Source organism: Equus asinus, chromosome 17, assembly GCF_041296235.1.
Source record: "Equus asinus isolate D_3611 breed Donkey chromosome 17, EquAss-T2T_v2, whole genome shotgun sequence".
In the NCBI taxonomy this organism is placed as follows: domain Eukaryota; kingdom Metazoa; phylum Chordata; class Mammalia; order Perissodactyla; family Equidae; genus Equus; species Equus asinus.
The window spans coordinates 44,769,701-44,897,673 of NC_091806.1; the positions used below are offsets into that span (position 1 = coordinate 44,769,701).

The window sequence follows — 127,973 nt, forward strand, 5'->3', positions numbered from 1 at the left end:
CCCTGCCAGCCGGTCTTCTTATGACACTGTGAAGGACGCTCTTATCTAACCAGTGAGAAGACTGGCCCAAGGGCACACAGCTGGTGAGCACCAGACCGGTCCTAAGCCAGGCACATCTGATTCCAAAGCCAGTGCTCCTAGCCACCATGTCACACTGTCCCCCACCAGGCAAAGGGCCTGAGGGGAGGGGCCCTGGACAGGCAGGGGGCCCCTGAGGAGGTGGCTGGAGCCTTTGTCTGTTCCTATTAGTAGAAAGACTGACAGGTGGCTAGAATCGAGGGTGGGTTGAACGCCTACCCCAGGGCCACCCTCGACTTTTCCATCTGTCCCAGCTTACCACTCTGGAACCTTCCTTTCTTCTCACTCTCCCCCTGAAGCCTCCCGAGTTCCCTGGAAGACCACACTGACCCACGGTGGAGGGGCTGCCCCTCCCAGTGGCCAGGGCCCGACTCAGGCAGGCAGACAGGCTCAAAGTCCCCCTGAGTCATGGGCAGGTGGGGGCTCCATCGGGCATAGGAAGGGCTAAAGACAGGGTCCCCTCAAGCTGTGGTCCCACTGACCAGCCCTGAGCAGGTGAGCAAGGCCTGGCGACTCAAGATGCAGCGGGTCCAGCGTACACCTGGGGGCAAAAGGCTTGTGTTGTGGCAGAGTCTGGAAAACCTCCTCGCCTGTTGCTCAGACCCCATCCGTAAAAGCTCCCACTCTTATTCCTGCATTTGTGTTCAAAACCCGTCCTGCTGCCATTCATCCAGCCTTTATGGAGAGGGAGCAAGCTCAGGCCGAGCGGGCACTGGGGTGGAGGGACCTCTGGCCTGGATGAGCTCCTCCTGAAGCCAGACAGGGCGAGCAAGGGAGGCAGAAACAGTGCAGGGGCTGTGGGAGGGCATCCAGAAAGGCATCCTGGGGGAGGTGGCATTGGGCAGGGGTCTTGGTTGGATTGTGAGAGGCTGAGAGGTGAAGGAGGGACCCCAAAAAGCTACGTGCTCCCCAGGGCAGACACCAAGTCTTGTTTATTACTTGCTCCCCAGTGTCCAGAACCAGACCTAGAAAAGGTGCTAATGTTTACTGAATGAATATATGAATGAATGAATGAATGAACTTACCTAGAGAAGGTGTTAATGTTTATTGAATGAATATATGAGTGAATGAATGAATGAATGAATGAATCTACTTAGAGAAGGTGCTAATGTTTACTGAATGAATGAATGAATGCATGAGCCAACGAATGTAGGTTAATGTCATTCCGGGAGGAGGGGACAGCATGAAGGAAAGCTCAGAAATGGGGCAGTTCCCCATCCAGGGGGACAAAGATAAAAATAACAGTAGCTGGCACGTGTAGAGAGCTTATTCTGTGCCAGGCCCCATGCACAGAGCACCTCACGGAGTCCTTACAGTCACACGCCGTGGCAGGTGCTCTCAATGCTCCCACTTTCCAGTCGAGGAGGCCGGGGACGTTCAGTACCCTGCCGGGGCACACAGCTAGGAAGTGGCAGCTCTGGGCCGCGGCAGCTCTGGGCCACGGCAGCTCTGGGCCACGACACCACCAGCCAACGACTTCCCAGAGACCAGTACACTCTACTGACTCCCAGAGGGGCGGCGCCATGGGCCTGGGCAGCCTGGGGCCACCTCCCTTCAGCTGCCATCTTCACGGCCTCTCCCTGCCCCCTCCTTCCTAGAACTACGCCCCCACGGTGTTTGAGCGGCTCACCGTTACCTTGCAGATGAAGGGCAAACCCGTGCACCTCCAAATCTGGGACACGGCAGGTGGGTGTGCAGGGCTGGGGGCGGGGCGTGGTGGAGGAGGGGCCCCAGATGCTCAGGAACCAAGCCCCACTCCCTTCCTTCTGGACCAGAGAGGCCAACGAATCTCCCAGGAACAGGTGTTGGCCGAGATTAGGGGCCTTCCCCCGGGAGCCTGAACCCTCCCTGCTCCTGCGCCTGCTGCCTCCCCCAACCCAGGGCAGCCCACTGTGTCCTGGAGATCAGCGGAGTCCAGAGCTCTTTGCTCTAGAGGGTGGGCTGTTCTGGCCTCCTAAGTAGCCCCCCTGGCTTCAGCTTCTGGAAGATCTGCCTGACCTTGCCCTCTGCCCTCCGCCTCCTGACCTTGCCCACACGAAAGTTAGAGTCAAATCTACGCTGGAGCTGAAAGCTAACCTCAGGGAACCCTAGCAGCCCCTCACCTTGGGTGGGCTAAGCTGTCTTTGCCGGGGTCCCGCCTGCCTCTTTCTCCTCACCCCTCAAGCCCAGGGCAAAGCAGGCTTCAGAGTAATGGCCTCAGTCCTCCAGGCCTGGCCTCTGCCGTGCCTGCCACTTTCCATAACAAAGCTCTCTCAGCAGGGGGGGTCTCATCCAGACCAGAGATGGCACGTACCATGGGCAGGCCAAGTGACTTCTGCCCTGAGGGGGACATTCACATGGAATGACCACTCAAGTGCCAAGTTTGTGTCGGACCCTGAGGGGCCCAATGAGCCCCTGATCAAGACTCCTCATCTGGTGGGATGACCTCCCCGATGTTGGAGGGTGCCGACATGGGCAGGCGATCTGGAAGGAGTGACCATCCCCCCTCTGCCCAGGGCAAGTCGACTATGACCGCCTGCGGCCCCTGTTCTACCCTGACGCCAGTGTCCTGCTCCTCTGTTTCGATGTCACCAGCCCATACAGCTTTGACAACATCTCCAACCGGGTAGGTACTGGGCGGGCAGGGAGAGACAGCCCCCATAGCCTGGTCACTCTGCTCTGTCCCTACCCTTGACCCAGCAGACTGTCAGAGCGAGGCAGGCCCTGGATGACATCGAGTCCAATGCCTTTGGCATATATATTGGGAAACTGAGGCCCAGAGCGGGACAGCAACTTGACCAGGGTCCCATGGGAATTTGGTGGGATCTGGCCTCTGACTCCCAGTCCAGTGCTTCCTGACTGCTCTGTACTGCAGATTCAGAAGGCTGTGGCTCTTTCCACTGTGACCCTGCCTGAGAATGCTGGGCGACCCAGAGACCCCTGCATCTCCCCAGCCTGGGCCTGCCCAAGGTCGCATGAACCCTCCGCTTCCAGCAGCTTCCAGCAGCTCTCAGCCCCCAACAGCATGACTGCTGGCTCTCAGCGGCCTCCCAGGGCGCCCCCCAGTTCTGTCAGGGATGCGGTCCCTCGGGTTCCTCTGCTCCTGCCGCCTCCAGCCGTGGCACAGCCCCTCCCCCACTGCTGCCAGGGCCTCTGTGCAGTGGCCTGCTCCAGGGTTCCTGAGAGCAAGCCGTGACGGCATTAGTAATAATAACCAGAGCATTCATGGAGGACTCGCCGCGAGCCGGGCACTGTTCCGGGCACTTAACACATATTTACTCATCTTACCCGCTAACCCCCTTATGGAGAGGATACCATTATTACCCCAGGTTGGATCACTTGCTCCAGGATACACATCTATTAGAGTGCTAACACGGAGATTTGAACCAGGAAGTCATGCAAAAGTATTGCCGGAGTACCCCTCTGTGCCAGGCACTGTTCCAGGCACCAGGACCGGGCAGGATGGTGGTGGTGGGACGGGGGTGCTAGCAGAGGGGGTGGTGAGAGGTGGGTGGATTCTGGATCTATTTTGAAGGCAGAGCCATCAGGATTTGCAGATGGATTGGATGGGGGTGGGAGAGAGACATTTTGACCAGAGCAACTGGAAGGGGGGATTTGCCATTTCCCAAGAGGAGAAGGAGCAAGCTGGGTGTAGGGAGGGGGGAGAGGGGGCGCCTGTTGGACACCCCAGTGGAGGTGGCAGGCAGGGAGGCATCTGGGTCTGCAGTTCCCGGGAGAGGGCCGGGCCGGGCTGGGCAGATCCGTTTAGGAGCTGCTGGTGGGGAAGAACCTGGACTTGGGAGGGTTGGGGGGGGTCACCTGGAGGGCAAGAGCAGCCAGAGGAGAGAGAGCCCACAGCTTGAGCCCCAGGATGGCATGGGGTGGGGAGACTCCAGGGGGGCTGAGGGGAGCGATCCCCGGTGTCAGGGCTCAGGTAGGATGAGGGCTAAGGAGTCACTGTTGGATTTAGCAAGATGGAGTCACAGAGGAGACCCTTTTCAAGGGCAGTTTTTGGAGGGGTGGGGTGTGGGGAGTCTGCCCAGGACCCCACATGGACCCCATCTGGCTCCAGGAGCCAGGCAGTTTGATGCCGGGTTTTCCTGAAACTGAGCTGGCACGCGCTCCTGGAGATAGAAAGCCCCCGTCTCTGGACTCCAGGCCCCCTGGTTGTAGTCCAGGCTGAAATAACCAGGCCCCGGAGGCTCACATTCCAGAGAGCAGCTGACACGGGAAAGGAGTGCTCCCTCCAACAGGCCAACAGCTGCTGCAACCATTTTGTGAGCTGCTTTATTTTTAAAGGATCACTTATTTCCTTATATATCTTACCCAGCTGGGGAGGTGGACATGGGAACCCTCACCTTGCAGAGGCAGGATTCTAGAACAAGGGGGAGCAGGGCTCTGGGCCCAACCCCCTGGGCTCAAATCCTGCCACTTCCAGTTGTGTGACCAAGGCCAAGTTATGTAGCCTCTCTGAGCCTCAGTTACTGCATCTGTACAATGGGATTGATGATAGCACTTGCTTCACAAGGACTTGGGTGATGGATGGCTTCACATGGGTAGGCTTAGAGCCTGGCACGGCATAGTTCTCCCTAAATGTTGGCTGTGCTTATTGTTGTGGCGTCTGCCTGGGGAGCAGGAGAGGGGCCGTGGCCCATTCTCCCCATCTGCTGCCGAGAGGGATGGAGGCTCACACGCACACCCTCGCCCCCACCCTCCCCACAGTGGTACCCCGAGGTGAATCACTTCTGCAAGGAGGTACCCATCATCCTCGTGGGCTGCAAGACTGACCTACGCAAGGACAAGTCGCTGGTGAAGAAGCTGCGGAAAAATAAGTTGGAGCCCGTGACCTACCACAGGGTAGGAAACCCAGCCCAGGGGTGGGGGGGTGCCAGGAGAGGGAACCTGTGGGATGCGCTGATCCAGCCCAGCCTCTCAGCTGCACGCTCAGGGTGTGAATCAGGGTAGGGGTTGTCTGGGAGGTGGTCGTGGGTCGGGAACTGCCAGTGCGTGGAAGTGGTACCTAGAATACTCCGGAAGTTTCCACTTGTGGAATGGAGGGCGAGTGGTGTGCACGGCAGATAGTCCTCCCCACCCACAGATGGGGGACCTGAGGCCCAGAGGGGACCCCCAGCTCTTCAGTCTGCAGGCCCCTTTCTGCTACAGGCCTGGCTCAGGCTGGGAAGTTCATTAGTTGGCGCCTTGAGAGGCAGAGACCCAGCCCAGAGCTGAGGCAGGAAACCCAAAGAAGCCATGGATGCACTTGGCCAAGCCAAGGGGCAAGAGATGTGGGTGCCCTGGAAAAATGCACCTCTTGTCCTGGAGACGCCCTAAGATGGCCAAGAGGGCTGTTGGGAGGCTGGATGTGAGCCCTCCCAGGGTTCGCCACCCTATGCCTCACGGCAGCCCTGTCCACTCTCCCCATTAGGGCCAGGAGATGGCAAGGTCCGTGGGCGCGGTGGCCTACCTCGAGTGCTCAGCTCTGCTCCACGAAAACGTCCACGCCGTCTTCCAGGAGGCGGCCAAGGTGGCCCTCAGCAGCCGCAGTCGCAACCTCTGGCGGCGTATCACCCGGAGCTTTTGTGTGGTGACCTGATGGCTTGGGGCCCTCCCTGCCCTAACCGCCCTAGCCGCATAGGAAGCCCAGTTGGCTGGCTGGACTGGGTCCCCAGGCTGTGACCTCCGCTGTGCACCTTAAACCGATGGGCACCACCAAGGCCTGGCCCCCAACCCTGGGGCTGGGATCCCTGGACTAGAGCGAAACCCCTCTGAGGCCTGAGGAAGGGGGTTCCTGGGCCCACCCACCCCACGATGGCTGGTCCTGGAGACCCCTGGAATCACCAATAGACAGACTCCCAGCTCCCAGCCTTGGACCACACATCCTGGGGTGGCCTGTGCAGCCTGGCGCCACCTTGTGGCTGTTCCCAGGGCTGCACCTTCAGGACCCGGTTCCTAGGACCCTGGGGCCAGAGCTCACACCCTGCCCCTTTCCCCCTCCTCCTGCCCCTCCCAGTGGTAATTAACAACTAAAGTGACATCACTTGTCAGTCTTGCCATGCCTCTTGTTTCGAAATGCCTTTACACACGTGTTTCATGGTGGATAAGAGCCCAGCCCACGGAGATGCCAGAGTGGAACTACCTGGATCCAAACTCGGGTTTATCGCTTCAGGACCTCAGTCAAGTTACTCCAACCCCGCGGGCCTCAGTGTCCTCATCTGTGAAATGAGACCAATCACAGCTGATGTCATGGAGCTTTTGGATGAGTAAGAGTGTGATGAGACACAGGCAAAGAGCTTGGCAGGGGCCTGACACACAGTAATTGCTCACAAAAGATTCACAGGTATTCCTTGTGTGATAATAAATACAATTGATAATAGTGTATGGATGTAATATATGTCATACAGTCGATAATATTGGATTAGGGTTCTCCAGAGAAACAGAACCGATAGATTAGAGAGAAAGAGAGAGAGAGGAATTGGCTCACACGATTGTGGGGGCTGGCAAGTCCAAAACCTGTAGGGTAGCCTGGAGGTTCAGATGAGTCAATCTTGCAGTCTTTTTTTTATTAAAGATTGGCACCTGCGCTAACATCTGTTGCCAATCTTTTTTTCTTCTTCTTCTTCTCCCCAAAGCCCCCTGGTACATAGTTGTATATTCTAGTTGTGAGTGCCTCTGGTTGTGCTGTATGGGACCCCACCTCAACATGGCCTGATGAGTGGTGCCGTCTCTGCACCCAAGATCCGAACCAGCAAAAACCTGGGCCCGCTGAAGCGGAGCACGTGAACTTAACCACTCGGCCACGGGGCCGGCCCCGAGGTTGCAGTCTTGAGTCTGAATTCTGCAGGGCAGCAGGCTGGAGACAGGCAGGATTTCTGTGTTGCTGACTTGAGGCAGCTTGCTTTCTTCATCAGGAAACCTCAGTCTTTTCTCTTAAGGCCTTCAACTGATCGGATGAGGCCCACCCACATAGAATCAGACAGAACACCCACCCCCTCAGTTTCATTAGAAACAGCTCCAGGGGAGGGAACACTTCCTCCAGGTGAGGACTCATGGCTCAGGTTACAGAGCTGAGCTGAAGCAGGTGGAATGATGTTAGGGGCCTGCTGGGAAACCCCACCTGGATTATAGGTTCCACTCTGGGGTTTTAGTATAAGCTGCTCAGGAATGGGAAACTTTTCCCGGCCTACATTTCTAGCCTGATTGCTCCTCCCCCAAGCACACCCCATGCCCAGAATGTTCTTCCCTTTTCTTCCCTTTCCTACCAGCCCCCAAGCCCAGTGAGCTAAGTCCAGCTCAGATATCTCTCCTCTCTGGTTTCTTAAAATGTGTGTTCCTGGAGCCCTTGGTAGCTGTGTTGCTATGATGCGTTTCACACTGCCGTCTTCCACATCTGTCTTCTTGCACAAGACCTCAGCTTCCTTGACGTCTGGATCCTTGTCTCCTTCATCTCTTTGTTCCCAGCCCTCAGTCGAGGCTGTGGGTTGGCCTATTGGCATTGCAGAATGTTCCATCTCTGGAGTCAGAAGCAGAGCCAGGTTCGAATCTCAGTCCTGCCGTTTTCTATAGCTGTCTGATCTTATGAGAGTTACACTCTCTGAGCTTCACTATCCCATCTGGCTGAAGTTCAACTCAGGCCATCGCTGCACTTCCCAGCATGCATGCTGGAAGGTCCAGGCCAGAGAAGTGCTCTCTGTGAGCAGAGGGCAGCATGATGGGGGTCAGGACGGGGGGATACAGTGGTATGCAGGGGAGGGGCTTCTGGAGCCACTGCACAGAGGAAGAAGTGGGCACGTGTCCAGTCTGGTGGGGGCTGCTGGAGAGGAGGGTCCTTGCAGGGGAGCAGTTGAATCAGGAACGCACACATTCAGTTTCTCTCCAGGCGCCACCCTTGGCCACCCTCTTTCACTTTCTTCGAGAGCTCATCACCATTCGCCATGGTTCTGTCTCCCCACTGGATTGCCAGCTCCCCGAGAGCACGGACTGGCTTGGTTGGAATGCCCTGTGCCTCACACCGTGCCCAGCATATAGGAAGCACTCAGGACAAACGTGATGAGTGAGTGGATGGATGCTGTGGGTCAGTGCTCCGCTTCAGGCCCTCATCGGCTCCCGCCTAGATCACCACATGAGTCTCTCAGCCTCCTTGCTCCTCCTCATCATCACCAGAGCCATTGTCCAAAGCACAGATCCAGTTATGCCACCCTGAGCCTTCCGCAGCCCCTCTGCTCAGAGAAGGAGTTCCAACTTCCCTGGCTGGGGACCCAGGACACCTGACACTTAGCCTCACCAAGGGAGCCATACCTGGGGAGCGCTAACGACCATACTAGCCTCCAAGCCTTTGCTCAGGCTGTTGCCCCACCTCTGCATGCCCTTCCTCCCAAACGCTGCCTACTCAACCCCTGGTCCCCCAGCTCCTTCAGAAGCCAGCTCAGGCACCACCTTCTCCGGGAAGCCCCTGGGTCTGGCGGCCTCTTCCCTCCCACCTCACTGCGTGGCAGGAACGCACCCGCACACCAAAGGGCCCATTGTCTCTGCGCAGGCCCTGTAGCTAAGGAACCGGGCTTTTCTTCCCGTGCTGTGGGAAAGGCCAGGTTGGACTCCTTTAGATGACAGGTCTGTTGGCGGGACAAGGCGGGATCGCTGAGAGGGCAAAGGTGGGAAGGGGAGATCAGTTGGGCAGCTGCAGGTGTCCAGACACAAGAAACAAGCCACCACACGTCAAGGCCAGGTGACTTCTGGGCTGGGAAGCCGCGATGGTGCCGAGGGTGGACTGCGGGAAGGGTGGGGACTCTGAGAGTGAGGGAAGAATGCAGGCCTCTCCCAGTGCGTGCGTGCGTGCGTGCGTGCATAAGAAACATGGAGAAGGCGAGCCCTGTCCCTGAGACACCGGCACTGGGAGAGGTGGGCCCGTCGGGTGGCCGATTTCCAGCTTCAGGCCCCCATCCCGCCAGGTGGCCGTGCAGCCCTCCCGGGTGTCACAGGAGGGCACAGTGAGTGGCAGCACTTGGAGACAGGGCCGAGGAGCCAGGGCTACTGTTACGGGTTGTTGTTATCCTCTCCGCCTCCTCCTTGCCCGCCAAGCCCCCCTTTCGATTCCTCACAGCCCCGCCTGGCAGGGCTGCCCGGCCAGACGAGTGGGAGACGGGGACGGCGCAGCCCAGAGGCCCGCTGGGGCCAAGAGCCACAAACCACAGTGTCTTCATTTCTCCACGCCGCCTCCGCCCAGCCTTGGGGTTGTCTGCCGGGAAGGCAAGGGGTGGGGGTGGGGACCCCAAGTCATCTCCTCCAGGACAGGCCGCTCCCTGGCATCTTCGGGCAGGCAGGGTGGGGCGCACTCTGTGAGTCATGAAGCGTTCCTCTCCCCTCTGCCTGCACAGCACCGGGGCCCCACATCTGGGTGCAGGGAGGGGGTGGTGGCTGGCAGATGACCCCCCCTTCAGGCCACCCTCTTTCTCTCTCTAGCCTCCCTCTGCTCCTGGGGTCCCTTCCTTTGGTGGGTGAGAACTCATGGCCCCAGGAAGTCACCCCAAGCCCCTGGCTAGGGAATCAATCAAGCCTGTGACGGGGCTGAGGGGCAGAGCTATCCAAAACAGCAGAACAGCCAACCGCCCACCCGACATTCCAGGGCTTCATCTCCAAGCTAAATGCTTGGAGTGTGGGAAGTAGGGGATTTTCCTGCGTTCAAATCCTGGTTCTGCAATTTACCAGCTCTGTGACCTTGGACGAGTCACTAGGGGTCTCTCTGCGTCAGTTTCCTTATCTGTAAAATGAGGGTAACAGTAGGACCCACCTCCTGGAGTGTTGGGAGGATTAAACGAGTAGTTAAGCCTCGGTCAGTCTTAACTGCAAATCAGAGTGGTTAACTATGAAATGAGGGTCATTATTTACTGTGCAAAGTTGTTGCAGGATCTGCAAAGTAGGAGCGAGCATGGAAGTGTTTGATTGATGTTGGTGCCCTCTTCCCAGTCTGGGTCGCCAAGCCTTGGGAGGAGGAGAGAGGGGGCTCAGACCCTCCTGACGACGAGGACCAGAAGCATCAGAGGGGAGTAGACGTGAAGCATGAAATAGATAGCTCTTTGTAAGGCTGGCAGGACAGGGCTGGGCCCTCTGAGGGGAGCCAGAAGGATGGGGCTGGAACTTCTCTAGGGCTCAGGTTTGCAGAGGAGACACAGCCTGGTCCAGGGCTGGGCTCAGGGCGGATATGATGCGTTCAATTAGGAAATATGCATTGGTCATCTGTCGTATGTGGGCCCTGTTCTAGGCAGTGAGCACCAAGTGGTGGGGGGGAGTGAGCAGGATGTGGTCCTTGCCTTCCAAGCTTCCATCCTCCATCCTCCTTTTGAGCTCCAATGTGGGCACAATCAGCAGGGGAGGGGAGCATCCGGTATTCACTCAGAAGCCTGCTCCGGCCATCGGCCATCGGCCATCGAGATCAACAGGAGGGGAGCTGGGGATGGGAGGGCCAGGGAGGTGATTCCCGCTGAACGAAAGACACAGACACGGAGCTCCCCCACCCCACCCGTGCGTCTGAAACAGGTTTGTTTTAGGACCCCTGCTCCTGTCTGCCCGCGAGAAGAGCATCACAGGGTCCCGTCTGGCCAGGTGCTGTAGGTGACATTCTGCACATCCTGCCTCACTCAGTCCTCACAACCCCCACTTTACAGACGAGGAAGCAGGTTCAGAAAGCTAAAGAGCGGGACCAAAAGCAGGGAGTGGTGGGGTTGGGCGTGTGGACACGGGAGGGGACAGGACTCCCAGCCCGAGCTCCCGACCTCCCCTGGGCACTGTCCAGGAGGCTGGACCTCGACCAGCAGAGGGCAGCAGGGTCCAAGGAGAGGAGCCGTTCCCCAGCACTGGGAGGCTGGCAAGTCAGACCAGGCGTGGAGATGTGCCCCATCACTCCTGCCTGGGGCACTTTCGGTGACACACCACTCCCACCAGTCGCCACCCATGGAGCCAAGCCCACCTCAACATTTTACTGAAGGGAAAACAGGCTCGGAGTGGCCAGGTGACTCAAGCATTCCGCCACTCTGGGCAGACCCGGCATGAGAATCACGCTGTCCCAAGTCTGTTATGGGTCTGGGGTCAGAATGTAGGGTTTAAATCCTGGCCCTGCATTTACCACCTCGGAGGATTATAGTCAAGTGTGTGGGCTGGAGTGAGATCAAAGGACACGTCGCCCCGAAGCGCTTCCCATGGGGCCACGTAACCCAGGTTTGCTTAACTTCCTCTATGCTACGCCTGGGGAGGCAGGCTGGGACCGAGGGGTCCGTCCCTGCCCTCCTTTCCCCTCACCCCACCCCAGAATTTGTAACATAGTTCAGGGCGATGATGAAAATACTTAAGAATGCCAAGGAACCCCAAGGGAGTGCTCCCAGAAAGTAAGGTGCTATGGGCCAACAGCTGGGGCACGCCCCGTGTGGCGAGAACTATCCTGCAGGGCTGGCAGGAGGAGGAGTGAGGAGAAGAGGCGGATCCAGAGGACTCTGGGGTCCTTCCTGCTGGAGAAGTAGCCCACAGGGACACCCAGACCTTGTGATGGGGTCGGGAGGGTGCTGGGAAAGGTCGGCTGCGTTGCGAACTCTCTTCTCCCTGTTTTCCCACCAACTAAAGGCCCTAAGTCAAGTGACAAGGGGCTGCCTCCACGGCACTGAGAGGTGACGCCCTTCAGGGCTGCCCTCTGGTCTAGTCTTGCCACTTTAGACACCCTGAGCTCTCCTGGTGTTTTCACTTCCCACCCCAACTCCTCCCCACAAATAAAAAAAAAGAAATGGCCTGATAAAGGGTACTTTACAACACCGTCACCATCACTCGCCCTAGGTCCATTTCTGAGCAACACCTACATCCCCACCCCCAGGTCCGGGACGACCTGACCCACAGGGTGTAGGGGCCAATGTAAATGCCCCCACCACCCTCGTGGCTATCTCTACTACACATCCCTAAGAGCTTCTCCTCTTTCCAACCTCCTTTTCCCCACGCCTCCTCCTGCTTCCTGGGCTCTCCTGCTATTTGCTGTAGTGGTTGCCTTTGTCTTGGTTTCCTATTCATTCATTCATTCATTTATTCAACAATTCTTTACTGGGCGTGGACTACAAAATCCCTGCCTTCCAGCCGGGTACCTGGACCCCTCCCTGGTTTCTGGGTCCTCTGTGCAGCCTTGCTGGGAGGCAGTGCCCCTTTCTCTGTGCAAGCCGGGCCACCCACTGGACCCTCACTCTCTCCTGACCCTAGCAGCTACGACATCACCAATGTCACCTCCTCTTCCACCCCCTCACTTGGGGCTTTGAATCTGGGGCAAGAGACGAAAAAGGATATTTAAATTCATTCTGGTGATATCGGCAGTATCTTTTTCTTTAACTAGTATATAGAGCTTACTGCATGCCAGATTCTTCTAATAGTAACTTATTCAATCCTCGTAACCACCCTACAGTCATCAGCAACCCCATTTTACAGATGAGGAAACTGAGGGGCAGAGAGGTTAAGAAACTTGCCCAAGGTCACAAGCTAGCAAGTGACTGGTCTGGGATTTGAACCTGCACCAGGTGTGTGCCTTGTCCAGGCAGTGGGTGGGGGTGGCAGGCCCACAGACAGCAAACAGTGGCTATAACCTGGGCTGTGGGGGCCTGTTCCCCCCACTCACTGACTCTAAGAGTGATCAGACAGCCTTTTCTTAAGGCTTTTTCTGCTGAAATTAACTAGCCTTTTCTGACCCTGGCAGCCTCTGAAGAGCTCTGAGTACTTGAGATCCTGTATTAAGGAAAAATTGGAAAACATTAAAAAATAGGATTCAGTGGGGGCCAGCCCAGTGGCACAGCAGTTAAGTTCGCACGTTTTGCTTCTCGGCGACCCGGGGTTCACCGGTTCGGATCCTGGGTTTGGACATGGCACCGCTTGGCACGCCATGCTGTGGTAGGCGTCCCATGTATAAAGTAGAGGAAGATGGGCACAGATGTGAGCTCAGGGCCAGTCTTCCTCAGCAAAAAGAGGAGGATTGGCAGCAGACGTCAGCTCCAGGCTAATCTTCCTCAAAAAAAAAAAAACCTAAGAAATTAATGTTAATACTATTAATTAAACTCCAGACTTTATTGAGTTTCATTAGTTTTTTCACGAATGTTCTTCTTCTGTTCTAAGATCCAATCTGGGATACCACGGTGCATTTAGGTGAATATCATTTTTAGTGGCTGCGTATTATTTCATTTAGTGAATATTCTAACAAGTTTTTTAAAACCTCTTTGGCTGTTGTACATTTATTTGCATTGTTTGTAGCTTTTCTTTTAACAAAGCATATTTGAAAACAACAAATGCTATTTAAATAGAAGCCCTGCTGACCAGCAGCATATATTTACTACTTAGTGGTCCTGCATCATCCCAGGCACACACACCCCGGTGTGCAGATAAGGAAACAATCGGTTAGGAGACCCGCTCAAGGCCACACGGTGCCAGCAGGACAGGGGCTCAGGTCTTCCTGCCCCTAAATCCTGACTGCAGTGACCAATTGTCCTCTAATTGAAATTCTGTCCCATCAAAGTGTTAGTGCAGCTTTTATTCAGAGTTGTTCAAAGGAGTCCAGGATGAGTAGACTAGAGCAAAAAGGTTTTAGAGAAGGAAAAACTCTTTCTGGCTTTTTCCATGACACTCTTGGTTTCAGGAACACTGACTTACTGCCTGAGGGAGATCTGCAAAGATGGCTGACCCAGCGAGTGGGCGGGCCTCGCTTCCCCTTCTGTAAAGCGGTGATGATAACAGTACCTCCCTCATGGAGTTTCCATGAGTTTCCAGGGTTGAAAAAAGTCAGGTATGGGAGGCCTTGACATAGCCCCCGGCCTGCTGAGTGCCCAGCAGATGGGAGCCTAGTGGGTCTAGGGAAGCCACTCTGCCATTATCGAGGTCCTGCACCCCGAGAGCCCGCCCTGAGGGCAGTCCTGCTGTAGAGGTCGCAGGCTATGCTGAAGGGCCCTTGGGGAGAGGGAGTGTTGCTCCCCATCTCCCACCGCTCCAGTCGTGCAGGCCTGTTTAGGGCCCAGCTCAAGCACCCGCTGTGGTGGGGCTATTCTCTACCAGCTCACTTAACAATCCCAACAACCCTAATGAGGTGGATGCACTTAACAGAGCTGCGGAAGGGGCATGACTTCCCGGGATTTGAACCCAGGAAGTCCACGATCTTAACCGCTACACCGCACTGGCCCCCTTCCCCCACAGTGGCCTTCCGGGTCCTCTCCCTCCCACTGAGCGCCCAGCCGCTCAACTTCTCGAGCTCTGAGGGCCACGCTCAGGCTCAGTGCTCCACTACTCAACAGAGAGACGGAGAAAGTGTCTGGGCGGGCAAAGCAGGCGCACCAGGGAAGGAAAAGAGAGAGGGAAGCCAGGAAAGGAGGAAGGGAGGAAGCAGGGGTGGGAAAAGGAACAATTTTGGAATTAATTTGATTTGATTTAATTTAAAAATTAAAGCACTTTACCTCTGATCTTCCTCCCCAAAACCCATAACCCCTTTTCAATCATGAGAAAAACATCAAAAAAATCCCATTTGAGGGATATTCCATAAACTACCTGACATGGCCTTCTCAAAACTGTCAAGGTCATCAAAAACAAGGAAAGTCCAAGAAACGGTCACAGCCCAGAGGAGCCTAAGGAGACATGACGACCAGTGCGGTGTCCTGGACGGGATCCTGGGACCGAAAAGGACAGGAGGTAAAAACTGCGGAAATCTGCCTAAAGCACGGACTCTAGTTGACACTAACGTGTCTGTGTTGGCTCATTTGTAACAGATGTACCGCATTAACAGAGGATTCTAATAATAGGGGAAACCATGTGAAGGGTATATGGAAATTCTCAGTACTATCTTCACACTTTTTCTGCAAATCTAAAACTTCTAAAATAAAAAGCTTATTTAAAAAATTAATCGAAGTAGTCACCAGGAGCAATCTTCGGAGTTGGACATCCTATTATCCGTGCTGGAATGGGGCCCCATAATCCTTCAGCGGAGAGCCTCTGAAGACCCTAATCATCGGGGCCTGAGCCACCCCCTGCGCCATCCTGGCTGTGCGGCCGTCTGCAGGGCTGCCCAACTGGTGCCTGGATGGCGAACTGGCTGAGGGCAGGCCCCAGAGACTTAGTGATACCCGCTCTGGGCCTCCCTCAGTGCAGACAATGTTTACTAAATGCACGTGGGCTGGCCAGGGCCTGAGCTGCCCCACTTCCAGGCAGGACAGTTAAGATGGGTGCAATTCACACCTGCTTGTGAAATTCAAGGTCTGAGCTGGAGCGAGACCCAAATGAACCAGGGGGACCTCCTGAGGTTTAAGCAAACAAACACTGACCTCTGACAATAGAAATGTAAACAGCCCTTGATGGGTTTGCTCACACGTTTTCATTCCACTCTTGGTGCGTGTCTGCCCAAGTTCCCTTAGCCCAGGAGTCAGGGAAGCCAGTTAACAGCAGTAAATTATCCAAATGGTTTCCAATCAGATCTAAGGACTTAGCCCCAGGGCACAGCCCCGCCCCTGGGCTGACAGCCTGCCCCAGTGACCCTGGTTTTGAGGGACACCAGCCCCCCCTCCCAGCCTGCCCACCTCTCCAAGCTTGCTGGCACCTCTTCGCACCCCAAGCTGGCCTCATCAGCAGAAGGGATTAAGGCAGGTATTAAGGCCTGGCTGGGCGCGGCAGGCAGGGCACGGCTCACTGTGCCGCTGGTACACGAGGCACAGCTGTTCACCGGCCAGAAGCGGCCCTGATCCTCTCCACTCACTTGATCCCAGCCTCCCTCTGCCTCTGGCTGAAGTTCTCTCCAGTCCAGCCTCACAGGGCAGTGGCCTATGATCACTTGCACATGGGGCTGGGCCCCGGAATGGGAGGTCGTGGTGGAGGTGAGGGAAGAATTGAGGGCTAAGCCAGGCAGGGGGACCTTGGGGACTTTTTGCAACTGGACTGAGGATGGAGCAGCGCAGGGCGAGAACCACAGGCAGGATGGGCCTGACAGACCAGCAGACCCGCCTAGAAGGAGGACGCTCAAGCATACATTCAGGCTGAAAACTAGTCAGGGCCAGCACTGAGACCCTTCACCTAAGGAGCGAAGGCCTAATTTGTGTCCCACTCCGGCTCCCTTCCCCCAAAGCTGCTCTGTGAGCTCCTGCCAAGTACACACCTGACACCCAGGACGTCACAGTCACTCAGAGCTGCGGGCAAGACCCAGGCCAAATCTCCCTTTTGGAAGGGACCCTGCCCCCGCAGCCTCACTTTTTAGAAGAATTGCACAAGCTGCCCTGAGCCCTGCAGACAAGCCCGCCTCGCCAGCCCTAGCTCCCCCCTCTGCTCCCTGGAAAGGGCACCTTCCGCCCCAGTCCCCACACTGCAGGCGAGGCTGCTGGGATCCCCTTAAAGACTAGGGGTCAGTGTGTCCCTGGGCACGGAGCAGCATCCCTCAGTGGGACCACCTTCTGCTGCCTGCCCCTTGGCTGCAGCCCCCGCAAACCCCTGGCCCATCTGGGCGTGATCACTGATCACGTGATCATTTTTAGAGTTTCTCAAGATTTACTTCAGGGCCCAATATATGGTCAATTTTGGCAAAAGTTTGAGATTTTTTAAGATCATTTCCTACACAGCTATTTTTCTGAGCAAACTGTTCAGATGGACCTGTCTATATATAACTATCAATGTCATAGTTGGAAAGAACATACATGTGAGGAAATTAATGACAAAGAATTAAAGGGTTAAATTTCCAGTGTCAGTTAAAGAAAAGGCACCTTGGCCCTGGGCTGGGCTTTCTTGGAAGCAGCAGAACTTCAACTTAGCAGTCCTGCCTCGCGCCCACCCTGGAGGATCTCAAGACAAGCAAAGCTTGAGTTGTATGGTTCAAAGCATGTCCAGGACAGCGCCTTGTGAGGAGCAGTTCTCATCTTGTGCATCATCTCAGTACACGAAGCGCCGCAGCGTCACCCTAGGCTCGGCTAAGTTTCGAAGGCTCAGGGCTTCTCCCAGGGGATTGGTGTCCTCAGACTCGTCACAAGACTTTGAGGACTCAGGAGTGGGGTGGGCCCGAGACCACATCACCCCAGCCGTTGTCTGAAACTCGATGTCTTCATGCACAACGTTGATCAAAGAGGACAGTTGACATCTGGGTGGTGGGCTTGGGGGCATTTTCCAGCTGTTAACGGTAGCACATGTGTAACTGCAACTTGCTGGACCTTGAGAGGAGAGAGGAAGGGGCATGAGGGGGTGGGCAGGCCCATCGCAGGGCTGGGAGAAGGCAGGTGCCTGTAGCCTGGGCACTGGGGGGATGAGAGTCAGCAGGTAGGAAGGAGGGGCGGGGGGGGAGAGGATGTGGGAGGCAGGGCCAGCCTTTCCCTAGGAGGATCCAGAGCACACTGCTCTCCCTGCTTCCTGGGTCCTCCTCTGCTCCCAGGCTGCTGTCAGACCCTGCCCGGCAGCTGTCACTTCCCTCTGCCATTTGTTATGGCCTTTCTATCTCCTCCACTGGACTGTGGTTCTGTTTGAGAGAAAGGGCAGTGTCTTCATTGCCCTTTGCAAACCTAGTGCTCACCGGTGCCTGACACGGTGACCGTGACTCCCACCTTGAGCTCCTCAGCCATGTCATGTGGAGACATCTCATCCCCCAGCCTGGCCCCCTTCCGCCTTGCTGTGCCCCAGCCTGGCGCCCAGGAAACCTTCTTCCTCACCACGTCCCTGCACTCCACCCATGCCTGGCCGTCCTTCAAGTTCATCTTCCGGGGGAGGCCCTCTGCAGCCATCCAAGCAGCCAGCTGCCCTCTGCGAACTTGGCTTTGTATCACTCCTAACACGCACAGCCATCCGTGTGTTAACAGAGCAGGAACTCGACCTCATCTGGGTGTTGAAATCATCCTTTGGGGAGGTTGGGAGCGCGGGCCTGGGAACCATGCTACCTGGGTTCAAAACTTACTTCTGCCTTGTTCAAGCCACACGACCTTGGGCAAGACGCTTAACCTCCTTGTGCTTTTCCCTCAGTCTGAACTGGCGTGACCATCACAACTCCTCACAGGGAGTTGAGGATCAGTGCGAAGAGCTGGGACAGGGTTGGGCCCTCAATAACACTGAGTGGTTTAAAGGGTGTCTCTGGCAGCTGGTGGAGACCTGGCTGCTGGCTGCAGGGCCCCATGGGAGCAGGGAGGCCTGTGAGATGCCGCTGCCCTGGGGCCTCCGCTTACCCACCTCCTTCCTCTTGCTGCTCCCTTAGAGCCCAGCAGGCTGCCCCCTCCCACACCTTACCCTCCCCGCCCCCTCTGCACTGGGCTGGTTCCTCCTGGGGCGGGACCTCAGCATAAGAGGTTTTCTTTCCAGCTGACCTTCCTTTACCACGTCTGCAAGTTCAAGCTCAAAAGCCCCCCCATGCCTAGAAAGGCTAAGTGAAGGACATCACTCAGATCTGACAACATTCTCTCTCTGGAACTGACTGCTCTCTTTTGGTGCCCACCATCCCTGTCCCAGTTCTCTTGCAGAACCCACAGAACTCTCTCTCCACTGCATTCTGCAGCCCTGGATGTGGTGGCCTGCTTGTGGCCCCTCGACAGTCCCTAATCTCTGCCTCTGCCCAAGGGCTGCTCGGGCCACTAACTCTGCACACGTGCTGGGCAGTGAAAGTACCAGAGAGCACATCGCCTCTGGAGGCAGCCCTCAACCCAGGACAGATGGCAGCTGGTGGATAAATGAAACTTCGAGGCCTGCAGAGGCCCCAGCCAGGCTGAGCTCCAGGGGCCCTCTGCAGGAGCTCGCTGGATAATGCCCCTGGGTGGGTCTTCCTCCCTTCCTTGTCTTATTTCCCCACTCCCCTATCCTTGCTTCCTAGGACCACCTCCCAAATAAACCACTTGCACTTGAATTTTTGTCTCAGGGTTTGCTTCTGGGTGAACTCAAACCAAGATAGACACATTTGCTTACGTTAAGACCAGGACCTGTTGCGTTTGTCTTTGTGTTCCCAATGTCCAGCATGTGGAAGACCAAAGAGATGAATAAACCCACAGTTCTTCTGAATTCTTCCACACACTCCACACCTGCATAGGAATCTGACAGCATGCTCAACCTTTCATTAAGAGGATTGAACTCAGATTTAGTCAGAGTTCTCCGTTGCAAGCAACAGAAACTGACTCCAGCTCACCAAAGCAGAGAGGAATTTAATGGAAGCGTGCGTGTGCGCACGTGGTGGTGGTGGTGGTGGCTCCCAGAAGTGATTGGGGGCCGGAGGACCAGGTTCGGGTTGGTGGGAAGCCAGCGAGCTCTGTGGGCCCACTGCTAGTGGCTTAGTAGAAACAGGCTGACTGCCAGGTAGAAAGGATCTCCATCTTTCCCCACGTCCTACAGTCACCTGCTTCGGAGTCAACATCCTGAAAGAGAGGGGCTGCTGAGTCAGACCTGGGTCACAAGCCACCCCCCAACTGCAGCAGGTGAGGGGAGGAGGGGCTGGTCCCTTCAGCTTCCACAGAGGAAGATGCCACTACTCTCCCTCAAGAGCCCCTGGAGGGATCTCCAAGAGAGGCTGGAGTACCTGTCGGAACAACCCCCTTGAGTGGAGTTGGATGGTGACCACCAAGATATGCAGTGTTCATCAGACTTTCTTTATTCCTTCTCACCTGCTCAGAGGGCAAAGCTTAGACTATGAGTTACCGCCACCCTCCACCCTCCATGCCCTCTGCCAAACACCGGTCTTTCTCTGCCCCGTTTCAATACCTCTTCCCATTCCTCAGTTACTGTCTCTAGTCTCTGACCATCAACCCTGCCTATTACCACCTCCTCCCCCAGGCATCCGGCCTCCAGCTACTGTCTGCCAGGTGCCCAGCGCTCGTGCCAAAGCTGCTTTTCCCATCTCTTGCCTGGGGGATATGATACACTTCTCTCTAGAGCCTTTTGTGACTGTCAGTGACCAGCCTATTCCTGTCCTGGGCTAAACTCATCACGGGCTCCTTCTCTCCAGGCCTTGTTGCTTCCTCTTCCTCTTCCAACTCACTGGCTGGGCCTTCCTGGCAAAATGACTCAATGTCTCCTTTCTCCCATCATTTCATCCCATGAGTCTTTGCTCAGATGCAAATACTTTATGTGCCTGCAGTGTCATTCTCCCATTGTTACTTTACAGATCCCACCTCTTTCCTGGCAAGCCCTCTAGTCTGTCCCTGTGCCCTCAGCCACTACACGGTGGCCAAGTCTCAGATTACCTTCACAAGCATTTAGTGAGTGAGGAAATGGCTATTTTCAAGGCTTGATTCCAGACAGTGGAGGAAATGAGCACACAGCAAGCCCTAGTCTGCGGGGGGCTTCCTCCACTGAAGAGAGAACAAGACGTGCTCACTGGAGATTTTTAAAACACAAGAGGGCATACAGTAAATAACCAACTGGGTGGGTGGTTTACAGCGCTGTGGGAGTTCACAGGGCCAGCAGGGAAGGGGGACAGGAGGACCCGGGAGGAGGGAGCATAGCCTGAGGCTGTTTGGAAGAGAGGGTAGTATAGGAGACCTCGTTCCTCAGGGGAGAGTCCAGGGGAAGTTCAGACAGAGAAGTTGTTGGCCAGGTGGTGCTGGAAGGTCAGAGCCGAGGTAGCTGTGGGAGTCACCCCCACCGAGACGATATTTGAAGTTAGGAGAATAAATGAGGACTTCCAGGGGGAGAAGAGCTGAGGGCTGAGGGGGTAGGCTTTGCAGAAAGCCCAAGGGCAACCGTGGGAGAGAGAGGCAGAGGCAGAGCCTGAGGGAGGCAGAAACTCCTGTTTATCTGACAGCTGCGGCCATCGTGACCCGCTTTGGACTCTAAGCTCGCCTTCCTGTGTGGGGCACCTGTCGGGGTCCTCACTGACCTCTGGCATGACTTTCGGTCACTGGAAGTGGGCTTCCTGCGATCGCTTGCATTGCTTCCTGAATCCACTCACTTCTCCCTCCAAGGAAGTTAAGAACAGTAAGACATGGCTTCTGTCAGAGAGGAAAGGGTTGGAATTCAAAGCCTCCTTCAACTATACTGCCTTCTCCATCCCCGAGACTATTCAGGGGATTTCAAGTGTAAACTCCCTCAACCTCCTGATCCCACACCCTTCAAATGATCTCCCTGTGTGCCGCCCTTGCCACCTCTCTCCAGGTTCACAGGAAAACGTGTCTTCTCTCAGCTGGAGCTAATGTCAGGGCCAGTCTGTGCGCCCTGGCTGCTCCACACTGAGAACCTCCTGCTCTATCCCTCACTCCTTATTTCCAGGTTCCATTTTCAAGTCCTCTCTCTCCCTACTGACATCTTTGCAGGGCACATACAGGCTCCCTTCTGTCCCATCACCCTCTACCCATCCTGTCTTCCCTTCGCTCTTCTCTTCATAGCCGAGTTCCTCGAAAGAAGGGTGTACGCTCGCCATCTTTTCTTACTTCCCATTCATTGTTGGCTCATTGCATTCCAACTTCCCCACTCCCAACTGCACCAACACTGCTGTCAAAGGTTGCCAGTGATGTCACAATGGTTCCCCATCCGGGATTGGTCTTCCTCTCCCTGGAATGTTCTAATGGCACCTCCTCAGAGAACTCTTATCTTTTTCATAGAATTTATCTAAAATAATTTGCTGTGGTTCTCCCAACTAACTGTATGCTCAGTTATAATTCACAAACTCATTTAGAAGTACTTCCTATGTTCCAGGTGCTGTTCTAGCACTGTGAGTGTTAACTCATTTAGGTCCTGTGACAACGACATATGAGGAAGGACTCTTATCCTCACTTTACAAATAAGGAAACCCAAACCCTAAGATCTGCGTGGTTTGAGCAAGATGACGTGTTCACTGTGTGGTACAGCCGGACTGGGAACATAGATTGTGTGTCTCCAGGGTCCCTGCTGGACCACTACGCCATGCTGTCTCTCAGAGCAGGGATCTGCATGTGGCGTCCATGGTATTCCCAGTGCCCACAGCAGTGCCTGCTGCCTGGTAGATACTCAATAAATATATGCTGCCTGGATGACCAAATACCTGTCACCTACGAAAGACAAACCCTGTCCACTTGCTGAATATGGCAAGAGAGGTCCTCTAGATAGGATTTGCTCTTCTGCAGACTCAGCTCTTGTCGGCCGCCCTGCTGTGTCCAGAGCACACCAGGGATGGGAAATGCCCTTCTCTCATTGTTTTCTTGGTGAACATGAAAACCATAGTAACTTTCAAGCGTCACCTCCTCCATGAAGCCTTTCCTCCCCCACAGCAGAATTGGCCCCTCCCACCTTTGTGCCCTCACAGTATCCTGTGCAGACCATGTATATATCCTGCACAGCCCTGACGTCCATCATGGCATTCGTCCTGCTTTACACCTCATGTGCATATACGGTTACTATTAGATCCTTTCACTGTTTCAAAGGGCCTCAGTTTGGAAGCTAATCAATTTGAGCAGTGGCAGAAAAAGCAGCTATCAGAAGACGTGGTTTATGGTTCCAATTTCATTGCAAACTAGCTGCTTGACCTTGGCCCAGCTGCTTAAGATCTTTGGGGCTCAGATTGCCAGTTTTTAAAATGAGTGGGTTGGAATACACGACCTCCGAGCTCCATGGCAGCTCTAAGGTTCTGTGATTCAGAGCTGATACCCCCTTAATAGACGAGGACCTCGCAGATACCATAGGGACGAAGTTAGTGCTGCAGCAAGTGAACACCAGCAAGTCCTGGAAGAGGGAGATGCACTGCCCTAGTTCCCCAAGCTGTGGGAACTGTCTTCCTCTCTCCCTTCTCCAGCTCTGCCACACTATTGTTTGCCTATGCAAGTTGGCATTTTCCAAGTAGTCGTGTTTTTTTTCTTCTCTCTTTAGACTGTAAGCTCCTTGAGGGCAGGGTCCAAGTCTTATATTTTAAATCTTGAGGACCCAGCAGGTAGTTAGAAATTGGCATGAATTTTGTGATTGATCGTGATAATGGTCATACAGAGACCGAATCAAATGTGAGACAGTGGGTGGCAGGTTTAATCAGAAGTGTACCAGGTAATGAACAAAAAGCAGTGGAAATTAGGGGCATTGTTCTAGTATCAATAGCATCCAGATTACATGCCTGTGTATTAAGGAGCAACTTAAAAGCATATAGAAAGAAATATGGTCCTTTAAGAGGAATAACTAGGATTCAGAAAAAGGAAGCCGCTGCAGATTCTATATTTATCTTCTAGGAAGCTGGAATTGAGAATTCAATTTGCCTACTTTTCTGAATTTGTTGACTATAAAAATGCATAAAATATAGAAAATAGTAAATGAGTACGAAATACTCAAATGAAATAGAAAATGCTGAAATATATTATAGAGTATACTAACTTTTGTGAAAAACATGAACCTTCACCAACACAAACATAATGAATTAAAAACACAGATGGGTAAATCTTGTGATCCGTTTCAATAATAAAGGATTAAGGTATAGATGTAGTGTCTCCCACATTCCTTATACCAATAGAATTACACCGGAATAGAAAGTGAACTAAGGATATGCAGCTCACCAATAAGAAGATAATTAGATCAACCGTAGAAACAGATCTAGTAATGACGATCAGATCAAAACAGGAACTCTAAGCTGTGGCAAATCAGGTATAATTGCAAAAAATACAGCACAGAAATCTCACCTTAAAAGCAGTCAATATTTTCTTGCAGTCCCCCAGAGAGTGTGAAAAAAGATTTAGCCAGAAAGCAAAAGAGTACTGAATACATTTCAGAGTTTAAATATTTAGCAAGCATTTTGGAAAAAAATGATTGTCATTTTAAAATTGCACACTTCAAATATAATGAGCAATATAATTAAGGACGCATTTTGAAAAAAAATTGACTTGAGCTATTAAGTTTATAATATCACATCAAAAGCTGTGCTCCAGGGGCATGCCCAGTGGCGCAGCAGTTAAGTTCGCACGTTCTGCTTCGGTGGCCCCGGGTTCGCCGGTTCGGATCCCGGCTACGGACATGGCACCACTTGGCACACTATGCTGTGGTAGGCGTCCCACATATAAAGTAGAGGAAGATGGGCACGGATGTTAGCTCAGGGCCAGTCTTCCTTAGCAAAAAGAGGAGGATTGGCAGCAGACGTTAGCTCAGGGCTAATCTTCCTCAAAACAAACAAAAAGCTGTGCTCCAAAATGGACTCTAAGGATGACACCCAGAACCTGGAGACAGCAGAAAGCCTAGGTCACAAGAAAAGCTGGAAGAAAAAGAGAGTGAAGAACTTGGCCTAAGAGTCGCACACTTCCCTCCCGGCTCGGTCTGCAGTAGCAGGGGCTTTAGTTTCCAGCACCTCTATGCCAGACGAGGTGACAGCTGCAGGGACAGTCTACCTGGAATAACTGCTATGGCATACCCTCTGCTCCAGATGAAACGCGCCTCTCCTACTCTATCAAAACCAAACTCCTCTGGACAGGTTCAGCGCCCTCCAGCCTTCACGCTCCTCTGTCCCTCGAAAGCGTTATTCATCAATCCAATAACCATGAACAATGAGTGCCAACTTTGCCCGGCACTGTTCTAGGCACTGTGGATGCAGCGATGAATGTGATCAAGTTGCACAACACTCCCTGCCCCGTGGGGCTGACACCCCAGTAGAATTCTACACCCAGTTCTTACTGTCTACAGTATCTTCCAGCGATTCACTGTCATGATTGTGCTCTGAGTATGTCACATCTTCATGGTATCTCCTCCATGATGTGAAGTCTTCAAACGTAAAAGCCAAGGTTTCTTTTTTTTCCTTTTGTGAAGAAGATTGGCCCTGAGTTAACATCTGTTGCCAATCTTCCTCTTTTTTTTCTGTATGTGGGATGCCACCACAGCATGGCTTGCTGAGTGGTGTGTAGGTCTGCACCCGGGATCTGAACCCATGAACCCTGGGCCACCAAAGCAAAGTGTGTGAACTCAACTACTACATCACCCAGCCAGCCCCAAAAGCCAAGTATTCTAATTTCAAAGTCTCCTTTCTCCATCCAAGCACTGAATTTAGTGTTGGGCACAAGGTACTCAGCAGCGATAAAACAAATCCTTCACGTAGGAAAAAAAGAAATAAAAAGAAATAGAGCAACCAGTAATCTTTCCTAAATAAGTTGTCTTCCAGCTTCCAAAGGGCATTTGTGTCCATTAGTCCATTTGACTCCACAATAATCCTAGGAGGGGACACGGCAGGAGTCATTATCTGTGTTTTATTAAAGAGAGAACTGAGCTCTCAACAGGTTAAGGGACTGGGCTAAAAACACACAGCTGGGAAAGACCCCTCACAAAGCAGCCTTAGCTGAAGCTGACAAAAGGCAGTGAAAGCCCTTGGAGAAGACGGGCAAAGATCAGACCCACTGGGAGGATCTAGGAACAGGCCTAAGTGTTTAGGCAGCTGGCCCTTTGGGGACGAGTCTGGGGCATTGCAAGACTACCACCAACCCAGCCAGGGAACAAGCACAAGGTTGCAAACAGACCCTGCAACCCCAGGGTGCCAGAAACTTCCCCCTACTGGGCACAGGTGTAGTGAAGCACAGGGCGCCACATCTTTCAGCCTACTCTCTGGGAAGGCAGGAAGTCCCTTCCTTTCAGAACTGGAAGTGAGGGTGGCCCGGCCCCAAGGGAAGCTAAGGCTGCGAAAAAAGCAGGTGGGTCCCAGATGCTGCTGCAGCTGCCCCAGCAGCCAAAGTCAACCCCATGAGTCAGGAGAGGCGGGTCTGCACAAAGGCAGGCCATATGCCTGGAAAAAATGGCAGCAAGGAGGCATTGGGCCAGGGAGGGCTGTGGTCCCCTAGTCCCAAGGAAAGGGTGAACCATGTTTCATGAAACTTATAAGAATCTCATGTGCCATCCATGTTCAATGATAGGAGAATCTGCAGGATGTTTCTGACTTCCTTTTTTTTCCCTGATCAATTCAGATTTTACTTCCAGACTCAAAAGAAAACTTTCTATCCCTTAAAACTCACAATCACCCAACACCAAGTTTTTATCCCTCCTAGGGTTGACACGTAAGTATGTGATACTGATTTTGGAAGGTCTTTTGCAGGATACAAATGTGGCTTGGACCTTGCCTTCAAGGAACTTATAGTCTAGCGGAGGCAGATGGAGGGAGACGTTCAGGAAATGTTAAGTAATAAAACTAGAGAGTATGTGATTAAATGCACCAAACAATGGGTAAAGGTAAGTGGGCAAGCAAGGTCTACGCTGCTGATGACGGAGTAGGTGACAATGGCCGACTCGGAGAAAGGAAAGAACACAGCAGGTAGGGAGCAGCAGAGTGATGGAGAGAAGGACGACGGAAAGAAAGAGACCTCAAAAGGAAGGTGATGATGAGAGAGAGGCAGACAGAGAGAGTCCGGGAAGAGAGGAATATGGAGATCAGAGACACCGGGATGGGGGAAGAGAGACTAGGAGCTGGGCAAGAGGAGAAGCTATGAATAAGTCACTACTTATACTCTATGCAAATTTGCTTAAATACTGAAGCATCTTTACTCAAAACTTTCCTTAAAACTAGACGTCAGAAGCACTGTAAATGCTCATCATCGGAGGCTATTATGTGCCAGATACTGAGCTTTAAGACATTATTCATTTCATCCCAAGAGATAGGTATTTTTCCCACTTTATAGATAAAAAAGCAAAGCTTTGAGGAGTTGGTTAGGACCGAATAGCTAGTAGCCAGCAGAGCAGACCTGTAGTCGCTGATGCCAAAGCTTTTTAACCACGGGTTATGTTACCTCCCAGGAGATCTTCAAGACCAACTTCTTTATTTTGGATTAGACTTCCACTCTTTGGGATATCCTGGCTTCCTCCTTAACATTCAAGGCATGCAGAGAAATTGGAAAGTTTAACTTAGTTGACCAGACTACAGAGTTCTCTTTTCCCCACTGAAGTCTCCCAAAAGGAGGAGCTTTGCTTAGCTTTGCTCCTTCTTGGCTTGCTCAAGAAGGCAGAGATTTGTTAATATCTTATTAAGGCACAAGCTTAATCCAGCCAGGGGTCCTCTTCTCAATGCTTCTAGAAGGAATCTTTCTTCCCTTCTACCACTCTCTCTATCTCCCTGCAGCTGCCGTTGAAGCCATATAGTTCATACTTCTAGTGGCCTTCTTGGGGAATCCCCAAACTCTATTCTCCTTGAAAACGGCTCTTTTAGGGCAAAGCAGTGAGCCTCCAATATGCCTTTGCCCACCATTGTGATTGTGGGAGAAATCACTAGCCATCTGCCTATTTCTTACCTCGCCCTGCACATCTGCTTTCGAATATTAACAAAGCCTGCTTGTGGAGAAACCATTCTATCTGTTTAAACGTGGTTTCCCCCAAGGCCGACTAGTTAACAAATGGTCTTCAACTGGAAAAGAGCTGGTTGCAATGTGACAAACCTTTCCCTGCAGTCCTGTTCAAACTAAAGTATTACTATTATTATTCTTGGAGCCTTCTTAGCTTTCTTCCCAGCACACCCCCCTGAGTTAAACCTGTCATTGGCATCCGCCTGCTGAAGGTGAGCAACTTGGTGTTGAGGGTTAATTACTGAAGGGGCTCTAGACCTCGAGAAAAAGGGCAAGACCAAGTTGAGCAAGTTGGGCAAGACCTCCTCCTCTCTCTATTTGCCCCCAAGTATCCCGTGGGTTATAGGGATGAGTGGGAAGGAAATAAAGCCGTTTATTTTGCAAATAGCAATGAGGCCCGACAGTTACTTAATCTGACAATGGCAAAAGTCTTATTCTCCCGCTTAAAAACAAAACAACCAAGCTGCTTTTTCCTCCACCTACAGAGAGCCAGAGGCCTATGGGACCATATCTGGTAGCACCAATGTGAAAGACTGCTGTTTTTAAAACAGATCTTACTATAGTCTGAAAGACTTAAAATGGCTCTAGACCTGATGAAGTTTTGGTGAAGATGTTCTTATCAGTGCCCCGAAAACTTAAGAAGTCTGAACAAACCTGGTATGGGAATAAAGAATATTTCCCAATAACTGGAATGCAAGAGGGTGATACCATGTTAACTTTTTGTTGCTGTTTGTGAGATGTTGTAGTCTGCTATGGCGGAGAGCTGGACTCCTCCTTTTGCAAGCTGCATAATCTTTCTGTGCTTCTATTGTCTATCTTTAAAATGCGTATAATGCTATCAGGCAGTTTAGCTTGTCGCCTAAGGATGTTGTGAAATAAAGGAGAGAATGTCTGTAAAACTCCCTAAATTTGCATGTAGAAAAACCTCGTGTGGTAATAAATAATAATCCCTTAGGTTTACACAGTGCCTTTACCCTGGAGTTCAAACCTTGCTCGAAATAGAAGGTATCATTATTTCAATTGTCTTTCTCTCACATCTTCCTAAGAGTTGAAGGTTGTTTATGGAAGTTACATGATTCACTCCATGCCCTTCCTCTCTCCATCCCCATCAGGGGTTAAAGAGTGGGAAACCAAGGCAGGGAGCAAAAGATCTGTGTGCTACCTCTCAGCAGGGGTGTAGTGAAGCCAACAGTGCCGACCCGGAGGCGTAACGCCCGAGCCACGGTCCTTGATGGGATTTGTAATTTAAACGGGCCCCAAAGCACGAGATTGGCTGGGGAAATGCCCTGATCGCTGCCGGGCTGCTCGCATGGCGTTGCTCAGATACCTCTGGCCGGGCTCCGTCGACGTCCCCAGCCTGCGAGCCCGTCGGGCAGCTGTCGAGCCGCGGGAGCCCGTTCGTGGGCAGGGCCGGCGCGGCTCGGGCGGCCGCTGCCCCGTCGCTGACCCTCGCGCGAAGCTGCGCGCACCGAGAGGAGACATCTTCCCGGCTGGGCCTCCCGCGCCCGCTGCGGCCCCGGGCGGCGGGGTCGGCCCGGTGGCTGGGGCGGCCCGCGCACCCCTCCGTGGGGGGCGCCCCGACTCGCCGGGGGCGGGGTCACGTCCCACCCGGGCCGCCGGGGGCACCGGCGCTGCGGAAACCCGAGCGTGGCCGAGGAGCGGGGGCTTCCAGGGCCACCTCCCCGGGCGCCTCGGGCCCGCGGTGGGCGCGCCGGCCGCCGCCGCCCCCGGGCCGTCGCGGAGACCACTCTGGCGCCCGGCACCTGTGGACGCCCTTGTCAAGCGCCTGGAGCTCCCCCGGGGAGCCGAGCCCAGGACAGACATGCCAGCCCCGTTTCCTGCCCCTTCGGAGCGGCGAGGAGTGGGTGAGGCGGGGCCGGGCCGCTGCACCGAGGAGCCCCGAGCCCAGGGCGCACGGGCCCCGCGGCGGGGGCGCCGGGGCCTGCCCGGGGATGGCGGGCAGGCCGGCCTCGGCCCAGCGGCCGGCGCGCGAGGGGAGGGCAGCCGGCGGAAAGGCGCCCCTTCCCCGCGCCCCCTCGCCCTGGGCAGGCCCGAGCGGGGCGCCCCGGTCGGGCCGGCCGGGCCCAGCGGCCTGACCCCGGGAGACCCCGCTTTGAGGCGGGCAACGGCTGCCCTGGCCCAGGCCGCCCGGCCCTCAGGTTGTGTGACTGTCACGGGCCGACTGGGGCAGAGGGCGGATGAAGGGGAACGGGGCGCTTCTCCCCCCTGCGTGGGGGGGGTGGTTGTGCTTTGTGGGGGGTCGGGGGTCACCACCCTCCCCGGAGAGGTGGGGGAGGGCCGCCGGCGCAGCTGGCCGGTGAGGGGCGGGGTCACAGAGGCGAAGTGTGTGTGTTCGAGCGAGGGCGTGTGGGGGGGAGGGCGCGCGCGGAGGACGATCTGTGGCCTGCGCGCAGGCGCGAGCAGCGGGCCGGGCCCGAGCCCTGGAGAAGGCCGGCGGGGAGCGGGGGCGGTGGGCCGGCGGGAGGGCGGGCAGGCTGACGCGAGGGGGGGCGGGGAGCCGCGTCGGCGTCGCCGGGCGCGGGCGATTCGAGGCCGGCGCATCCGCGCGTGCGCGCGCCGGCGGAGTGTCCGCGTTAGAGGGGAGTGACGCGTGCGCGTTCACGTGCGCCCGGGAGAGCGGTAAGGAGCGAAGGGAGGCTTGAAGGGGGGTGGGGGGTGGAGAGGCGAGCCGGAGGAGGGGTGGGGAGGCGGCGCCTGCGCAGTGCGCCGCGGAGGAGCTGTGTGTATGTGAGAGTCTGACGGGTTCAAAATGGCGGCGGCTGCTTCAGCGGCTCCTCCTGTGTGAGGGAAACAACACCCCTCCCCGGCAGCGGCGGCGGCGGCGGCGGCGGCTGCGGCTCGCAGAGCACCTTCCCAGCGGCCGGGCCTGTCGCCGCTCTGTCTATCCTGGGCAGGGGGCGCTCCGGGAGGAGGGGCAACGCCAGGGGGCCCATCCCCCGGAATCCCTCCTCTGCGACTGGGGAGTAGCCGGGGGCTCGTCCCGCAGCGCGGAGCCCGGGCTGAGAGGGAGACGCGAGGGGAGCCCGGGCCCCCAGCCCGGCGCGCCGCGCCGCTCCCGCCCTCTCCGCCCCCCGGGGCCGGGGCCCGCGTTCCGGGGGGCCGGGGCGGCGCGGGGAGCCTCGGGCCGGCCGGTCTCAGCTGATCGGCCGCCGCTCCCGGGCTCCGGAGGCGGCCGGGCGGCTGCTGGCCGAGGGCACGGCGAGGAGGGCGCTCCCCGCGGCCGGGGCTGGCCCGGGGCTCGGGCTCGGCTGCTGACCGCCGGCCCGGGGGAGGCGGGGGCGCCCGGGCTCGGCGCCGAGGGGTCGCGCTCCCCTCTCCTGACGCCTCCGACTCCGGGTTCCAAAGCCAGAAGAGGAGGTTTGATTCAGCAACTGTTTCCTCTCTTTTCCGGGTCGCTCCGACCCTTTCTGGATACTGGGCTGATCTACGGAAAAAGCCGAAGTCGACGTTTGGGATTTAATTTTTCCTCCCAGTTTTTGGAATCTTTTACTTCTCACTTGGACAAGAACTCACGAGCAAAATCCCCGGTGAGATTCCCCCTCCTACTCCCCCCCCCTTGGAAGTTTGGTTCGCTGTGGGTATCTAAAGACTTAATGTAAAGTTTCTATTTCTTTTTCCGATGGGTGAACCATTGAAACGCTTTTCCCTGGGGGAGCCCGGCGCGACTTGCCGTTTTTCTTCTCCGGCCCTGGCTGCTCGCAAGCCCGGCGGTCCTCGGCCAGGGGGTGCAAACGCGGTTTCCCTCTCGCCTTGGGGCCAGGGCTTCCTCCGGGAGGGCTCTGCCACGAACTGCTCTCGCAAACTGTGTCATCGGGTCCTCTGGTCTGGTAGCAGTTTTGAAAGGATGCTGTTAACGTGGCCGTCATGTAGTTACAAAAAGGAAAAGAAATCTGCATTTCCTATGGAAGCCATTATCCATGAGAATATTTAGAAAAAAGAAAAACGTTTCTTGGTATTATGGATCGGCCGTCGCGCAAACCAGTTTTGATTTAATTTTTGGAAAAGATGTATTTTCCTTTTATCTGTAGGTAGGATCGTTCGTTTTATTACTTTATCCAGAAGGATCTGGTGGGATTTTTGTCCCTGATTTGCAACTTTCTTGAATTTGTTTCAGAGTTGTCCATATCTTGTGTTGGGGTGGAGGGTTGGTTTGGGAATGAAAAGATCCGGGGAGACTAGGAAGGCAGGCGACGATTGTGTACGGCTTTACTAGAGGGGTATGGGAAATTGTTTGAGAGTCATTTTTTTTTATTTTAATTTCTTGTGCTCTTTTTATATAATCTGTCCTTTTTCCCTTTAGTGTCTGATTACCAGTGAGGGAGAACTAATTTGGTTAGGATCTGGATTAGTTCAGTGCCTGCTTCACCTGGTCAGCTCTCTACAGAGAAAAGTCCTGCCCCCCTCCTTTTTTTTTTTTTTTTTTTTCCGCTAATGCTGCCATGAAGGGGAGTCTTACTTATTGTAATCCTGAGGGGAGAAACAAGTGGTATGGCCCGTCCACAGGGAACTGAAACCAACACCTCCTTTTGCCTAGGCCTCGGACAGTTGTAATGTAATTAACGTTGATCTTGACATGGAACCACTTGCCCAAGAGCAGGAGAGGTCCCACAATGGTGAAGAAGAACCAGATTCCTCAGAGAGCCTTTAATTTACACATTTGTTAAATGCTCCTTTCTGTGAAAAGAAAGCTTGAGTTTGAGGATGAGTTCTCATCTCTACTCATATCATTATTCTTTAGTGTTGCAATCTGGTTCCTAAGGAGGAAGAGGAAGGCAGCCCTGGAGTGGTTTCTTTACAGTAATTTCAACAGAAGAGTGAGAGATGGAACCCGAAGAAGAAAGGATTCGTTACAGCCAGAGATTGGTTAGTATTTTCTTGCCTTTTTTTTTTTTTTTCAATTTTGAAGCAGAATAACTATTTTGTTTCCATTTGTGAACATACTGTGATTAAAACTTTTCAGGTAGCTTTTCTGTGCACCAGGGGAAGAGAGAAGGTATATTAATATCTCATTTGGTTTTTAGGCCAACTAGTTAGAGCCTTAATATTCATCCTATTTGGAAATGGAATTACATGTAGCCTTTAACTTTTGTAGAAGCCGTTGTAAATCAAAGGATTTTGTGGATTACAACATGACAAGGATTCCTAATTTTCCGATACTGACATTGTAATAAATTTAATTTAGATTAGAAAGTAAATTTTAGGAGCAAAACTATTTGAGAAAGGTTAGTTCTATATTTTTAGGTTATGGTGTGCCAAGATTTGTGGCTTTGAGCTGGGGAGTAGAACTGTGGATTTTTTTTTTTTTTTTTTTTTTAAGAGTTAACACTGGAGGGTTGGAGGGGATTAATTGAGAATCGAGAGAAGGTAGAATGCTGGATGCTGATAAAGTGCCGTGTTTTGTATTTTTGGAGGGATGTATGAGATACATCTTGTTGAAAGAAATTTTTGCTTAGTGATGATTTGGAAGGAGTTAGCTTGTGTGTGCGTATGAATGCTTGCTCTTTTAGGCCCTGCTTTCCTCTCAAGGTTTCCCTGTTGGAGTTTAAGAATTTGATTTCTGTTTTTCCTAGTGAAAGAGAGCTTTATTAATATTCTCACCATATATTCATTTCAGAAATTTGAATTTGTGTTTGTAGAGTGGAGTATAAGGAAAGCCACAGAATTGTATGTATTATGTGAAATTTGGTGATCTGGAACACCTAGAATACTAAAGGAATTTACAGTGGTTTTATTTGGCTCTGCATTTTACACTGAGTTTGGAGGAAAAAAGAGTGGTTCTCTAATCCATTTTCTGATGATCTCCGCTCTTTTGAGGAAAAGCTACTTTTTTTCTTTTTAATGTGACTGGTAAGAAGGTATGGAGTGTATTGGCAATTCTATTCAGCAGGCATGTATATGTTCTGGCAAGCCTTATTTCAGAGAGTTGCCTCTAGTCTCCCAGTCCATGTGTTACAACTGGAATTCTTTATCTCTGACTTTAGGAATAAAGTGTATCAGTAGTGGAATTTTGTATATTTAGGATTTTTTTTTTTTTTAACAGATTGGCGCCTGAGCTAACAACTGTTGCCAATCTTTTTTTTTTTCTTCTGTTTTTTCTCCCCAAATCCCCCCAATACACAGTTGTGTATTTTAGTTGTAGGTCATTCTAGTTGTGGCATGTGGGACGCCGCCTCAACATGGCCTGACGAGTGGTGCCATGTCCGCGCCCAGGATCCGAACCGGCGAAAACCTGGGCAGCCGAAGAGTAGCACGCGAACTTAACCACTCGGCCGTTGGGCCAGCCCCTAGGATTCATTTTTGTTTTGACATTTCTTGAATTAAACTTTTCTTTGGGAAAAGTAAAGAGGACATTGCAAAACTCTCTGCCCAGGTAGTTATTGCGGTATGGAATTCATTTTTATGTCAAGCTTATAGAATTGTTGAGTTGTTACGTATAACGGATCTTGGGATCCAGTCTTTCAAAGGAAGAGCCTTTCAGCAAGCAAAAGTTTTCACATTTTTTAATAAGGTAGGGAGGTGTAGTGGTAAGGGGATCTGAGGAGTCTGTGACTTTTGTCTTGATAAGATACATATTTTTTTAATTGCCAAGTGATTGCTACCTGTTGCACACCTTAACCCTTTTCTTATCTAGCATATTTTTGCTACCTGAGCAGTGTTGTGTAAGAGGGTACATCAAATATTTTGGGGGGGTCTTTCTTACTTAGAATTTTGAGTAATCATCTTGAAATTTAGGGTCACTGATACCTGTTTTCCTTTCTGAGATTATGTGACAAATTATACCTGAAGTGTAAATCCCTTCCATAACATAACTTGTCCTGAGAGCGGGTTGGCTTATTTGAGTGTCAGTGTGCCTACCAAACTCTTAATGTCTCTGTGTCTGTGGTAAGTGCTCATGTTACAGAGTTCTCTACTAAGTTAGATCTTATTTGAGGAATTTTAAGACTAACCTAAAGGCATAAAGGCTGATTTTTATAGTAGTGAGCTGTGTATTTTTTAACACTGTGTCTATTTTTAAAGTAGGTCAAAGTATAGAACTTATTTTGTTCCGCAGTTATTGGCCCTGGAACATAAAGTTTGAAAGAGAGACAAAACAGCAGGTTGACTAATTTGGCCTAGTGGTTAAAGTTTGTGTGGTCTCATACAATGTTTGTTTGTCAAATTGAATTGAATCGCCTCGTACATTGATTATCATGTTATTGACTGTTACTTCCATGTTGTTTTAGGGGACAACCTAAATGGTCGTCCCTCTGTGACATACTTTCAAAATAGCCTCTTGGGAGAGAAAACATAGTAGCAGTATTAAAAGTCTGAGTCCAAACTCATTTTGGAACACGATATGACTTTTTTGTATTCAGAACTCTTTACCTATCTTTAAAAAAAAAGTTGCATTCTTACTAATAAGGATAACTATTCATGATTGAATAGATCCTTTTAATGCTTTTTACTAAAATAGCCATTTCAGCTGCACAGGCTGAATTTGGTAAAGTGAATTTTAATGTGTTTATATCATCTTTGTGACAAGTCTTTTTTTGTGTGTGAGGAAGATTGGCCCTCAACTAACATCTGTTGCTAATCCTCCCCATTTTGCCTGAGGAAGATTGTTGCTGAGCTGACATCTGTGCCAGTCTTCCTTTATTTTCTGTGGGATGCCGCCACAGCATGGCTTGACGAGCAGTGCTAGGTTTGTGTCTGGATCCAAACCTGCGAACCCCAGGCCACCAAAGCGCAACGTGCAGACTTAACCCCTGTGCTACCAGGCTGGCCCTGACAAGTCATTTTTTAAAAAATTAAAAATAGCTAGTTTAAAAAATACTGGCCTGTCTTTTGCTAAACTGTTACTTACCTATTAGATGTGGAAGAGATACCTGTTACATGTGGAAGAGAATTGTACCTTTGAAGATGGTGTGTATGTGTCGATGTGGGGCATAATCTCTACTTCTGGAACCAGAATACTTATTTTGCAGTGTAGGCAAAGGACAAGGGAGAGTAAACAACGTTTGACTTTTCTTAAGCAAGACAAACGTTTTATGGTCTTTTTTTTTTATGAAAAGAGTAGTAGTTTTGTATATAGATTCCTAGAACAAAGCCAGATGATCTCCAAGGCAAGTTGATATACCTGAGGAGGTCTTCAAGAGCGAGGGGTAGTAGCTTCAGTTTTGATGATAGGTGGATCTTTGGTTGTCCTGAGGTGAAGAGGATTTATTTCTGTATTTCTGGTAAATTTATATGTAGGACCTTATTGAGAAACATTGACAGGAACTAAAGATGGAACTTTTTTTCTTTCATTTTCTTCATTTGTTTTCAGGAGCCAAAGTTTTGGAGTAGTTTTGGATATTTGTGACTGTCTGTGTGTATTTAAGTATTTATTTATAGAGAATGTTCAGCATAATATCTTACAGTTAGTTTCTTCATCTAAAATGTTAAATCCTTAGCAGTTATAGTTGATGATCTTTTAGGTTTTTGAAATCACGCTAATCCTGAGTAATCCTTATTATTGCATGGAAAATAAGGGCAAAATAATGTGCATCTGAAGTAAATGCTTAACTGAAGATTTTTTTTTTGAGGAAGAATTAGTGCTGAGCTAACATCCACTACGAATCCTCCTGTTTTTGCTGAGGAAGATTGGCCCTGAGCTAACACCTGTGCCCATCTTCCTCTATTTTATATGTTGGATGCCTGCCACAGCATTGCTTGATGAGCTGTGCGTAGGTCCATGCCTGGGATCCGAACTGGCGAAGCCGGGGCTGCTGAAACAGAGTGCACGAACTTAACCACTATGCCACCGGGCCGGCCCCTAAATAAAGATTTTTATGCTGTGTATTATGATGACCTTCAGTTTTAACTTGGGACTTTATTTTAATTGGGAAAGATGACCTTTGTCATATATTTTAATATATTGGATTATAATATCTGCCCTCAAGCTGTATAGTATATTATGCGTATAGTTACATTTAGTATGGAAAAAATTCACTAGCCCCTGCCAAAGGCAATTGTAGAAACAAATGAGTACCTAAATCAATGTAAAAGACAGTAAAGACAGGCTCCTTGAGGGTAAAAGAAATTATGTAACCTGAATATTTTTTTTCTCTTGAATTCACCAAGGCCTGGTAGTGTTATCTGAAGGAGGAGATGTTGATTTACTTGAGAACTCAGTTTTCTTGTCAGTCTTGATGATGAGATTAAGAGATTTTCTAAAGGATGTTATTATACTATTAGATGTTCAATCTTGTTACATATGGTTCTGTCTGAAATAGCTAAATCATTTATCCGTTGCAAGAAACTGGGGGCACTGAAGCCCTGATGATATTCTCACCTTGCTTTGGGTTGCCCTCCCCAGATTGAGCAGCAATTACCAGATTATTCTTGTACAAACAGTCTCACTTTGAATGACCCTGCTCTTTCTGACCAAGAACGGACTGGACAAAATAAAATCCTAATTTTAATCCATTTTTTTCCCACTATCATGGAAGTGTCATATTGTTAACTAGAAAAAAATTATAGGTAGTCTAAATTGTTGAATTTGCTCCTTTATAATTATTTCATCAGACTTCACCTTCAGTCTGTGTAGATGGAGGAGTACGTTGTTCTGGGTGTTGCAGCCTCCTTCCTGATCATGTAGGAAAAACTTGTTGCCCATTTTTGGGTGTTTCACAATGCGGATAATGAGGAAGCTAATTCTTTATTCTTATGCATCAGTCTTCCACAGTAAGCTGTATTTGGGGGACCCAGAATGAGGACTATATTTAAGCCATATCACTTTCTGTTGTTTTATTTTGCTGAACACTGATCACTACCATACGTAAGTTTGTGTGTATCTTTCCATTAGAGTGTAAGCTCCTTGAGAGTTGGAACTCAGTTTTTGTTTATGGTATGTACTGGACGCTTCCAATAGTGCCTCACAGGTAGAAAGTGCTCAATAAGTAGCCTCAAAAAAAGAGAAAGTACTCAGTGTACAACATAGAAATTGCTCAGTAAGTATTTGTTGATATTATTGAAAGCCCTGATAAATACTTTTCTTTGCTACCAGTTTTCTTGAGTGCTAGGAATAGACCACTAGAATGATGGAGAGTTTGGTGGACAGGGCTGAGCAAAATATCTGGGTGCTGGGTCTTCGAGTGCGCGTAAGAACCAAAACAGCTATAGCAGATAAAAACTTATACTTAGCGTACGTCCCAGATGAACACGTTAATAGTATTTGGGCCGTTAGAATAAATGAGAAAATATCTAGTTAAGTTTAAAAGGTCACTCTGAATTCTAAGTTCTCCAGCCTCTCTAATCCTGTCCTAAACCCTCCATGGCAAGGTTTTTGCTGACTTTTAGACAACCTTAAAGTTGTGAAGCTGTGAGTGATGGTGTTTGTGTTGTTCTCAAATCTTGGTTTCGGCAGTTAAGTCGGGGAATTGATATATTTACTGCAGACTATGCAGAGGGACGTAACGTTCTTTATTTTATGCCTTTTTTTAATTTTTCTTCTTGGGAAATGGATATCCTTAATCAGATTTCATTAATTTATTTATCTCATTTTTGGAATAATACTGTGTTTTTGCATTGTGCCTTCATATTAACAAAGGTTAGAATTCAATAAACATTTATTCTGTGCGAAGTACTAGACTAGGTTCTTTCATATACGTTACCTTATTTAATGCTCAAGACAACACTGTAATGTAGATGGTATGGTTTTAAACCTTAATTTTTTTTATTATGGACATGGAGGCTTAGGGAATGCCCTCGACTTGCCCGAGATCACAAAGTTGGTGAGGGGTAGAACCAGACCTTGAAGCCCATGTTTCTTCTCTCACACCATATCATCTCTCTTGTGATGTATTTCATACAGAAAACAAATGATACCCACTCTTGTTGTAGGAAGTTGTAGACTGAGTACTTTCTCTTTTTTTGAGGCTACCTTTTTTTTTTTTTTGAGGAAGATTAGTCCTGAGCTAACATCTGCCGCCACTCCTCCTCTTTTTGCTGAGGAAGACTGGCCCTGAGCTAACATCCGTGCTCATCTTCCTCTACTTTATATGTGGGACGCCTGCCACAGCATGGCTTGCCAAGTAGTGCCATGTCCGCACCCAGGATCTGAACCGGCAAACCATGGGCTGCTGAAGCAGAACATGTGAACTTAACCGATACGCTGCTGGGCTGGCCCCTTGAGGCTACTTTTAAAGTTTCTTCCCTAACACATGTCTGCTTAAAATCCTAAATGAGATCACTACAAATATTTGATAGCCAGTGTTTGATCATGTTTTAAAAAAAAAATTGGCACATTCTTTCTTTTATGAACTTTCGACTTACTACACTTAATCTATTAAAACAGCACTGTTTGTGCAGTTTGTGTATGTGTCGAGCCTGTTATTTATGCATGTCACTCATATCATTGTTTTCTCTTTTTTTTTTTTTTTTTTTGAGGAAGATTGGCCCTGAGCAAACTATTGCTAATCCTCCTCTTTTTGCTAAGGAAGATTGGCCCTGAGCTAACATCCGTGCCCATCTTCCTCTACTTTATACATGGGACACCTGCCACAGCATGGCTTTTGCCAAGTGGTGCCATGTCCGCACCCAGGATCTGAAACGGTGAACCCCAGGCTGCCGAGAAGCAGAATGTGTGAACTTAACTGCTGCGCAGGTGGCCCTTGTTTTCTGTTTTAAATTTTAGGTTCTTGGGGTTTTTCTCTATCTGTGATACTTGGTAAAAACTTAAACCATAAATATAAAAGGCAGCAGATAGTGACCAAATGAGTGGTTTTGGCAAATAACAGTGGTGAAGGCCTCCTTCAGTTATGTAGAGAGGAAGAGGGAAGAGTGTGGGCTTGCTGGAGGTAAATTCAGCATCAGCTTTACTATGGAGTGGGAAGCTTATAGGGCCTATTCTGAGGGCAGCCATTTAGATTAGTAGGACTAAAGTAGGTTTGTTTTGAGAGGCACTATTGATAGTGTTGGAAACACATTTTAAACAATTATGAAAGCCAGGTGTGAATAATAGACAGCCATTAGCAATTGTGGCTTGTTTTTAGTTGAACAGTAATTTGATCAAAGTGATGTTTTAGGAGTAATATTTTTGCAGTTTCAGATCAGGGAAGTGTCTAGAAGAATATTGAAATAGGTTACCTCTTCAGGTGATAGGTACCTAAACTCTAGGGCAGTGGTTCTTGAAGTGTGATCTGATCCCCTCGCCAGCAGCATAAACGTTATCTGGGCATCTGGGAACGTGTTAGAAATGGAAGTTTGGGGACCCTGCCCCATACTTACTGAATCAGAAACTCTGGACTTGGGGCCCATCGGTCTGTGTTTTAACAAGCCAGGTGATTCTGATGCATGCGGAAGTTTGAGAAGCACTGCTCTGGGGTATAGGTAGTAGAAATGGAAAGGAAGGGACAGAAGCAAGACACGTTGGCAGTGGAGGACTGACAAAACTTACTGATGGATAAGAGCATGTTGTGGTGGGGAAGAGTGCTTCATTGGGGATCATGAGCCCTCAGTCCTCGTATCAGCTCTGTCACCAACTAGGGTTTTCAACAAGAGAACTGACCTGTCACTGGGGGGTTGTGCTAAGTGATTTCTGAGGATTTTGGAGGTAAAAGCAAATGAAGAATTAAGGTAGACTCTGAGATTAAGTCTGGGTTACCAGAAACTAGACTGCTTATTTGATCAGAGGGAGGAATTCTTGAAAGGGGGAGGAGAGAACACGAGTGGATGTTGTAGACAGTTGAAACAAATTTATTTAAAGCAGGGGTTCTCAACTGGAGGTAATTTTTCCCCTTGGGACATTTGGCAGTATCTGGAGACGTTTTTGATTGTCAGACTCAGGGGAGTACTACTGGCGGTTTAGTGAGTAGAGGCTAGGGATGCTGCTAAAACATCCTAAATGCACAGGTCAGCCTTCCACAGCAAAGAATTATCTGGTCCAAAATGTCAGTAGTGTGAGAATGAAAACTCTGATTAAAAGGGGAATATTCAGTAAGTAAGTTCTATCTATGTTTCCATCCTGATTATCTGCTGTTCATCTTAGAGTTTTATGTCTAATACAAAACATCTCAAAAGCACTCTCAGATTGTATTTCCCAGGGCTTTGCCCAAAGTAAGCATGAAGTGGGATTTTTCTGTTGAATTTTCACCAAAGTAACTTCATGCTTATGGCATATCCTCAACCCAGTTGCAGATTTCTTTATTAATCCTTTTAACTTATCCTAAGATCAACTTATTTGGGTAACCAAATTAAGTATTCACTGTCTTGAGATCAATGGTTAAGTTACAACAAAAAATTTCCTTCTGATATTCTCTTTGAAGGACAGAAAGATGAGATAAAAGCTGTGTGTTGATGTGAGCAGATATTGAAATATTAGGAATTGCCCTGTAGCTGAATAGTCTATGACCGTTCCTGAGAAACAGCCTCATGAGCTGATTGTGGCCTTCAGTGTGAATTCAAGGTAGCCCCAGTCTTACTCCATCTCTTTGTATCCCTGGATCGCAGAAGTTAGGAACTCGTTTGTGTCAGGGCACTAGTCTGGTCAACCTATTCTTGTTTCTGACAGAGACCTCAAGAGGCTGTAGGTTCGTAGAGATAATGATCATTTTATAGTAGTTTCCAAAGTACTTCTCTGTTTCTTGTGTCTTTTGATCATCTTAATCTTTTGACAATCACAGTTCTAGAGGTTGCCAGAACTTGGCGATGGTGCTACCATGTTGCACAATTCCAGAAGATGCCATTCACGTATCTTAAAGATTTTATTTTTCCTTTTTCTCCCCAAAGCCCCACAGTACATAGTTGTGTATTTTTAGTTGTGGGTCCTTCTAGTTGTGGCATGTGGGACGCTGCCTCAGCATGGCTTGATGAGTGATGCCATGTCTGCGCCCAGGATCCCAACCAGTGAAACCCTGGCCTGCCGAAGTGGAGCGCGTGAACCTAACCACTCGGCCATGGGGCCGGCCCCTCACATATCTTAATCTATGTGAAAGATGCCCTTGGAGTGATGCAGTGTACAAAAAATGGTGACTCTTTTTGGATGAATAAGGTAAAGGAAAAGTCATCCTGTATATTTGGAACAAAAAGTGGGGCGAGCCCAATCTGATGGCTACTAGTACACATTAATTGAGTGTACTAGGTGCTTGGTACTGGCACTTTACATATGTTAACCAATTCTCAACAACCCTTTGAGGTAGGTTCTGTGATTCCCATTTTCTAATTTGGAAACTGTGGCATGGAGGAGTTAAGCAACTTGTCTGAGGTTCTCCAGCTAAAAAGGGAAAGAGCCAGGATTCAGAGTAGACAGTCTGACTCCCAGGCCTACTAAGCAGTACTGTTGCTTCTTTGACTTTGTTGGAGCACAGTTTGTAAATGTTTTGCTGATGGATTTAGGGTGTTCCCCAAGTCCTCCTTTCTCATTCAGGAGATTCATTCACTTAAATGTTTGTTGAGTGCTTACACTGTGATGGGCACTGTATTTGGGCCTTGTTTTTTTAGAACTTCCCAATACTGTGGTTTCTGATAGTGCTGAATGCTTTGAAGAAATTAAGAGAGTGATGAAATACCTATAGAGGGGGGATCACTCCTTGAGCTTGGGTAAGGCTCCCTGAGAAGATGGCATTTTGTAACTGAGACCTGCGTGAAGAGGAGCCAGTGTTGTGAAGTTCAAGGGCTTAGGGGACCAGATCTGGGTCAACAGAGCTCTAAGTAGAGGGACCAGCTAATGCAAAGCCCTGTGGTAGGAATGAGAAAATATTACAAGCACTTAACCATGTGTCAGACACCATGCAAGGCTCTTGGGGGGTTACAGTGATGAGCAAGCATGATCCTCTGCCATGAAGCTTATAGTCTGGTAGAGAAGTCAGACATTAAACAAATACTTATACTAGTAATATTAATTATAGTTAAGCAAAGGACTACAAAGTAAATACAGGATGCAATGAGAGTGTATAATAGGATGATGTAATCTAAACTTTGGGAGTGGGAGGAGGTATCAGGGAACACTTTTCCTGAGAAAACCTCTAAAGCTGAGACCTGAAGGGTGAGTAAGAGGTAAGCAGGCATAAAGGAGAAGTGATTAGTTAATGCAAAAGCCCTGAGGTTGGAAGGAGTCTGACGTGTTTGAGGAACTTACCAACCAAACAAAGCCAAAAATGCCATTGTAACTAGAGAGAAGGGAATGAAGAAGGGAGTTAAAATCTTGATAAGATAGTAGGGGTCAGGTCCAGTAGGACTTTATTCTGAAGGCAGTGGGAGGGCGCCAGTTCAGCAGAGAAGTAGTATGCTTGGACTGAGGTCAACAACTATGTTATAGAGAGGATCGGGAAGAGAGCAAGAATGGTTTTGGTAAGGCCAATTAGGAGGCTGCTGCAGTGGTTCAGGTAAGATATGATGGTAGTGTGGTTGAGAGTGCTGACAATAGAATTAGAAAGGTTTTGAGAAATATTTAGAATATAGACTCAAGGATTTTGGTTCATTGGCTGTGTGGAGGGTGAAGTTAAGGGGGTACATACGAGCATGATTTCCAAGTTTTTGTCACGTGAGTGGCTTGTGCTGCAGTTTGTTTGTTTTTTTTAAAGATTGGCACCTGAGCTAACATCTGTTGCCAATTTTTTTTTCTTCTTCTCCCCAAAGACCCCCCAGTACATAGTTGTAGATCCTTCTGGCTCTGGTATGTGGGACGCTGCCTCAGCATGGCTTGATGAGCTGTGCTAGGTCCACACCCAGCATCCGAACTGGTGAAAACTCTGGGCTGCCAAAGTGGAGTGTGTGAACTTAACCCCTGAGCCATGGGGTCGGCCCTGATGCAGTTCTTTTATTGAGATAGAGCACACTGAGGAAGAGCAGGTTTGGAGGTTGAGGGGAAGAGCATAAGTTCAGTTTTGTGTAAGTTTGGATAGATTGAATATGAGGTGCCTGTGAGACATCCTGGTAGAACTGTTGAGTGGGTAACTGGCTATGACTCTGGGCCTCAGGAGGGGCTTACTGGCATACAGCTGGGTCTCATCGGCATACGTATGGTAGCTGAAGTTGGGTAGACATGAAGTGACTTACAAAGGGAGTGACAACAAGGAGCCGGAGAGGTATGAGGAGAATCAAGAGTACAATCATGTGCTGCATAACAACATTTTGGTCAACGACGGTGATCCCGTAAGATTAGTACCATATCGCCTAGGTGTAGTAGGTTGTACTGTCTAGGTTTGTGTAAGTGCACTCGATGATGTTCGCACAACAATGAAATCACCTAATAATGCGTTTCTCAGAACATTTGCCTGTCATTAAGCAGCACATGACTGTAGTCGTGTCTCGGAAGCCAAGGGATTGTGGTACTTACTGTTTATCGGGCACTGCTCTAAGCATTAGTGTGTTTTTACTCATTTAATGCTCATAACTCTATGAAGTAGATGCTTTTGTTATCTTTATTTTATACATCAGAAGAATGTCACAAGGAGGGACTATATAATTTTCCCAAGACCACCAGGTAGTAACTGGAGAAGGAGCTTTTCAAACCTAGGTTTACCTGGCTCCAGTTTGTGTTCTCAAAGACCACTTTATACTGGTGGTGTTTCACAGAGGACAGAGGGGTCCGCTGAGGTGGGTGCTGCTCAGAGCTGGAAAGATTTCCAATGGATTTGGCAACAAAGAGGTTATTGGTGACTTTATACAGGAGTTTCAGTGGCATGAAGGGCAGAAGACATTCTTCAAAATAAATGTGAGATTAAACAGTGGCAGTGAATGAAGAGAAAGTTCAGAGCGGTTTGGCTGTGAAGAGAGAAGGGAAGCAAGTTAAAGTGCAGGGTCCAGAGAATGTTCTCTTGGGTTTTTGTTTGTTTGTTATGTTTGGTTTTGTTTTAAGATGGAAGAGACCACAGCATTTTTTTGTTTATGGCATTAACTGTTACTCCTTCCTCTGTGATCCTCCATATTTAATCATTTGCTAAGGCCTACTGGATTTCTGATACTCATCTCCTTGTAGTTCCCACTGCCACTCCTAGTTCTGACTCAGTCTGGACTATTGTAGGAGCTTCCTCCTTAGATTTTTTTTTTCTGAGTATCTTTTCTCTTATTTCTTATGTTGTGCTTTCAAGGTTCTCATCATGTTGTTCTCATCCTCTATGACATTCCCACTCTGTAGTCACTGGTAGTGTGGATGCACACTGGACCTTGGTTCATGAGACCTAGCTTTGAATTTCAGCTTATAAACTGTAAACTTGGGCGAGTTACTTAACCTTGATGAACGTTTTCTTGGGGGGAATAGTGAAACTAAAACTCACCTTTTGGAAATAGTTTATAAGTGCTTGGTTAACTTGAAAGGTTTTGCTGTTGTAGGCACAAACTTACCCTGGTATTCAGGCCTCAATTCGCTCTTATAGTCTTATTATCTACTCTTAACCTATGTATGTTCCAGCCAAACCAAGCTACCTGCTTGTTTTTTCCCCCTGCTTGTGATAGCCTGTCTCCTGTCCCCACCCTAGTTCTCATCCTCTAAAGCCCATTTGCAGTATTTTCCTAATCCCACGTATTGAAGGAAACCTCTTTCCCAAATTTTCGTAATATTTTCTCCCTCCCTCTCATGATATCTAACTGGATACAAGGTAGAAAGTGTAATTGTATCTAGATTATATTCTCCTTGAGGACAAGGCATGACTTCCCTGGCACAGTGTCGTTTACAATATTGAGATTCTAACATAACTGGTTAGTTAACTTTGTCTTGAAAACAAAGTAGAATGTAATGAAATTAATTTACTCCATTCTGTGGTTAAGTGCTGACAGTTACTAGGAGCATGGTGGTCAGAACAGAATCAGAGAGAAGGGGAGCTAAGGAACAAGGATTTGCCATATCTGATTGCCCCACTTGTTCTGGTCATTAAAGAGAGGAGGGACAGACTGCTCACGTTCCTTGACACCATCCAGTTACTGCTGCTCTTGTATTGTGCTCACCACGCTACTTTCATAATTAATTTGGTTTCTCTGTTTCTTCATAATGGGACATGGGTTCCCTGGATAACGGGTATGAGTATTCCCACTCAGTGCTGGGCATTGTGAAGAAGTTAACTGACAGTCCTTTTGTCTTACAGAGTTGAGTACTAGCCTACCAAGATCCCTCCTTTGAACTTTAAAGGAGACAGAAATGTCCACTTAACAGTAATGGTGTCTACAAACATCCTCCTTTGTGCCAAAAAAACATGGTATGTAGAATACTAAGGTACTTCAGTACCTTAGCTCAGACCCTTTTCTCAAGGAAGCATTTCTTTGACTAGGTCAGACCTTCCTGTTGTAAGTTCTCATGGTATGGAGTACCTCTTAGGCACAGCACTTACCAAAATTGCCGCTTTATGTTTACATGGGTTGTCATTTGATTGCTTCCCTTTTAGAGTGTAAGCATCATTAAAGGCTACTACAATGCCTTTTCTCACCCTTTTATCCCCATGCTTGGTACAGTACCTGGTCCACAGTAGGCGCTCAATGTTTTTTTTTTTCCTGCGAATGTGCGTATCTAAAATCCCGTCCCTTTCACGCCATGCTATCTTCTTGGTAAGCTCCTAATTATTCTCCAAGGCCCCCAGATGTTCTTCTCTTAAATTCTTCCCAGTTACATTCCCAAGGCACTTCGTATGCATCTCTGTTGTGGGACCAGTTACTTTGTGTTGTAATTAGTTGACCATGAGTCTCCCCACCCAGCTCGAGTAGACTTCAAGGCAAGGACCATGTCTTATTCCAGTGCTCAAAAAATGTCTACTGAATTGAACAAAAATGTGTTGTGCACTTCCTAAAAATACATAGAACATATGTAGCATAAAACTGAACCCCAACAATAGAAAGAACCTTAGATTGGTAATCAGGAAGCCTATGTTAGTTATCTAAGCTTTATTTTTTTTCACCTGCTCTGTCCTTCTCAGTTCTAGTGGTTTGAACCAGTTATTTTCAAAGTGTGACCCTAACCACATCATTGGGAACTTGTTAAAAATGCAGATTCTTGGGTCCTATCCCAAACTTGCTGAATCAGAAACTCAGAGTGGGACCCAGCAATCTATTTCAACAAGCCCGCCAGGTGATTCTGATAGATGGTATAGTTTGAGAACCATTGGAATTACTTTAGCAGTTTGTTTTTCTGTGTGTTCAAAAAAAATGAGTTAACTATCTTAATTTAAACTTCATAGCTTAAAATTTTTTTTTTTAAGATTTTATTTTTTTTTTCCTTCTTCTCCCCAAAGCCCCCCGGTACATAGTTGTGTATTCTTAGTTGTGGGTCCTTCTAGTTGTGGCATGCGGGATGCTGCCTCAGTGTGGCTTGATGAGCAGTGCCATGTCCGTGCCCAGGATTCGAACCAACGAAACACTGGGCCGCCTGCAGCGGAGCGCGCGAACTTAACCACTCGGCCACGGGGCCAGCCCCTTTAAAATTATTTTTAAAACTTTCCTTCACATGTGTTTCCTACCAGTTGAATTTGCCGACATTTTTCTAAACCGATTATAGCTATGTAGGCAAGGTATCTTTGAATCAGAGGCAGTAGCTTCAGAAGTATTGGAAGACTGTGGCTTAATGCTGCTGCACAAAGCAAAGTGTGTGTGGGTGTGTTTATGTGTATATATGCGCAGCCAGCACCCAGACGTGCTTTTCTCTCTATCAGTGGAAACTTCTCCGTGGTAAGTGATTAAGGGAAGGGAAAGATAAAGCACAGGCCTTCATTAGGCAGACTTGAATGAGTGGCATGGCAGAACAAGAAGTATCAAAAAGTATCAAAAAGGTTGCTTTTGGCAGTAGCTGGTATACATAGTTTTTTTTACCTCCTGTACTAAGGAGCTTTCTTAGCAATAAATGTTTGCCTCAGTTTTACCTGCGACAGGTGGTTGTTATGGACTGAAAAGTGCTGATTATTGTTGGTATTCATTTACTTCCTGTAGAGGGAGTTGTACACTTTACTGCTGGAAACCTTAATAAGGGCATATCTTGGATGCATATTTTGTGTCTAGCACTATGGTAAGTGCTTTGTATGTGTGGCCCATTTCCACCATTGTTTTGGCTTAGTATGTTGAGTTTAAATTTACTCTTTGTTAGATAAAGGGAACCTTTTAAAAACAGAGTTCCTAACAAAAACTCCTTTTAAGATATAGTGATGCTGCTGGTTGAATACTTTTAGGATTTAGTAAACAGTATTACATTTGCTCCATTTACCTCTTGTTATAAACTTTAGTTATAACTCATCTCAGACTTTCTAAATTGAAAACATTTATTTTCTTTCGTTTTTCCTCACATGGAAGTTGCTTTTTTCCCCCCTTTAATTATTATAATTTCCTTTCCCCAGATCTTTTCTACCTATCTAACTATTTCTTAGTGTGGTTACCAAAATTATAAGAATTGTTGTATGTTCAGAAGTTTTGTTCTTTTTGGTCTTTTGCTCATTTATTTATTCAGTAAACATTGTTGGGTGTACTGTTGGTGTTTAATGAATGTGCTGGGTATACAAAATGAATATCTTGTACCCTGTCCTCATAGTCTGATAAGAGCCATATAAGCAAATAATTATGTTATGCTGTGATAAATGAAATTTAGCAGGTACGAAGTACAGAGGCAAGAGAAAGGAGGGAGTGACTAAGGAGAAAGTCTTCAAAGAAGAGATAACTACTAAGTTGGATATTGGAATATTAAGAGTTGTCCAAGCAGGCCAGAGAGTGAGGAAGAAAATTCCAAGCAGGGGAGCCAGCACATCCAGAGGTTAAGAAGTATGAAACAGCACTACAAGCTCAAAACCGCATAAGGATCAGTGTTACTAGAACATAAGAATGGGAAGGGATCCGAGATGGGGAGAATCTGAGTCATGTTAAGTTGTTTGTACCTTGCGCAGTAGGTAATGGGGAGACATTAGAGGAACTGTAAACATGGGGGAGACTTGATCATACTTCTCTTTTAGCAAGATCGCCCTTGGAGGATGCTGGGGAGGATAGACTAGTGAAGGAAGAATTGCAGAGGCAGGGAAATGAGATAAGAGTTTACTATAGTAGTTTAGAAAGAAATGATATCTAAAGCCTTGGTACCAAGAATGGAGATGGGGGAGAGATTGAGTTGAGATATTTTGGAACAGAGTTGATGGGACTTGATGATCGTGTTAGATGTTCTTGGGGAGGGGGATGACTCCTTGGTTCTTGGCTTGAGTTCTTGGTTGATGGGGGGTGTCACTAATTGAGAGAGAATACCATAATTTTATACAAAGGTAAGAATATAATTTTGATTTATTTATATTAATCTTTATGTCTATAGTAGCGTATTCAATTCACCAATTATTTATTGAGTCTACTTTATGACGAAGCCTACCAGACATTCTGGGCTAATGTCATGAGGTATCCACATAAATTTGGATGACTTTTTACTAGGTAAAACTAGCTCAGAAACCGTTATGCAGTCACGTGTTTCTTAACAACAGGGGTACTTTCAGAGAAATGTGCCATTAGGCAATTTCGTCATTGTGCGAACATCATAGAATGTAGTTACACAAACCTAGATAGTGTGGCCTACTACACACCTAGGGTATATAGTACTGATCTTCTGGGATCACTGACACATATGAAGTCCATCATTGACCATGTTCTGGCGCATGACTGTTTTAATTACTACATGGATTATTTAATTTTTCTCTAGGCCTTTTACCCTATGCTTGCCCAGGTCAAAGGCTCATAATTTAATACTCATTCACTTAGCTTTTTAACCCCTCCCTGTTTGGAATGTTACTCCACGTTGTCTTCTATATCATTTATAAAAATATTAGGAACTGTCCTAAACATTATGTTGTGGGAGACACAAACATCTGGAGACATCCATTAACTTCTGTCTCTTATTTCCTTATTTTTTACCAGTTCTTCATATGTGATACAAAATTCTTCCAGATTGTCTATTTTAAAAATTCTATAGAGAAATCTTGTTAAAGGTTTTTATAATTCTAAATAAACTGTATTTCTTGACTTTCTCCCCTTAAGGAGTCCATGTGGCCATTGTAATAGCACATTCGGGAAAGCCCCTGTTGATATTTATGCCATCCTAAGTCAAGTTGGAACTTTGAGGGACTCTCAGTTACCAGTCATGAGCCAAGGGACTCTACTGGATAAAAGTAGAATAGGAATTTCTAGCACCATTGTCCAGCAAGTGCATGGTGGTGGTGGTTTTAGATCTGGAACGTGCCAGGTCTCTAGGCCTCTCAGCCTTTCCTGTGTAAGAACAGCCTTCTCTCTCATTTTTCATAGATTGAGCATTTTCTAATCATCTAGATACGTCTTAATTTAATGAGAGACTTAGTTTTAAGACCCATGAAACAGAAAACTATTGTTTTACATATTGTTATACATTAAGATGTATCATTAAGATGTGTAAGATACATCTTAATTTAATGAGAGACTGAGTTTTACGACCGTGAAAGCAGAAAACTGTTGGCTAAAATTTGTCAATCTTCTGTTTTAATAATCGTTTGAATGATTTGTGTATGCCTACCCATATTAATCTAGTTCATTGGCTTCTGCCAAAGCTCTGATGGGACTAGAACGGCAAGCTGACACATGTCCATTTGCATCAAAATCTTGTCTGTTCGTTTTACAAACTTCTGATAGGTTCATTGCCACAGGACTTTAAACTAGGCTCATTGGCTTAGATGTGAAATAGGCTGTATTCAGTTTCTGAAAAGGAGAATTTCCTTTGGGTATAATGCTTTTTTATATGCTGTTAAATTCTAAAGATAGATTATTGGCTAGTTGTACTATGGAATTAATTTGATATTAAAAAGATTCCTATTGAAATAGTAATTAAATACAGAGGTAATACAGAAGACTTGAGAAAAATTCAAATAGGATTTTCCCATGGGTAAAATTTTGTTTACCAGAATATAATACTGATGACTCTTCCCCTATTAGAGTTTTTACTTTCTCCCCTCAACTTTGATAGATTTGATATTTGAGGAAGAAGCTTAAAGGATTTTCCCTTCTCTAATGATAAAAGTTGTATGTCCTGGTTGTGAAAAATACAAGAAAGTTACTCATAATTCCAAAATTAACCATCATTAGTGTTTTAGCTGATCTGTGTGCAGTTTTCCCCCATGCATAAAAGTATTTTTGTGTAGCTGAGATTATGCTTGATATAATTTTATATCTTGCTTTCTAAATTTATTATAATCATTTTTCATGCCACTGAAAACTCTTGTAAAAAGTCTTGTGAAAGTTATGATGTGATTTCCTATAGTTTATTTGCCCATTTTTCTGTTATTGAACATTAGGTTGTTCAGTAACGTTTTGTTCAGTAGTCAAAAAACTTTTGGGGGGGCCTTAAAAATAAAAATGCAGTGAGCATAATTGTGTTTTTCTTATGTTTCTGAGTATATCCTTATCATTCTTAGAAATGCAATAGTTAAGGTTATGAACATCGAAGAACTTAGTGTGGAAAAATTTAAACATACACCAAGTAAACTATAGTGTAATGAACTCCCGTGTACCCATCACCAGCTGTGACAATCATCAACACAGAATTCTTTCATCTGTATCCTCCACTCTCAATTATTTTGAATTAAATCCCAGACAGTTTTATTTATTTCATCTGTATATACTTCAGTTAGGTTTATCTAAGCTTTTAGTAAAACTTAGTATTTGTTAAAAGAAAAAACCTTACTATTTATTAAGTATAATGCACATACAGAAAAGAACATAAAACATAAGTTTATAGTTCAGTGAATGATCGCAAAGTGAATAATACCCTTGTAACTAACATAACTAACACTCAATGAGATTTGGAATTGCCGCCACCTCAGAAGCTTCTTCATGCCCCTTCCAATCACTAATTTGTTTTTCTTCCCCAGTTGAGACTTCTAGCACTATAATTTAGTTTTACTTGATTTTGAACTTTTAAAAAATGGAATAATACAGAGTGTGTTCTTTTGTATTTGTCTTGTTCTACCCAAGATTGTGAGATTTTTCCGTGTTTCTCTATAATATAAAGCCTTTCTAAAAGCATAACCACATTACCAGTAACACAGTAAAACAATGAACAGTTTCTTGATATCTTCATTGTTCAAATTTCCCTAATTATCTGTTTAAAAAAAAAAATGGTTCGAATCATGAGTCAGACGGGTCCATCCACATGTTGTGCATGGTTGATATGTGTCTGAAGTCTCTCTTAACCTGTAGGTCACTTCTCCCCTTTGTGTTTTTCTTGTGGGAAAGTGTGATCCCTTGTCTTGTAGAATTCCCCGCTTTCTGGATTTTGTGGTTGCATACCCATAGTGTCATTTTTTAAAGAAATTGAGATATATGTAACATACAATAAAATGTACAAGTCTTGTGTTCAGTTTGGTGAGTTTTGACAGTGTAATCACTATTTGAAACAAGATATAGATAGAGAATATGTCCATCTTCATGGAAGTTCTCTTGTCCCCCTTTGCAGTTAGTGTCCCGTTTCATCCCTGTATCTGACTTCTGTCATCACAGACGAATTTGCCTGTTTGGTTTTCATGTATATGGAATCACAGCATGTGCTCTTCTGTGGGGGGCTTCTTTCACTTAACATTATGTTTTTGAGATCTGTCTGTGTGTTCCCATAGTTTGTTCTTTTTTATTACTGAATATATTCCATTGTGTGTATATACACCCACAATTTGTTCTCTTTTTGATGGACATTTTAGGTTTTGAGTTTTGGGCTATTATGAATAAGACTGTGATAAATATTCTTGTACAAGTCTTGATGTGGACATATCACTTTCTTGAGAAAATACAAAGGAGTAATTGTTGGGTCATATGGTAAACGTGTGTGCAACTTTATAAGAAATTGCCAAACTATTTAAAGTGCCGTTCAGTTTTATACTCCCGCCGGTGATGCATGAGAGCTGCACTTGCTCCGCATCCTTGCCAGCATTTGGTTTGTGATGTTAGCCATTCTGCTGAGTGTGAGGTAGTATCTCATGACTTTAATGTGTATTTCTCTGATGTTGAGTGCCTTTTCATATGCTTATTGGCCATTCGTGTATCATCTTTGATGAAGTGTCTATTCAAGTCTTTTGCCCCCTTTTTTATTGGTTTGTTCATCTTTTATTTGTCATTTGTAGTTCTCATATATTTGGATACAAGTTCTTTCTTAGACCTCTGTGCTGCAAATACTTTTTCCCAGTCTGTGACTTATCATTTTATTTTCTTAACAATATATTTTGGTGAGCGGAATTTTTTCATCATTTTTTCCCTCCTATGATTTATTTCATGCTCTTTAAAATTTGATCCTCAAGACAACCCTTTGAGGGAGAATATGCCCAGAGAGGTAAAATGACTTGTCTTAAAGTTATACAACTACTAAGTGGTAGAGCAAGGCCCGGAAACCAGGTCTTTTTCCTTCAGGTTGAATTTCTTTCCATGACACCATATTCTCCCTCTTTCTTTTCCCATGACCTGAAAATGATACTGTACTCAGCTACTTTCTCTTTTCTTAAAGTTCTCTGGCCTCTTTTATTTTGGCACCTTTGCATATGCAGTTCTTTCTGAGTTGAACGCTTGTCCTCCTCTCTTTACTTCTATTTATCCTTCAGGTTTCAGCTTAGATGTTACATCCTGTGGGAAATTTTTGACATCTCTCTCCTTTCCTGCTGGATAAGATTCCTAGTCTCCCTATTGCTTTAACATTAGATTCTTCTGCTGTCATAGCAAATAATACCCTAGTTGTCTTTCCACTTATTTTCTCTAGATTCTGAGGGCAGGAACCATGATAGTCTTATTTACCAGAATTGTTGACAATATTCTGGTAAATAATTTTAACACATGGTAGATGCTAAAACATATAATGAATTCAATTGAATATGTTCTCTCCCTATCTACTTGTGACATATTTTTTTTTGTACTGTGTCCTTAAACCCTATGGTATATTTAATTTAACATTTTTGTGTAGCATCATGATGTTCCTTTTTTTTTTATTGCGGTAGCATTGGTTTATAACATTATATAGATTTCAGGTGTACATCATTATATGTTGATTTCTGTGTAGATTACAACATGTTCACGACCCAAAGACTAATTACAATCCATCACCACATGCATGTGCCTAATCACCCCTTTCACTCCCCTCACTCCCCCCTTCCCCTCTGGTAACCACCAGTCCAGTCTCTGTTGCTATGTGTTTGTCGTCGTTTTTATCTTCTACTTATGAGTGAGATCATACAGTATTTGACTTTCTCCTTCTGATCTGACTTATTTCACTTAGCATAGTACCCTCAAGGTCCATCCGTGTTGTCACAAATGGCCAGATTTCATTGTTTCTTATGGCTGAGTAGTATTCCATTGTGTATATATACGACGTCTGCTTTATCCATTTGTCCATTCATGGGCACCTAGGTTGCTTCCAAGTCTTGGCTATTGTGAATAGTGCTGCGATGAACATATCTTTATACATTTGTGTTTTCTTGTTCTTTGGATAAATACCCAGCAGTGAAATAGCTGGATCATTTCGTAGATCTATTTTTAATTTTTTGAGGAATCTCCATACTGTTTTCCATTGTGGCTGCACCAGTTTGCACTCCCACCAACAGTGTGTGAGGGTTCCCTTCTCTCCACATCCTCTCCAACACTTATTGTTTCCTGTCTTATTAATTATAGCCATTCTGACAGAAATGAGGCGATAGCTCATTGTAGTTTTGATTTCCATCTCCCTGATGGCTAATGATGTTGAACATCTTTTCATGTGCCTGTTGGCCATCTGTATATCTTCTTTGGAGAAATCTCTGTTCAGATCTTTTGCCCATTTTTTAATTGGGTTGTTAGTTTTTTTGTTGTTGAGATGTACGAGTTCTTTGTATATTTTGGATATTAACCCCTTTTCAGATACATGGTTTGCAAATATCTTCTCCCAATTGTTAGGTTATCTTTTCGTTTTGTTGATGGTTTCCTTTGCTTTGCAGTGATGTTCCATTTGTAATTGTTGAATTCCTGAAAGGATTGTAATATATTTTAAAGTGAGGGTTATAAAAATTTATTTTGTATTCCTTTTATACCTAGGAAGTAATTCAGTAATTATTCGGTTATTGAATTGAATATTTGACTGACTTTAGGCAGTTTTCTTTATCCATTTACTTTATTTTTATCTATTTACTTTTACTGTTGACACTGTCTTACACCTCTAAGTTAAACTATTTAATTGCCTGAAAGGTATTACATCTGAAAAACTAATGTATAAATTTCATAGCTGCTATCTTTGACTTTGAACAGCAGGTATTATTGATTCCAGCTTTCTTTCATAAAGAGTAGATAGGTTCTTAAAAAGTAACTTACAGAATTTACTGAAGTTGACGATTGTTCTGTGGTTAAGTTAAAAAATATCCTTATTCTTAGAAAATAAACACTTAAACATTAAGGCTCAAAAGGCCATAATATATGCAACTTAACTCTCAGATGATTTGGGAATAAATGGGAAAAAAATGCATACATATATATATAAGCACACACACATATACACTCATATATATCCACATATATATGTACAGGCAGTCCTCACTTTGCATGGTAGCATGTGACTGTAAAAATGACCCTGCAAGGGGCTGGCCCCGTGGCGGAGTGGTTAAGTTCGCGCGCTCCGCGGCAGGTGGCCCAGTGTTTCGTTGGTTCGAATCCTGGGCGCGGACATGGCACCGCTCATCAAACCACGCTGAGGCAGCATCCCACATACCACAACTAGAAGGACCCACAACGAAGAATATACAGCTATGTACCGGGGAGGGGGGGGGGGGCTTTGGGGAGAAAAAGGAAAAAATAAAATCTTTAAAAAAAAAAAAAAGAAATTACTTTAAATAAAAAAAAAAAAAAAAAAATGACCCTGCAAACTGAAACCGTGCAAGATGATCAATGGGAAAAATTGTGATGTGACCTTGACAGTTTTTGTCAAAATGTTAAAAGCTGTTTCATTGTTGGTTACAAATATATGGAGAAATGAAAAAACAGCAAAACTGATATTTATTTGGTATACTGTGTAATTTAAAGCATTAGAAACATTGAATATTGAAGTGTTTTATTTCTTTGTTAAAAACTTTTCAAAGTACTTTGAATAGTGCTTATTACCTCCTTCCTGTTGTGAAACTTATGATATGGAACAAACGTCTTTTGGATGTCTTGGCTTCCAACTTTTTATCCTTTGCACTTTCTTTCTTTCTTTCCTCTCCAAAGCCCCAGTACATAGTTGTATATTCCAATTGTGAGTCCTTCTAGTTCTTCTATGTGAGCCACTGCCACAGCATGGCTACTGACAGAAGAGTGGTGTAGTACCGTGGAAAGCGCCAAACATTAACCACTAGGCCATCAGGGCTGGCTCTGTCCTTTGCACTTTAAATGTCGTGAAATAGCTTTGAGAGTTCCTGTATGTTTTTTGCTGTTGTAAGTTCCTCTAGGACATCTTCATTCTTTTTATCATAATCACTCTCCTTGCTTATGTTGATAAGTTTGCTTGCACTTAGTTCCTCTGATGCATATAACTCCATTTATTTTCTATTCAGATTTCACTTCTAGCATTATCACTTTTTATTTCTTTTCTTCTTATTCATCTTTGTAGGCCAATTCCCTCTTTTGAGTATCCATTTTTGTAAAATGTGATGTGGGTTTATCACTGGGAGACTAGGAGGCAATGTAACTACATGCTTTGTTTGTATGTAAACTGAATAACATACCCAGTGACTTATCACCAACAGACTTTAAAAGAAGTGATGTGATTGGCCGCTCATCGTGCTGGACATCTGTTATTTACATAGTGATTTGTGGACTGAAGAACTAGCAGTAAAGTTTGTACTTGATGCAACTACTCACAGTTCATATACCATGGTAACTGAAACTTGAACTGTCTTGCTGAGCGGCCGGTATTATTTAATTAAACTGTGGTAACTGAAATCTGTGCATATTAGGACCATGCAAAACAAGTACTGGCAGTGTAGTGTGTGTGCAGAGGAGAAGGGTATGGGAGGAGGGCGGAAGGGATAAAAGGGTATATATGTACGGTGACACATAAAAACTGGGCTATTGGGGAAGCCAGCTCCATGGTGTAGTGGTTGAGTTTGGCCCGCTCTGCCTTGGTGGCCTGGGTTCACAGGTTTGGATCCCAGGCACAGACCTTTGCAAACAATGAAATTGCAATCAATGGTATCTGTTAGAATTTTCAAAACTTAAGTTATGTTACCAGCTAGTTCTGTGTATTTCAAATCTGACTGCTTTTTAATTATACAAATAAAACATGAATGCTTTATTAAAATATATATAAATTTACATATAAAATTAAAGTATTACAGATAAGGCTAAAGAGCCCCTTAACCACTTCAACCTCAGTCCTTTCCCCAGAAGTAACCATTTTATCAGCTCATGTATCCTTCCATGTTGTTGTCTTTGCCTTTGTATACACACACGTACACAGACACATACACACGTGTGTATATTTTCTTCTTCATACATTAAGAATAAGATAGTGACTAGTAATTTTTTAAATATTTAAATATTACAATTTATTAAATATTACAATTACTAGTCAGTAGAATCTGTATTTACAGGCTCACTAACCAAAGGATAGCAAAATTCAACAATATCTTATGTAGTGTCAGATCTTGGGCCAAATTATAGAATTGTTCATAACCCTAGAAAGGTTTAATCAAAGGGAATAAGCTAGAAGAAATAAACATAGCTCCAGCTGTTTAGCTCGACAGTACACATTTGCTTTTCTTGCCATAAATAGAGCAGAATGTATGAAATTCATGGTCTCTCACTTTACCTTAAGTTCCACAACTAGGAGTCAAAGATATTGTTTGTTAGTCTGACAAGTAAGAAATGATATTTCTTTTTCTCAAAAATGTGAAAATTTTGCCACCATATTTTTTTATATGGCATATTAAAATGCTATTATTGATTACATATGAAATGACTTATTGGATTAAATAAAATATATTATTAAAATTAATTTCACTTTTAAAAGAATATGGCTACTAGAGAAAAATTACGTATGTGGCTCACATTATCTTTCTGTTGGACCCTCCTGGTCTTCAACAACCTACACCAGGGATAAGTACTTCTTTTTTCTTGCTGTGAATTTCATATGGGTCATTCCATAGATGTTGAGTGATTTTAGTTTAATAAGAATGTTTAAGCCATTATTTAACTTCTGTGGTCAGATTTTTTTCCCCTTGGGAAAAAATTTGTAAGTCAGTGGGAATATAGGATTATAGTGCCAAATTTGTGTGTGTGTGTATGTGATGTGCATGCTTGCATACATGTCTTGTTTCCTGGAAATTCTTCTTGTAGTACTCATGGTGCCTCTTACACCCATGTTTACAAGAAACAGGTCCTGCCAGTCTTCCTACCTGATTAAGCCTGTCCTTGGAAAAGCAGTGCTTTTCTGTCCCAGCAAAGGACCCTGGAACCAGCCATATTCCTCAACCCAGTTCTTACAATCCCTTACTCCCAAGGAATGTGGGACATGAGGCTTAATATGTCGGCAAACTGTATTCATCTGTCTAGAGCCAGTTTTCTACGTTCATGAAATACATTTCCCCCCAAACTTTTTTATTTTGAAAAAGTTCTAATAGAGAAAGTTGAAAGAGTAGTAGAGTGTACGTTTGTATATCCTTCACCTAGTGTTCCCAATTGTTTTTTAAAAATGGTGACATTTCTTTATTTCTGTGTATACTTTTTTGGGGCTGAATTATTTGAAAGTTATTTGCATATCATGACACGTTACCCCTAAATATTTCAGCATGCCTCTACTAAGAATAAGGATATGACCTTACTACAAATCTGTTGTCATACCTAAGAAAATGAAAATAATCATGATATCTAATATTCACATTTTCCTAAATGTCCTAAATAGCTTTTTTCTGACTTTTTTCAATTGTAGATTCAATCCAGGTTTATGCATTGCATTTAATTATGACTCCCGGGGGCTGGCCCCATGGCCAAGTGGTTGGGTTTACACACTCCCCTTCGGTGGCCCAGGGTTTCACCAGTTTGAATCCTGGGCATGGACCTAGTACCACTCATCAAGCTATGCTGAGGTGGCATACCACATAGTAGAACTAGAAGGACCTATAGCTAGAATGTGCAACTATGTGCTTGGGGGCTTTGGGGAGAAGAAGAAGAAAAAAAATTATGACTGCTTCGTCTCTCTTAATCTGGAATAGAGGTTGGCGTACTTCAACCCACGTGACAAGTCTGGCTAGTCACCTGTTTTTTGTACAGCCCACCAGATAAGAATAGTTTGTTTTTTTTTTAAATTGAGTTCATAATAGTTTACATTGATGTGAGATTTCAGTTGTACATTATTTCTTGTCTGTCACCACATAAGTGCTCCCCTTCACCCCTGTGCCCTCCCCCTCCCGCACCTTCCCCTGGTAACCACTGAACTGTTTTCTTTGTCCATGTGTTTGTTTATATTCTACATATGAGTGAAATCATCTGGTGTTTGTCTTTCTCAATCTGGCTCGTTTTGCTTAGCATAATTCCCTCCAGGTCCTTCCATGTTATTGCAAATGGGATGAATTTGTCTTTTTTATGGCTGAGTAGTATTCCATTGTGTGTGTGTGTGTGTGTGTGTGTGTGTGTGTATATATATATATATATATATATACCACATCTTCTTTATCCAATCGTCAGTCGATTGGCACTTGGATTGTTTCCATGTCTTGGCTATTGTGAGTAGTACTGCAACAAACATAGGGGTGCGTATGTTACTTTGGATTGTTGATTAAGAATAGTTTTTACATTCTTTTCCTGTATTGTTTTTAAAAACTGAAGTAAAATTCATATAACATAAAATTAACCATTAACCATTTTAAAGTGTACAGTTCATTGGCATTTTGTACATTCCATATATTGTGTAATTTGTCACCTCTATCTAGTTCCAATACATTTTAAGTACCCAAAAAAGAAGCTCTGTACCACCGCCCCCCCCCCGCCCCCCGCCAACCCCCCAGCTCCTGGTAAGCCCTAGTTGACTTTCTGTCTCTATGGATTAACCTATTCTGGATGTTTCATGTAGGTGTGAATCATATAAGTGACCTTTTGTGCCTGGCTTCTTCCACTTAACATGTTTTTTGGGTTCATTTACGTTGTAGCATGTATCAGTATTCCATTCCTTTTTATGGCTGAATAATACTTCATTCTTGTGGATATATATCACATTTTGTTTATCCCTTCATTCATTGATTGACGTTTGGGTTGTTTCCACCTTTTGGCTATTTTTAATTAATTAATTAATTAATTAATTTAAAGATTGGCCCTGAACTAACATCTGTTGTGAGTCTTTTTATTTTTTCCTCCCCAAAGCCCCAGTACATAGTTGTTTATCCTTGTTGTAAGTCGTTCTAGTTCCCCTGTGTGGGATGCCACCACAGCATGGCTTAATGAGCAGCATGTAGGTCTGTGTCCAGGACCCAAACTGGTGAACCCCGGGCCACCGAAGCAGAACACGCAAACTTAACCACTTGGCCATGGGGCTGGCCCCCTTGGCTATTTTTAATAGTGCTGTTATGAACATTTGTTTACAAGTATTTTTTTAAATACCTGTTTTCAATTCTTTGGTTTTTACATTTTTAAATGGTTGGAAAAAAAGAATAGTATTTCATGACGTACGAAAACCGTATGAAATTGAAATTTCAGTGCTGTAAATAAAGCCATACTTATTCATTCGTGTGTTGTCTGTGGCTGCTTTCCTGCTGCAGTGGCAGAGTTGAGTAGTTGTGATAGAGACCATGTGTCCCACAAAGCTTGAAATACTCTTTGGCCCTTTACAGTAAAAGTTTGCTGACTCTAAACAGTCCCTCTATTTTTTTGTGACATGGGCTTGTTTTTTTTTAAACTAATAGACTTTATTTTTAAAGCAGGTTTAGATTTGTGGAAAAATTGAGCAGAAAGTACAGAGAGTTCGCACATACCCCTTCTCTGTCCCCCAGTTTCCCCTATTATTAACGTCTTGCGTTAGTGTGGTACATTTGTTACAGTTGATGAACCTGCATTGACACAACATTATCGCCCGAAGTCCATAATTTACATTAGGGTTCGTTTTGCTCTTTGTGTTTATAGTTCTGTGGCTTTTGACAAGTGCATAATGTCATGTATCCACCATTACAGTATCATACAGAATAGTTTCACTGTCCTAAAAATCTACTATGCTCTCCTTAGTCATCCCTCTCCCCCTTCCTCTCACACCAGCAGCTACTGATGTTTTCACTGTCACTGTAGTTTTGCCTTTTCTAGAATGTCATATAGTTAGATTCCAAATATAGTATGTAACCTTTTCAGTCTGCCTTCCTTCACTTAGCGATATACATTTAAGATTACCTTCATGTCTCTGTCTTGACAATTCATTTCTTTTTCTTGCTGAATAACATTCCATTGTATGGCTGTACCACAGTTTATCTGTTCACCTATTGAAAGACATCTTGATTGCATCTAAGTTTTGGCAATTATAAATAAAACTGCTGTAAACATTTGTGTGCAGATTTTTGTGTGGACATACATTAAAAAGGTAGACTATTTTTTAGGGCTGTTTTAGATTCATAGCAAAATTGAGCAGAAGGTACAGAGATTTCTCATATATTCCGTGCTGCTGTATGCACAAAGCTTCTTCCCCTATCAAAATCCCTCACCAGAGTGGTATATTTGTTATCAATTGATGAACCTACAATGACACAACATTATCACCCAAAGTCCTTAGTTTACAGTAGGATCCACTTTTTTTGTTGTACTCTGTATGGGTTTTGACAAATGTATAATGACATGTATCCATCATTATGATATTTATATGGAATCTTTCCATTGTAAAGGTATGTTTTTCCCTTTGCAGTTATTAATTGATCTGTGGGATAGTACTTTGGTCATGTAACAAATGAAATATTTGAATCTATATTTGTCAGGCATATGCTGGGTTCTGGGGAGACAGCAGTGAAAAGAAAGTTCTTTACTTTCATGGAATTTGCCTTTTTTCCTCTAAATTTGAAGACAGTAGTAGAATTGGGTCTGTCCTTGGCAGGGGGTGCATTTGCAGTTTAGGGTATGTTCATATGAGAAAAATAGGATCATTGAAAAAGTATATGCTACTAAGTATAGAATTTCAGTATGGGATGCTGTATAAGTTTGGGAGATGATTAGTGGTGATGGTTGCCTAACAGTGTGAATGTACTGAGTGCCGCTGAACTGTACACTTAAAAATGGTTAAAATGAGAAATCTTACGTTATATGCATGTTACCACAGTTTTTAAAAAGTATATGTAATTATAATGCATCAGTCAGTTTAACTCTGCCTCACTGCCTTTTCTCTGATAATTTTCCTCAGGTTTCTGTTGGTCTGTTTGCAGTAATTGGGAGAGAAACTCTTTCTGAAATAAAATTCTGTAGTTCAGTTCTGGTAGAGAGGAAGAGGCGGTGATGTTATATTTCACCCGCTGCCTTCAGTAGAGTTTGTCTTTGTGGCCTCTCAGGAGACCATTGTTGAGATCTCTGAGTGTCCTGGATTGTGCCCAGGCTATGGGTGGAGCTTCAGCTGTTGGTGCAGACAGGCTCTGCCTTTCACTATGTGCTGTTTCCATTTGTTACAGTTTGCCAGATGCAGGCCTGCTTTTGCCAGGATATGAAGAGAGATCTACAACTTGAACCATTGTCTGAATGCTGCTGTTTTGACCCAAGAAATCCTATAGATTCAGGATGAGAGCAATAACCATAATGCCAGCAACAAAGTGATTGTTGACCAGTTTGCGGTGAAGGCAGACTTTTCATTTAGGAAGTAAATCCTGTGATTAAGAGCAATAGCTCTGTTTAGAGGGAAGGAAAGAGCACCTTTCTCTGTGTCTGATGGAACTTGGGTAACCTCTCTTGCCTTCCTTTTTTGCATGAATTGACTGGTGGAGAAGGTGTTGGGAAAAGCTTTAGTGATCGCTGTAGCAACAGCATATCATAGTAAGGTGAACTGTGACTGTCTTGAATCCATAGAAATTTTGTCCATCTGAAACCTTTAATTGCCTGCATGTTGGAGAATATCCAGCTTATCACAAATTCTCAGCAGTCTAAGATTATAGGTTATGTGTGTATAGCCTTTTCTTTGACAGTAGAATAGAGAAATTCGTATGTTACAGCACAGTGTTTTTCACAGTTCTTGACTGGCCTGCAGTAGGAAATACACTTCATGTTACAACCTATTACTGTCATACATATGGATATACATAACTGTAAGAAAAGTGACAGGAAATGGTACTTACCCATGTTGTGTTTTCTGATATTTTCCATTTCATTCTATTCTGTTATTTCATTAAAAAAATGCGTATATGATCCCACTTGATTTTTATAACTCATGGTTTAAAAAAGAGTGATATGGAACAGTGGTTCTCAAAGTATGGTATATACCCAGGGTTCTTTTACAGAGATCTGTGAAGTCAAAATTATTTTCATAGTAATACTAAGATGTTGCTTGCCTTTTTTCTCTCTCATTCTCTAATAAGTGGAGATTTTTCCAGAAATACAGTGGAGGTTTCCAGAACTACATGATGTGTGATGATGACGTTACTCTCAGGGCTAATAGAATGTGTATTTGTGTATTCTTGTGTTTTCTAGAATTTCCTAAGGCGGTAGGATATAAATGAGTTTTTTTCAGAGATTAACTCAGTTTTCAGTACTCATATTGTGCTCTTACTAGCACCTTTTGATTATACCTGCTATAATCTCTTTAACCTCTGTGTGGTGCAGTGAATCATTACATTGAAATCCTGGAGTTTTCCTTGAGCTCATGTGGAAATACAAGTACAGTTGGTTGTCTTGGTTTGCAATTATATATATTTATAAAATTCCTCAGTTTTTAGTTTGTAATCAGTAAATATTGACATATATAACCGACATAAACAAACGGTGTTTGGGGTCCTCAGTAATTTTTAAGAGTGTAAGGGGTTCCTGAGACCAAAAAGTTTGAAAACTTCTAGTGTAGGGGTTAAGAAAGTAGACTTTTTTTTTTTTTTTTGCCATGGAGGGGAAGTCACGCTCTTGTGTGTGTGGTAAAATAATATAATGTGAGATCTGTACTCTTAATAAATTTTTAAGTGTACAGAATTGTTAACTATGAGCACAATGTTGTACAACAGATCTCTAGAACTTTTTTTTTTAAGATTTTATTTTTCCTTTTTTCTCCCCAAAGGCCCCCAGTACATAGTTGTATATTTTTAGTTGTGGGTCCTTCTAGCTGTAGTGTGTGGGACGCCGCCTCAGCATGGCTTGGTGAGCAGTGCTATGTCTGCGCCTAGGATCCGAACCGGTGAAACCCTGGGCCGCCAAAGCAGAGCGCGTGAACTTAACCACTCAGCCACAGGGCCAGCCCCTCTAGACTTTTTTCATTTTGGGTAACTGAAACTTCATACACATTGAACAGCAACTCCCCATTTCCCTCTCCCCCTAGTCCCTGGCAACCACCATTTTACTTTCTGCTTCTATGAATTTGAATAGAATGTAGGCTTGTTTTTAATAACAGTTGGACCTGGATTTGAGTCCCACCTTGGCTACTTGTTAAGTACTCCTGGCTCAAGTTACCCAACCGTTTTGATTCTTACTTTCTTCATAACTAAAATTGACATTTTACTATGTTACTTCATAAGGTTGTTGTGAGGATTAAATGAGCTAGAAAAATGAAAGTTGTTGTGAGGATTAAATGAGCTAGAAAAATGGGCTTGAAAGTGCTTAGTACATAGGAAGCATTCTTGTGAGCTATTATTATAATAGAAGATGTAACATCTAGCCACATTGATATTTAGCTATAGCATTTCTTAGCAACACTCACCTGTGTGAAACTGAGTTGTCTAAACCTACTCTAAGTTCTTGTTCTGATTCTTCTCTTGCCTGTGCCTCTAGACTTTTCTTAATTGAGTTTTGTTTTCCAAATTGTGAGCTTCTTGAAAATAGCAACTCTCTTCTATTTCTATTGTGTCTTAGACAGTACTCAGCCTGTAGTATGCACTCAAGACACGTGAGTCCTAGTACAAAGGCCATGGGACACACAAGCTTAGAATTCTCATGAGAACAATAGTGGGAAAGAGCTTTTTAGGTCCCTGTTCTGGTTCTTTACTCTGTCTCTCTTAGGAACTTTCTTCCATTACTGAACAGACTTCCTGAGAAGTATAGTGAAGGGCCGGCCCCGTGGCCGAGTGGTTAAGTTTGCACGCTCCACCGCAGGCGGCCCAGTGTTTTGTTGGTTCGAATCCTGGGCGCGGACATGGCACCGCTCATCGAGCCATGCTGAGGCGGCATCCCACATGCCACAACTAGAAGGACCCACAACTAAGAAGATACAACTATGTACCAGGGGGCTTTGGGGAGAAAAATGAAAAAAAAATCTAAAAAAAAAAAAAAGTATAGTGAAGAATGAATTATAATTTATTAAATCCTTTCAGTTTCTTTGGTTAATCCCATTTCTCTTGGCAGTGTGAAATTCTAATGTAATTGCCATACCTTTCACCAGGGTTTCTCTCATTACATCCCAACAGTACAAGAGAATCATACCAATAGATGCCAAGTAATTCAAATTAAGACAATCTAATTCTTGTTACCTGTGACTGTATATAGTGGTGACTTCTCCTTTAGCATCTTCTGAGATTTAGAGTAACACAGGCAAGCAAGTGTGAATTTTTTTTGAGTTAGGAATTGAACTGTGTTCTGGAACCTTCTGTTTTTGTCATGCACTCCTCTTCTCTCCTTGAGTCTGTCTTCAGCCTTCTGCTCTAGTCTGTCTTCTTGTCCAGAAACTTGTTCTTCTATAAGCTTATTGCTGCTCTCTCTACACTTCCTCTGTTCACACACGACCATTCCTTCAAGTTCCCTCTATCCAGAAATCAACAACAATAGAACCAACTCTACTACTTAGAGCAGGGGCTTCTCCCAAATAACACCGTCCAGAAATGGTCATTTCATATTAAACTGCTGGCAATGTGGAGGTGGAGAGGATACACTTGTTGGATTTCATAAAATTTCATCTATAGGATTAGACATTTGGTGTGAGGAGATTTAGAGATGGTAGAATCATAAAAGAGCTCCTGAAAGGGGTAGACTTGGGGAACTTATTAGAAGCCTACCACTTGGGATGATAAAGAAGGAGAAAAGCTTATCTGATGTTTAATGCTATTTGGGAAGAGGCATATGAAGTATGACTTGTCTCTAGCCACGTAGACCATTCTTTTTGGGCAAGATAGTTGGTTTCCCAGTCCAGTGTTGATTCATGTTCAAAACCACAATTGCTGATATATTTTGAGTATGTGCTGGCTACTTTATGTCTTTTATTTCCTTTAATCCTCATACAGTCCTCTGCAATGACTTCTATTTTAATTATTAAAGTAGCTCATATATAGTGAGAGCCTGAACCAAGATTTGAACCCTGGAAACCTGGTCCAGACCCCGCCAGTGCTCTATACAGCTCCTCTTTTTATGTATAGGACACTTCACAGTTTGCAGAGAACTTGTACATGTGTTCTCATTTAAACCTCACAACAATCCTGTGCATTAGGTGAAATTCTTGACATTTTCACACGAGAAAATGAAAGCTTAGGGAATTTGAAGCTCAGAGTGGCAGTACCTAGACCCAGGCCCACACTCACTTCTGACTCCAGTTCCTTTGTTCTCATTACATAGTTTTGCTAAAGATAATAAATAGTAAATAGGATCATACCTGAAGGTGAATTTTCTAAGAATTTTAACTTGGTTGAAGGTGACTGTTATTGTTTTAGATGTGACAATTAAGTCTGGAGAAATTTAGCAAAGATGTATCATTAACATGCTATCTGGTAGCTTGACTATAACTACTTTATTAAGTATTCCTCTTGGTGTTAGACCTTTTAATGCTGTGGGTCAGTTTACCACTCTTTTTTTTTTTTTTTTTTTTTGCTAAGGAAGATTAGCCCCGAGCTAACATCTGTTCCCAATCTTCTTCCTTTTTTGCTTGAGGAAGATTAGCCCTGAGCTAACGTCTGTGCCACTCTTCCTCCATTTTATATGTGGGTCACTGCCACAGCATGGCTGATGAGTGGTATAGGTCCCTGCCCCGGATCCGAACTTGTGAACCTGGGCCACCAAAGCAGAGTGCGCTGAACTTAACCATTAGGCCACAGAGCCAGGCACTTGCCACTCTTATATTAACATTGCTAGGTAAATTCACAAGTGAAGACAGTTTTCTGTGCTTCACCTTTAGTTGGCACAGGTGGGTGACTGAAAGCTTAGAAGGAATGAAATCTTGCCAGGATTATAATGTAGTCGTGGTAGTAGGAGAGGGGAGGAATATATGTGTTTGTGGGAGACAATTTAAAATACCAGCTCTTGAGGGGCTGGCCCTATGGCTCAGTGGTTAAGTTTGTGTGCTCTGCTTCACTGGCCCAGGGTTTCACCAGTTCTCATCCTGGGCGCAGACCTAGCACCGCTTCTCAAGCCATGCTGAGGTGGCATCCCACACAGCAGAGTCAGAAGGACCTACAACTGGAATATACAACTATGTACTGGGGGGTTTTGGGGAGAAGGAGAAGAAGAAGAAAAAGAAAAGAAAGATTGGCAACAGATGTTAGCTCAGGTGCCAGTCTTTAAAAAATAAGTAAAATGAAATAAAATAAAATACCAGCTCTTGATTTTTTTGCCAGTTCCTTCTAGGGCTTCTATTTCCAGACGTGAAATTTCGTGACTCCTCTAAATCTCAAGTTTGACCATTTGGAAAAGAGGTCATATGTTGGTTAAGAGATTGACCTTTGTCTATGAATCAAAGCATTAATCACATCTCCGGAGACAAGGGTCGTGGAGGAAAGCATCCTGCTGAGTGGAATGTAGCAAGGCTGGAAATAGTTGCATTTATACAGTATCTTCTGGCTTCAGGTGACTGCTTGCTGTCTCCCTATACTCGCCTACAGACTTAGGAGAAGCAGCGTGTGTGACACATTTCATGGTTTATATCATTTACTGAGCACATGCCTAGAGTTAAGTGTTTTTCAGAACAAGCTGTCCTTTAAGGTTCGCAGTACCTTTCTCAGTGACTGGCGGAAAGGTCACTCTTACTTCCCCTTTAGATTTAAGATAAATGTCTAGGGGCTTTTTCTTTTTCTATAAATTGTTCTTGCCTAACAAATATACTAATCTTTACCTTCTAGGAAATGAAATGACATGGCTTGCACCATTTATCGTGCTAATGACTTATAGTTGCATCAGTTACAGAAGATGGTGAAAAAACCTAGGCTTTACCTTTGTTTCTGTGTTCTGGGTGCCTGTTGCTATAGAACCAAATCAGGCCATAAACAGAAGTGTTCAGGGAGTGTTTGAGTCTCAGTGGATGTTCATTGGCTAATGAAAATAAACTTAAGAAATTGGTTGAGTTGAGGGAAAAACTGAATATTTTTTATTTCATTATTGTTTCCATTTGTGGTGGGTGGCATTTTTTGCTGTGTGCTGATAATGTAAAGATTATTTCCTAATAATTAGGCCTTCTAAAATTCCCTTCTTTTCTGTTCTAGGACGTAAATAGTTAGAAAAAGCAAACATTTTCTATTCCTTTTGGGTTATGATTTCACTTAGACTTACATTAAATGTCAGATAGTAAGAGTGGTTAAATTTAAAGATTGTTCTGGGGCTACCAAAAGGAAGTGAAGATTTGAAAGAGTGGGGTAGAAGGTCGAGTAAGGAATTACACATCTTTACTTCACAGTTACTCAAGAAATACAACCTCAAGGTGACTTGGACGTTGACAAATGCTGTTACTTGCTTATTTCCAGTTTCTCTGATAGTTTGACTAGTCTGCTTTTGGAGGATAAAGTAATTGAACATTTGCGTGTTGATGGAAAGTATAATATTGCTGAGTACTGCTTTTGCCAGTATCCAAGGAGAAGAGTGTATGTATATTCTAGTAAAAACTTTTAGGGGAGCAAAAATGTGCTTTTGATATAATATTTCAACTCAGATTATTTTTCTTCAAGATGGTGTTGAGATGCCTTATCTTCATCCTGAATTTCAGAGGGTAATTTTGCTACTTGTAGCCGCAGTTTTTTCCTTTGCTGAGTTCTGGTGGTAGGATGGTTCATGTGCAGCAAGCACACTGAACAGTTGATTATGCCAAGTGGTATGTAGAAAAGCAGGCAATGTTGGTGGAAGAGATCCAGCTCTTTAACTCGTTTCTCAGCCAGTTGGTTTTGTGGAGGGCATATTTGTGGTCAGGGTAAGTGCATCCTTACTCTTGCAGAGAATTTTAGGATCATTCTGTATATAGTAGGTATCTGATCCTATCTCTGAGGGAACTTTTAGGGAAAAGGTCACTTTGTGTTGTATATCCCTCTTTGAGCATTTTGCCTTCTCAGCTGTCTTTTTTTTGTCTTCCCAAATCAAGAGAGACTTAGGTGTGAATAAGCTTCTTGCCAAGATGATGCCTTCCTTTTATGGGTTACTCTGGCTGGTTGTTGGAATTACTGTGATCTGCTAAAGTTTTTTATGTAGAGAATGTGTTCTATGTGCTATTGATCTCTGCAGAAGTTGGTCTAAGTTAGCCCAGAACATATTTGAAGGCTGACCTAAGTGAACTTTCAACTAAAGAAATACAAGCCTTTTCAGCCATGTCAATTGATCAGTACACATTCTATGTAATATATTAAAACACTTATGTTAAAACTAAGTGTGTGTTCTCCCTTTATTCTTGTGTTGAGGCATTTTACTATTTTAGGGGCAATAAGTGTTACATAGAGCAAAAGATAAAAACTTGGTCCCAAAGTTCAAGTGCAAGGCACTAATTCTCACTGTTTTTGTACAGTTTTAGGGTATGAGTTTAGGGTATTTGTTTTAGGATATTCCCATTAAAATCTCTCATGAGGTGTAATAAAAATTAAATTTTCTAAACAAAGATTATAAGCTTTTATTTTTGAAAAATGTTATATCTGTCTATATATCTATATCTTACTAATAAGGAGACTCTGAGAAATCCAGTAGGGTGAAGGGGAAGCCAGAAAAATTTGAAGAGGTCACTGCTCTAGAGGAGCAACATAGAGTGTATCCATAGTCTTTGGAACTTAGTAGATGTTCAGTAAAGTTATGTTGAATGAATAAACATGTCCTCGTATGTTACTGCGTATGTGGAGCCTTCACCAACCCATCTGTGTTAGTTGTTCTTCCTCCTGGATTTCAGTAACGTTTGTATCTACCTGTCTCAATACATCACATTGAATTGTAATACTATAATTTATTTATGTCTGTCTCCCCCTACTGGCCGATGACCTCCTTGAGGGCTAGAACTGTGCCTTTTTATCTTTGTATGCAAAACACCTGCCTATTATTCCGTATTCAGTGTATCCCTGTCTTATGAATGTGTAAGTGTTCACATAATAATTTTTATAGTATACACACACACACACACACACACACACACACACAAGGGAGGGGGGCATAGGTAGCAATCAGTCTGTATATGTATCTGCCGCAGTGTGTGACCTTGCAGTAATGTTAGGTTTTCAAAAACATGGAAAGAAAGAAAATGAGAACAACACTTTAAAATTCAGTTGATTTTTGGAATATGTATGTGTTCATATGTTTGTGAAGGGGGCAGAGTAATAAGTGAGCTTGTTTCTTCTTTTGGAGCGTGTAAGTACATTGTAAGGCTTTCAAGTGGGACTTAGGTATATGTTGTAAAGATTCAGATTTAATCCATATAGCTTTATAAATTTATAAAAATATGCCCCCAAACTTTTTTTTGTAGTAGTATCATGATGTGGGTTCATGAAAAATCCAGTTGTTACCTGACTTCTTATACCGTCACCAGCAAAGAGGCTCTGTAATTAAAATATTTCTCTCAGGTAATGGTAAGGTAGATCAGAATCTTAGAGAAAATAGGAGATGAAGAAATTAATCTTGGTAAAAAATATTGGCAGTTTCATCTTTATAGAAGGTGTGTAATGTCACTTCGACTGCAAATACAGAGAATGAGAACCAATTTTAAAAGCATACACAATAAATATACTAAGTTCAGAGCGCTCTGTGATATAAAATGGTCCCAGGTTAGGAACAGCCATATTTTTATAGGAATAGCCATATTTTTATTTCAACCAGGATAGCCGAATGACCAATAAAATAATTTGTCAAGTAAAAACTAAAATTAGTAATCAGGAATTGTGGAATATTAAATAAACAGGGCATAGCTGGAAATGTAGTGTTCCTTAGTAGATATCAGAAACCTCCCACCCTGGGGAAATCCTTTGCTAATAACTCTGTCTGCCAAGCATAGTTTTCTAATTTATAAACAGTCTCCTTTGTTGCCAACAGGTCCCACCACTTCACCTCCTCTCTCTGCCAGTGCCATTTCAGCTGGCTAGGGTCTCTTTCCTTTGACAGTTTTACTTCTAGCTACCTCAAGCTATTGGTCTGGTTGAAGTTTCATTCTAAACTCGTTTCAGTGGTACAGAGCAGCGGTTAGGACTATTGGCGTTAAAACCAAAGTGTCTGGGTTCAAATCCCAGCTTTTTGCCAGTCACCAGCTTTGGAACTTGGGCGTTACTTCTGTCCTTCATTTTCGTTGTTTGTAAAGTAGAGGATAATTATCTATATGATCCCTATATGGGATCTTGGATTTAAATGTGTTAATTCATGCAGAGTGTTTATTACAGTACCTGGCACATGGTAAGCACTCAAACATTAGCTGCTATTACTACTGCGGGTTTTTTTCCTCTGGCATCATAGTCTGTCTTCAGAGCAGTAGCCCTTCTGAGTGTCAGTAAGAAAAATAGCAACAGCCTTTTCATACTTTATACAGCTTCTTCCGTCTCTGACTCCTTTGTGCCCCTGGGGGAATGGGAATTGCCTAAGCTCTCTAGAAAGAACTGCCTCTTACCTCTGGTTGATTGAGATACATGGAAGTTTGTTTAATCTGGAGGCAATCGGGGGACAGGAGGACATGAGGAAGGACAGGAGGAAATGTAGAAGTCCCTAGGAGGGCTACCCTGCCAACCCACCAAAAGGTCTCTCTCACAGTCCTTGGTCGGGACAGAGGGGGCTGAGTCTAGAATTAGATATTCTTTGAATGAGGACAGACAGACCTGGGGGACTGTTGTGTAGCAAATTTTCAAAATGGCATAAAGTACATGGGCACAAGACTGAGATTTTAACAGGAATCAGATTGTGGAGGACTTTATTTTGGAATACAAAGGACCTCAAATTATTTACCTCCAAAGGAAGATTAGAATCTGGAGATGTTAAATGATTTACTTAACTGCCCAAGACCGCACAGCAGAGCAGTAATCATGTGCAGCACACGACGCATGTATGACGGCAGTCCCGTAAGATTAGTGCCATGCAGCCTAGATGTGTAGTAGGGTGTACCATCTAGGTTTGTGTAAGTACACTCTCTGATGTTCACGCAACAACATCACCGAACGATGCATTTCGCAGAACGTATCCCTGTTGTTAAGCAGCGTGTGGCTGTAATGTTGTCTTTCAGTCCACGAACACGGTATGTTTTTCCATTTATTTATTTAGATTACTTATGAAGTTCTTCTTTAATTTCTTTCAACAACATTTTGTATTTTTCCAGTATAGAAGTTTTGGGCTTCCTTTGTTAAATTGATTCCTTGGTGTTTTTTTCATGCTGTTGTAAATGGAATTGTTTTCTTTTTCTTTTTTTTTTTTTCAAGATTTTATTTTTTTCCTTTTTCTCCCCAAAGCACCCCAGTACATAGTTGTATATTCTTCGTTGTGGGTCCTTCTAGCTGTGGCATGTGGGACGCTGCCTCAGCGTGGTTTGATGAGCAGTGCCATGTCCACGCTCAGGATTCGAATCAACAAAACACTGGGCTGCCTGCAGCAGAGCGCGCGAACTTAACCACTCGGCCACGGGGCCAGCCCCTGGAATTGTTTTCTTAATTTCACTTTTGGATTTATTATTGCTAGTGTTTAGAAATACAACTGGTTTTATTAGCTCTAAAAGTTTTTTTTGTGGATTCTTTACAACTGCCTATGTATAAGATCATGTCTTTTTTTTGTTTTTTTATGAAGAAGATCAGCCTTAAGCTACCACCTGTGCCAATCCTCCTGTACTTTGTATGTGGGATGCCTCCACAGCATGGCTGACAGTGGAGCAGGTCTGCGCCCGGGACTGGGATTTGAACCTGTGAACCCAGGCCACTGGAGCAGAGTACTCAGAGCTTTAACCATTTGGCCACAGGGCCAGCCCCCAAGATAGTGTCATTTTTGAATAGAGATAGTTTTACTTTTTCCTTCCCAAACTTGTATTCTTTTTCTTGCCTAATTGACCTGGCTAAACTCCCAATTCACTGTTGAATAGAAGTGCTGAGAGTAGACATCCTTGTCTTTTTCCTTATCTTGGGGGGAAGCTTTCAGTCTTTTACCATTAAGTATGATGTTAGCTGTGACTTTTTGGTAGATGCCCGTTATCAATTGGAGGGAATTTCCTTCTATTCCTAATTTGCTGAATGTCTTTTATCATGAAAGGGTGCTAAGTTTTGTTTCTCTGCGGTTTTGAATGCTGTTTCTAAATCTATTGAGATGATCATATAGTTTTGGTCCTTTATTCTATTACATTACTTCTATAATAAAAATATTAAAGAAAATTAGATATTAAAAGGAACGGAGAACCTGAAGACCCATTACCTATCACTAAAAGTTAATGAATGTGAACTGTTGGCTTCCAGTATTTCTTTCCTATACATGCTTTTTTAAAAACAATGTTGCCATATTACAGGCACAATTTCATGTGCTGATTTTTAAACTTAATATTTCGTAAGCACTTTTCAGTGTTATTTGTTGTAATAAGCATGTTAATGGTCACATTGTATTCACCAGAGTATATATTAGCCCTGCTAGCTTAGCCATTTTCCTATAGGACAAGTCTGGTTTTATCTGACTTTCAAAAATGATTTCTCGCTTTCTCACCCCTCACCACTCCCCTAAATATCTAAGAGGCAGATGGTTGCTGGCGTCAGTGAATATTCCCTGCTCAAAATTCCTAATTTCCTGACTCTTATCTGCTGTTTTACTTTTTGGGTATATTACACATCTTCACTCAAAAGCAATTTGTACTTTCCTGGGTCAATAGTGAGTTGTGCTCTTGGATAACATTTTGAGTGAAGCTGTGGTTGGAATAGATTTCAGTGCTCAGTTTGTGCCTGCTATTAACTGTGACACTGGATTCAGTGAGGGCATCCATGGGAGGCCAATAACTTCCTTTAGGCTGCCTAAAATCACCTGTATGAAAAGCAACTAGAATAAAAAAGCACAGCACGCTAGTAAACCATTTTGAATTATTTGGTAGTGTTGGTGGGGCTGGAGGAGATTAGTGGCTGCTTTCCTTAGTGTTAAAGTAGCCTTGCCTTTTAGGTTTCACCTGTAGCAGAGAATGTTATTGCCTCCTGATTTCTAGGGTTACTGCAAGGATTGAATATCTTTTTAAAGCACTTAGAAATTTGCTATAGATGTTTTACTTTCATCAGGATTTACATTAAGATGAGGGATAGAAAAAACCTCTTACAGTATTAAAACCATCACAAGTGGGGGCTCACCCGATGGCGTAATGGTTAAGTTCGTGCACTCTGCTTTGGCGGCCCACTGTTGAGAAGTTCGGATCCCAGGCGCAGACCTAGCATGGCTGGTCAAACCACGCTGTGGCAGCATCTCACATAAAATAGAGGAAGGTTGGCACAGATGTTAGCTCAGCAACAATCTTCCTCACAAAAAAACAAAAAAATAAATAAAAACCCTACACAAATGATTTTCACATTATTGCTGACTTCCCAATTGCAGTAATCAAAACAAGAATTCAAATTCACTTTTCTGTTGTCTTTAAGAAATAGGCATGGCTTAGCTGGAGCAGGAGCCTTCCCTGTATATCCTTATATTCTCCAAACTGGAAGTACAGATGGAAGAAGGCTGCTTCTTGAATATTGAAAGAACAAAAGCGTGTAAAAAAAAAAAAAAAAGGAAGGACTGAGGAACTTCTGGTTACCGCGTTAGAAATGTTGGGATAATCAGGGTGACTACGTCCTTCTGTCTGAAGAAGAATCATAACGGTAGACCTAGGAAAAGCTGAAGTTTGAAAACATGACTGGGATTTTTTTTGACAAGCATATTAGAATTTACAGTGCAAATGAGTGCTTTCTAAAAGTGATTATTTTGGGAAACTACATTTATTCCGATGGTATTGCCCTTGCTCTCTGACTTGCTTGGAACTCATCTTTTGGAGTTCTCTTCAAAGACGCACATAGGAAATAAGGTGAGGAAGAAAACTGAGTGATGTCTTTTAAAAACACAAACTCGCGTTAGAAATTGTCAGTGAAAATATCTCCTCTCCTGAAAATAAAGGTACCTAAAAATATTTTGAGCAGTGATGGCATTATTGGAATAAGTGAAAGGTCTACCAAAATTAGGTCTTGTTTTGGCTCTTGAGCTGCGACTTAACGGCAGCCAAGGTGCTGGGTCAGGGTGTTAGAAGGCTTTTGGCCAAATATGGAGAAGATCAGGTGTCCCTCAGTGTTTCTCCCCAAAACTGGTAAGCTGAATCTTGCTCTCCTCTGGTTTGAAACAGTGATTTTTATTTCCTTTAATTTTTATTTCTTATGACTCATTGTGACTCTTTTCCTGACCCCCATTCTCCAAGAGAACTTTCTCCAGTGTCTCATTTTCTTATATATTTAAGTAAATTCAGGTGCTATGTAGCCAATTTTAGATTATCAGTATCTGATTTAAATTCCGGGTTTGGTTATTCTTAGCACATACTAGCATAGGCTGCTTTACCCTTGCCTCCAGCATTCCCACACCAGTTGTCCTGTGTCTATGTAGTCAAGAAATTTCAGCAAATTTTAACAGTGGCTAAAGTAAAATATACTAAAAGGTAAATTTGCAGCATAAGCAACATATTATCTTTTTAGAAAATAACAGCTTATGAAGCATAACTCGCATACCATAAAATTCACCCGTTTAAAGTGTACACACTTCAGTGGTTTTTAGTATATTCACATAGTTGTGCAAATATCACCACTATCTGGTTCCAGAACATTTTCATCACTCCTGAAAGAAACCTATGCCATTAACAGTCACTTTCTCCCTCTCCCACTTCCTTTGCAACCACTAATCTACTTTCTATTTCTGTAGATTTGCTGAATGTGGACATTTCATGTAAACATAATTATACAATATATTTTTGTGTGTGTTTGGCTTCTTTCACTTAGCATAATGTTTTCAAGATTCTTCTATGTTAATAGGACATATCAGTACTTATTCCTTTTTATGGCCAAATAATACTCCATTATGTAAATATACCACATTTTGTTAAATCATTCACCAGTTGATTGACATTTGGGTTGTTTCTACCTTTTGGCTATTATGAATAATGCTGCTGTGAACATCCATGTACAGGTTTTTGTGTGGACATGTGTTTTTAATTCTTTTGGATATATACTTAGGAGTAGAATTGCTGGATCATATGACAACTGTTTTTTTTTGAGGATCTGCCACCTATTCTCCAAAGTGGCTGCACCATTTTGCATTCCCACAGCAGTGTATGAGGGTTCCAGTTTCTCCACATTCTCACCAGTACTTGTTATTGTCCACCTTTTTGATAATAGCCATCCTAGTGGCTATGAAGTGGTATCTCATTGTGGTTTTAATTTGCATTTTCCCTGATGGCTAATGATATTGAGCATCTTTTCGTGTGCTTATTGGCCAATTGTGTATCTTCTTGGGGAGACATTATCCTTAAAGGTAGATATTGATGGTCTGCTGTTTGTAATGCTGTTTAGGTTAACTTTCTTTCTATAGCTGATGTAAAAGAGTTTTTGCTTCATTACTTCAAATGTTTTAGTCTGTTTTTGAAGGTTGTTTTAGAAAGCTAATCTAGATACAGCTTTTCCCTATGAAAAAATTGTATTTTGTATTCTGGCCTGAAATGTCTGTATAGACAGTTTTTCCTCACTCTGATAAGCAATGATAGACAAAATGTTTAGTAGACCCTATTTGGTCATGTTTTTATTGTAAATTTATATCTCTAGGTTCAAAGAGTTAGCAGGGGTAAAATTCACAAGCAGGGAACCCAGTGGCTCATTAAAATTTTGTTATATTCTGTTCATTCTGAGAATATTAGCTGACCTTTAGTTGACAGAAAGATCTGTGAGACACGTAAAATTGATGCTTGATATAGCAACTGAAGTTGAAAGTAGCACTTTGCACATGTAGGGGAAACTGTGGCCACTTTTAGATAGGCATGAAAAAATACGTCATCTCATCCTTATGTCCCTCTCTCCCCAGCGTGGTACCATGCGACGACGCTATGAAGATGATGGCATTTCAGATGATGAAATTGAAGGGAAAAGAACTTTTGACTTGGAAGAGAAACTCCACACCAACAAATATAATGCAAACTTTGTTACTTTTATGGAAGGAAAAGGTCAGTATCATTTTGATTCGGACCTGAAGCCCCTTGATATAGGAAATTTTAGACACTGGCAACTGTGGACTCAGCATCTGTGCAGCTAAAATACTGCCTGTCAATGCTATGATGCTGTTTACCTTTATTTTCTCTTATTACACAATGCCTCTCATGCACACACCCCACCCCCAATCCTTCCACCCTGTGAGTCATTCTCTGCTACGTGAGAAGAAGCAAGCATTTATTAAAGCAGGAGCATTGTGGGAGCCAGCCCTGGTGGTCTAGTGGTTAAGATTTGGCACTCTCACCATTGTGACCCAGGTTCGTTTCCTGGTCAGGGACCATACCACCCATCTGTCGGTTGACATACTGTGGCAGCTGCGTGTTGCTGTGATGCTGAAAGCTACGCTACTGGTATTTCATACCAGCAGAGTCACCCATGGTGGACAGGTTTTAGAGGAGCTTCCACACTAAGACTGAGAAGAAGGACCTGGCCACCCACTTCTGAAAAATTGGCCATGAAAACCCTATGAATAGCGGTGGATCATTGTCTGATCTAGCGCCGGAAGGTGAGAGGATGGCTCAAAAAGACTGGACAGGGTTCAGCTCTACTGTGCACAGGGATTACGATCAACTCAATGGCAGTAACAACAACAAAATGTTGTTGGAGCTTTTCCCTAAAGGCCTCTTCCTTCTTCTCCCATCCCTTGGTTTGGGTTTAATTAAGAATAGTACAATATGGGGCTGGCCTGGTGGCGCAGCAGTTAAATGCGCACGTTCTGCTTCTCAGTGGCCTGGGGTTCGCCAGTTTGGATCCCGGGTGCGGACATGGCACCGGTTGGCACGCCATGCTGTGGTAGGCATCCCACATATAAAGTAGAGGAAGATGGGCATGGACGTTAGCTCAGGGCCAGTCTTCCTCAGCAAAAAGAGGAGGATTTGGCAGTAGTTAGCTCAGGGCTAATCTTCCTCAAAAAAAAAAAAAAGAAGAAGAAGAATAGTACAATAAAAATCCTTTTATGCTTGTACTTGCCCCACCAAAACAGAGGTGGGATTCCATGTGTACCATGCAGCTTTCCTCCTTGGCAAAATGATGAGGATGTCATGATATGTATTGTAGTGGACAGAATTAAATTTTTTTGGCTAAGAGGCAGGGTGATGATAATTTTCTGCTTAGAATTTGTGAGATGACTTATTAATAGTACTATTCCTGTTAGTTAAATTCTGAATTTACTGTGGAAATATAGACTTAGCAAACCCCTTGAGCCCTTCTTCTCAGTGTGCTTTCCCTATGTCCTAAGAGATGCTTCTTGAGACAAGCATGTATTGTCTAATAGAGCAAACTGTTTACACAGAAATAGCAAACACCATCTCTACCTTATTACTTAGGATCATTTTATGGTCCTTTTATCTTTTTCCAGCTATACCTCTTGCCTTTCTAACAATTGTTTTCCTATGGTGACAGATTTTAATGTAGAGTATATCCAGCGGGGTGGCTTAAGAGACCCTCTGATTTTCAAGAATTCTGATGGACTTGGAATAAAGTAAGTGTTCTCAGCCTGATTGGATGTGGTTGCAAAATGGCCATGTTACCCCCATAACCCAAATCAGTGATGATAGAAAATAATTTTCCGTTTAGTTTTAAAAGTGTGTATTTTTATTCTTTTGTTACAAAAACAATTCATGGTTGTTACAGGTAAATGAGAAAATATAGATGAGTTAAAAAGAAAATAAATTTAAAATCTCCTGAAATCTACCGCCCTGAGATAATAATCACTGTTAACATTTTGTTGTATATTCTTTTTTCGTATTATATACATACGATGTACACATGTAATCATTTATATTTAAAAACATTTTTAAATCTAAATATGAAGATTGATGTTCCTCGATGAGGAGTTCTTAGTACTTTAAGAAAAAACTCACACTGACTAGAGAAGTGCTTCCAATTTACGCTTACTGGTGTTTGTTTCATAGGATGCCAGATCCAGACTTTACTGTGAATGATGTCAAAATGTGTGTGGGTAAGTATTAAGCTTGTGACCTTTGTGTCTTTGAGGCAAAGATTTAAAACTTAAGACTGAGTCCTAAATCTCTGACTGAGATTTGAGGCTTAGGAACATTGAAGTATATATTTGATTATAGTATGTACTACTTGAAGTAGTTTCTTGATTAGAAACTACTATTTCATTAGCAATTGAGAATTTTCTCAAAGGGAGTTAAAAAGTTTCCTCATTTAGTACTCATTAGACAGAGAACGTTTCAACCTCTGCTTCTTTCCTAGCTACCATTTTTATCACTGTGCATCCATCCTCTCCGTGAAGAACCTGCCTTCCAGGGCAGCCTACCCAGGAAAGTGAAATTTTCTATCTCTGAGCCAAGAATGCTGCTTCATTCATATCTGTGATTCTCTTCTTCCCTTAGAAGCAGTAGAGAAATTTCCAAGAAATTTCCACCAATGCTACATTTGATGGTTTGGCCAAGGTTTCAGTTTTCTAAGCTGAGAAGTAGATACATGAAAATTTCTCTTCATCAGTGACGGTTTAAACTTGAGTCTTTAATCGGATTTGTATTTTATTATATTCAAAATTTAGGAAAATAAAGCAAATTAGAGCAATGTAATTAAAGAAGAAAACTTCCTGGGATCAGTAAAGGTTCAGGTCACTTTTCTGCAGACCATTGGTGTTCAGTGTTGTGAAACACGCCAGGATCCTTAGGAATTCAGAGATGATCACTCTCCTGTACATGATAAGGCACTAAAGTGGATTAAAATCTTTTAGAAATGTTTCTAACAGGACATGAAACAAAAGGAGTTTTCTGATTCTTCCTCCTAACACTGCAACTTCTATTATGTTTTGTCCTCTATGCTGAAGCGTAGAGGACATGTTGAAAATTAAGTGTTGCAGTACAGTCTCTTGGCCACTTGAGGGCCGTTTTTAGACATCTGGCAAACTCTTCTGTTTATCCAAGAGGTGCAAGTCACAGATACCCCAAGTAAAGGAAAGTTCTCTATTTTTCACTCTCTCACTTCTTCCGTGTTAGATTCCGGCCATCTGCTTGTCACTATGTATTCCTAGTATCTAGCACCTACTACCTCTAGAGTATAGTAGGTGCTCAATAAATCTGTTGACTAATTAAAATGCATTCCCATTCTTCACAAGGCAGGGCTCTTGCAGGGGGCCTTAGAAAACCTACTTGAGTACTTATTGGTCCATCATTTGACTTCTTTTCCTAATGGGCCTCCAGGATAGTAATTCCTTGGATCCATAAGTTAACGGACCACCATAGCTTTTCTCTGTTGGTCAGGAATTCTTATGGTCTGTGGTCCACAAATTACCTGCATCAGAATTATCTGGGATACTTATTAAAAATATAGATTTCTGGGGGCCGGCCCCGTGGTGTAGTGGTTGAGTGTGGTGGCACTCCACTTCAGCAGCCCAGGCTCGCGGGTTCAGATCCCGGGCACAGACCTACACCACTCATCAGCCATGCTGTGGTGGCAACCCAGATATGAAGTGGAAGAAGATTGACACAGATATTAGCTCAGGGCTTATCTTGCTCTGCAAAAAATATATATATACACACTTCTGGATCCCATCATAGACTTATGTGGCCTTTTATGTCTGGCTTCTTTCACTTAGTGTAATGTTTTCGAGGTTTATCTATGTTGTGGCATATAACAGTGTTTCATTCTGTTTTATGACTATTATAAGTATAGCTGCTAAGAACATGTACACATTTTTGTTTGAACACCTGATTTTGATGCTTTTGGATGTATACCTAGGAATGGAAATTGCTGGGTCATATGGTCATTCTGTCTTTTAATTTATTGAGGAACCACCAAACTCTTTTCCATAGCAGCTTTGCACCATTTTACATTCCTACCAGCAAAATCTGAGGGTTCCAGTTTCTCTACACCCTTACCAGCCCTTATTATTTTCTTTTTTTGTTGTTTTAATTATGGCCATCCTAGTGGGTATGAAGTGATATTTCAGGACAGTTTTGATTTAGCATTTGCATTTTCTTCCAAAATACGAAGGGTAGGTTCAGTCCATTGCCTTACATTATCAGTTGTATTTTGATGTGTATTCTGCCATATCTACGTCATTGTGGCCGTATTTCTTGTTTTCTTGCCTGTTATCTCTAACTAGACTGTAACCTCCTTGAAGGCAGGGGACCAGGTCTTAATACTGCTTCGTATAGCCATCAAGTAGGGATAGATAGATAGATAGATAGATAGATGGATGTATATAGTAGATATTTGTTAGTTTCTTACAATTTGAACAATAGTCTTAATGTTACAACAGCAACTTTTTATTCTTTTTCTCTCTTCTTTGACCACCATTAGCTTAACATTTTAGCGTTACTGCCTTTGCATATCTTTTATGCTGTTGCCTCTGCTTGGAACTCTCTCTGTTGAATCTTTCTTGTTGAAATTCTGTTTATTCTTTAAGGGCCAACTCAAATGTCTCTTCTCCCTCTTTTCCTAAAAGTCTTCTCTGGTCAGTCTAGTTAAAACAAAGATATTTTCCCTTTATTTTTACTACTGTTTAATTGAGCACCTGCTTTCTGTTAAACGTTTTACTTCATTGACTAAATCTTCACAATGACCCACAGGGCAATATTATTCCCAAGTTATAGAAGAAAATATTAAGGTTCAGAGAAGTTAAATAGCTTGCCTAAGTAGTATTCGAGCTGAGGTTTAAACTTGGGTCTCTTGCTTTAAAGCTGTTGTTTTCTCCCCCTACTATTTTATACTACCTCTTGTGGCATTCTGCCTTTCGTTTTAGTTCTTATAGTTGGTTGAGAATCAGATAAAGATCTTTGTGTCCATCATGGTGTCTTTATCATTCAGTAAATATTTGTGGAATGAATGAAAAGGGGAGGTTTGCATTAAAAATACTTGAGGTTTGTGAAATAACCCTTTTAAACAAAAGAATGGACAGATTCCAATTTAATTCAGTACTCACTATCTAATGGGTCCTTTATTTAAATTGTGGGATAGATGAGGTCAATCTTCAAACCTGCAGCAAAGCAGTGTAGCTCAGTGGATGAGAGCCTTGACTTTAGAGTTGGGCTGCCTGAGTTCTTGTCTTGCTTTGCCCTGCAAGTTACCTAACACCTATTTTCTCCATCTGTGAAATGGAGATTAGTACTTAGCATTTAGAATTGTTAGGATTGAGTGAGATATTGAATATAAGATTCAATGACTGACCCTGTAGTAAATATGCCATAGGGAGTGATTGTTGTTTATAATATTGCCCATTGTCTTTCCCATTCTCTGTGATTTGATGGTCTGTTGATTCTCAATCTCAGGTGACAACTATCTCCTTGTCTATTACTAAATAGCCTAAATAAGAAAGGCTAGCTTGTTTCCTGTCACCTGTTTTTTATATTCTTGATGTATTTAAGGAAATTAGTGGCTCAGTAGTGTTAATTGATGCATCTTTCATGGCAGGGAGTCGTCGCATGGTGGATGTCATGGATGTGAACACACAGAAAGGCATTGAAATGACCATGGCTCAGTGGACACGCTACTATGAGACCCCAGAGGAGGAGCGAGAAAAACTCTATAATGTCATCAGCCTAGAGTTTAGCCACACTAGGCTGGAGAACATGGTGCAGAGGCCCTCCACGGTTAGTCTAATCATTTTCTCCATATTGTCGTCACCAAGAGGGTTGTTTGTGTATTAGGAGAATTTATAACTCTTTGTATATACCAAGACGAAGATGAACAAGGCAATTTGACAAGAATAACTTGTATTTTTAGAAAGTTCAGGGCCGGCCGTGTGGCCGAGTGGTTAAGTTCGCGCGCTCTGCTTCGGCGGCCCAGGGTTTTGCCAGTTCGGATCCTGGGTGTGGACACGGCACTGCTCATCAAGCCATGCTGAGACGGCGTCCCACATGCCACAACTAGAAGGACCCACAACTAAAAATATACAACTATGTACCGGGGGTGTTTGGGGAGAAGAAGGAAAAATAAAATCTTTAAAAAAAAAAAAAAAAAGAAAGTTCATCACTTCTGCAAATCACTTCATATAGGGAGTGACCATTCTGATTTGCATCACCAATAACTTAATAGGAATTTTTTAGAGGGCAGAGGACAAAGCACTAGTATCTTTTAGAGACCTAAAACAAGGCCTTTGCATATAATGGAGAAGAGGCTTAAAATTCATTCTTACAAGAACTGTCAGTAGGAAGTTTGCCTAATTTCTGTCCTGTAGGTTTAAACTTGCTGAGAAACTTGGGGGAAAACTGGTTTAGAGCCAGGTGATCCTTTTATGAGATGGTTTCTTGAGTAGATTCTACTCTATGACGAATAACAGTAAATTGACTGCCCGTCCTAAGGGAAAGTTAGTTTTGATTCTTAGCTTTCCTGAAGGTAGGTACTGATTTAACCTATCTCTTTGCAAAATAGTGGTTGTCTACAGACATTGAGAACACTTATTTCCCTGAGGGGGATTGATTTCACTTTTGAAATATACCTAGTCATTTTTGGACCATATTTATTCATTTAAATCCTGACTCAGAACTCTCTTGAGTCAGGTATTCCACCTGGAACAACAGAACTTGGAACATTCTAAATCCTTTTTTAAAGTCAAGGTCTCAGTATTTTGTCCTATCTCCACTTAAATGATCCTAATTATACCTTTTGATTTTCAAAGTTGAAATGTAGTAATTGCTTATATTACCATTATTTAATGTGTGTATACCTTCAGCTTACTAGTAAATTGCATTATTATTACTAACACATTGATATGTACAGACCAACAGGAAAATCTTCTCAATGTTTCACTGTTATCTGAAGAGACAGTATAATTTTGCCATTGCTTGTTACTGGAGATCCTACAACTAAATATAAAATTTCTCATTAAGAAAATTTTTTCCCTCCTAGATCTAGTGACAAAACTCCTTTTTATATTATCATTTATTTGGTTATGTGGAAACACAGAAAGACAGGTGGTTAGAATTTAGCCTTGTCATTAGCCAAACAGGTCCACTTAAAGAATTTATTAAAAGGAGGATGTAAGAATCACGATAACATTATTTATGAATGTGTTGCTTAATTCTTATAGAATTTCAATTTAAAAATACTATGATTATAGCCATAAAAGTAAAACTTGACCTGGATTTTACTTTTCATTCTTAAAATTAGAAATGTGTTATTCACACGTGAAGCCTTCTTTGTAATATCCTTAATTTGTTCATTTTGTCCCTAGTTTTAATGATAAAAATGCTACATCGTTTTATAAAAATTAGAAAAATCGTGCACCGTTAAATGAAGGAGGAGTAGAATCCATGGAAAGGCTTAGAAATAGGACTTTTCTGGAGGGCAGAGGACAATGCACTAGTATCTTTTAGGGACCTAAAACATGGCCAGAAAGATTGAGTGAGCTATTCCCAAGGTCATCTCCTAAAAGCAAGCAAACTTTTAATGATCTTGCTATCTAAGCAGTAATTATTTTGCTGGGATATTATTTATTTATTTATTGAGGTATTTTTCCCCATGGTACATTTCTCCATTTATCTAGGTCTTTGCTAATATATCTCAGTATTGCTTTTTTAAAAACCAACCTTATTTAGGTACAATTGACGTGCAATAAAGTGTATTCATTTGAAGTGTACGTTTTAATGAGTTTTGGCAAATGTGTTCATTTGTGTAATAATCTTTTACATGAGCTACATAATCTCTTGTTCACTCTGATCTCCACACCTTCAGAGTTATCTTATTAGTTGAAGTGCCTACCACATGCTGAACGCTGTGCTGTATGCTGGAGGTACTATGGAAAATAAGATCATTCTTGTCCTCAAAATGCTTAGAGTCTCATGGGAAAGAAAGACCAGAAAATAGGCATTTATATATGTGCTTCAGAAGTGGATAAATAGAGAGTGTCGTGAGGGCCAGAAGGAAGGACCCACCTGACCTAAATTGGGGGAAGCTCTTTAGAGGAAGTGATCCCTAAGCTTGACATGAAGGAAATAATAAGACAAAGAGAAGGAAGACTAGAATTCCAGGTGGAAGGAATAGTACGTGTGAAAGCAGGTACAAGGAGAGTACGTGTAAATGCCACTGTGGGTGCTAGCATAAAGTGGGGTTCTCTGGTGAGAAGAGAGAGAGCATTCATTGCTGTCATTCCAGCAGAACTGAGAGGTAGATTAAAAAAAATTAGCAACAGATAGAATGTGCTCATTTGTTTGGTGATGGGGAAATGAGTTCAAGGAGGGCCATGAGCTGTTTTTGCAGTGTCTGAATAAATTTGGTCCTAGGCCAATGCCACTCTGGCCCTAGTATTGGTGCAGGACAGGTAGAAACTGGTGATTACCCTACTAAGAGACTTGCCCTTATATGGATCAGGCCATTTAGTAAAAGACCTGTCCAGAGCCTAAAGATTACCTAAGAGGAAAGGTATGAACACCTTTCTACAATACTCTCTTGGTAGTCAGATGATACCTAATAATACCAAATAAAGGGAGGCCAGAATGAGTGATTTGTTGCTGCAGGTGAGAAATTCTGACCAGAGTAATTCAGCTTTCTCTGAATGAACACTTGATAAAAAATACTGATGTTCCTAACCCTTGCTCTCTCTGTCCAGACATAAGAGCTTATAGTGTATTGAGTAAGTACAGTTAGGTGTTATTCTGTTAAAGGCTTTCCAGGGGACAATACAAGGAGGTGGGAGATGCCACTACGTTAAGAGAACTGAAAGTAGATTTTGTTTGAGGGAAAGAGAGGAATCTGGGACTCATTCAGGGTTCTAGGCCCAGTGGCTGGTTGGTTAAAAGTTGGCTCCCTGAGCAGAGATTCTTTGAAATGGAGCAGCAAGTTAACCTCCATTTGCTCCTTGTCATGCTTGTTTCAACTTGTGTGTTATTGGTGATCCCTTCCAAACGTTCTTCCACCGTTTACATCTAGGTGTCCACTAGACACCTGCCTCTTATCGTTAGGCACTGATTGTATGCATTTGTCTAGGTTTGTATTGTAAGGGAAATAAATAATCAAATATATAGATGTTTTTATAAAACTTACTAGATACATATTTTTTACAGCCGTAAGTTAGATGCTAGCAGTGTCAGTGCTGTGCTGGATTCGTGGTTGTTTGGCTCACACTTTGTCTACCTGAGACTGTTTCTTGGAGTTCAGTGGTTGTGTGCACACATTTGAAGGTACAGGACACGTTACAGTTCAGTGTGAAGTGTTCAAATAAGTTCTGCTGCTTTTGCTTCTTATTTCTTTCAGCACGTATTATTTAAAACAGATTCCTAGACTCTGATAACATTATTTCAAAAAGTTTTAACATGTACGTAACATGTAATCTTCACAATATCCCTTTGAGGTAATTATCCTCATTTTACAGATGAGTTCCAGGGGCTTACATATGATCTCAGGAAGACACGACAGACCTGGTACTTCTGATTCCTAACCTAGTAGTAGATTCTATAGCACATTGCTACAAATCCCTACTGGATTTTTCTTTTCTTTCAAACTTTTGGTACCTTAGCTCCTCTAACAGTGTTATATCTTTTGGTAAGTTTGCAGGTATCTTCCAGACAGTACCTTTTATTGGATCAAAAAATATGCAACTGATTATACCAATACTGACACAGAAGAGAGGGCTTGGTTGGATACTACTGTGTTGTTTAATGACTTCGTTTTTTTTTTTTCCTCCCTGCTTTTTCTCCCCCAATCCCTCCAGAACATAGTTGTATATTTTTAGTTGTGAGTCCTTCTAGTTGTGGCATGTGGGATGCCGCCTCAATGTGGCCTGATGAGCGGTGCCATGTCCATGCCCAGGATCTGAACCGGTGAAACCCCGGGCCGCCGAAGGCAGAGCGCTCGAACTTAACCACTTGGCCACGGGGCTGGCCCCTAATGACTTCATTTTGATTAGTGCTGTCTTTACGATCATGTTGATGGAACCATTAGTCTTTATTTTCAATGAATAATTATTTCTAGAATGGTTGCCTATTGACTCTAAGATTCACCAGCAGATTGTTTTAGTTTGCTAATAATTAAATTGTAGTCTTTCAGTGTATATTTTGAGAAATTCTGTTATTCTTAACTTGAAAATTCTCTTTAATCCCAACCCTTCCTTTGAAGCCTCAGCATTTCCTCCTCCTTTTTAAAGGTGGATTTCATTGACTGGGTAGACAACATGTGGCCAAGGCATTTGAAGGAAAGTCAGACTGAATCAACAAATGCCATCTTGGAGATGCAGTACCCTAAAGTGCAGAAGTAAGTGGCTTACGCACATTTTCCTCAGTGTGCTATGGGAGACCGAAGTGATAGCAAGGAATGGTTTGTCCCTTAGGAGCCTTGCTCCATGTCCTAAAGATCAAAAAGATGAATTATTTAGAGTAGACTTTACAATTCCAAAGGGAAGAGTGTATGTAACAGTACCATAGCCCGTGATCACATAGTTAAAGAAAAAAATATGTCTTTCTGGTAAGGTGATGACTTGAAATTGCATTCCTAGCACTGACTGGGAGTTGATTAGGTGGAAGATAGAGGGAGTATAGCAGGGGAGACTGTGGCATTGCGGTGGAGCAGGTCCTCTTTTCCTTGTCAGTGCACTAATGCTGCTGCTTTTTTTGGGTCAGGTACTGTCTAATGAGTGTTCGAGGCTGCTATACTGACTTTCATGTGGACTTTGGTGGTACCTCTGTTTGGTATCACATTCATCAAGGGGGAAAGGTACGATCAAAGCTGTCATGGGGGTTGGAATCTGAAGCTGGTTTTATGACTTCATTCATGTATGCTTCATAGCCCCTGGAAATGAATCTATCAGGAGATTAAGTTGACCTTCTTGGCCTAAAGTTCAATATGAATTAGTATTCATTTAGTCCACTATCGTTACACCAGTATTGACACAGTACTTAGTAAACCTCAACAGTCCTGTTTCTGGATTCCCAACGCAGAATTCTCCAAGTGAAGGCAAGGAAGTGGTTTTGGAGGACAAGATAATTTCTCGATGTGGAAGTGTAATAAAGTAGTGGAAGGGAACACACATTTTGCATAGAGTCACATAAAGTCAGCAGATTAGAATCCACATCACCTTTCCCCGAGTGCAGGCATTGATCTGAAACGTGGCCACAGGAAGTCTTTAAGTCTTCTCTGAAGATGTCAGTAAACTTTGAAAGATTGTCCTCATTCATAAAGAACTGTATTCTAGCTTGTCAGAGTATTTCTGAGTGCTGTGTGAAAATGCAAATCTAGAATTACTATCAGAGATTTATAGTATTATACTCTTATTGTTACCCTTTTTTCCTTCATTGGAAGTGAATGCATTTGTGAGAGAAAAATAGAGCAGGAGTGGAAACAGATAATGCTTTTAAAATGTGAGGTCCTAATCCAGAGCAGCTATACCTCCAAATCCAAAGTCATCTTGTTTACTTTGGATCCATTGAAATGCTGTCTTAAGTTTTGTCCTTTTGGTCTTGGTTACTCCCTTGGAGCAAAGCAACCCAAGCCTGTCTCTTGAAGATACTGTACCTAACTAACTGCGCTTCTTAGGACTAGAGGCCAGACAGCCAGGGGGAATAAGGGACTGCCTAGGCAACAAGCCGAATGCCCTTCTTCTCTCTGAGTCCTGGATGGGGTCCAGCTTCTACAGCCAAACCCCAGGGAAGTCCTAATGTTGTTTCATCAAGTAAAGGACAAGTAGAGCCTTGAGGCCTCTAGAATTTCCCAAATGGTCAAGTTCCACAGGCTGGGAAAGTTGCTTGCCTCTCTTCTCCCTGTTGGTCTTAACTTTGTACCTGTTTGTCAGTTGAGGGAGACGACTGGATCATGTCAATGGCTGTTAACAGACTGAAGTTTTTTAACTCACAGGTCTTCTGGCTCATCCCCCCTACAGCCCACAACCTGGAGCTGTACGAGAATTGGCTGCTGTCAGGGAAACAGGGAGACATCTTTCTGGGTGACCGGGTGTCAGATTGCCAGCGCATTGAACTCAAGCAGGGCTATACCTTCGTCATTCCCTCAGGTAAGGAAGGTGGGGAAAGTGGATTTTCTGCTCTAGCCGCTTTCTTTTCTTAAAGAAAAAGGAGGGGCCGGCCCGGTGGCACAGCGGTTAAGTGCGCACATTCCCCTTCGGCAGCCCAGGGTTTGTGGGTCCAAATCCCGGGTGTGGTCATGGCACTGCTTGGCAAGCCATGCTGTCGCAGGCGTCCCACATATAAAGTAGAGGAAGATGGGCATGGATGTTAGCTCAGGGCCAGTCTTCCTCAGCAAAAAGAGGAGGATTGGTGGCAGATGTTAGCTCAGGGCTAATCTTCCTCAAAAAAACCCCAAAAAACAACTACCTCCTCTTCTAAGGGATGGCTGTGAAGGCTAGAGTGCTGCGTCAGAAATATCTTTGATCAGGTCACTAGTTCCACAATAAGTACTTGGAGCACAGATTTTGGAGTCACAGACCTGTATTGGAATCCTGACTCTGCATTTACCTGCTAATACCACTCTGGTCAAACATTTAAAATCCTTGTCTCATTTTATTGTGTGGAGTAAATGAAAATGTAAATTCTCTTGTACTGAGCCTGGTTCATAGTAGCTGCTCCAATAAATGGGAGCAGTGTTTATTAAAAGTTTGTTATATGCTAAACACTTCACATAGGTTTTCTCATTTAATGCTTACCAACAACCATATAAAGTATAATTTGTCCTGGTTTTGCAGAGGATGTTGAGGCTGCAAGAGATTAAGGAACTTGACCGGTGGCTGAGAGGCAGAATCAGAGTAAAAAGTGTAATGTAGGAGTCTTGTACTAGTTATCTGAGAGAGCCATATTACAATGTGTGCTTACAGCCACTGCCCTCCTTTCCCTTTCTTCTAGGCTGGATTCATGCTGTGTATACTCCTACAGACACATTAGTGTTTGGAGGCAATTTTTTGCATAGCTTCAATATCCCCATGCAGTTAAAAATATACAACATTGAAGATCGGACACGGGTAAGTAATTCTCTGTAACAATTGGATGTGAATAGATTTACTCCATTTAAGACACATGTTATAAGAGATTTGTTAATAGTTTGTCTCAAAACTTCAATTTGTCTTTGAATTAAAATGCAGTGTTCAGATTTCAGGAACACCAAGAAAAAAATTTTAAGATCTGCATGCCTGGTTTTGGGGACTCCAGTTCTTTGAGGTTGTTGGTGTTTTGGATGTTTATAGGGCTAGAGAAGGACATTTGGTAATCTCTTGAACCGTGTGTTTCATTTTTATGCTCTTAGAATAATTTGGTGTAATGGGATTTATCAACTCAAGATTCACCACTTTAAAAACTTGTGTATCTTTACTCTGATTGCTACCTAATATTCAAATTATTATACTTTAATATATAAATGTGTATATTGCCTTTCTCAACTGGAGTTCCATGAGAGAAATAAGCCCTGTATAAAATGATTTGTGTGTCTTATTTTCTCAGTTTTCCCTAGGATGGTACATAGCTGATACTGTTCTGGATGTACTGTAGGAAAAAAGTTGGTTATATGCAGCAAGTGCCTTAAGGCAAGAGTTGGCAAACAACTTCTGTAAGGAACTAGGTAGTAAGTATTTTAGGCTTCGTGGGCCATACAGTATCTGTCACAAGTACTTAATTCCACCTCGTAGAGTGAAATACTTAAACAGATGAGCATGGCTCAAATAAAATTTTATTTATGGATACCGAAATTTAGATTTCACATAATTTTCCTGTGTCACAAAATCCTCTCTTAGGTTTTTTTCCAGCTATTTAATTTTCTTTGGATGAAAAATTTGGATTTAAAAATGTGAAAAACACATTAAAAATGTAAGGCTCGCAAGCCTAACAAAAATAGGCAGCAGACCAAATTCACTAGCTGCTGTTTGCTGGCTGACTGGTGCCTCGGGGAAGTAGGGCTTAATTCTTTAGAACCCTAGTTGGTAAGGGCTGAGTTATGTACGATTAAAGTATAAATGGTATTGGCATTAAACAGCAATTAGAGTATAGAGCATTTGGGGGATGTGATGTTCACAACTTGCCCTCAAGTAGTTCAGCAAAACAATAGCAGTGTATATGGATAGAGATTAGCAAATGTAGGGAAAGATCAATAGCTGATGACTCTCTAGCAGTGTTTGTGGTACTGCTTTTGAAACTTTTTGGTGGATTTGAAAGTTTTCAAAACGAAAAAATAGGGGGACCGGCCCTGTGCCTGAGTGGTTAAGTTTGCATGCTCTGCTGCGGCGGCCCAGGGTTTCACTGGTTTGGATCCTGGCCACAGACATGGCACCGCTTGTGAGGCCATGCTGAGGCGGTGTCCCATGTGCCACAACTAGAAGGACCCACAACTAAAATATACAACTGTGTGCTGAGGGGATTTGGGGAGAAAAAGCAGAAAGGAAAAAAAAAAAGAAGATTGGCAACAGTTGTTAGCTCAGCTGCCAATCTTAAAAAAAAAGAAAACGTAAAAAATAGTAATTAGTGAAGAATTCACAACTTTAGAAGGAATGGTCATTGACCTATTTACTGTGAACATGGTCAGTTAACCATTTTGGTGCCTATTTTGAAACATTTATTTTGATTAAGAGCTAGCAATGATCTTATACATAAGATCGATGTTGGAGTTACAGAGATTGCCCTATTAGTAGAACTGAGAGGACGCAGAGGTTTTTAAATGTTTTATAAAAGTGAATTTTTGTTTGTTAAGAGTAATGAAACTACAAAAGACAGTAAGTAGTTTAGTAAGTTTGAAGTTGTAATAATAAAAATAGCTAAAATATTTCAAAAGAGAAAAATGACAATTTCATAGTAAAATACTACTTTTATTTAACTCAGAATTATTCTAACAGGTAATACCACCTACCTGCGGTAAGATTCAGTCTGAAAATTAGTTTTTAGAAAGCGTTCCCCTTTTTTTTGGCTAAAAATTACTATTATATCCCTGGTTTAATTGGTTGCTCAGTTTGAAGGAAGAAAGAGAAAATATATTCAGGAGCATAGGTAAAATGAGTACCTTATCTCTGCATGAAAAGTTTCCTGCAGACTTAAAATGGCAATAACTGATCTCAATTTATCTACTTTTCCTAGACTTTGTTTATCAGAAAGTGTCAAGTTACAGTATCTAACCATCATATTGTTTCATTTTTCCTAAATATGGCTTAATTCTTTCATTCCAAATAAGGAACCCTTCTGTGTTTCTATAAAGTTGCATTGGGTCCCCTACATATGTACACAGAGTGGTTTTTTTATTGCTTTCTACAGCAATGTTTTATGTGCCAATACCAATCAGGCATCTGTTGAACATGTTACTAATCTCTATAGATTTATCAAGTTTAATTTAAAAGAGAATGTATAGAGGATGCTTTACAAAAGAAATATAAAGTGTGTTGTGAGTTTAAGACAATGTTTTAGTTACTTTTGCCATGCTAGTATAGAAATACACTGTTTAAACTTGTGTTGATAATTATTCTACTGATAGTGCTTAAAGGCTCAATAATTTTCTAATAAGGATTTTAAATTTTTGTTTCAAAAAATTCTAACACTCTTAAAAATTGGTATGCTCAGTAGTGTCTGGCAGCATAGGTAAAATGTAAGGAGACAGGTTGGGTGTATGATATCTTGGCTGTTATTAATACAGTCTGATGAGTTCCAAGTAAAAAAATCAAGTTTAATGCGCTATTTTATATTTTCTTTTCTTTTCCTTTTTTTTTTTTTTTTTCCTGTCAGTATTAGTCAGCTCTTAACAGAGTCCCAGGGGACTTTAGAATTTTGGGTTGTCCTGAACTTTTAATAAAGACCTTTCCAGAAAAGTGTTAATATGCTTAAAAGGCGAGCAGATAGGCCCAGTGTATTATATTTAATTTGGGGGAACCAAGCATTGTTAATTCTTGTCTCTCTGGTCCCCCCACACCTTACCAGAAGTAAATTAATTTGACTTTTAAATAAGGGAGGAGAAACCTCTTCTAGTTGTTAACCATGTAAGAGACCCAGATTCAGAACCTGGCTCATCTGCGTTGGAAAGCTGATGAAAAGTACATGCCTTTCCTGCCTTGTGATGAGGAAAGTGACCTCATCCACAGTGATACCCTGTACCTGGTGAAGGGACTCCCATCTGGATGTTTTGATTCAGGAGGACTACCTGACATGGAGCTTTGAAAAGGAGATGGGAACATTCTCAGGAGTTGCATATTCAAAACAGTCTTAAAAGTATCATTTGGTTTATCCTTTTGAAAGATGGCCTCTCTAAAAGACGACAGCAAAATATGTTTAGGATAGTTCCCATTGTTGGTCTTCCTCACTGATTTTAATCCATGTTGATTTGCCTTTTCCTTGGCTATGGTAGATCTAAAAGGCAATTCTTTTTATTATTATTCAGCTGGAATAATTTCATGCTCCTTTTGGGGAGAATGGAAAAAACTAAAGAGACTAATTAGGCCACGTGGAACAGTAATCTGACTTGTGGACATACCACCTTGGCAAACTGTGAAGTGTGAAACAGGCAAACTGAGAGTTGATCATGGGGAAAGTACTCAGTCTCATGTCCTGAACTGGACAAAGCTTGAGGATGAATCTCTAGTTATACTTTCATATCTGTAAGGACATTATGAAAACATGTAACTTCATGTCATGTCCTGTTTTTCCATTAGATTCTTTCTTCCCTGGGCTGATGATTCAGGGTAAAACTATAGTAAAGGCAAGGGGGTTTGCCATGCCTTTGTATCTGAAGAACGCTAAAACAGTTTTCTCAATTATATTATGTCTTAGTCTAACATTTTATTCTCTGTCTCAAAACTTCTTTTTGATGCTTTCCCACTCAACCAAGACAACTTCTTGGTGGTTCTTAATGGTATTTCGGAGTACCTTTTATCTTTAGTGATTGTTTCCCAACACCAGCGTTTTCTGGGTTGACAGATACACTTAAATTCTTGCTCCAAATGCCAACTGAGGTTTGCAGGTCAACTAGAGAGAGTTTTTCTTGGGTTAATTATTTGTAGTGATTCAGTTTGTCTTTTTCTCTTTCCTTGAAAATTGTTATCGCCTTGCTTTTCTCATTATTTTGTTTCTGTGCAGGTTCCAAATAAGTTCCGCTATCCGTTCTACTATGAGATGTGTTGGTACGTGTTAGAGCGTTACGTGTACTGTATAACCAACCGCTCTCACCTAACTAAGGAATTTCAGAAAGAGTCCCTCAGCATGGGTAAGTGTTCTGCCTGCATGAACTTTCAAGACACCCTGCAGGACTGAGGAATATTTGGGAATATTCAGTAGGCTGTTGCTCAATAGTTTTGTTTTTACTTTTTGTCTTTTTACTTACCTACGTGGAAGTACCACATTCATTCATTGGAGTGAACACTAGTTACAGCTGATCTCCAACCCAGATGTGAATTAGTAGGCTGGATGAAATACTCTGGATCTCATCTTTGAGTTGTTGTTAGTACTTAGCTCCTCAAGAAAGATGATCAGTTGTCTAAAATGTCTTATTGTGTAAAGAATGGTCTTTGGCACAATAAAAACTAGGAGTGTATCATCACAATATCTCTTACTATATTCTAGGCACCTTACTAAGCAGTTCACATACATTAAGTTCTTATTAATACCTGTGAGGTAGGTATTATTATTCTCATTTTATATGTGATAGGAATATTAAGGTTCAAGGAGATTGAAAACATTGTTCATGATCTTAGAGTTAACAAGTGGAAAAGCTGTAGCTTGACCCAGATTGGTAAGGCTCTAAAATCTATATTTGTAACCTCTGTGCTTTACTGTTTCCTCAACTTCTATCAAGAGAGGTGTTTTATTGGATGGCAGGATAGTTTCAGCTATACATTTTTGGGTTGTTCCGTGTCTTAAAGTGCAGAGGAGTCAACACTGTAATATCCTGTGGTCACATGTCTCATGGAGTCTTCAATCCAAGCCAGATATTTTTTGCTTTAGCATTTTCTGCTGAGGATAGTTTATTTTCTCATTTGAAAATAAAAAATGCTCACCCAATATGTGAAAGCAGAATACGGAATTGTCTATACAGCATGATTTCAATTTTATTTAAAAATGCATCTAATCATAGTCATACACATATACATAGAAAAAGATGGAAAGAAAAGGTATCACACTGTTGAGTTTTTATCCACAGGTGGAGGGATAAGGGATGACTTATTTTTTGCACCTTCCTGTATTTTCTAAATTATTAATAGTAAACATCTTACTTTCATAATTAAAGGCCAGCGAACATTTAAAAATTCGTCTTTCATTAAAACTTTTATTTTCAATTTGTTTTGACTATTAGAATCTTCCTTTTAAAACATATTCAGTTTGGAGCCAGCCCAGTGGTGCAGCAGTTAAGTTCGCACATGCCACTTCGGCAGCCTAGAGTTCGCTGCTTTGGATCCTGAGTGCATACCTACACATTGCTTGTCAAGCCATACTGTGGCAGGTGTCCCACATATAAAGTAGAGGAAGATGGGCATGGATGTTAGCTCACGGCCAGTCTTCCTCAGCAAACAGAGGAGGATTGATGGCAGGTGTTAGCTCATGGCTAATCTTCCTCAGGAAAAAAAAAAAAAATCATAATATTCAGTTTGTTAGCCATGTTGCCGGGATTTTAATTTCAAAACTTAATTTTATGACCAAAACTGCTTTTTTAATATATGTGCTTTATACCGTCTACTTTTTTTTTTTTTTTTTTTTTTTTGCTGAGGAAGATCAGCCCTGAGCTAACATCTGTTGCTGATCTTCCTCTTTTTTTTTTGGCTTGAAGAAGATTAGTCCTGAGCTAACATCTCTGCTTATCTCCCTCTATTTTATGTGGGTTGCCACCATAGCATGGCTGATGAGTGGTGTAGGTCCACACCTGGGATCTAAACCTGTGAACCCCAGGCTGCTAAAGCGGAGCACACCAAACTTAACCACTAGGCCACAAGGCTGGCCATGTATAGTGTCTACTTTTTTTTTTTTTAAAAGATTGGCGCCTGAGCTAGCAACTGTTGCCAATCTTCTTTTTTTGAAATTTTCTTTCTTCTCCCCAAAGCCCCCCAGTACATAGTTGTATATTCTAGTTGTGAATGCCTCTGGTTGTGCTATGTGGGATGCCGCCTCAACATGGCCTGACGAGTGATGCCATGTCTGCGCCCAGGATTGGAACTGGCGAAACCACAGGCCGCTGAAGCAGAGTACGTGAACTTAACCACTCGCTCACAGGACCAGCCCCTGTCTACTTTTTAAAAAGACAATGAAATCATAATCCCAAATTTAAGTTTGAACTTGAAGTTAATTTATAGCCGTTATCACAGGTACCTTATTTCTAGCACACAGTTCAAAGACTGGGCCCTTCTCAGTCTTTTCGAAATCCAATTGACTTTTTACCTCAGTTGTCCTGCTAGCTCAGGATCCTGTTTTGACCTATAACTGTGATTTTCAATAGCAGACAAATGGGTTGGAATAAGGAGAGAGACCATTTTTAAAATGTACGGACTTCATTTATAACCTCAAAGCCCCTCCCATGCTACCTATTTGTCTCATTGATCGCATGGCCAAGTGGCATGTTCTTACTTCATGTTTGCTTCATCCTGGCAGATTTGGAGTTAAATGGTTTGGAATCTGGAAATGGGGATGAGGAAGCAGTGGATCGAGAACCCCGACGCTTGAGCAGCAGGCGCTCCGTCCTCACTAGCCCTGTGGCCAATGGGGTCAGCCTGGACTATGACGGACCGGGCCAAACCTGCCGCAGCCTTCCAGGCCTGAAGAAAACCTTGTCTGGGGGCTCACCCTCTGACTCCAGCCGCGGCTCCCACAATGGCCAAGTGTGGGACCCGCAGTGTAGTCCCCGAAAGGACAGGCAGGTGCATCTGACCCATTTTGAGCTTGAAGGCCTTCGCTGCCTTGTAGATAAGTTGGAGTCTCTGCCACTGCACAAGAAATGTGTCCCCACAGGGATAGAAGATGAAGATGCTCTCATCGCTGATGTAAAGGTAAGCGCTGGTCATATTATGTGACCTACTGATCTGGCTAGGGCAGTTTCTGGATTCTGAGAGAGAAAGTACAGGAATTTTGGATAATCTCTGGTTCAGCCAGAGAGAAGTTGATATGTGCGTGTGTGCGTGTGTGTGCCACGCAGTGTTTCACTTCCTTAAGTGAGGTCAGGTCCCTGTTATGAAAATACTAACATTTGTATGTTCCGTTAGGACTTAAATTTAGTCCTAAAAACACAGATTTCAGGCTGCCCCTAAAAATAAAGGAGAGCCTGGGGAAGTATTTGTGTTAAGAACTGTTACTTTAAACAAGTTACCCTTGGATGAAGAGGCCTGTGTTAGAACATAAGTGGCTGGTAACAATCTCTAGCAGTCTTACCCCAAGCAGATTGAGAAGAAAGAAATTGTTCTATGTTGGATATGTTGAGTAGGTTTAACATATTTAGTTTCAGATTTATCTAGTATTAAAACTTGAAAACATTGGGGCAACTTGTGAGAAAATTATCATTTTAAACATAATCTATCTTACTGCTATCTCAAATTTCTTCACATTGTATATTTTTCTTCTTTTTCGAGAGGTCTCCCAGCGGTAGTAATGTTGAAAGCCTAGCCCACCCCTCATGGATCTCTCTCAAGGAAATGAGTTTATTTTTAAGGAATCCAAATTTGAGCTATCTGAACTGGACAAAGTTCTTTTATGTCTTTCCTCATAAGTAACCTTTAATATGAGCACCAAAAAGCATGAAGCTGGGAATAACAGTTTTCTTTCTTTCTTTTTTTGAGGAAGATTAGCCCTGAGCTAACATCTACCACCAATCCTCCTCTTTCTGCTGAGGAAGACTGGCCCTGAGCTAACATCCGTGCCCATCTTCCTCTACTTTATATGTGGGACGCCTACCACAGCATGGCTTTTGCCAAGTGGCACCATGTCCGCACCCGGGATCCGAACTGGCGAACCCTGGGCCACCGAAGCAGAACATGCGCACTTAACCGCTGAGCCGCTGGGCCAGCCCAACAATTTTCTTTTTAAGTCAGTGTTTGGAACTATGTTTTGGGTGCAGGGCATTGGGTATGAGTATTAGAAAGCAAGTTCTCAATTTGTAATGTGTTATTTTTAGAACCTATCATACAGATTATTTTAAGCCACAGAAGAATTCAGAGGCAATAATTTTATGTGACCTTAAGGAAAGTGGGCTAGTATCTCATAGTACGTCTTTTCCATCCCTGATTTCTGGTTCAGGTTTTTCCTCGGCCACCACTAAACAGCTGAGGTGCTCCCTACCTTCTGCCAGCCACCTCAGGAGAGAATTCCTGCCAGCCCAGTGGCGTAGTGGTTAAGTTCGCACGCTCTGCTTCAGCGGCACGGGGTTCGCTGGTTCAGATCCTGGGTGGGGACCTAGCACCACCTGTCAAGCCATACTAAGGTGGTGTCCCAGATAGAAGAACTAAAAGGATGTACAACTAGGATATACAGCTATGTACTGGGGCTTTAGGGGGGAACAAAAAAGAGGAAGATTGACAACAGATGTTAGCTCAGGGTCAATCTTAAAAAAAAAAAAAATTCCAAAGTCTGGGATAGGACCTGAATGTTTTTTTCTTTTTACCACTGATGTTTTAATTATATCTTATTGTTTATGCATCAGTGAAAAGGTGAAAAATTAAAGAGGCTGAAAAGAGGTCATAACCTGGTGAGGTTGATCCTCTCCAGTAGTGACAGAAGCTGGACAGTTGATTTTATAGTTTGGTTTTATAAGGTTTGTTCTAGAAGAGGCAGGTGGTATCATTGTGGTTTGTATTTAGGGGAGGAAATGACAGAGTTCCAGGTAGGTGTGGTCCTCTTTCTATAATGATTAATGTGCAGCAAAACACGCTTAGCCAAACGTTTCCAGACTCACAAACTAGATTCCGGACTCCTTTCCCACCCCTGAGTGAGCAAAGGACATTTAAATTTTTTCTTTTCCACTGTGATAAGACACATATAATTATATTTTCCTGAGAGTTTGAGTGTAATATTTTTCTTTGTTTCTACAGAAGATTTTTTTTATGTAGCTATTCCATCATGGATGCATGTGAGAAACATTAAATTGTGACTTTTGGGACTTATTAACTTGTATAATTGCCTTTAGGAACCCTAAGAAGAAAGATTTCTAAGTTTGTATCTCACTAACATTATTTTGGCCTGGATATCTGTATTTCTTTATTTTTTTTTAAATTAATTTCATTTGTTTATTTTTAACTTTTTTTTTTTTTGAGGAAGATTAGCCCTGAGCTAACATCTGCTCCCAATCCTCCTCTTTTTGCTGAGGAAGACTGGCCCTGAGCTAACATCCGTGCCCATCTTCCTCTACTTTATATGTGAGACGGCTACCACAGCATGGCTTGCCAAGCGGTGCCATGTCAACACCCAGGATCTGAACCAGCAAACCCAGGGCCGTGGAAATGGAAGGTGCGCACTTAACTGCTGCGCCACCGGGCCGGCTCCCTGGATATTTGTATTTCTAATTCATGAAAAAGAAAAATATCTTTTCAGTCCTAAAGGATTTGACTCCATTGAATCCACTTGTATAGGAAGCCTTTAATACTCCACTAATCAGTTGTACAAGGTCAAGTGTCGTGATAGAAATACACAAACTGGCCCAGCCTGATGGCACAGCAGTTAAGTTCATGCATTCTGCTTTGGCGGCCCAGGGTTCACCGGTTCAGATCCTGGGTGCGGACGTGGCACTGCTTGTCAAACCATGCTGTGGCAGGCATTCCACATATAAAGTAGAGGAAGATGGGCACGGATGCTGACTCAGGGCCAGTCTTCCTCAGCAAAAAGAGGAGGATTGGTGGCAGATGTTAGCTCAGGGCTAATCTTCCCCAAAATAAAATAAAAAAAGAAATACACAAACTCCCTTAACTAAAGTACTAAAGAATATTGAAGAGGCAGAGTGGTAGGGGAAAGTGTAGAAAGATTTTGGTCAAATATTAAGCAGAGTAACAAGAGCAGCAAGAAGGGGAATGAGTTAAGACGAGACATCTAAAGAGGACTCAGCATTATGAAGTGTCTAGAGGATGCTTCCTGTGTTTACCCGGAATCATGGAAAACATGGCTGCCATCACTGGCATAGAGACCAGAGTGCGAGGACCTAGTGGCCAGTAGGATGACTGCGTAGGCTGACAATGTTTGAATTCTCCCTGCAGGGGCTTGTCCACACCTTCTCTTGTTTACCTAATACCACAGTCAAAATGCAGCTGATATCAGAAGACAACAGATTTAGATCCCAGATCTGCAGATACTTTGACTTAAGATCAAATAAACTAATTATTCCTGCACTTGAGCAGCTAGGTTTAATCTGAGCTTCAGATAATAGTAAGTTTAGAGCTTGAATACTTTGAAAATCTGAACATCACCCAAAAGAGAAAAAGCATTGGATTGGGTTGGTGCCAACTCACTGCACAGCTGGAGGCTGCAGTGCTAGAGAACTTGGTGCTTGCAGCACAGAAGGCCACACTGCAGTAGAGGACAGAAGCAAGCCCAGGGCTTACCCTTCCTGCAGAGAGAGGAATTGTTTCTCGTAGCCTGTATGGCTCAGAAATAACTAGCAGAAGAGATGAGAGGGAAAGTGGTGAGATGAGATATCCGTAATTACATATTCTCTGGAAGAAAAGTCAATTTTAGTGATATGGTAAAGGAGCTTTGAAGATTCTAAAATCTTAAGTTCTACAGTGTTGAAGAAAGAATCATAGAATATAGAGTTGGAAGGAGATTAGATGAAAAATATGGTATTAAAAAGTATTTATTATTGGGGTCTGGCCCAGTAGCTTAGCGGTTAAGTTTGCACACTCTGCTTCTGCGGCCCGGGGTTCGCAGGTTCAGATCCCAGGCGTGGACTTATGTACCACTCATCAAACCATGCTGTGGCAGGCGTCCCATACATAAAGTAGAGAAAGATGGGTATGGATGTTAGTGCAGGGCCAGTCTTCCTCAGCAAAAAGGAGGATTGGCAGCAGATGTTAGCTCAGGGCTAATCTTCCTCAAAAAAAAAAAAAAAGTATTGATTATTGGTAAAGTTAAGGGGAAAGTAATCAGTATGTATAAAGTCCTATTTGGGAGAGTTGTGGGTAACCTTGACTCCTAAAAGTGTACTAAAAGGTAGAATGGAATTCTTTCCTACTGTGAGATATTCTCACATTTCTAAAATTGAGAAGTTGTGTCCTTGATGTTGAATAAAGAGGCAGGACCTGGAGCAGTATATATAGTGCAGTCCCATTAATTTGAGAAGGGGAGTCTGTGTGCATGCAGGAGGGGCTGGAGAGGGCTCATCAGCTGCTGATGGGGTCACAGCAAGGTGGTGGGAGTCTGCTAGAAGACTCTTGAGTTTTTAATCAGACTTTAGTCTGTTTGTTTAGTCTGTTTTGTTAGTGTTTATTTTGGTAATAAAGAAGTTCTTAATACATGTATAGATATAAAAAAGAAGCTTTTAATATGTCAATATATTTGGCTGCCCAACTCTCAATGAAACAAATTCAGTATTGTTGAATATTTTCCTACTTTCCTGTTATCTCTAAAACATTCGATCAGCTTAGCAAGCATGTGACTTTGGGATAGATACTAGATCTCTGAAAGCCTGTTTTCTCCTCTGTAAAATAACATCTACCTCAGTGGGGTTGTTGTGAAAATTAATGAAAATGTTAGTAAGGTACTTAATGAACAGTACCATTATTACAGAAAAAAATTAGATGTTACAAATCTGTGAAATTCATTTATTCCACCACTGTGCATAGTGCCTGCCAGGAACCAGGCTGAGTGTTGGGGTGAAGATGCAAACATGCCGTGGACCAAGCTCTCAAGGGGCTTTCGTCCAGCGGTGGAGCAGGCATGTAAGTGGGCTAAGAGAATAAGTGCGCGCAGGTTACAGGTGCTGTGCAGGGCACAGGGCACGGAGCCAACACTGAGGGGCAGGTGGCAGATTCTGTCCTGAGGGAAGGTGGTGCCATTCTTCTTAATTCACCAATTAATAAACTTTCCTGTTAGATGACACAAATTGATTACTACAACGCTATATAAATAGTAAAAGCTCTTGATTTATAAATTTCAAAATTGTTTTTGTGGGGCAATAGGTTACCACTGCTCTGCTGTAAGATTCTAACATTTTAGTTTTTAACTATGATCTAAAAATTTATACTAGGCTCCATCACAGGAGTATGAAGGGACTGAAGCAGAGAGTTACGGTTTCAAATAAATACAGAAACACTAATCAGAAATCTTTGTCTGATACTTTAGGGGTGATTCTGACACTGAAGAAGAGGAGAACTGGTAGTGGACCCACTATTATTAGATCTTAATCCATTAAACCAGATTGGGGGAAAAAAAGCAACCTGTATAAATAAAACTTCATTTGCAGTTTTTACTGACAAGATATTTGTAATAATTCACGTATTCTTACTGAATGATATTACTGAGTAGAAAGTTTTAAATAATTTAACTGGGCTACGAGGCATATAAGGTTAAGTTAAAATAGATATAATTCTTTATAATGTTTTCATTATATTTCTGTATTATGGAACGTCATGTTCTTACTAATTCTGATCTTTGTTGCCTGTCTTTTATTCTAAATTAATAGAAGAAAAAAATTAGACCTTGTTTAATTGTGACTTGGAGACTTACTTGGAGTGAGTTTCCTAGCGCCCTATCTGGTTTTTGCCCTTTCCTGGTGGCCTCTAAAATTTGCACTTGCTACAACTTGAACTTGTGTTTTCTTTGGGAACAATATGTTTCTTGTAGTATTCATACTCTATCATCCTTCTAGGATCATCCCTCTAGGTTAGATAGCACTAAGACCAAAATAAGAATTTTCCAAGAAGGCTTCTCACCCTGTTAAGAAAAGTTTTTCAAACATGATAGGCTGATTGCACTCCGACTCTTAAAGTGCAAACGAAAGGTTTAGGATTAGAATGACCATAGAACATTTCCAGGAAGAGCTCATGCTAAAAGCACAGAAGTCCCTCCTTTCCTTGGTAAACTACTGTAAAAATTAAAATATGCGGTCCCTGGCGCCAAAGCCCCAGGCCCCCAGAAAGCCTGTTAGGCTACTGACTGAAACCCACTGAAACACCTGTCCTGGAAATAAACAAGAATGCTTCCAGTAGTAAGAGCTAGGTTCTTCGGGGCCTCAGATGTTCATTTCAAAGCAGCTTCTGTAATAGCCCAAAGTGCCAAGTTACGTTTGTAAGAGTCTAAAAATTACGTAAATCTGGACTCAAACTACGGTACACTGTAGCCTGAGAGAGAGCTTGTTCAGTCTGAGCTTCACCCTGGCCGTGGATTGGTACATGGAGAGTGGGTGACACACATCACTCTGGCTGTCAGAACTGGCATCTAGGTGTCTGATAAGATGCAGGGCTGGCTGCTTCATGTAGGGCATATCAAGAATGAGACAGGCAAAACAAACGACTGGAATAGGCTAGAACAGGAAATGTGCAGGAGTGCTGGTGTCCTGAGGCTGGGGTAGTCTGAGGGGCAGAGTCAGCATAATAAGTTCTGGTCCCAGGAGACCGGCAGATGTGCCTTCCCTGGCTCCCTGCGGCTGGTCCTGAGGCAGGAGAGTAAGGCACCTTGCCCAGAGTTCGTGCCTCAGCTAGTTCGGGTTGGTCACAGTGGAGCTGCTAGAAGAGCTGTCTCGGCATTTCTGTTAGGGTGGTGGAGCTCCCAGTCAGAACCAGAGGCAGGCATCTGTTGTAGAAGTAGTTGATATTAAACAGACATATTGTATTGAATATCTCAGTATTGGTTGAAATGTGTCATTCCTGAAGGTTTTTCTGGAAACATGTATGCCGGTTCTGGATTCTAGGCTGGGAGCGCGGCAGTGTGAGGGCAGGTGACGCAGGCCGGAGTGCCGGGAGAGAAGGTAACTCCCGAGGAGCTCGGCTCCGGTGCCTGGCATCCCAGAGGCTGAACTTCGGGCCACTCGATGTTTGCCTGAGCCCGGGGAGAGAACTGCGTGTGCGCAGTCTGTGCAACAGTACGAGGTGACCCTGAGGGGAAGGGTGTGGACTGAGACAAGGACAAATGCGGGACCAGATGCGGAATGGGTTAAAGCCTTCCCTCCCACTGGCGCCTTCCGAAGTCGGCCAGCGCAGCCCTCAGGGGCCGGCCCGGGTTCTCCGGTTGCAGTGGCGGTGGGAGGGAGAGGGCGGGGCGCGGCCCAGCTCCCCTCCCCGGGCGGGCCCTCCTCCAATCGCCGAGAAGAGACCGGCGCCGAGCACACCCCTCCCGACTCTGCAGCAGGACGGCTGGGCCCTCTGCCTGACTCGCTCACTCGAGCTCAGCTCCCCCTCCTGCCATCTTCCGTTGCAAAGCATTTCTGGGAGCTGCATGTGGGTGACGCAGCAGCATTGTTCGCAGGCACAGGAAGCCGCGGCTGAGCTGAAGGGCTCGAGAAGGAGCTCAGCGCACTGCATGCTGCTCCCTCTGGGTTGCCTGAAGGGTTGTAGCCAGACTGCCCTGCCTTATGTACTCTGGGAGATTCCAGAATTTTCAAGTAAATCGGAATTTTCTTAGAGGCGGAAAACCTAACTCCTTCAGCACAACTTCCAATACAGAAAACAAAACAAAGACGCTGGGGAAACTTCAGCCAAGAGCCTCGGCAGCTCCAGAGCGACCAGAAACACAAGGTCAGGCGGGCGGCCACAAACCCTTTCTGGTGTGGGGTGAGCATAACTGTGGGGACTTTGTCTTGGCAAAGAGGCAGAAGAACTGCCCGGGGCCAGCCCAGGACAATGCTTAGGTGACTCCGTGTTGGGTGAGCGTCACTGCACTTGTTCACAACCTCACCTGGTGGGCTGTGCTTTTGAATTGGGTCACTTGGCTTTTGGGAATCCTTTCCCTTTCTCTTCCCAGACGATGCTGTTCTCTTCCCCTTCCTGTGATGTGTCGGGTGTGGGCTTGTGTTTGAATGTTCTCCCGAATGCCAGGAGCCTAGATAGGCGTCAGCCTTTCCGCACTCCACCCCCGCTCTCCGCTCTGCTCCCTGCGCCCCGTCCCAAACCCCCTCTGGTGAAGGGTGGTGGCTTCTTTATATGGTTTCTTGAAAGGCCTCAGCTGGAGTCTGCCTTTTTTGATGAAAGCAGGGCGTGCTTGGTTGTATGGCCCCAGTGAAATAAGGCTTGGAAGGAAATCTGCATTTCCCTCCACACCCACACAGACCCCAGGAACTGAGTCTGTGTGTGTGAAGAACTGCCCCCGCCGCCTCCATGCAGACACGGTTTCTCCACTCCCCTTCCTATCCCCCACAAAATCTTGCAGGGAGAATTAGACTGCTTCGGGTGAACTGTTAGGCTCCTTTGCTACTCTTAAACAATCTTTCTGTGTAGTCTGTTTTGCTGAAAGTGGAAAGTCCCTGTTTGTGGACAGCTCAGTGCTCTCAGGCAGAGGAAATGGGCAGAGTCCTACTCCTCGGCAGTGCGAAGTGGGGGAGGGGAGCTGTGCACTCCCTAGCACACATTTTGAATGGACCTGAATTTTTCACCCTAGGGAGATTAGGAGCCCGTACCAGAGCCTAGTCCCACGTGGCACCGCACCCCGCCTCTTCACCCCCACACAGTGTGGTGCTAACAGGAGGCTCCAGAAGAGGATGCCATAGCAACTGGAAGTAAATAAAACGCCTGCAAATGAAATCAGTTTTGGGGGAGGGTGAGAGGCATCTGGAGACTTGGCAAAAGGGATCTTTGTGGAGGAGTTTCGTGGGTATGAGTTAAAGGGTCTTTTCTGAGTCCCAACTCTGGGATTTGGAGCCTGATCCTTAGGTAAAGGATGAACGTGCTTGGTAGAGAAATGCTTCATGCTTCAGAAAGTCCTGGTCTCTAGACCTAGAGCCCACAGGGTTGTGAGAATGCTTAGTAAAGATGGCCCAGGCATGCTGACCTGTCCAGGATCAAAGTTTAGTTTTTGCTGAAACAGTTAATACCCTGTACACACCAAAGGCAACTGGAAAGGAATCGTGTCCCTTGTCTCTGGATTTGTTCTTTTCCTGTTGCTTTTGCTTTAGGGCTCATGAGGTCAGAGGAAGAGGGATTTCAGGTTTGAGATTCAAAATTTCTGTCTAAAACATAAAACATTTGTTTCAAAATAACACTCAACCAGTGTGGTTCACTGAAGTGGCACTTTCTTACTGTAGCGTTGTTCCTCAAGTCGTCCAGACTAGATTGGTTAAAGCCGGGAGAACTATTGCCCCGAAGATTGTTCCTCCCCATTTATAGGAATAAAGGCAAATAATTGACCGAGTGTGTGAGTGTGTGTGTGTGTAAGAGAGAGAGATTTCAGCTTGAGATTTCTGTAGTCAGCCTTCGAAGAATGGAGCCCTGGGCTGATTCAAGACATTATGACTGTTCTGTTCATATTATTAAGTCAGTTATCAGCTGATCTTTCTTTTTTGCCACCTTGCTGACATCTGCAAAATGAAGGCAATACTTACTACCCGATAATATTCACCTGGTATGGAAAAGTAAAGGATCGATAGAAAGTTTACTGTCGTGTGTAGAACTGTGTGACAAGTAACGCTTGTCACTACGGGAGCAAGTTGCTTCAGCGTGAGTGCTAACAGTACAGTAAGTACACAGTGCAGGGTTGGGAGCAAAGGTGAATCTGAAGTCTTGACAGTGCCGCGCTAGGTTGAGTTTCCTCTTTGGTCTTCGATGTCCTCGACTCGCAGTGAGTCTCTATGGAGGGGAACTACAGGCAGTTGCCGGCCTGCCCTTGCCCTTGTGCTTGTGGGGACTGAGGCTAAGTCTGGGTGCTGTTGGGAGTGGTTGGCTCTTTGTTCACTGTGCCCTGCTTTTTTTCTGTCTTCTCTCCTATCCTACTCATAGATTTTGCTGGAGGAGCTTGCCAACAGCGATCCCAAGTTAGCCCTCACTGGAGTCCCTATAGTACAGTGGCCAAAAAGGGATAAGGTAAGAAGCTATTCTTCTTGATCTTCAAGCTGCTGAAGCATTTTGCTGGCTGACCATTACTGTTAAAAGAAGAACCAGAGGCAGACAGCTTTTGGCGCATTAGTATAAACTGACAGAAAATCATTACTCAGTTCTGTTTTGACTCTCGGGTTAGGGTAACTGGCTGTCTTTGGAGGTGACTCTCTTAACAGTACTATCAAACTAGGAGCCCTGCCTCCAGGTTGGGATGCCAAGGTGCACGTTTGTTCATGGGTCAGTTCCTGTCCTGGACCAGTGACTCAGTTATTTTCACAGATATGATTTAAAACTAGTTAAAAATAATTACATATACATTTAAAAGGCCAGTGTGTTTCTGTGTTAGAGTGAGACCACACTCTCAAGATTCCCCTTAATTTAGACTCTTCAGTTTCGAATTGAAGAGAGAAGAAAGGAGTTACCCGTTAGCTGGTAAATTGTCAGTTATGAATTTTCATGCCTCTTTAATTAGATCCTGTATAATTTTTTCCCATATTGTCCTTCATCAAGGTTATTTATTAAATAAAATAAGTGATAGCATTCTCGTCTTAGCTATAAGTCCAGCAAATAAATTAGGCCTTTCTTTGGTGTTCACCAGCTGAAACTTGCAGAGCCATCACATTCCAGGAGTTTTTAGGCAGAATATAAAGGTGCATAGCCAAAAGATGTCTTTAAAGAACCACCTCCTCCTTCCTAGGTGGAGGAGTCCCACTTGGCCTCTGCTTGGCCACGTGGGACTGCCTCAAGACAGTTTCGTCATTTCTGGTCGTTGAGTGTTTTGTGTCAGAAAAGTGTTTAAGGCACAGTGGGAAATTAAAGGAGTAGAAGACATAGTCCTTGTTCTTAAAAAGATCACTAGCAGGGTAAACGTGAGTGCTGAAATGAAAATTGTAGACCCGACAGATTTATCCCACACTTCAGTATTGTTGTAGTGTCTGCTCGGTAGCAGGTTGTATGCTTGGTTTCAGAGTAATAAATAAACAAGACTTGTCTCACCCTCAAACAGTTTACTGTCTTCTATAGGATTATATTATAAGTTGTGATATTCAGGGTAAGGAAATACTGGAGGGCCCCTGGAGTGACTTTGGTACATAGAAAGCTTTAGGAAGGGGCGAATCTTACAGCTCAACAGAATGAGAGGGACGTGGCTAAAGTAGTAGCCTGGGGATTTGGCACACTTTTTCTGTAAATGTAATATGTAGGTGATAAATAAAGATAATAAGTATTTAAGGTTTTGTGGGCCATAGAGTCTCTGTTGCAACTTCTCAGTTCTGACATTGCACATGAAAGCAGCCATGGGGAATACATAAACAAATGAGTGTGGTTGTGTTCCAATAAAATTTTATTTACAAAAACAGGCAGTGGGCAGATTTGCTCAAATGCCATAACTTGCCAAGCCATGTAATCTTGTACCCTCTCGAGTCCTTACAGCTACCTGATATATTTGACCTCACTGCTTTTTCTTTCCAGCTTAAATTCCCCACCCGGCCAAAGGTGCGGGTTCCTACCATCCCCATCACAAAGCCTCACACTATGAAACCAGCTCCACGGTTAACACCTGTGAGGCCAGCTGCTGCCTCCCCCATAGTGTCAGGAGCCAGGCGGAGACGAGTCCGATGTCGAAAATGCAAAGCCTGTGTGCAAGGAGAGTGTGGTGTTTGCCACTACTGCAGGGACATGAAGAAGTTTGGGGGGCCTGGTCGCATGAAGCAGTCCTGTGTCCTCCGGCAGTGCTTGGCAGTGAGTGATCTGCTGGGTAAAGAATTTGGGGGAGGGGTGGTGGTGCCAAAGGGACTGAAATACAGATAGTATAGAGTTATAGAGACTTGAGAGGTGGAAAGAAAAATGTTATGCTCTCCTTTTGGCTTTCTTCATTTTGTCCCTTTGGGTATGTAGTACTAAAAATGACTTAATTTAATCTTTTGGCCTTATCCGGTTTTCAAATGAGAGGCCAGCATTTAAAGAGCAAATTATTGCCGTCTGTCCCCTCTTTCACTGGATTAGAAAGGAAGAACCTGTGGGGCCAAGGACAGGCCAACTGAAAATAAACTGATCTCTCTTGGTCTCTAGTTCCCAGCTAGTTGATTCTCCCCGTCTTCTTCCTCAGCCATTTTTCCAGCCAAAACCTCTCTTCTCTCCACCCAGTCTCCATGCTCCCTAAGTATTTACTGAAGAATTACAGGAACCAAAACGCCTGTCTTCAGTTAAAGGGAAGCTGAAATGATAAAGATCTAAGTCTGTTCTTCTCTTGGTTTCTGTCTTTGTCCTCTTGTAGCCCAGACTGCCTCACTCAGTCACGTGTTCCCTCTGTGGAGAGGTAGACCAAAATGAGGAGACACAGGACTTTGAGAAGAAACTCATGGAATGCTGTATTTGCAATGAGATTGTTCATCCTGGCTGCCTCCAGGTAAGGAGAGGCCTAAGAGGTCCCTGAGGTCTCAGTTGATAGAATGTCTAAAGGTACTGAGTGGAGCAGAGGAGAGTGGGACATCTGTCACAAGAGGCTGTCAGCATCCCTACTGTGGGCCATCTGCTGTGGGTCATGTAGTGGCCTAACATCTGCCCTTGATTCAAGCGTCCATCCTGTGTGTCAGGCACTGTGCCTAGACCCTGAGGATAGACCAGTGCACAAAATCGTCCTGGTTCCTGCCCGCGTGGAGCTTACAGTCTCGCTTCTGGAGGGTGTGTTTGGAGTCCCCAGGCCAACATGGAACTGCCTAATCTGTTTTGGAATGCCTCATGCCTTTAAGTATCTCTGCTACATACTTCATTGTATCTCCGAATGTTAGTTCCTAAAAAATAGTGACTAATAATATTAGCTAACATCTAGTGAGTGCTCAGTCTGTATCAGGCTCATTGCCCACCTGAGGAGCTTTAAAAAAAAGTAACAGGGGCTGGCCCTGTGGCCGAGTGGTTAAGTTCGCGCGCTCCGCTGCAGGCGGCCCAGTGTTTCGTTGGTTCGAATCCTGGGGGTGGACATGGCACTGCTCATCAAACCACACTGAGGCAGCGTCCCACATGCCACAGCTAGAAGGACCCACAACGAAGAATATACAGCTATGTACCGGGGCGCTTTGGGGAGAAAAAGGAAAAAAATAAAATCTTTAAAAAAAAAAAAGTAACAATGAAGTTCAGACTGCAGCCTTAGAGGTTGAGTCAGTTCTTCTAGAACGGACCCTGGGCCTGGATGTCTTCAAAAGCTCCTCAGGTGACCCCAGTGTGCATCCGGAGGGGAGAGCCACTGCTGTACCTGCATTCTCTTGCTTAATCTTTAAGACGACCCTGTGAAGTTGGCTCTACCCCATTTCTGCATATTTCTTTAAACCTGAAGGGCATTCGTGGTGGTACTTTCTCGGTCCTCCCAAAGGTGTCAACTGTGTCATGACTGCCATCTGGCTGACAGTGATTATAAGACACTGTTAGTTGTGAGAAGCAGCCCAATTTCAGAAAGATTCAAATGTGAAAAATGTGCATCTTGGAATCAATAAAATAGGGTATTATCTCCACAATGATGATAACGGTTAATACAAAGTGTTTACTATATGCCAGGCATTTTTCTAAACACTTTATGTCATACATAATTCATTTAATCCTCACCACAACCTTATAAGATGGGCATTGTTATTCGTCCCTACTTTATGGTTGGGAACACTGTGTTGCAGAGTACAGGCCTCTAGTCTCTGAATCTAAGCAGTCATAACTACTATGCCCCACAGTCAGGATCAGACCTGGCACTGTTCCTGTGTGTTCAGTTCCCTTAGCAAAGTGGCACGAGACCCTCAGGAGAATATATGTGTCAGGAGAAGAGACCCCACATTGACCGAGACTCTTGGGAATCTCCTCGTGGAGCCTAACTGATCAAGTAACCAAGAGTGAGGTTGGCCAGTTCCCCAGTGGCTGAGAGTGGGGCCGAATGGCTCTTGGTTTTTATGGACCAATGTGGTTAGGAGTGGCTAATTCTTCCAGGTTCTTCCCAAACATGTGACTGTGTTATTGTTTGATAAAGGAGGCTTAAGTGGCAGGATTTTCTTTTCTTTTCTTTTTTTTAATGAGACAGATTTTTAACATCTTTTTTAACATCTGTTTTAACCCTACCTGCCTATAGATGGATGGAGAGGGGTTGCTTAATGAGGAATTGCCGAATTGCTGGGAGTGTCCAAAGTGCTACCAGGAGGACAACTCAGAAAAAGCCCAGGTAAGGGAACTTTATCCAGATTTGTGCACTATGGGAAGAAAGGAAGCCTAAAGCTTAGGAGATGGCTAACCTTTGCCTTTGCAACTTTGTTCACACAGTTTTTCTGTCCAGGGAGGCTATTTTTTGTTTTGTTTGATATCTTTTTTTTTCCTTTGGTTAATTGTTTTCTTTTGTTTGAGTTTTTAATGTTTGTTTTTTGTATATTATTGAATGTATTGTTCCACTTGGGGTCTGCAGATTCCTGAGGTCCTTTTACTCTCTGGGGCCCTAGAGAAAGAGGAACCCCAGCTGGGCTGTTTAAAGAGGGAGACGAGGTGAGCAGGGCTGCTCCTGAGGAATGAAACTCGAGGGCAGGCAGTGACCTGAGGCAGCTGGTAAATACAGTGGTGTGCTGGAGTTTCTAGTTAAGCAGGTTCACATTTTTGTCACCTTCACCTTTGTGGCCTCAAAGAAAGCCCTGCCCCTGTGCCCAAATGTATCCCACAGAGGCAGCCCCTTCCCTAGAGGGGACCGGTGCCATGACGTTGGTCCTGAGCAGCTGCAGTTGCTGGCCCAGTGGTCACCAGTAATGTCAGAGGGCCGAAAGGACTCTGGTTACTTGGGCCGGCAAGACAAGACCTGCTAAGGACACATACAGAGGAGGCAGCTGGCCTGGTGTCAGTCACCCAGGCCTGGGTAGTCTCCTCTAGGTGCACTGTGCAGGAATGGGGACAAGTGTCCTTGCCTTCTTTCTGTTTCTTCCCACTTGAGCAGTGAGCTAGTTGAATTTTCAGTCTAAATATCTTTGAGGGCAAGGATTTCTATAGTTGATGGGTGCTGAAGTTCTCCGTATCCCACGTTCTTGCACCAGCAGCAGGTTCTTACACTAGCAGCTTTTGTATGTGTCTTCAGTGGTGGTGGTGCTGGTGGGTGCTTGCTTCCCTGCTGTAGCAGATGGTTTGGCAGATGCTGTATTTTAGTATTACTATCTAATGCATTGTAAAAGCCAGCACCCAAAAGGTGGTCATTCTCTTCCAACCATAGTGATCTAAGACTGTAAGGACAAAAGGGAGCATAGGGACATAAAATGTCTCTGTAAGAAAAATCGGAACGACTGCTGTGGTACCTAGTGGAACCTGTTGATTAGGCTTCATCACAACATAGCCAGGGTGGGCTCCAGGAAGGAACAGGCCACTGGAGAGCAGAAGGGGCATAGGATGAGGTTGTGGTCATTTGTGCATTGTTGGCGTCACCAAAGCTGAACTCCTCATTTTCATCCTGAGCAGACTCCTCTGGGAACCGTGCAGTTCCTCACAGAGGCTCTCCCTCTCTGCCTTCTCTCTCACATGGGCTCCGTCTCCAGGGATGGGGCGGGGTGCTGAGTGGAAGCAGCAGCCTGCGAGAGTCAGGCTCAGGCACTGGCGGAGCCAAAAGTCATGGTGCTTACTGCTGTCAGATCCGGCATCCTAGCTCGAATAGTGCATGTTGGCTGCTTTTCTTCCACCGCCAGCATCCCCTCTTCACCTGAAGCACCTCCTGGGTGAAAGAGCTCATCAGAGACACAACTTAAAATGGTCAGATTGTGTAGGGGTAGAGTTGTGGCCACTTGAAAGGATGTGTTTACCCAGGGAATTATATCCCGAAATTGGGATGTGAGTTGAATAGGTGGGCAAATGGAATCATGTGGCCCAAATTTGGATCCCACTCTTCTATACTTGGACACAAGCCTTTTTGTCACAGGTAGATTTCCCAAGTGACCTATTTTAAGGATTTTGTTCTGTAATCAGTTTTCTGTAGCACAGACATGAGTTCAGTTGCTGATCCTGGCAGAATCCAGATTATAGGCTCTGAGGAGATGACCACCCTGTGGCACGCAGGTGTCCCTTTCCCCATAGAAAAGCAGTGGTCTGTCTTGCTTCTAGTCCCCTGAGAGCAACAGTGAGGCTCACACTGTAAACTTAGAGGGTTTTGAAGAAAGGAGGCACTGACCTGACTCTTTGGGCCTGTTTTGCAGAAGCGGAAGATGGAAGAGAGTGATGAAGAAGCCGTACAAGCCAAAGTCCTGCGGCCCCTGCGGAGCTGCGACGAGCCCCTCACGCCCCCGCCTCACTCACCCACTTCCATGCTACAGCTCATCCATGACCCGGTGTCCCCCCGGGGTATGGTGACTCGGTCATCCCCTGGGGCTGGCCCCAGCGACCACCACAGTGCCAGCCGCGATGAGCGCTTCAAACGGCGGCAGTTGCTGCGGCTGCAGGCCACAGAGCGCACCATGGTACGGGAAAAGGAGAACAATCCCAGCGGCAAAAAGGAGCTGTCTGAAGTTGAGAAAGCCAAGATCCGGGGATCGTACCTCACTGTCACGCTGCAGAGGCCCACCAAAGAGCTCCACGGGACATCCATTGTGCCCAAGCTGCAGGCCATCACGGCCTCCTCTGCCAACCTTCGCCATTCCCCCCGTGTGCTAGTGCAGCACTGCCCAGCCCGAACCCCCCAGCGTGGGGATGAGGAGGGGCTGGGGGGAGAGGAGGAGGAAGAGGAGGAGGAGGAGGAGGAAGATGACAGTGCAGAGGAGGGGGGTGCAGCCAGGCTGAATGGCCGGGGCAGTTGGGCTCAGGATGGAGACGAAAGCTGGATGCAGCGGGAGGTCTGGATGTCTGTCTTCCGCTACCTCAGCCGCAGAGAACTTTGTGAATGTATGCGAGTGTGCAAGACGTGGTATAAATGGTGAGCAGGGATACAGGGATCAGGAATAGGGGTACGGGAGTAGGTGGCAGGTTTTCCATATGAGAACAGCATGCGTCTTGGCATCTGGAGGCTTGTCAGGTTCTGAAGGCTTGAATCAACCCAGTCTGTTCCCCAGACAGTGGGTCCTATTAAAGGTGTGGCCAGTTGTGCCTGCACGTGTTATCAGGGAGATTTGGCCCTTTACCTCCTCTCCCTGCTCCATACTTTCCCAGCTCTCTTTACTGGGTATAGCAAACTGATTTGGAGGATGGATTTGTACAGTTTGTGCTAAAACTTCAGAGTCATGAGTTTTCTCCCCACGTCAGCTGAACTCAATTTGTTGAGAGCCTGTGATGTGCCAGTCACTCTTCTGGTGCTAGTGACACAGATGACTACAGTTAAGCTGCGGCCTCAATTACCTCTCCATCTAATGAGAGAGATGGACATGTCTTTTCAAAAAAATTGAAGGTGCTCATAATTTCCCACAGTTAATTCTCATCCACTAAATCTGGACCAGAATTCCTTCCTCCAGCGAGCAGAGTCTAGTTCTGAAGCCTCCTGAGACTTAATTTTCCTTCTTAACGAGACCTACCATTTCCTCTCAAGTTCAACATTAAGACACTTGGGGGAAAGAATCGCTAAAGGTGATGAGCAAAGATTTCCACGGGGCATTGCTTTTTCCTAAGCTCCTGGACCATGGGACATATCCTTTCCATATGGGTCAAACCCTGTTACAGTAGTTCTTACAGTGTAATGCCCAGACCAGTGGCATCACCTGGCACCTTTTTAGAAATCTGGGCTCTCAGGGTCCATTTCAGAACTCCTGAATCAGAACCTCTAGGGGTAGACCAGGCAATGTGTTTAACAGATTCTCTTCCAGGGGATTCTGACATGTGTTTAAGTTTGAGATCCACTGCCCTATTGTAAGTGGCTTGTTTCTGCCATAGAATTTCATTTGCCATTGGTGACATTTTTTCAGTCTTGAAATAAAGACCCCATTCTTCACAAACACAAGTTTATTTCCCAAATCTGAATTGACATGTGATCTACCCAAATTCTCCTAATATTTCTCTTCGTAGGGCTAGTGGGCCTGCCTGGCTCTATCCCTCGGTTTCCGGGCTGAGCCACATAAGACTCCCATTGTGTGCCGTCTCCCCTTCCCCTGCCAGCCAGACTCTGGGCTGGGCTGGGAGGTGGGGGCTGTAAAATATTAAACAGCAGCCTGTATGTTGCAGTGCTGTTTGTGGCCTATGGACTTGCAGATTGCAGTGGAAAGGCAGGCTTCTTCCATTCAGTCCTGCTGTGGTCTGGCTAGAAAATGTAGAGAGAGCACTGAGGCAGAAACCCAAGGGTGGGAGAAGACTCTCCAGGCCTGATAATAAAGAGCCTCTTTTGGCCTGATGCAGTAATGGGCTCTTTCTAGAGCTTAAAGCAGGATGAACTGTGCAAGTGCCAATAGCACCCTGCTTCTCAGGCAACTGGGAGTGACTGGCAAGGGAGAGAATGGAGGCAAGCCTAGTAGCTTCAAGCAGGCAGAAGTCAAATTTTTTAATGCTCCCTTATATACACTTTGGTGGGAGCCATACCATTTAATGCAAATGAGGGGTTAGAGTATATTGTTTGCTGTGTGTCCCTAATAACCGTGCTATGTTCTCAGCCCACCCAGAGTAAATCAGGGTGAACTGGTCAAGTTATCCACTACTTAACCTATAGGGTTGCTGTAAAGGACAACCCCTCTTCTGTGAGGCAAAACAATGACAGGCGCAGTCTTTGTGTGCCTGTTGAAGAACCTAGGCAGGGTGACCCTCCAGGCGCTCTGCTTTTCCCAGAAGCCTCCAGCAGCCTGTGATGGGAGCTCCTCCGACAAGGAGATCAGGTTATTGACAGCTAGTTCTCTTTCCTTCTGTCACAGGTGCTGCGACAAAAGACTCTGGACAAAAATTGACTTGAGTAGGTGTAAGGCTATTGTACCCCAGGCTCTAAGTGGCATCATCAAGAGGCAGCCAGTTAGCCTCGACCTCAGTTGGACCAACATCTCCAAAAAACAACTGACGTGGCTCGTCAATAGGCTGCCAGGTGAGCAGCCATGCGGCTGTCCTTGCAGGGACGCAGGAGCGGGTGGGAAGCTGGGTGTGGGCAGTGCTGCTCAAAAGTGCTTCAGGGCAGCAGTCCGTGCCATTGTTGCCCTTCTGCTTAGCAAGAGATTCACCTGGGGCCACCTTCACTGCCAGTCCCCAGGGCGCCACTCAACTGGCAGGCCAGTCACTGCACTAGACAACGAAGAGAATGGGATGAGGTGCTAGTGACAGCCCTGCGCTCTCCGCATAGCCAGGGAAGAGGGAATTTGAGTAAGTTGTTGCCTTGGTTAGCCCCTTGCTCCCTTCGGCATTTTGAGGTCGTGGAAAGACAGGGAGTCAGTCACACTTAGATTGCTCTGGTAGGAACTAAGCAATCAGTTTTGCCACTAAAGCTAGAAGATGTGATAGAGGACACCATAGGAATCTTTGAGCTGAATTACTAGCATAAGGTTAGTACATAGTCCCTGTCCCCGTTAGACTGGGAATCCATTTCCCTTGGTCAGATCAGCTGGCAGTTGAGGCTTTGGGTGTGCTGACAGAGTGTATTATTGCCTATCTCCGTTTCCTTCCATTGCAGGACTGAAAGACCTCCTCCTGGCGGGCTGTTCCTGGTCTGCAGTCTCTGCCCTCAGCACCTCCAGCTGCCCCCTTCTCAGGACTCTTGATCTTCGGTGGGCAGTAGGAATCAAAGACCCTCAAATTCGGGACTTGCTGACTCCACCGGCTGATAAACCAGGTATGCTCTGGGCCTGACTTCTCTGTGCTTGTCTTGGGGTAGCTTTATCTTTCAACAGACTTTGTCCTCAGAAGCTAAGGTAGTCCCAGAATGATGCTATGGAAGAACAGAAGAGTGCAAATTGAGAACAGTGATGGACTATGTACAAGTGCAGGTTAACTATTTACAGCCAGATTACCTACAAACAAAGGAGTAAGTCCATTTTGTGGGTCACTGGAGTTTGGGGCCTAGAGAGTATGAGCCTGAGGAAGTCTGGGAAGGCTTCATGGTGGAGGTGGAACATTAAAAGCTGCTTGCATGATATGGTCTAGAAAAGTGTGGGAGTGTGGGAAGGGTAGGAGCATTCCACACATACCCTTTTGCTGTGTAAGTGAGGCATAATCTAGCAGCTGGGAAGAAAGAAAATGTGTCTGGTTTCCCAGAAACTGCCCCCATATACTGTTCACTCTCTGCTGTGGGCAATTCTGCTTAAGCCCTGCAAGGGGGCCTGGCCAGCAAGTAGCTAAAGCTGCCTACAGCTTCAGAGCTGGGCTGGAGTTCAGAGTTTTGATCTAGGCTCTTTTCCTACCTATGCAGGTCAGGACAATCGCAGCAAGCTCCGGAATATGACCGACTTCCGGCTAGCAGGCCTTGACATCACAGATGCCACGCTTCGCCTCATCATTCGCCACATGCCCCTCCTATCTCGACTCGACCTCAGTCACTGCAGCCACCTGACAGATCAGTCCTCCAATCTACTCACCGCTGTCGGGTCTTCCACTCGTTACTCCCTCACAGAGCTCAACATGGCAGGTATGCTGCTGTGACGCTACATGACAGACAGTGCCCCATGCCTCCTGGCGGTCCCAACCCTTTCTGGAGCTTGACCAGTAGAACAGAAAGAACTTGGGTCTGTTGACTAAACCGTGTTCATTTGTTTCCTCACATCTGGACAAGGACATGGATTTCTAGCCTTTCTTAACTGATGGGGGACTGAGGCCTCGAGTAGTTGTCAGGTGCCAGGAGCACAGCCCCCAGCCAGCTGCAGTTTTGTCAGCCTTGCAGTGCAGGGACTGAGGCGGCAGGGGACCTTCAGAGACCACAGTGCCAGTGGCACTTGTGGTCTCTAAGGCAGGTAGTCATGGAACAAAGAGGGCTTTTGTTTAGCATTTTAAGGGAAAGCTGGAGAATTGAGCAGCAGTAGTAGGCTCCTATGGCTATGCATACATAGCATTGTCCTCCTTGTCACTTTCCCCACAGGTTGCAATAAATTGACAGACCAGACCCTGATCTACCTACGGCGCATCGCCAACGTCACCTTGATTGACCTTCGAGGATGTAAGCAGATCACTCGAAAAGCCTGCGAGCACTTCATCTCAGACTTGTCCATCAACAGTCTCTACTGCCTGTCTGACGAGAAGCTGATACAGAAGATCAGCTAAGACACACCCAGCCCAGACTGAACAGGAAACCGATCTTCCCTTGACTCCCCAGCCGGGAGAGCCTCTCTCCCCGGACCTGCACGGGCTCTGAGGCCAGCGTCACACTCCTTCTCTGCTCTCCTGTCCCTTGAGCCCTTCCCCTACAGGCAGGGCAGAGAGGGTGGTGGACACCAGGCTTACCTGCCTGCTCCTCTCCCTCCTAAGGAGAAGGGAGTAGCAAATTGATCCGAGGGGAAAGCACAGGCTGTGTGCTGTCAAGGTGCCTGCTCGCTTGCTCGCCCGCCCACTCGCTCGCCTGCCAGGAGGTCAGGCTCTCAGTTTGAGGTGTCTGTGCAACTGTCATCTGCGCTGGGCCCTGGGGCCCTCCTCCCCATCCATGGTCCCCAGCAGTGCCTGGTTCTGAGGAAACTCCCAGGGAAGAAAGCAGCCCTGTCTCCGTGGCCGGGTTCTCCTTGTGGTGTCCAGTGCGTGTCTCTCCTCCTTCACACTCTCCCGGCTTATGCAGGAGGGGCCAGCAGCCCCAGGAATGCCAGACCCATGCAGATCACACTGGTGCTGTTGAGGTGTCTAAAACCTCGTCTGTGTCTGCTCTCCCTCCTCTCCCCTCCCTTTAGCTTGATCCTGTCCAATGCTCGTGGTAGTTCACATAATGAGGTTACCCCACCCTAGACTTGCCCACCATGAGGTCCTTGTTGCACTTATTGGGGTTGAGGCTCTTCAGAGGAGCTGGAACTGTCTACCCCAGAGACACCCCCATTTTATTGCTTTCTAGACAGATTCTGAGACAGGCACCATCTCCTTGTTCCCCTCCCTTTTCGCCCTCCCACTGCCCTTTTTCCACATGTTCCTATTCCTGCCTGAATAGGGCTTTCCCAGGATGTGTGTTCTCAGAGGGAGCAGCCTATCTCCTCCAGCTGGGGGGAGCAGAGAGCCGGGCCACGTCCCCACCTGCCTCCCGGCAGGCTCTGGGCCTCCCGTGTAGTATAGCCCCCAGAGCCCAGGCCTGTGTTTAGCCCCAGCGCTCACTCATCTGGCACCTTTTGGGGGGGGGGAGGGGTGGGTCCTGCTTAGAAGCCAGTCACCTGCCCTCTGCCTGCAGCCGTGGAAGGGGGTGTGCATGTGCCTCTGTGTGTGTGGCTGAGTGTATTACGCGTGTGTGTGGAGGGAGGGAGGGAGGGGAGCATGGTGTCTCCTACTCCACCGCCCTGTGTCAAGCCCATCAGCTGCCCCCTTTTACTTTGCATTGAACGGCCTGTCCAAAGATCCTCTCTCTAGGGCAGCAGAGAGCTTTTTGCACTTTAAAAAAAAAATAAGGAAAGAAAGAAAGGTCGAATTTCTTTTGGGTCAATATTTAAGTGTGTGAGGAGATGCTCAATAGCAGCAGCCTGTGGCAAGAGCTTATAAACGATAGACGCGGATTTGCACTCTGCTCCCCATCAGTAAGGATAGCGATAGCACAACGTTGCCCCGCCTTCTCGTCCTCCAGCCCCATCCCTTCCTGGCCCCGGTCCGGCAGCCCAGTCAGGCTCTCCTCCTCTGGAAGCCCTACGGGGGAGGGGAAGGAGCCCAGGCACCAGGGGTCTGAGTGTGAGCCACCGAGGAGAGACGCCAGCTGCACCTTTGCCACTTCGAAAGCAATAGAGGCAGAGGGGCCCCCTCTTTGCCACCTAGCCCAGCTTTGACCCTGGCATTGACTGGCTTCCTAAGAGAAAACTGGGTCCTGGGAACGGGTGGCATTGTGTCTGTTTCTTCCAATCTGCTGATTTTCTTGGCTGCGCCTTAAAAGCAGCAGTCTGCTCCCGTGACCCTCTGCCCCTTTCATTGGTCTCCAGGCCCCAGCGACCTGGGGCCGAAACTTTGAGGAAATGCCAGTGACTTATTCCAGAGTGCCTCAGTTAGGGGGACTTCTCTGTAAAGAACCCTGGGTATTGAGCAAAAACCTTATTAATATTATTGTTAATGACCTATAATTGGAAGCTTCCTGCCTTTTTTTGGTTGCTCCTGTGGAAAATACTGAAAAGATTACTTTGTTTTGTTTTGTTGTCTTTTTATAAAAGGGGAGGTGGAGAGACCCCTTCAGAGCAGGGATTGTGCCGGGAGAGTGCCTCTGACTTTGGGACATTTCATCAACAGAAATTTCCAAGCTGATGGTTTGTTTTGGGTTTTGGTTTTTGTTTGTTTTGGGTTTGGAAAAACAAGCATTTTTACCGCGCACGTAAATTGGTCAGCAGAAAAGGGAGCCCAGGAGTGGCGGCAGATGGACCTATGCCCTTGCTGGGTTTTCCTTTTCTCTGGGACTGTGAGGGGGAAAATGGTTTTTAGAGGTGAGGGTTGGTCCATGTGGAGGAAAGGAAAGTCTGGAGACAGAGGAACCCGGGAGTTCCATCGCATTTCCTGCCATCTGCTCTTAGATATGGCCTTGCCAGGAGAGCTGCCCTCCTCAGACCCCAGGACCAGACACCCTGCCTCCATCTTTCCAAGCACCGGGGCGAAAAACCACAAAGGAAAGGAAGAAAATTTATATATATATAATATAAAATCACTTGGTGATTAAAAAAATAACTGCTCCATAAATAAAACTCCTAAAGTCACTATGTTTAAAGGGTTTGGTTGTGTTTTTTGTTTTTCGGAGAAATATTGTAAATATATATTTTTTGTTGCTGATTTAGAGTCAATCTCCAATGTTGTGCTAAAGAATTTAAATTAAATGTAAGCATTAAGGGGACAAGTCATGCTATCTCACTTGACACGCTGGGATGATTCTGGGCCAGGGAAGGAAGGAAGCTAGCTGGACTTTTGTTTTCAAAACGTTCTCCACTATTGGTTTTAGGAAGAGCAAGGACATCTTTTCCTCTGACACGTGGGAATGGGAGATATTTGTGTAATAAAATTTTTAAAAGACAAAAAAAGAAATAGCCTCCAATGGGAAATATTTTGGTTTTTTTCTTTTCTTTTCTTTTCTTTTTTTTTTTAATAAAAAGGCTTTAAAAACAGAAACCAAAAACCAAAACCTTTTCTGCCTTGGTGTGTGTGTGCGCGCGTGAGAGACAGGATGAGTCAGAAGGTCATGTGGGCTCTTGTGCCGGAGGCCAAGACCAGAGGTTGCCTGCTATACACATTTACTACTTTTCTTTCCTCCTTTTTTTTTTAATTTCAAAAAGCAGCACTTGCTTCTAGAAACACCACGACATTTTACTCCTTCAGGGTGAACTTTTTAATAGATGTGAACATTTAAATAGGAGGTTACCTGATCCCCTGCCCGCCTCCCCAAAGGCAGTGTTTGAAGGGGTAAGGACCCCTGCCGTGCTCTCCTAAGACCGGGCCTGGGGATTTCTGATCTTGCCGTCCCAGCAGAGCCGGAAGCCAAGGCCAACCCCCATCCCCTAAAGCTGCAGAACAGGCCCCTCGAGGACAGTGCCGCTCCAGTTCCCTGAGCAGGGCCTGGACTCGGCAGGCTTCAGTCAGCCTGTCCCACAGCATCCCACCGCTTCTCAGTCACTTGCCTTTCAGCTTGTTGAGGAGGAGCTTCCAGCTTGTGGGCAAGCGTGCTGGGTGCTGCCAGCAGACCGCTCCCTCACCCCCCGCTGCAGCCCCCCCCCCCCACCCGCTGCAGCGTCTCACGAAAGCAGAAATCTACGTGGGAGGCCCTGAGGAGGCGTGCACCACCACCTTCAGGGGAGCAGGGGGAGCCCTGCCCATCCCGCTCCCAAGCCGGGAGTTAAGGATCATCTCCAATTCTGCGGCACATTCTAGAAGAGGACAGGGACTTGCATGATGGGCTGATTTCATGTTGGTTTCCTGAGGATGGATATGGATGTGACCATGGTTGGATGTTGTCAGGGAAGGAAGAGTGTCAATTTACCTCCGAAATATCTCAGAAACACATCTGCCTCTCGGTAACCTCATCCCTGCCGCCTTAGTCAAGGCCACCGTTGTCCAGAACCTTGACCACAGCAAGAGCCCCGTTTGGCCTCCCAGCCTCTAGTCCAAGCCCCTGTCCTCTGCGTTGGCAGTCAGAACATTTCTTTTATTTATTTATTATTTACTTGTCGAGGAAGATTAGCCCTGAGCTATCTACTGCCAATCCTCCTCTTTTTCCCGAGGAAGACTGGCCCTGAGCTAACATCCGTGCCCATCTTCCTCTACTTGCCTTTTTATACGTGGGACGCCTCCCACAGCATGGCTTGCCAAGCAGTGCCATGTCCACACCCGGGATCCGAACCGGCGAACCCTGGGCCGCCGAGAAGCGGAACATGAGAACTTAACCGCTGCACCACCGGGCTGGCCCCCAGAACATTTCTTTTAAAAGATAAATTTGGCTGCTGCTTTGCTTAAAACCCACCAGGGTGTCTCAGGACAAAGTCCTCAAGCTTCCCTCACTCACCGTTTGCCCCTCAGCATACTCCTCTCCACCCACATCTAACTTTTTCCAATTCCACCATCTCTGGGCCTTTACATGTGTGTTCCCTCTGCTGGTTCACCTTCCTCAGTTTACATGTTACTTCCTCCAGGAAGGCATTTCCCATCCTGCTCAAGACTAGGTCATAGGCTCCCATATAACCCTACTGGTTTTTAGGACTAACTTTAAAGTCAGTCTCCCCAGCTAGCCGGCAATTTCCCCCGAGACAGAGATCAGTGTCCCCCTCACCACGTTGTCCTCAGTAGCTGGTGCAGAGCTTGGCACATAACAGATGCCAAGAAACACTGTTGCATCAGTGTTCCCAGTAGCTCAGTTACTCAGAGGCCCGTCCCTCCCCAAAACAGTTGCCACATTCTCCAAAGTCACTTTTGCCACCACCTCGTACATCTTTCCCCTCCTTTCTTGTGCTAATGCTACCAGCCTCTTATTTTTTCTTGCCTGTTTCCAATGTAACGTGGATTCAGCTATGAATTAATCTTCCCAAGGCACACACAAAAATTTTCAGTAACCCTCCAGGATCATGTCTAAACTCAGAGGAAACTCATCCTGTCACGGGCACCTGTAAAACGGGAAGCACTGCGCGTGGCACCTGGTAGGTGCTTCTGTCTCAAGGCCTCCAACTGGACATCTCTGTGGTCCCTGGGCTTGCTGTGTTGAGCCTCATCACAACTATGAAAATCTATCCTTCCTTCAAACACCTCTTCCTCCAGAAGGCCTTCCCATTTCCCCTCAACCAGGATTACCCTGGACATTCTGTGCCTTTTCTAGGCAACAACAACATAGTAAACATGGCTGATATCTAACAGGTCTTAGTACGTGTTGGCCACTGTTCTAAGCCCTTACATGTAGGAACTCATATAATCCTCACAGCAACCCTACTATTATCCTCATTTTAAAGGGGAGAAACTGAGATATGGACATTAAACAATTTGCCTGAAGTGTCTTGGCTCATAAAACCTGGAGACTCCGGCTCCGGAGTCAGTCCGGAGATCTGGGGCCAAATGCTAGTGTCTACTTGGCTACCTGGCTAGTAGCCACCTGGCTTGCTAGCCTCCCAGTGTATATGTGATCTCGTGTCATGCTCACTCCTGCCCCAGGGGCAGCTGTCTTCATTCTATGGATGACAAAGCCAAGGCAAAGCTCAGGGGTGAAGTGGCGGTCCTAGGGCCAGTGGCAGAGGTGGGACATCTGTGAACAGTGGGCCTGGGACAGCTCTGTCATGTCCTGCTGAGCATCCAGTCCTCTCCCCTGGCACTTTGAACTCCTCGAGGGTGGGGCTAGCCTTTGCTAGCTCTACCTCCCCACTCATCTGTCCTAAGGGGCGCGGGGGCACAAGGGGGTAGAAGGAAATTTACTAAGCTAATGCAAGGTGGGTGTATGGGAGGCAGAGGCAGGATCGACTGAAGGGGTGACTGACCCGTGCAGTCACACAGGGCCCTGCACTCAGAAGGACCTCACACTTAGTTTAATGCTCTGCTGTCGCCATCTTGAAATTCTTAATAATATCTAAACAAGGGCTCCGCATTTCATTTGCAGTGGGCCCTGCAAATGATGTAGCTAGTCCTGGGGGATGGACAATCCCAACTCTCCCAGGCCAGCTCTGTGCTAAGTGCCATTTGAGTGGCCAGCAGCAGAGCAGGCCTGGCACTTGCTGGCTGGGGAGACCCGTCCTACCACCACTTTTCCAGGTGCCCGGGCCGGGATGGAAACCTCAGTGTCGACACCCATGCGGGGGCAGGAAACAGGGAGAGCAGGCACTGAGGTCGGGGAGCACCTGGATTTTGCCCTCAGCCTGGCATTATCACCCAACTTCTGCCTCCCCCACTCGCCCCATTCCAGAGAGTTACAGGGGGCAGGAAGGTCCAGATGCTATCCGCCCAGAGTGTGCCATGAGAGTGCTAGGATGGCAAGACAGAGGGACAGAAGCAGAAAGAGACACAGACACAAGACACATGGAGAGAAAACACCCTGAAGGACCCAGAAAAGGAAAGGCAGAGAAAGAGGTAGAGAAAGGGGGAGGGGAGATGAGAAAGGAAAGGAAAGAGACCACGGAGGACGCCTAGAGGGAAACATAAGCGAGGCCCAGGATACTCCACGTGTGACAGTGGCCACTCCACAAGCCATCCCCCCCAGCCCAACACGGCACACACATCCTATCCGTTAATCCTCAAAACAATCCAGTAAGGCCAGGCTGAAGACGCCCCGTGTACAAATGAGAAAGGCAAGGCTCAGACAGGTTAAGCAACTTGCCTAGGGCACCCAGCAGGGTCAGTAGAAGACACTAGCATTTGACCCCAGATCTTTTCCACACATAGCCTCCCTCCCCCCGAGACAGCAAGTACCAGTGACCACAGCGTAGGGCCGGTGGGGGCTACGAGATCATGCCTCGGACACTCACAGGCGGGCTGGGAGGGTAATGGCACAATACCGCGCGACGCGAACTCAACAGGCTTCGGCGCTAGACTGTGCCGAGCGCGCCGGGGCGCATGCGCGCTGGGGACGGCTCCAGGCGGGCGCCGGGGGCGGGACGCTGCGGAGGCTGGGGCGGGGCGGATCGGAGGCGGGGCCCTGGCGGGGGCGGGGCGGGCCGGGCCCTGGCGGGGGCGGGGCCATGGCGGGGGCGGGGCGGGGCGGGGCGGGGCGGGGCCGTGCTCGAGTTGAGGTTCTGAGGCGGAAAAGGAGCCTGGGACCCGGGGCAGTGCAAGACTGTGCGATCTTCCGGAGGGTTCCTGGGAAGCAGGTCGGGCGGAGCCCCGGTCCGGAAGCCCGGCCCAGGATTGTGTGCCAGTGCCTGCGGGCCCAGGGGCCAGGGGCCGAAGGCCCTTGAACTGTGCGGAAAGGAGCGAAGGAATGGCATCCTGGAGATGTGGGAGCCTCCTGGATAATCACGGCCCTTTCCTCCCTCAGGGTCTCCGCACTTGCTGTTCCACATCCCTAAAAACCTCTTTTCCTTGCCCCTGGGAAAACTGCTTCCTTCCCATCCTTCTGGCTCTGGCAAAAACGCCCTTCCTCAGAGGTTTCCCTGACTTCAGCTGGGGAGGCTCCTGGCTCTTGTTACCTTGTCACCTGCCTCATAAGGATGTTTTGAGCATTAAATGAGATCATCCGGGCTCCAGGAACAGTGCCCTGCACAGAGCGAGAACCCCAAAGTGTCAGTGGTTATTATGTGTAGTTTGCCCATAAGTTCACTGTCTGTCTCTCCCTCTCTTGGACCCACAAGGCCAAGCACCAGAGCCTGGCCTGTAGGACCTCAACCCTCGTGGGATGAGTGAGTGAGGCAATGAAGTGAGCCCCCAGCATCGCAGCTGGAGCCTGGCACTGTCTGGGCCCCGAACATCGGAGAGGTGGCTGTCAATGTTAAGCAGGAGTTTCTCCTGGTCAATCCAGACGCCCCTCCTGAGGTCAGGGAAGTCCCCGGGCTTATCTTCCTGGATCTTCAAAGCCCAGCATGGAGATGGAGATGTGAGGGGCTGGCGGTGTCCTCCTGGGCCTTGGCACATGCTAGTACTCACTCCCAACCTCACTCACGCTCACATGCACACACTGTCAACTTCAAGACCTGCCCCATCCCTCCCCCACCCTCTGTGGCCCTTCCCCAACCCTTCCCTGACCTCTTCTCCTGAGCACCCCACCTGCTCGAATCATAGTTCTTGCTAGGTTAATTGGAGGTATAGGTTTAGGGGTCTTCTTCCCCACCGACTGGGCCACCACTGAATCCTGTTTCTCTTTGCAGCCCTAACTTTGTGCTGGGCACCATGCTGGATGTGAGGGATGCAGCAGTGACCACAACAAACAGGGGCACCAAGAGAGAGCCCCTGGGCAGGAACCTTTCAATCCACAGGACGCAAGGTGAGCAGGAGCCTGCCTTGCTGGAAAGGAGGGGAAAGACGTTCCAGCCAAGGGGAATTATAAAGTCAAGACCCCAGAGGTGGAAATGAACTTGGCTTGTTGTAGTGACAGAAGGAAGACCAGAGAGACTGGAGACTAAGGGGCACAGGGATGGGGTTGGGTTAGAGAGGCAGGCAGGGAGACCAGACTGCACAGGTCTTACAGGCCACAGAAAGGGCGCTGGGTTTTATCCAAGTGCAGGGGCAGTCATCGGAGGTGGAGTTTGACTTAGGCTTGTAAAATCTCTGGCCAGAGGAGAGGCAGGGAGCCCAGAAAGGAGGCTGGTGCAGGCATCAGCATCAGGCAGGAGGTGATGGGACTCGGACTGGGCTTAGCGGGGCACAGTGAAGGATCTGGGGTCCATTGTGGAGACAGACACACCAGGTAGTCGACAGGACGGGCTGGATGACAGGGTGTGCGTGTGGGGCAGGTGAGGGAAGACAGGAATCAAGGATGACTCCTAGGTCTTTGGAAGGTGGAGGAGCCGCGGCTGAGATGGGGAGGCGGGAGAGGAGCAGGTCGGACAGGGGCTGGGTGGTGGGAGCAAGAGCTCAGTGTGGGATGCATTAAGTTTGCAACACCTATTAGTCATCTGAGGGAGATGTCAGGTAATGATGTGTCTGCAGGTCTTCCAGCTGGGCAGAGATGGGTTCCTCTCCTCTTTCACTGCCAACATCCCAGCTGGAGGCTGGCACAGTGTGGGCACAGACAAACGTTTGTTGGAAGGAGTGACTGAAGCCAGGCTGAAAAGGCAAGTTTACAACTGACCTTCCTTCAACCACCAGAGGGCAGCACCACCCAAAAAAACAGCCTCCCCCAGGCCAGGGACTGGTGCCAACCTCTTCCCAGCCCAGGGCTTCCAGGAGCCGCTTTCCAGGGTCCCAGGGATTAATGAGGAAGGCCTTGGAGACCCGCTCTTTCCAAAGATACTGGGCTTCAGGCTCACTGGGGCTGCAAGTTGGGCTGTGGATGGGAGGGGCTGTCCGGGTTTTTTCTGCGGTGGGGGAAGGTAGGACCATCTTCCGGAGCAGGACGTCTGGCATTTCAGAACCAACAGGGATTCTGGTCTGACAAGTTCATCAGGCAGAATTTTTTTAAATAGGAGCTGCTCCACAAAACCCAGGTCAGCGTGTGGCTGTAATCAGAGTCCCGTCCCGAAGAGTTGAAGAGTCGGGAGGGGCGGGAGGGGAGGTGAGAGGCCTCCTCTTGTGGCATCCTTGTGTACCTCTGGCCCTGTTCTGCCCCAAACTCCGTGTGCCACCTTGGACTGAGGAGCTCATTCACTCATTCATTCATCAAACGTTGACTATGCCTTTCAGGTCCCGTGGTGGGCACTGGGGGCAAGAGATGAAGTGGGAGCATCAGTTACAAGTGAGAAACAGTATATATGTTTTGGGTTATGTTTTTTTTTTGCATACATTAGCAGTGCTGACATTTGGTGCATTTTCCAATTGATGCAAACATTTTATAAAGCTTCATACACCCCCATTGTCAAAAACTTGAAACGATGTATCTTGCAGTTGATGATGTTTTCAAATCAAGGAAATAGGTGGTAAGTGCAGAATTGGAGATGCACACAGTTGGGGTTGGGGGTTAGGGAAGGCTATCTGGAGGAGGCGGGTCTTAAAGGACGAGCAGGTGTTAGCCAGGGAAGAGGGCACACAGAGAGCTTCCAGGCACAGGGAAGAGCAAAGGCACAGAGGCAAGAACCGGTGGGTGGGCTGGTAGGGTGACCCCAGGTGCAGAGGATGGTGGCAACACAAGCTGGAGAGGGGAGCAGGACCCAGTCATCCGAGACCTTGACTTGCAGGTTAGGAAACATGCTCACCTGATCTGCTTTGAGCAGAGTGGGGTGGGGGCCTGGAGCCCCCCTGTGTTCCCCCATGCTCAGCAGCCCCAGAACGCCTGGAGCACTGCTTCTCGGTGCTAAGCAGGCAGTAACTCCCTCAGATCTCGATTTGGGAGTGGCATCTCTGTTCAGGGCCTGCATCAGGGCAGCCGCCATGGGGATGCTAAGAAGCAGACAGGTTCGAGGAGATTCTCGGGAGGCCAGACTGGAGAATGTGGTG

General features: G+C 45.1%; 2 protein-coding genes across 4 annotated transcripts in view; both read left to right on the plus strand.

Annotated features, from left to right (window-relative positions):
* RHOD (ras homolog family member D) overlaps positions 1-6,642 on the plus strand; it is a 9,847-nt gene extending 3,205 nt beyond the window's left edge. The window contains exons 2-5 of the mRNA XM_014844729.3: positions 1,677-1,764; positions 2,574-2,683; positions 4,780-4,914; positions 5,483-6,642. Coding sequence (XP_014700215.1) covers positions 1,677-1,764; positions 2,574-2,683; positions 4,780-4,914; positions 5,483-5,650 — 501 coding nt within the window. The 3' untranslated portion in view covers positions 5,651-6,642. The remainder of the gene's footprint in view (positions 1-1,676; positions 1,765-2,573; positions 2,684-4,779; positions 4,915-5,482) is intronic.
* Positions 6,643-30,522: 23,880 nt separating this feature from the next.
* Positions 30,523-120,566, plus strand: KDM2A (lysine demethylase 2A). 3 transcript variants are annotated; one of them, XM_014844725.3, is made up of 21 exons: positions 30,523-30,784; positions 31,996-32,120; positions 76,473-76,611; positions 78,059-78,137; positions 78,571-78,617; positions 82,052-82,230; positions 86,721-86,827; positions 87,193-87,286; positions 88,424-88,577; positions 89,422-89,537; positions 93,616-93,742; positions 96,115-96,509; positions 106,362-106,445; positions 107,931-108,200; positions 108,736-108,867; positions 110,566-110,655; positions 112,649-113,361; positions 115,274-115,437; positions 116,017-116,175; positions 116,752-116,967; positions 117,415-120,566. In XM_014844725.3, the coding sequence occupies exons 2-21, from the start codon at positions 32,079-32,081 to the stop codon at positions 117,594-117,596; spliced, it is 3,489 nt and encodes a 1,162-aa protein (XP_014700211.3). In that variant the 5' UTR covers positions 30,523-30,784; positions 31,996-32,078; the 3' UTR covers positions 117,597-120,566. The 3 variants fall into 3 exon arrangements, with proteins under 3 accessions (XP_014700211.3, XP_070344398.1, XP_070344400.1); XM_070488297.1 differs by lacking the exons at positions 30,523-30,784; positions 31,996-32,120; positions 76,473-76,611 and adding an exon at positions 77,012-77,162; XM_070488299.1 differs by lacking the exons at positions 30,523-30,784; positions 31,996-32,120; positions 76,473-76,611; positions 78,059-78,137; positions 78,571-78,617 and having other exon boundaries at positions 82,109-82,230; positions 86,693-86,827.
* Positions 120,567-127,973: the final 7,407 nt, after the last annotated feature.

Coding starts and splice junctions, on each gene's coding strand:
- KDM2A (XM_014844725.3), top strand. CDS start 32,079: ATGGAACCCGAAGAAGAAAGGATTCGTTACAGCCAGAGATTG. Junction 106,446..107,930: donor AGTGGCCAAAAAGGGATAAG/GTAAGAAGCTAT, acceptor TTTTCTTTCCAG/CTTAAATTCCCCACCCGGCC. Junction 115,438..116,016: donor GCTCGTCAATAGGCTGCCAG/GTGAGCAGCCAT, acceptor CTTCCATTGCAG/GACTGAAAGACCTCCTCCTG.